Genomic DNA, 144,179 nt, shown 5'->3' with positions numbered 1-144,179 from the left:
AGCAGCTGGTGGGTTCAAACTGCCAACCTTTCGGTTAGCAGCTGAGCACTTAATCCACTGCGCCACCCAATATTGATGCATCATTATAAATTAAATCCATTCTTTACCCAGATTTTCTTAATTTGTACCTAATACCCTTTTCTGTTTCAGACTCTCATCCAGGATAAAGAACCAGTTGCCATCGAGTTGACTTAGACTCACAGTGACTCCACGTGTGTCAGAGTAGAGCTGCGCTCTATAGGGTTTTCAATGGCTGACTTTTCAGAAGATCACCAAGCCTTTCCCCTGAAGCACCTTTGGTTGGACTTGAACTTCCAACCTTTTGGTTAGCAGCCGAGCACATTAACCATCTGTACACCCAGGGGCTCTTCATCCAGCTTACCACGTTACATATAGTAGGCATGAGTCCTTAGGATGCTCTTGACGGGTGGTTTCTCCGATTTCCCTTGTTTTCGATGAATACCCTTCTATCGGAATTTGTCTGGTGTTTTTCTCATGCCTAGATTGGGGTTATGCCATTCTTCTTTTGATCAAAGAATTTAAATGATACCTAACTGGTTTCTTGTCTGGGGCGCCAAAGGAAGTCTGGGCACAATTGGTAACCACCAGTGAAGGCTGGTAATTGAATGCATGTCTCCCCCGGTCCAGCCACGGGCAGGTGATTTCAAGTTCAAAGCTGATTTTACTCTAATGAACGTTACTGCCAGAGTCCCTTGACCTAAAGGACTGGCCCCTGTAGGTGCAAGCAGCTGAGATAATATCAGTGGCTGTGATCTAGCTTTGAGGCTGCTCTTGACTGAGACATATTGCCATGCCAACCTTGGTAAGTAATCAATTCCTCCTTTAGAAATTACTTCATGACGGTAGAAAATACTGAATTATTGCACCAAAATGATATTAATTTGGTGGATCAAATAATGTGCATTGAAAATTCATTCATTGTCAGAAAAGGGAAAAATTAGCTAAACAAACATCAGCTAAAATCTAATTAGTCTGGCTCAAAGCACTCACCTTAGGCCTCCTGAACACTATTTGCATTCCAGATGTAAGTACTCATTAGTTATGAGATTTCAGAATTCCTGTCCTGCAAATGAAATGATACGTGCTGCTAAAGCTTTACTTCACTAGAAAAATAAGAGACAGCGAAGAGCCGCTGGCGCAGCATCTGGTATGAATGCAAATTGAAAGCCTATTAAAGTGTGTTGTTGTTGTTAGGTGCCATTCAGTTAGTTCCGACTCATAGCAACCCTATGCACAACAGAACGAAACACTGCCCGGTCCCGTGCCATTCTCACAATCGTTGTTATGCTTGAGCCCATTGTTGCAGCTACTGTGTCAATCCATCTCACTGAGGGTCTTTTTTCACTGACTTTACCAAGCACGATGTCCTTCTCCAGGGACTGATCCCTCCTGATAACATGTCCAAAGTATGTGAGGTGAAGTCTTGCCATCCTTGCTTCTAATGAGCATTCTGGCTGTACTTTTTCCAAGGCAGATTTGTTCTTTTGTTCCAAGACAATATTATTTGCCAACACCGTAATTCAAAGGCATCAATTCTTCTTTAGTCTTCCTTATTCATTGTCCAGGTTTTGCATGCATATGAGGCAATTGAAAATACTGTGGCTTGGGTCAGACGCACCTTAAAGTGACATCTTTGCTTTTTAACACTTTAAAGAGATCTTTTGCAGCAGATTTGCCCAGTGCAAGGTGTCATTTGATTTCCTGACTGTAGCTTCCATGGACTTTGGTTATGGATCCAAGCAAAATGAAATCCTTGACAACTTCAATTTTTTTTCTTCATTTACTGTGATATTGCTTATTGGTCCAGTTGTGAGCATTTTTGTTTTATGTTGAGGTGTAATCCATACTGAAGTCTGCAAGTTTTTTTTTTTTAATTAATTTATTTATTATTGAATTTTAGATGAAGGTTTACAGAACAAAGAGTTAGTACACACATTGTGGTATGACGTTGGTTAACAACCCCATGGCATGTCAACACACTGCATTCTCAACCCTGGGTTCCCTATTACCAGATTCCTTGTTCCCTCCTATCTTCGAATAGCTGCCCCAGGGTTGGTGCGCCCTCTTGGTCTTGTTTTGTTCCTTGGGCCTGTTCGATCTTTGGCTGAAGGGTGAACCTCCGGAGCGGCCTCATTACTGAGCTGAAAGTGTGTCCGGGGGCTATACTCTCAGGGTTTCTCCAGTCTCTGTCAGGCCAGTAAGTCTGGTCTTTCTTTTGAAGCCTGCGGTTTTTGATCTTCACCAGTAAGTGCTTCAAGTCCTCCAAGGGTGACCCTGCTGGTATTTGAAATACCAGTGGCAAATCTTCCAGTATCACAGCAACACACAGGCCACCGCAGTACGACCAACTAACAGACATTGCCTTAATAAAAGAACCCTGCTTCACACTGCATGGTATTGAGCCCGTTTTATAAGACACATTATATAATGTTTGGTTCCGATTCTGAATCCATTAATGGTACCCATAGTTTTTGTATTAAACCAAAACACTGTTGCCCTCGAGTCGATTTTGACTCACTGTGGTCCCGTGTGTTACAGAGTAGAACTGATCCATAAGGTTGTCTTGGCTGTAATCTTAATGGAAGCAAATCATCAGGGTTTTCTTCTGTGGCACCACGGGGTGGATTTGAGTCACCAACCTTTAGGTTAGTAGTCTAGGGCAAACTGGTTAAGCCAAATAAAACTGCTGTTTTTCTGTAGGTGAAAAATGATGGAATATCAGCAATTTCAAACGGTTCAACTTAATATCAACCAGGGTTTTTTTTTTCTCAAGCAATAGGGATGTTTCAAAGCTTTATATTAAAAAAAAAATGTTTCTAGCTCTTTTATAATAAACTCTTTCTACAAAGCTAGCTATTTGATCATCTCTGAGTTTTTCATATCTTTGTTTTTAAGAATTTTATTCTCAAATGTCTTAAGCATCACTTAAAGAAGTCTTCTCTTTTTGGAAGGTACAACTCAGCAACAGAACACAAACAACCCAATTAAAAAATGGACAAAGGACTTGAATAGACGTTTCTCCAAAGAAGATATATAAATGGCCAATAAGCACATGAAAATATGTTCAATAACGCACTCGTTAGGGAAATGCAAATGAAAACCTTAATAAGATACCACTTCACACTCACTACGATGGCTACTATAATGCAAACAAACAAACAAAAAACAGAAAATAACAAGTGTTGGCGAGGATATGGCAAAACTGGAGCATTTGTGCATTGGTGGTGGGAATGTAAAATGGTACAGCAACTGTAGAACACAGTCTGGCAGTTCCTCAAAAGGTTAAACATGGAATTACCATATGACCCAGCAATTCCACTCCTAGGCATATACCCAAAAGCACTGAAAGTAAAGGCTCAAACAGATACTTGTACACCAATGTTCATTTCCACACTGTTCACAACAGCCAAAATGTGGAAACAACCCAAGCATCCAACAACAAATGAATGGATAAACAAAATGTGCTGTATCCATACAACGGAATATTGTAGTTCTAATACGTGCTATGATATGGATGGACCTTGAAGATGTTGTGCTAAGTGAAGTAAGTTATCCACAAAAGAAGAAATATTGTATGATCCCACTTACAGGAAATATCTATAACAGGCAACAGCATAGAGGCAAAGGTAGATTAGTGGTCTCTGTGGGGAGGGGGAAGTAGGAAGTTATTGCTTAACAGACACTGAGTTTCTGTTTTTCGGAGTTATAAAAACATTTGAAAATGGGTCGTGGTGATGATTGTACAATACGGTGAATGTAATTAATGTCACTGAATTTTGTGTGCTTAAAAATGGTTAAAATGGCAAATGTCACATATGCTTTTTACCACAATAAAATTCAAGCTATTTATGATTATATTTAAAAAGTTATTAAGGCTCACAGATGTCTGTGCATCTCTACCCACACACACACACACACCCCACATCTGTATCTTGGGGCAAAGAAGGGGCTGGAGAGTTTCCCTTTGAAGTCTTCAGTCGCCAGCTCATATGTATTACTACAAAGACTATCAGTTGCCATTCTGGAAAGCCAGAAAAGGGAGAATGTGATCCGCCTGTTCTTTTTGCACAATGGCATACAACCATGCTGCTTCCATTGAATGAAGAGGTGTTTAGATTAAAAGCACCAGAAAACTGCTCTGGAAAGGACAGTAAGGGCACCCAGGGCAGAGCAGCACAAATCTCAAATGGAGAAACATCCCTGCATGCAATGGGCTGGATAGGGGAAGACATGAAGGGGCCAAGGAGTCAGACATTAGTCTACTCTGGGAAGAACAGCGGTGGCCAGACCAGACCTCAGTCATTCTTCCACTGAATCATTCATTCATTCACTCGTTTCTCATTCATCCATGGAACGCTTTGGAAGTACCTATGTCCCAGACCCTCTCTGTTACCAGCTGGGAATGCAGCCAAGAATGGCATGTCCTTGCCCTAAGTAAGATGGCAGACAATACATCAACAAGCTTATCAACCATGACAATATCGGGAGTAGTAGCTGTGGTGGACGGAAGCGTGGGGTGCTATGAGTGGGGGTATCTAGCCAATCCAGAGACAAACAGGAATTCCTCAAGAGCCTGCAGCTTGTTAAGAGACAACTCAACATGCTGGGGAAAAGGAGCGTTAATTGTTGTATCATTATTCAGTCACTGCTCTAGGCAGGGTGCAGCATTAGGAAATGCAGGGGCACACAATGAATGTGATTTGGTCTTCCTCCAGCTCGCTATCTGGTGAGTGTTGTAGTGGTGACACGTAGGCCCTCCCAAGTTCCAAATCTTTGACATAACTGACTACAGAATAAGATCCAAATCTCTGAGCCTGACACATGAACCCCAGCCAACATCCATCCCAATTCTCGCCACCTCCTACACACATATATCGTGTAGCTACATCTGCCTGTTCACTCTTGTCCCAAATTCAAGGCTATTCAGAACTCCTTGCCTATGCTAAACTGTCATCTTTGCCTAAAATTTCCTTTCCTGCTTATCTACCTGGAAAGTTCCCACTCTACCTAACTCGCTGTCCCACAGGAGAATCCATCCTTCCTTCATCTGGGTCCCCATAGCTCTTTATAGACTTCGCTGTTGTTACCATTGGTTTGCCACCTTGTCATATTTTTTTACATGCCTGTCACCATTACATACCTGGGAAATCACATCCCCATCCCAGAGCTCATGCACGATGCTTAGAAAGCACTCAGCAAGTATTTATTGGATTGAGTTGGATTTTGTATTAACAAGATTCTCCTTGTTGCAATAATAGAAACAAAGCTCAAATTAACATAAACAAAAGTGGGAGTTTATTGGAAGTTTCTATAACTGAGGGAAAGCAAGAATTGGCCTGGACCACCCAGACATACAGTATTGGGAACTTGACTACCAGCAGGGCTCTCTGTTCTCATATTGCAGCTCTGTTTTCTCTGTGCGTCTGCTTTGTTCCTCAGTCTGATTTTCTCCACATGGTTGAAAACATGGATGTCAGCAGCTCTGAGCTGAGGGACTGCCTTCTTTCCAGTGTGAAAAATCCCAGGGAGAGGCTTTGGTTAGTCACGTTCCTACCACTGGACTCGCCAACCATGGCCAAGAGCAGGATTCTGTGGTGGACAACCTGGCCCCTCTGAAACATGTGGCTGTATTTGGGGGAAAGGAGCAGCTGCTCCACAGAAATGGAGAACTATTTCCTGAAGAGAGAAGTTTTGTAGGTTTTATGCTGTACTGGAAGAAAGTTACAAATAAGTTACATGGAAAGGTGTGGAGGAGAATATTCAAAAACTTTGTCTACACCAGTGGCTCTCAACTTTCCCAAGAAGAAGGACCCTTTTATAACATCAAAACAGTGTGCTGTCATCCATTGCTGATAGCAATGTAAAATAGTGTAGCCACTGCGGAAAAAGTTTGTCAGTTCCACAAAAAGTTGAACATAGAACTAACCTATGACCTAGAAATCCCCATCCTAGATATATACTCAGAAGAAGTGAAAGCAGGAACCCAAACAGAAACCCGAAGCACTTTTTGCAATAGCCAAAAGGTGGAGACAATCAAAATGTCTATCAACAGATGAATGGATAAACAATATGTCGTACATACATACAACGGAATACTACTCAGCCATAAACAGAAAAAAAGTCCTAACGCATGCCACAACATGGATGAACCTTGAAAACATTGTGCTGTGTGAAATAAATCAGTCACAAAGGGACAAATGCTGCATGATCTCACCTATGTGAAATAAGTAAAGCTAACCAAAGGGTTGGTTCTAACCCGCCAGGCACTCCTTGGAAAATATACGGGGCAGTTCTACTCTGTCCTGTAGGGTCGCTATGAGTTGGAATCAACTCGACGGCACTGGGTTTGGTTTTTTTTTTTTTTTTTGGTTTACAGAATCCAAAGATTATCAGTGGTTACCAGGGATGGGAGGGAGAGGGCAAGGGGGTGTTTTTGCTTGAGGCGCATTGAGTTTATTATATTAATGGTGGTAGAATAATTTGGAAAGGAATAGCAATAATGGTGGCACACATGAAGAATGTATTCGACGTCACTGCATTATACATGTAGAAACTGTTGAATTGGTGAATATTCTGTTGTGTCTATTTTCGGCATAATAAAACAAACAAAACACTGTGTGGTCTTACCCATCATAGCACCCATACTTATAATAAACACTGACTGAGAAACAATATGATGGTGAGACTGACAGCAGCTACTGTTTGAGCTATTACTATAGGCAATTTGCATGGATAATCTCATTTGATCCTTCCACTATGTTTATGAGTTATATTTATGAGATAAAAACATAGATACTATTATTGTCTACATTGTGGAGATGAGGAAATTAAAGTTCACCCAAGGTCAGACAACTAGCGAGTTCTAGTTAGTTCCAGGGTTCCAAGGTTCTAAAACAGTCCATTCAGACCGTAAATAATTCATGCACTTAACCTATATTGCCATTAAAAAGTACCAAAAAAGTGAATGGGAATTTCGTAGTCCCTTTAGATACAGTTGTTTTTTATTTACCACAATACTATCCACCAACCAAACTAACCCATTGCCGTTGAGTTGATTCTGTCCTATAGGACAGAGTAGAGCTTCTCCATAGGGTTTCCAAGGCTGTAATCTTTATGGAAGTAGACTGCCACATCTTTCTCCTGCAGAGTGGTTGATGGCTTCGAACCACCAACCTTCCAGTTAGCAGCCAAATACTTTAACCGTTGCACCACCAGGGCTCCTTTACTATCCACCATCATTTGAAAATATACAGTATTTATTCACTGACCTCATGAGCCCATGCAACAACTTGCCTTCAATCCCTACCCTCTTTCTACTTTCCCTACTTTGCTCTGGCTTTTTTCTGACCCTGCTCCAGGGTCCTTTAGAAAACTCCAAACAATGCAGGCTGCTCCCTTTCAGGGAGGAAGGTACAGAAATTTCAGTTGGGGCTGGGAGAGGGCAAGGTATGAGCAATACCATTCCTAGCCTCGTCCAATTTATGACCTCAGGACTTAAACACCTTTTCAACTATAGGAGAGCCAAGCTCTAGAGAGTGAGTGTCATCTGAGCGTGACAGAGAGGAGGAAAAGATAATCCATAAAGTCAACAGGAGGCTAGGCTTGGTGGAAAGGAAAAGAAGCTCTCTGGGAGGTATGGGGTGAAGTGTTCATGATTCAGAGAGTGCAGAGGGATGGTGAATATGATTTTCACAAAACTGGTCACTATTATTTAATAGGTCTTAAGTCTTTTCATTAAGATCTTGGCTGCTAACCAAAAGGTCAGCAGTTAGAGTCCACTAGTCTTTCCTTGGAAACCTTATGGAGCAGTTTTAACTCTGTCCTATAGGGTCGCTGTGAGTTGGAATTAACTCTGTGGCAATGGGTTTGGTTGTTTTTTTTTTTTTTTTTTTTGTCTTTTCCAGCTGTAATTTCTAAGGTGTTGATAGATATATAATGAATTCAGGGGAACATAAAAAAATATTCTGTTAAGTATACAGCCACATCCTCCCCCCTTCTTTCCATGTCAAATGACCTCAAAGCAGAAAAAAGGGTCAGCCAACTTTTTTCCATCTCTCTTTAAGACATAAACCAAAAACCATATCACACATAAATGACTTCTTTTAAATTTGTCTTACACGTGTCTACTAGCCAAGTTTTACAGTAAATTTTCATAATTAAGGGTCATCTTCAGGCTCTAGTCAATTGCATAGTCAATAAAACACAGACAAACATCTTTTTGGTATTCTTTGCTTTCAGCTAAGATCCATCTGACATCTGCAATGATATCCCTCATTCTGCGTCCTCTTCTAAACCTGGTTTGAATTTCTGAAGTTCTCTGTTGATGTAGTGCTCAACCATTTTTGAAGTATCTTCAGCGAAGCTTTATTTCTGTGTGATATTAATGATATTATTTGATAATTTCTGCATTTGCTTGGATAATTTTCTTTGGAATGGACACAAATATGGATCTCTTCCAGTTGATTGGCCAGGTAGATGTCTTCCATATTTCTTGGCATAGATGAATGAGAACTTCCAGCATTGCATCTGTTTGTTGAAACATCTCAACTGGTATTCCATCAATTCCTGGAGCCTTGTTTTTCAACCATGCCTTCAGTACAGCTTGGGCTTCTTCCCTCGATACAATTGGTCTTAATCATATGCTACTTCCTGAAATGATTGAATGTTGACCAGTTTTGTGAAGAATTTCCATCAACCAAAGACCATGATACGAAGGGTTTTTTCTTCCCTTTTGGAAACCCTTGTGGCGTAGTGGTTAAGTGCTATGGCTGTTAACCAAAGGGATGGAAGTTCGAATCTGCCAGGTGCTCCTTGGAAACTATGGGGCAGTTCTACTCTGTCCTATAGTGTCGCTATGAGTCGGAATCGACTCGACGGCACTGGGTTTGGTTTTGGGTTTTTTTTTTTTTTTTTTTTGGTATATTCCAATCTTTTTACTTCTTTATTGTTAATCATACTACATACCTGCATAGTACAATATCATTGTTGAAACCCTTTACTGTATGTTATAATATTAGACTTTTGTAACAACTTACAAGGAATGGCTATTATTTACACCTGGTTAAAGATGAGAGAACTCATTTGTGGCAGATGCAGGAGCTGCACCTAGATCTTACTCCAAGTCCAGTGTGCTTTCTTGATTTGAAGATAGAAAAAGAAAAAAATGACACCACAACCCAAAGCCAAGCCGGACAGCAACTGAGTGCGTGATTCTGGGAAGACTCTAGCAAGTGAGCAACACTGAGAGAATCATGGTTAGACTTCAGCTTATAGTCTCCTCTGACTTGGCATCAAGAAACAGACAAGATCTGAGAAAAGAAAGAGAGGTGGAAAGGAATAGAAAGGTATGGGGCAAAGGATACATGATCCAGGCATTGGAGAGAGTTAGGAATATCCATTCCACAAACCAGTCATTATTATTTAATGAGGCGCCCTGGTGGTGCAGTGGTTAAAGTGTTTGACTACTAACCAAAAGGTTGTCGATTCAAAACCACCAGCCACTCCATGGGAGAAAGATGTAGCAGTGTGCTTCCATAAAGATTTACAGCCTGAGAAACCCTGTGGGGTCACTGTGAGCTGGAATCGACTTGAATATAGTGGGTTTGGTTTTTTAGTTTTATTATTTAAAAGGTCTTAAGTCTTTTCCAGCTGTAATTTTCTAAGATATTGATAAATACATAATGACTCCAGGGGAACATAAAAAAATATGTTGGTAATGAAACAGCTACAAGACATTCCTGCTGCCTCCAGGATGCTATCAGTCTTGAGCTCTACAGGCAGATAAATGGTCTTAAAAGGGGCCCTTTATTCTGATTATTCACTGCAATCATTGTGGACCTCACAGAGCTATATATATGTACAATCAGACACACAGGAAGGGATTTTTTTTTTTCATGCTCACATTTTTCATAGTTGTTTTATTCAAAGCACTTAGACCTCAACCATAATTTATGAATCTCTCAGCAATTTCCTAAATCCTTTCTAAAGGCAGTGTGATGGTCATTAAGAATGTCAATAATTGGCCCAATGCCTTCCCAACTCAGTAAACTTTGATCCTCTAAATGTCGGAGCAGGAATGTATATTAGAGGTCAGATAGATCAATGCTATTAGTTTAATTAATCAATTCAATTAATTTCACAAATATTTACTGAGTGCCTAAAATGAGCCCATGGAGGTTATGTGCCATTGACAAGGTCATAGAACTTATGGAGTAGCAGAGTATATCAGTTGGATAATGCCAGTTGTCATAACAAATAAAACCCCAAATCTCAGGGGCTTAACAGACTGAAAGTTTATTTCTGCCTCACGTGGAGTCCAAAATGGATGTTTCTAATCCACAGGGGATCTCCTCGCTGTGGTGGCTCAGAGACCTAGGGGGCTTCCATTCTGTAGCTCCACCATCTTCAAGATGTGGCTTCTAAGGCCACCATGTCCATCTGCTGTGAGCTGGTGGGAAAAGACCTAGGAGGACTGTTCATGGGACGCTGTGATGAACCAGGTCTGGAAGTGGCATATATCGCTCTCACTCACATTCCAGTCCCATAGCCACTTGTGCAAGGAGCCTGGGAAAAGTAGCCTCGCTGTGTCAAGGAAGAAAAGGAACTGGGTGTGAAGATCAGCTAGTATTCTCTGCCACACAGACCAGGGACTGGCTCCCAAGCGTCTTGACTCTCCATCCCACCACTACTCCCAAGTGGCCCCCCCTAGGTGAGCCATTGGAATTTTTCAGTGTGAGGGTCAGCTTTCCATTACATATGGGAACCCAGCCAGGTTGATTGGATCCATCTGGCAGATTCAGTGGTCATCCCCTCCCTCCCTTCTCTCTTGCTTGTTCTAACTGTACCTGTAGGAGCAAAACCTTCCCAGGCTATTCTTTATTCAGTGACCATATTCCTGCAAAAATGTCTATGACAAGTGTTAATATGGCACTGGGGAGGAGACATTACTCTGATAGAGTAAATTAGTACAAGAATTGGAGACAAGTTTGTTAATATATATTAACACTCTTAAGAGATGCACACTGTGTATCCTAGAAACAGGACTTGGAAATACATACTAAAGAAGTGAGCCTAGATGTACACAGATCTTTACCTACCAGGGTGTTATTCTCTGAAGCTCGAAAGGAGGAAAGTGGCTAAACAGTGAGTGGGACATCATAGCGATGGAAAAAAAAAAAAATTCCAGTCATTACTTATTATTAGCAGCCCCTTCTACTTCACAATCCTTTTCCCCCTCCTCTTCGTCTTCCTTCTCCTTGGCCAAAAGCCAAGGAATCATCCATCACAGCCCGCATGCTCCGTGGAACTAGGGTTGTGGAATTGGCCAGTGCAGCTGGCGTGTTTAGTGGTACTAAGGATTTGGCTGAGGTTAAGGAATGGATTACATCTCAACATGAAGAAAACAAAAGTCCTTGCAACTGGACCAATAAGCAACATCATGATAAACAGAGAAAAGATTGAAGTTGTCAGGATTTCATTTTACGTGGATCCTCAATCAATGCCCATGGAAGAAGCTGTCAAGAAATCAGATGATGTATTGCATGAGGCAAATCTGCTGCAAAAGACCTCTTTAAAGTGTTAAAAAGCAAAAATATCACTTTAAGGACTAAGATGCACCTGAACTGAGTTATGGTGTTTTCAATCACCTTATATGCATGTGAAAACTGGACAACCAATAAAGAACACTGAAGAAGAATTGATGCCTTTGAATTATGGGGTTGGTGAAAAATATTGAATATACCATGCACTGCCAGAAGAATGAACAAACCTGTCTTGGAAAAAGTACAGCTAGAATGCTCCTTAGAAGCAAGGATGGCAAAACTTTGTCTCACATAATTTGGACATGTTATGAGGAGGGACCAGTCCCTGGAGAAGGACATCATTCTTGGTAAAGTAGAGAGTCAGAGAAAAAGAAGACCCTCAACTGGGTGGATTGACACAGTGGCTACAACAATGGGCTCAAGCATAATAACAGTTGTGAGGATGGTAAAGGACTAGGCAATGTATTGTTCCGTTGTATGTAGGATCGCTATGAGTTGGAACTGACCTGACAGCACATAACAACAAGAAGAAGGAACGGCCTATACTGTTGGGAGATTGGTTACATAAAGGGAAACTTAGCAAATGAATATATATACGCACATATATAGATATGCATGAGTACACACACACACATATGTATAAGTAATATTTACATACATATATGCTCACATGTGTTGTATTCATATCTGTATAGGTTCATATATAACTATGCGTGTGTGTCTATGTATATGTTGTCACTGAAGCTGTGTCATTGAGTTGGTGCCACCTCATAGTTGACCCTATCTATGTGCAACAAAACAAAACACTGCCTGGTCTGGTTCTATCCTCACAATCCATGTTATGTTTGAGGCGATTGTTGCAGCCACTGTGTCAATCCATCTCCTTGAAGGTCTTCCTCTTTTTGCTGACCCTCTACTTTACCAAGCATGGTGTCCTTCTTCAGGGACTGATCCCTCATGATAACATGTCCAAAGTATGTGAGATGAAGTCTCACCAACCTTGCTTCTAAAGAGCATCCTGGTTGTACTTTTTCCAAGACGGATTTGTTCCTTCTTCTGGCATTCTATGGTATATTCAATATTCTTGGCCAACAACATAACTCAAAAGCATCAATTTTTCTTCCTTATTCATTGTCCAGCTTTCACATGCATATGAGACGATTGAAAGCACCATGGCTTGGGTCAGGCCCACCTTAGTCCTCAAAGCGACATCTTTGCTTTTTAATACTTTAAAGAGGTCTTTTGTGGCAGATTTTTCCAGTGCAATATGGTGTTTGATTTCTTGACTGCTGCTTCCGTGGGTGTTGGTTGTGGATCCAAGTAAAATGAAGTCCTTGACAACTTCAATCTTTTCTTCATTTGTCATGATGTTGCTTATCAGTCTAGTTGTGAGGATTTTTGTTTTCTTTATGTTGAGATGTAATCCACCCTGAAGGCCATAATCTTGAACTTCATCAGTAAGTGCTTTATGTATATATATGAGAGAGAGAGAGAGTAAAGGGAGCCAGTTTTCTCATTTTCAGAGAAGACAGTTACAAAAATGGGAAGAGAGAAAGCTAGAATGAATTGTGTTGTGTTGGATTAGAATTTAAGGTATTGTTATGGATACAAAGTTTTTAGCATAGATAGGTAGCAACCCAATAGATAGGTAGAGAGAGAGAAATAGAAATAGACATGCATGTATTCTGTGTATTCTGTGCTTGTACGTCTATATATACATAACCTATTTCCTAGCTCTGCCCACTGAGAGGGCCTAGAAGCAATGACATCTTTTGGGAGTGCGGTGGGCTATGGACCGTGACCATCCTGCCTGTTCTTCCTGACTGTGCCAAGCTACAAGACTTGCCTGTCATCTTGATCTTAGCAGTCTCTGTGTTGTTGTTAGGTGGCGTGGAGTCGATTCCGACTCATAGAGACCCTATGTGCAACAGAATAAAACACTGCCTGGTCCAGCACCATCCTCACAATCTTTGCTATGCTTGAGCCTATTGTCACAGTCAGTGTGTCAATCCATCTCTTTGAAGGCTTTCCTCTTTTTTGCTGACCCTCCACTTTACCAAGTATGATGTCCTTTTCCAGGGACCAGTCCCTCCTGATAACATGTCCAAAGTATGTGAGAAGAAGTCTCGCCATCCTTGCTTCCAAGGAGCATTCTGGTTATACTTCTTCCAAGACAGATTTGTTCGTTCTTTTGGCAGTCCATGGTATATTCTGTATTCTTTGCCATCACCAGATATTCAAAGGTGTCAATTCTTCTTTGGTTTTCCTTATTCACTGTCCAGCTTTCACATGCATATGAGGCAATTGAAAATACCATGGCTTGGGTCAGGCATACCTTAGCCCTTAAAGTGACATTTTTTAAAACACTTTGAAGAGGTGTTTTGCAGCAGATTTGCCCAAAGCAACAAGCAGCTACACCAAGCCAACCATAGCTTGACATGTAACCACCCACTCCCTGAGGGAGGAGTACTGGTTAGTTTCCTGCTTGCCCTAAAAGTGTATGTGCCCCTTTTCAGTTGCAGTAGAAGCCACTGTGACTGAAGTACCATCTGGGCCCATCGTGTCACCTTGTGTGACTTGGGTGCAGGGGTACTGGCACGACCCTGCTCATGCCCCGTTGTTTGCTGCGCTGTGAGTAAGATACTGTCTTGTTCTGATCCACATCAGCTTTCCATACCCTTAAAGTGGTGGCAGATTTACACCTTGCCATCCTCTATGCACTTGGGATTCTTCCCTGAAGGAGCTTTGTGCAGTGAGCAGGGTGATGAAACTGACAATGACTTTTTTGGAAGAGAACAAGTAAGGGCCCTATGAGCTGGGCTTGGGGACATAAGCCTGTAGAAAATGCCTATAGTGAGCGCTTCTGCCAAGTGGTGGGCAACAGAGGATAGGGGTTCATAAAGGACCCTCCACATCACCTGTTCATGAATAGGGATTATGTTAATAAGAGGGTAGGAGACAAGAGGCAGAATTGGAAAAGCTGTCTAAATGGTGCCGCGGTTGTTGTTTGCTCTCCTGTAGGTTAGAGAACAAAGAGGGCACCCCAGACCTCCACAAGGGAGGAAAATCCGAGATTGCTTTGATCAATACACTGAGGATCAGTGAGACACTTGGCTGGTGTCTCTGTGTGTTGAAACTGAGACTGGCTCTATGGACTCACATCTTCATGGAGCTCAGTCTCCCTCCTCTGGAGGTGCAAAGAAACTCAGTGGCTGCCTTAGAACAAACACCTCCTTCCCTCTCTAACCTTGTGCCCCTGTATCTTGATTTGACACGCTTTAAAGAGAAATAAGAGAAATGTCATTAGGGCTATGGTCTCTCTGTCCCAGTGGAACTTGAAGCCTCATGCTCAAGCGAGGTGCAATGGGGCTGGGGGGAAGGGTGAAGGATATACACTTTTATGGCTTTTTCTCATGTGACTCTCTCTCAAGCTCTTTTGTCCAGTGAGGGTCATGCATTCAATTGGCCAGATTTGGAAACAGAGTAAAAAAGGGGGAAAGAGACTGACTATAGTCATCTGGGAAGGGCCATTCAGAGCCCTTTTGTGCACTGCTATTGTTGCCCCACCGCTGAATGTATAGTCAGATTAGTGGTTTATATGCTTGTATTGTTAAAGCTCATAAAGCCCAAGAAGAATTTTCCCACTCAGGAAGAGCTTCTTGCAGAGAGGTGACAGTGAGACAACTGTACAATGACTGCCCACCAGGTTTCCAGTCCCGTCCCATGTTGTACAACAGAAACAATACAGATTTCCAAGAGGAGAAAAAGAAATTACAGTCTTGATGAAGGACTTGAAGGGAGCAGAGTATTGAAAGATGCAATATCTCAAGACAACAGCCCTGTATGGCCAGTGAGAAAGGCTAATGGGGGCTTATCACCTACTAAATTCAGTTATTGTCTCCACAGCCCCGGTTGTTTCAGACCTTGTAACTGCAGCTGAATTAATTGCACAGACCGAGAGCCCCTGGTATGCTGTCTTGGACATTGCTAATATCTTTTCTTCAGTCTCTTTGGTACCAAGGGTCAAAGATTAGCCTGTTTCTCGTGGCTGGACCTCCAAAACACAAGGGTACTTGAATTCTCCTATTATTTGCCACAACATGGAACAAGCCTATCTCCTTTCACGAGGTGACTTGATTCCACTGCATTGATGAATAGGCCCCAGACTCATATGAAAGTCCAGAGGCAGCTCATTGAACCTGGTAAAACACAGGGACCAGTCGCCCACATCAATTCTTTGGAGCTCTTTGATGCTCAAAGATTGATCCCTAACATTGTAAAGAAGCCCAGCACTTAATTAAACTGTTCTGGGATTGGACCGAATATAGTCTCCTGCAACTATGTTATTGAGCCCTCTGTATAAGCTGACCAAAAAATTAGCCTAATTTCTCTGGGACCTCAGCAGCAGGTGCTCTAGAGGCTATACAACAGGTTGTTTTAGCAGCCCTACTCAATCTGGCGGCGTAGTGGTTAAGAGCTATAGCTGCTAACCAAAAGTTGGCAGTCCGAATTCACCAGGCCCTCCTTGGAAACTCTGTGCGGCAGTTCTACTCTGTCCTATAGGGCTGCTATGAGTTGGAATTGACTCAACAGCAATGGGTTTGTTTGGTTGTTTTTTTTGGTTTTTGGTACCCAATCTCAAGAACCCTTTTGAGCTACAGGTATCTGTTACTGATAATTATGCTGAGTGGAGTCTCTGGGGTGGGGGAGGGAAGGACCCTCTGCCCAAAGCACCCCTTGAGGTGCCAAAATCTTACTGACATAGCTACCTGCTATGCTTTATTTGATAAAGAGCTACTGACATGTTATGGGCATTCATGGAGACCAAGTTCCCTAGGAAGGACTGCAAGGTAATATTGTATCCAGATATTTTCATCTTGAATTAGGTCCACTCAGGTGCTAATGACAGAGTTAGAAAGGCAAACAGACTTCTCATACTAAATGGCAACAGTGTATTGCAGAGTGACAAATCAAGTCCTACAGACAAGTCCTCTTGGCACAAGAAAGTTGAGGCCACATCTTCAGGGGCCTACTGTACTACCCTTGATTACTCACATGAGCAGCTTTGGATACCTCAAGATTACAATCCTAGGAAGTCCCTGAGGATGATTGGGCTTGGTTTACTGAAGGCCCAGTCCATTTAAAAGCTGATGGTGTCCACTGGGCAGCAGCAGCCATCTAACCCCAATGACAGTCTCAAAGACCTACTATAGTGGGGGCCAGTTAGCCCAACGAGCTAAATTGAAAGCCATTGCTTTTGACTTAAATAATACTCCTAAGGACTAAAAAAAAAAAAAAAGGACTAGGTATGTCCTTTTTCACCTACTCTTGGGCTGTGGCTAGCAACCTAGCTAGTTGGTTGAATATCTGGGTGGAGTCATGGTGGCACAGTGGTTAAGAGCTCAGCTGCTAGCCAAAAGGTAGACAGTTTGAATCCACCAGCCACTCCTTGGAAACCCTATTGGGCAGTTCTACTCTGTCCTATAGTGTTTCTATGAGTCAGAATCAACTCAGTGACAATGGATAGCAGTAGTATTTACTGGTATATTAAAGACACATATCTGTATGGGTGCAAGCTCTGGAAAGCCACTGCTGCAGTCTGACAAGACATTTTTGTATACTATGTGGGTGCCTATGGGAAGGGTCCATACTCAAATGAGACTGAATGCAACAATGTTGCTGCTTGGGGCCAGTACAGCCCAGGTGGCCATCATTGCTACCTCATTCCATTATTGGACTGGACATAGTAATCCTGCCACCAAAACTCAATGGTCTCAAAAGGTGGGCCTCTATCTGTATGCCAAGAGGACAGAAATGGCCTACCAGGACTATGATAACTGTTAGCAGTTGATCTGCCTGATAATGAGCAAGGATCCCTAGCTCTAAGAGTGGGCCTGTCCATTTTTGGCAAATAGACTACATTGATCCTCTTTCGCCACCTTGTGGCTACTATTGGCTTCTAATAAAAAACATTTTTTTTTTTAATAGTCTGATAATTCCAGTTATGGAGGGGCCATTATTGTGAAAATGGCAGGTTCTGGTCACACCACAGTAGTACTTGAGACCAAGATCTGCCACATTTTTTGATATCTGAATCTCTGTTAGATCATGCTATGCTTTTCGCAGTGGGCTGTTCACATCAGTTGGCTTAGGGACATGTCATTCAATCATGCCCATTATCATTCTCCAGTTGATGGCATCATCAAAAGGTATAACGAACGAACTTTTAGATTGAAAAAGACCTGAATAAAACAGATGGTTGGATAGATGATGCTGTCAGCATTGTGGATTACACATCTTAGGCAGACAGCGTGAGCACTAAATGTAGCTGGTTCTCAGAAGAAACAACCCCTCTGGGGTAGTCGCTTGGAGAAAATTAAGAAAGAAGTAGTAGAGGGACTGGGAGATGGCTCTCTGTACTGTGATCGCACCCTAACAATCCTCAGCCACTGTTCAATTGTTTGTGTGTTTGTTTTTCTACTGACCCTCGTGCTTGGGATGCCTGACCAGTTTCATCATCAGATTGCTTCATCGGTGACCACGGAGAGGGGGTGACTCTCATCTGTAGCTTCTACCACCACTTGGTTTGAGTTACTGGATATGAAAGGTCACACACCATGAGGATTATGACCAGCTGGTGGAATCTGTGGATCCTAAAGCGTACTTGGAGGGCAGTGGTGGTTCAGGGGTAAACCTCTCCTTCCATGTGGGAGACCTGAGTTCGATTCCCAGCTGATGCACCTCATGTCCAACCACCGCCCATCTGTCAGTAGTGGCTTGCATGTAGATACGCTACTGAACAGGTTTCAGTGGTGTTTCCAGACCAAGATGAGCTAGAAAGAAAGGCCTGGCAATCTACTTCTGAAAACCAGCCTATATAATCCGTATGGATCACAACGGTCCAACCTGCCATTGATTGTGGGGGTGATACGGGACCAGGCAGAGTTTAGTTCCTCCATTATGCATGGGGTCGCTGTGAGTCGAGAGCCTACTCAACAGCAGCTAACAATGACAACAACAAAGCATTCTTGTGGTGACCCACTGGGGGAGCAGTAGGTGTTATCATTGCACATTGCAAGTTTTACTCTTGTGCACCAGCCCCATGGCCCCTCATACAACTGGACAGAAAGTCTGGGTATGCATGGGTCATTGATAGACATTGGGAGAGACAGTGGCCACTAGATTAGGACAAACAGACTATATGGCCAGGGAGGGAAAGGTAACACACCAGCAACTGGGGAGGAAACATCCTTTACATTTAGGTCTATCATCCATTTCCAATTAATTTTCACATATCACGTGAGGCTAATGGTAGATTTTTTTTTTTCCTATAGCTATCTTGTTGTTCCAAGACTATTTGTTGAAAAGATAAAAAGGCTTTTCTTTTTCTTTTAAGTTGAATGGCAACACCTCTTCATGGCAACTCATTGAAAGGCTGGCCAGCCTTTGCTTCAACCCTCCACTCACAAGGTGTTCACTGCCTCACAGAGTGCTGTGATCTGCTATTTATTGAACACCTAGTATGGGCAAGTAATCTATTTATTAAAAAAAAAAAATTATTACCTACTATTTATTAAGCCCTATTCTGTGCTGGGCATCATGTTTTTCATCATATCAACCCAATGAGATTGGTGCAGCCCTGTTCCCATTTTACAGAGGGGGAAATGAGGCTCAGGGAGCTTGTGTTGCCTACTCAAATGAGACCCACATTTTAGCTGAGGTCTTTTGAGTCCAACGTCAGTCCGTCCTGCCTCTAAAGTATGGTGGGAAATACAAAGAAATTTAAGACATTGGCCTTCCTTGTGCACAAGTGTTGAGACCTTGTTGGGGAGAGAGGGAGCAATAAAATAGAAGCTGCTATAGAGGAGAACTAAGACTAGGAAGAAAGGCCTGGCGGTCTAATTCTGAAAATTATCCAATGAGTACCTATGGATCACCACAGAATATTGTCTGATATAATGCTGGAAGATAAGCCCCTAGGTTGGAGAAAAAGAAAAAAAAAAAAACTCAAACTACACAGTGGCCGAAACAATGGGCTCAAGCTTACCGATGATAGTGAAGGTGTTGTCGGACCAGGCAACGGTTCAGTCTATTGTACAATGGGTTGCTATGAGTCGATGCTGACTCAATGGAACAGCAACGTTTTGACTCGTAACAGCCCCACGTGACAGAATATAACTTCTCCATAGTGTTCTAGGCTGTTTATTTATTTATTTATTGGTGGTTGTTGTTTGTTTAATATTTATGGGGGCTGATCACCTGGTCTTTCTCCCACAGAGCTGCTGGATGAGTTTGAACTGCCAACCTTTTGCTTAACAGCCATGTGCTTAACCGTTGTACCACCAGGACTCCTTAACAACATAAAACCAAACCCACAAAAGTCCATTATATAATAATGTATATTAATTTAATATATAAATTTTTTAATTAATTCAATAAGTCTCCTTGGAGATGTCATTAATCCAATTTAAAAAGCTTATCACAAAATAAACCCGAAAATGAAACCCATTGCTGTCAATTCCGACTCATAGTGACCATATAGGACAGTGACATATAGAACTGCTCCATAGGGTTTCTGAGGCTGGAAATCTTTACGGAAGCAGACTGCCACATCTTTCTCCCGTGGAGTGGCTGATGGGTTCTACCGCTGAACTTTCAGTTAGCAGGCGAGCACTTTCATCACTGCACCACCAGAGGCTCTTTAACGACATAACCAACCAAAAAAACAACCTGTTGCCGTCGAGTCGATTCCGACTCATAGTGACCCTATAGGAGGAGGGCAAAGAAGTGGTGACTTGCTGATTCTGACCTAGGGGAACGGTGGTGGGCAAGAGTTTCTATGCAGCGAAGGAGGGAGTGGAGATGGGCATTTCAAACTGATGGGTACACTGGGGGGCTCACTTGTTAGGCCTATAAAACACCCCCACCCCTACTTTGAGGCTGAAAACACTCTCAAAACTGGCTTCACCTGCTCCCTTCTCTCGTGCAGCAGTTAATATAACCACAGATTGCTCAGCCTGGCCTTTGTAGTTTACAATCCGGCCTAACCATTTTGCTTGGGCAAAAACAATTTCTTAAATGGATCAGGACCTTTCCCTCTAGGATGATTTAAAATATTGCTTGGCAAACCCTATGGTGCATCAGAATCACCTGAGAAGATTGACAAACATCTGTGGGCCCCATTCCAGAGGGTACGCTTCAGTAGGTCTGGGGTGGGGCCTGAGAATTTGATTCCACAGGAAAGCCTCAGCCCAGAGCAGCAAACACCAAACCAGCTCTGGCAGAGTGCTGAAGAGCAGGCCCTGCTGTCTTGGCGCTTTCAGAAAAAGGCAAATCTGTTTTCTGATGTTATCAAATAGATATTTATCAGGACATCCAGGTTTTTTTCTTCTCCTGGCATAGCATAGTGTGAGGTAAAGAATTACCTTACATAAAGTCATGTGGCCTTTGCCCTTGATTTCTGAGTGATAACCCTTAGAATTTCCTGAGTAATTGAGGTGTCATTATCTAAGATCTCCAGACAAGACCTGAGGGTTTTTGCAAATGAGTCGGGGTGGGGGCTAGCCAGGCCAGAAAGACCACCTTGAGGCACGATATCAGCTGACCTAAGGGCGGGCATGGTTCAATCAATCATGCCTGTGCAATGAAGTCCCAATCATCCTATGCAATGAGACCCCAACCAGCCTATGCAGTGAGGCCCCAATCAACCTGTGCAGTGAGGCTCCAATCAGCCTGTGCAATGAGATCCCAATCAGCCTATGCAATGAAGCCCCAACCAGCCTAGGCAATGAAGCCCCAGTCATGACCATATAAGGAAAACATTCACACACAGACCTTGGATGTGTAGTCCTTGGCAAGAGTTTAGCAGCCACCTGGGCTTCCCCACGACAAGCAAAGGGGACAGGTTACCTTAGTACGCGTAGAGCAGGGTGCTTCAGTAGCTTTGCTGGTGTTGCACAGACAAGCACTACACACACATTTGGGGTTTTGCATTTTCCCAACTGCAGGGACCTTCCACTATAATTGAGCCTTGTAAGGTAACAAACAGCTTTCTTTGTGAAAATGTGGGATCTGCCAAGTTGTGACAGAGGAGCTCTGGAAAGAGATGCATAGCTTGTGGCCTGGGTTTCCTCAGGGCTATCTCTTGCCCCTCAGAAGTCCCCATCTTGGGGGACAATGGGTTTAGTTAACCCAAAGGATGCCAACTAACCAAGCCTAAGTCTTGTGAGATGACCGAGGAAATAGAAAAGACTCTGAAGTTAATAATAATAATAAGGGTTTTGTATTGTTGGGTGCTGTCAAGCGGATTCTGATTCATAGCAGTTCCATGTGAAAGAGTTGAACTGCTTCACAGGGTTTTCTTGGCAGTAATCTTTGTGGAAGCAGATTGTCAGGCCTTCTACAGCACTGCTGGGTTAGCAGTCTGAGTGCAAACCATTTGCACCACCTAGGGACCTTTAATTTAAGGCGGGGGATGGTAAACTATGGTCCATGGGCCAAAACTGACTTTGTAAAGTTGTACTGGAACATAACTGTTTCCATTCACTTAACTATGGTCTATGCCTGCTTTCACCCTAAGAACAAGACTCAGATATTTCAGTAGCTGTAGCAGAGACAATATGGCCTACAAAGCCTAAAATATTGTCTGGTCCTTCGACGGCACTGGGTTTTACTGAAAAGGTTTGTTGGTCTCTGGTTTAAGTCTCTTTGAAGTATCTGTGGGACACCCAGGTGGAGGGATGCAGTGGGCACATGGTTTTCTAAAGCACTGGGTTGGGTTTATGGTTACTAGGGAGTCCGTGGGTGGTTCAAATGGTTAAAGCACTCAGCTGTTAACGAAAAGGTTGGAGGTTTGAGTTCACCCAGAGGTACCTCAGAAGAAAGGCCTGATGATCTACTTCCAAAAAATCAGTCATTGAAAACCCATGGAACACAGTTCGATTGACACACGCGTGGTTGCCATGAATGGGAACTGCATTGATGACAAGTGGTTTTATATTGTGGTTAGAGACAAAAAGTCATGAGAACAGAGAGGGCCAGTGGAACTATGAGAGTGAATGAAGTCACCCAGGGAGAAGGTGAGAAGGTAGACAGGAGGGAACCAGGGGACACCAATACAAGTTAAGGACAGGTGACAAGCACAGGTGGACTAAGGAAGAGAAAGCCATGCCCCAAGAAGACTAAGGAGAGAGGGCTTCTTTGGGAGCATTAAAAGGAGATCTTTGAAAAGAGGGAGTGGTCAACAAAGTCAAAAGCTACCAAGAGGTCTGTGAGGACATAACAGTCTTGTTAACGTTATCAAGAAAGCAGACATTAGTGACTTTGACAAAAGTCCTTCTTAAAGGAGTGAAGGGGGCAGAAGCTGGATCTCAGCAGGCTGAAAAACAAATGGAGGTGAGAAAGTGGAGGTACAGATGGGTTGAGAATGCTTTCAAGAAAATTATTTGTGTTTACAAGCATACCCAAACTCCCTGAGGGACCGAGTTACTGGGATGAGGGCTGGGGACTATGGTCTCAGGGGACATCTAGCTCAATTGGCATAACGTAGTTTATAAAGACAATGTTCCACAGCCTACATGGGCGAGTAGATTCTGGGTTCTTAAAAGCGTGCGAACGGCCATCTAAGATAAATGTCTGGAGCAAGGGAGAATGAAGAAAACCATAGACACAAAGGAAAGATTAGTCCGAAGGAGTACTGTACCGCAATTACCACAGCCTCCACCAGGCTGAGCCCAGTACACCTAGATTGTGGCCAGCTACTACTGACTGCTCGGACAGGGATCACAGTAGAGGGTCCCGAACAGAGCTGGAGAAAAGTGTAGAACAAAATTCAAACCTAAAAAAAAAAAAAAAGACCAGACTTACAGGTCTGACAGACACTGGAAAAACCCTGAGAATACAGGCCCCAGACACCCTTCTAATTCAATACTGAAGTCACTCCTGAGGTTCATCCTTCAGCCAACGATTAGAAAGTCCTATAAAACAAGCAATAATGTACATAGTTCAACCATGTATACCAGACTAAATGGGCACACCAGCCGGGGGCCAAGAAGAAAGGAGGGGCCAAGAAAGCTGGGTGAATGGAAATGGGGAACCCAAGGTCAAGACGAGAGAGTGTTGACATGCCTCGGGGTTGGCAACCAATGTCACAAAACAATTTGTATATTAATTGTTTAATGAGAAACTAACTTGCTATGTAAACTTTCACCTAAAGCACAATAAAAAATAAGTAAGTAAAAAGTATTTGTAAAGACGAGGGTAGAGAAAATGTGTGCACTGACATGTGAGTGTTCTGTGGGATTGACAAAAAGCTTAGTTTTTAAGAACCATGAGAACTTTCAGATCTAATCTCTTGCCACTTGTGTATTTGACACCGGGAAACACTGAGAAATAACTAAGTCGCCAGAGTTAAGCTTTAGAGTATTAAATTCAGTTGGCTTAAATAATTTGAATTTTAAAGTTACAGAATATGAAAATTAGGTTTAAGAAATGTCAAGTGAAGGGATGATTTTCCTCAGTGAACACAGAGCTTAATTTGTTCAAACGGCAAGCCTCTCATGTATAGTTTAACAAAAATTTGTACATACATGCTACAAAAAAAATCCATTGCCATTGAGTCAATTCTGACTCATAACAACCCTAGAGGACAGAGTGGAACTGCCTCATAGAGTAATTACACAGAGTGATTTTTACAGCCTTGGAATGCAAAGGCATTCAACTGTGTGGATCATAACAAGTTATGGATAACATTGTGAAGAATGGGAATGCCAGAAGACTTAATTGTGCTCATGAGGAACCTGTACATAGACCAAGAGACAGTCATTAGAACAGAACAAGTGGATACTGCATGGTTTAAAATCAGCAAAGGTATGCATCAGGGTTGTGTCCTTTCATCACACTTACTCAATCTGTATGCTAAGCAAATAATCTGAGAAGCTGGACTATATGAAGAAGAATGTGGCATCAAGATTGGAACAAGACTCATTAACAACCTACGATATGCTGGTGACACGACCTTCCTTGCTGAAAGTGAAGAGGATTTGAAGCACTTGCTGATGTAGATAAAAGACTACAGTCTTCAGTATGGATTACACCTCAACATAAAGAAAATGAAAATCCTCACAACTGGACCAATAAACATCACGGTAAGTGGAGAAAATATTGAAGTTGTCAAGGATTTTGTTTTACTTGGGTTCACAATCAATGCCCATGGAAGCAGCAGTCAAGAAATCAAACAACGCATTGCACTGGACAAATCTGCTGCAAAAGATGTCTTTCAAGTGTTAAAAAGCAAAGATGTCACTTTGAGGACTAAGGTGGGCCTGACTCAAGCCACGGTATTTTCAATTGCCTCATATGCATGGGAAAGCTGGACAGGGAATAAGCAAGACTGAAGAACTGATGCCTTTGAATTATTGTGTTGGTGAAGAATATTGAATATTTCATGGACTGCCAGAAGAAGGAACACATCTGTCTTGGAAGAAGTACAAACAGAATGCCCCTTAGAAGCAAGGATTGGCGAGACTACGTCTCACGTACTTTGGACACGTTATCAGGAGAGACCAGTCCCTGGAGATGGACTTCATGCTTGGTAGAGGGTCAGAGAGAGAGAGGAAGACCCTCAATGAGATGGACTGACACAGTGGCTGCAATGAAGAGCTAAAACATAGCAATGAATGTGAGGATGGCGCAGGACTAGATAGCATTTTGTTCTGTTGTACATAGGGGTCGCTATGACTCAAAACCGACTCAATGGCACCTAACAACAACGATCTTTATGGAAGCAAATTGCCACATTTTTCTCCAGTGGAGTCTGGTCAGTTCAAACCGCCAACCTTTTGGTTCGCAGCTGAGCACTTAACCACTGCACCACCAGGGCTCCTTACATACATTAAAAGTACATCAAAGTTTGCCTGTCATAGGGATTGAAGTGTGTATATTGGCCAAGCCACTTGTATTGTTCCCTAAGTGGTGGTGACTTCAGATCCTAAAAAGTGAGGTTCGAGACTTTTCTTTGGACAGAATGAATCAGACTGAGTCAATAGCCTTCTCTGAGGAAGGATGTTGGTTGTAACCTTGTATTACATCCATATTAGAAAACCAGTTACCGTTGAGTAGATTCCAACTCATGGCGACCCCGTGTGTGTCAGAATGGAACTGCGCTCCATAGGGTTGTCAGTGGCTGATTTTTTGGTAGTAGATCACCAGGCCTTTCTTCCCAGGTGCCTCCGGGCAGACTTGAACCTCCAGCCTTTAAGCCAAGCATGTTAACCATGTGTACCACCCAGGGACTCTGTATATGGCACCTTAACGATGTGGATATGGAATAAACATATAACGGAAACCCAAATTTCATCATCTGAAATTTGACAGTCTCTGGGTCTACAAAGGAAGCAACAGATAGATCATGCTTTCCAAGTTCCTTTTTATTGAAATAAATCAGAGCGGTAATTTGCTCCTGAAAAGACCTGGTGAAAAATCTACATTTTAAAATTCATTAATAGGTGATACATTTTATTCAATGAGATTTTTCATTCTGATCACTTTCAATAATGGCAAAGCCAAGGGAAAAATCTCAGAGTAAACAGGTATTTATTTTGTACTTTCATGTGTTTTTAAGGACCAAGTTCAAAGGTTTCATTCACGTTAGATTTCAGATCTAAGAGTCCTGACAGAATCTTCTCCTATTTCATTTTAAAATCCCCAGCAACACTTGTTTTCAAATTATCCAGCAGCACTCCAATTAATGGTAGGCTTATAAATCAGAAAATTCTCTTATGCACACGCTATAATTGGCATCTGTTAAAATAACTACCAGTTTCTAATGAACAGCATGACTTTATTTCAGGATCTCTCTTTCTCTCTCGCTGTGCTTTTCATTTGCTAGATAGAATCAAGCAGGTCTCTCTGTGACTGGCTTTGCATTCTATTTCCAAACTGAACATAAGTTATTGAAAAAGTAAGTCACTGGAGGGAAAGGATTTGCTGTAGTTTTCACATTTTTTTTTTTTTTTTAGTGCATATAGATTATTTTCAGCAGCAGCAAAAAGTCAACGCTGACCTGGTGGTAAGCTCACTTAGGAAGTAAATCATCAATGCTCATTTGTTTAAAACACTTCGGTTGTGCGTGCTAACAGAGAAATACAAAATTTACAGACACCAAAGGCATCTTTCCTGTAAACTGGTATATGTGGAACCCACACCTCAGACAACAGTATGTTAAAAGCTGAGCCATGACATCTGAAGAGCTGTTTGACGCATAAATGCATCAAATGGGAAAACCCCATACGTTGTAGTGTCAAAAGAGAAACCAACCCAGTGTAAAAAAGTAAAAAAACACACACACACACAAAATAACACAAAAAATGAGGGTGGGGTGCAGCGGTGCTGGAATTTTCCTTGACCAGTGATGGACACTAGGGCTCTTGGAGTGTGTTCGTTCCTAACAAAGCACTACCCAGAGGTGAGCGGCGTGATGAGCGGCATCATTTCCAAAGGTGTCTCCTCGTGCCTGTTGGAGTTGCTGGGTCAGCCACCAGAGGTCCTCCAGGATTTGGAAAGTGCTCTTTGGCCCAGAAACTACCAGAAGTCTGTGATCCTTCCACTTTGGGTGTCTTGATGCTAAAATGAAAGTCATACAAAACTTCAGAAACTGGCTTTGAATTATTAAAACGATTATTAGAGAGAAAACCCGGAATGCAGGATCCTAAAATGGTCTACGCCAGGAGCCAACGACTAGGGAAAAGACAGATTTTGTCCAAGAGGCAAATTTCTTGGCTTGACCTCACTTGTGTTACATCGTTGTAATTTTCATTTCTGAAATATTGTTTTGTATTATCACTTATTATAAATATGTTTGTGGCAAAAAACTTTTTAATATACAAATGTATAAAAACCTTCTAGTTTTTAATAACCAAGGCACACAGTTGGTTTTCAGATCTTATATTTTGCCATAATATATGTACATGTGTGTATGTATACATACTTATATACACACACGCTGTTTAGTGAGTGTATATGCATTTACACACCAGCACTATAAATATATATCTAGCATATATATGCTCACACTATATTTAGTGTGTGTGTGTATATATATATATATATATATATAACCAAAACCAAACCTGTTGCCGTCGAGTTGATTCCAACTCATAGCGACCCTATAGGACAGAGTAGAACCGCCCCATACGGTTTTCAAGGAGCACCTGGTAGATTCAAACTGTTGACCTTTTGGTTAGTACTTGTAGCTCTTAACCACTACACCACCAGGGTTTCCGTATATATATCTATATCTCTATGTATATGTATATCCATATATCTATAAATAGTCATCATGTGTATATTGTTGTTGTTAAGTGGCTTCGAGTCGGTTCTGACTCATAGCAATCCTATGCACAACAGAAAGAAACACTGCCTGGTCCTGTGCCATCAGAATCATTGCTACTCTTGAGTCCATTATTGCAGCCACTGTGTCAATCCATCTCGTTGAAGGTCCTCCTCTTTTTTTTATGACTCTCTACTTTACCAAGCATGATGGCCTTCTCCAAGGACTATGTATATATTAACCAAAAACCAAACCAAACCCATTGCCGTCGAGTTGATTCTGACTCATAGTGACCCTATAAGACAGAGTAGACCTGCCCTATAGAGGTTCCAAAGAGCCCCTGGTGGATTCGAACTGCCGACCTTTTGGTTAGCAGATGTAGCTCTTAACCACTACGCCATCAGGGTTTCCATATATTCAGTATGTCAGTTGTATTTTAGTGTTCTAAAAACTATTCTCTTAGTGCTACAAAGTCTCTTATATAAAAGCGTCTAACTTACCTCAAGCAATTTCAACATCAGCTATCAATGTTCCATAGTGCTGAAAAAAAGAAAGCAGAAATATAAGCCTCCGAGGCAAAGCTGCAGAGTGATTTTTGTAACCTCTGTGCTGAGAATGCCTCAGAAAGCCTATCAGGAGGACTACTTCCAATAAATAAAAGGTTGTGTTCTTCTAGCTTTCATTTCTTTTGCTTTTAAGGAAAGGATATACAGAAACAAACTAGAAAAAGTAGAGTCGTGAATATTCACAATCAAGGCTAACAGTAGGGAGAGTCACTAAGAAGATGTGTAGAGGGCATTGAGCTAGCAGAAACCAGACCAGGAGGCAAGCCACTAATCTGCAACTCGGCTTTTGCAAGTTGGCACAGGACAGGAGGCCACAAGCAAATGGAAGTTCTGCAGAACCGTTGCTACAATGCCATCTACTGGCGTGAAACCAAAAGGTGTGCATTTCCTCTAAACAGCTCTCTGGATTAACAAGAGTAGCCTTGCCGTCCTCTGAAATTATTTCACGATCATGGCCTTGAGTCCAGGGCCAGATTACCCAATAAAAAAGGTATGCACAGGCCCAAATGTGCCTTCCCACCAATCCGCAGTGCACAAATTCACCTGTCTCCCATCGCGTCAAAGAGTAGCCTTGCCGTCCTCTAAAATTATTTCACGATCATGGCCTTGAGTCCAGGGCCTGATTACCCAATAAAAAAGGTATGCACGGGCCCAAATGTGCCTTCCCACCAATCCGCAGTGCACAAATTCACCTGTCTCCCATCGCGTCAAAGATGTGGTGAAACCCCTATGAGATTGCTCACCACAGATTAGCAAATAAATATAATTAAGCTGGTGTGGACCTCACTCAATGCAAACCGCTGCTTACTGGTTAATCTGCCCCTGGAAAGGTCTATGCGCGGACAAGACTCGTGAACTCTGCCTGGAAGTTCCGTAGTTGTGAGCTTCAACTCTGACTCTGGTTCCTTCCCTCCCCAACTATGATTTTGGGCAAATCACAAGTTCTCTGAGCCTCGAGGTGGCCCTGGTCCCCCCGCCCACTGAGCCACAGTGCTCTTGAGGACCACAGGAGGTTTGTGGGGAGGAGGTGCCCTGAGAACATCAGAGTGTCTGCGAGGCAAGGCATTCCTCCTTAGGTCCCAAAGGGTTTTACTTTGGAAACTGTACGTGCTTGGCCTGTGCATCTCTTTTTATCTTGTACCCTTATTGATGCTCTCAAGAATGCAACAAGTTCATTACTGAAGGTGCTTGGAGGTTCAGTGGGCAAGAGACAGCCAAGGGCCTGCCAGGTCGGGCTAGCACAGTCTCCCCTACTACCCACAGCACTCCGCTCGGGACTGAGCATTACAAAGGACTGCAGGCTTTGGTGGAGTCCCTGGGTGGCACAAAAGGTTAAGTGCTCAACTACTAACAGAAAGGTTGGAGGCTGGACTCCACTCAGAGGTGTCTCAGAAGAAAGGCCTGGCAATCTACTTCTGAAAAATTGGCCCTTGAAAACCCTGCAAAGCACAGTTCTCACCATGAGATGGAATCAATTCGTCAGCACCTGGTGTTCTGGTTGCACGCTTTGGTGATCATTTCTAAGGAACAAAGGGGCTGGTGGTGGGGATTCCTGCAGCTTACACGACATGGCTCACATCGGCACACGCCTTCTCATGCAGAGAGACATCTGGACACTGGGCGCACCAGCTGGCTCTTCTTCCCCCACCCAACTGTGCCTCTCTTGTGGGACCAGCTGGCAATATACACCATCACATCCCAGAAAAGGGATTGCTCTGGGGATCCCAGAAGGGGACGTGAGCAAAACAAACCAAGAGATGACAAACAATCTTGGGAGCTCCTGATGTGAGGGGAACAGCAGGCCCTCAGATGCGGCTATCTCTGGAGAACGTATTCCTCCAGATCACGAGGACTTGGGATCTGAACTACAACTTCTAGGTGCCCAGCACGGTTCAATAAAAGAGCCCAGTGAATGATACCTGTGACACCCCTCTCGCCAGAGCAGATGGCTCATGCTCATCACCCCATTCTTTGGCTTGGTTTGGCTTCAGTCTCCAGCCCTCTCTCATATGGGGCTCTGAGCAACCTGGGCCAACAGACTGGAGGCCGTACGGAAGGTGGAACCTCCTTGCCACGGAAGCTCTGCAGCCCTTGCTGAAGAAGAAAGAGCCTGGCCCCCTAACACCTGCAACCACAAACACAGGGGAAGGGGCTCTATCGACCCTCTACCAGACCAATGTGGTTAGAGCACGAGGGGTTGAGGGGGTTGAGGCTCAGCTGTTGCTCCTGTAGCACTCCCTGGGGTCTACCTGTTTCTGTCTAGCTGCAGAACTGTAGCTTTCGCAGATGCCTCCTACTTCTACCTGAGAAGCCATAGTACAGCAGGCAGGGAGCACCCTCCACAGCAGAGCTGAGCTAGCAGAAGGTGATCTGCAGGTGTAGTTTGTCTGAACTCCACCCCATCCATGGCATTTTTTTTTTTCCTCAACATTGTTCGTTAACACTAAAAATGAAAATTTCATACAAAAATCAGATTTCTCTCCTTTCCAGAGGAACTAGACTTTCTGGCAACATTAAGCTCTTGTTGGGTCTTCAGAGTAAAGAGTGGGGAAATGATCAAATTTCTCTTTGTTCTTTGCACCTATCTACAGGGCCTTGGGGAGACCGGGAGAAAGAATATTCACTTGATTTGTTTAAATCTCAGCTCAGCCCCTTATTGGCTATGTGGCCTTGGGCATGACTTTCACTTCCCCGGGTCTCATGAAAATAGCTGTTGGGAGGGTTAAGCAGGATGATGGAGAGCAGTGGTCCTGCCTCAGTTATGAGGGGTTTGGACAGACACTGAGGAGACCTGGTAGCACAGTGGTAAACACTCAGCCACTAACCGAAAGGTCAGCAGTTTGAACCCACCAGTCACTCCATGGGAAAAAGATGTAGCAGCCTGCTTCCCTAAAGATTACAGCCTTGGAAACCCTATGGGGCAGCTCTACTTTGTCCTATAGGGTTGCTATGAGTCAGAATTGCCTTGATGCTGATGGGCTTTTTTGGGTTTGGACAGACACTGGTTTCTGCTCCTCTCAAGCTTTGTGGCCCTGCACAAAGCAACTCTTTCTTGATCTCTGTGCTAAAAACAGAATTCCCTAGAGGAAGAAAGGAAACAACCCATGTGATCTCCAGTGATCTATCCAAGGCTGGGGTGGGAGGTTCAGAAGCCAGTCATTCAATGCTTCTCCAGATAAGAATGCCTCCACTTCCTCCACAGACTTCATGTGGACACAAACACAGCCACGGGAGGAGAATCGAGGCTTATCTAGGCTTATCTGGCTTATATTAAAGTCGTGTACTTTCTCTTTCACAAAAAAGCAAACAAGCAACCCATAGACCATTTGATATATGTTCTTTATACTTCTGTGCATACATGATTAAAGTCATGAGTTTGTGTGTATTTAAGATATAAAGAGGAAAGGAAAAGGGGGGGGAAAAAACCTAACATATGAAACTGAGTTTGCTATTCACAAGCAACAATCCATTTCACTCACTTTGTGATTCCCATTTAACAGAGTTTTCCCAGGAAATTACCATGAAGCAGTATTTGTGGTCAAATCACCCCTAAACTTGGTAGGTATTTGTGCCCTGATTTGTAGAAGTCCTTTCTTATAGAGCCAAGTACCCTCTCTGTATCTCTGACCATACAGTTTTATCCTGAGTTGCATCTAGAAATCTTTGGGAGTAAACACTGGGGGAAATGTGTAAAGGCAAGTATTCGGCTTATTTGGCACAGAAGTGGGCCCCTCCATCGACATCTACAGACCAGTGGGTGTAAGTGAATTGAGGCTGAGTGGAGCTGATTTGGCTAACAGATTCAAACCAGCTGCTGTTGAGTTGACTCTGACCCTATGTGTGTCAGGGTAGAACTGTGCTCCATACGGTTTTCAACGGCTGATTTTTTAAAAGTGGATCACCAGGTCTTCCTCCTGAAACACCTCTGGGTGGGCTCAAACCTCCAGCCTTTCAGTTATCCACCAAGCGTGTAAACCATTCGCACCACCCAGGGACTCCTGCTAACAGATTCAAAACCAAACCCGCTGCTGTTGAATCGATTCCGACTCATAGTGACCCTATAGACCAGAGGAGAACTGCCCCGTAGGGTTTCCAAGGAGTGGAGGATAGGTTCGAACTGCCGACCTTTTGGTTAGCAGAAGAGCTCTTAACCACTGCGCCACTGGGGCTCTGCTAACAGATTAGACAGTCACATTTACATTCTGAATCACCTGTGGGTCCATCAGAAACGTCAAGGTAAAAACCACGACAGGAAAACAGGATTGTAATCATCAGCAACAAGCCCTTAAGTAAGAATTTACAATGATAAAAGGATAAATAGTTTATCATTTGTTTTATCATTGTAACCTCATTTCACCCTCACAATCTATGCAAATGGGATCTTATTATCCATCTTGGAACTTTACTGTAGCTATTTTTTTTTTTTATCACCATTTCCCTCCGATAAAAATCAAAAGTTCTGAAGTTTTTAGAATGCTCAACTTATAAGTTCGGTAAAGCCTTTATCCTCTGAAGGGACAAATTTTGATAGCTTTCCAGCTCTGTTCCTCTGAAACCTCACTGAGCGGGGTGTCAGCTGTGTTGCTAGGCAACGTTACTTAAGATCAAGATGGCGCCAGACTGGTAAATTGCAGGTGGACTGGGAGGGAGCAAACACCTGGTAGGAAGCTGAGCTCTGGGCCTCCCTGAATGTGGCAACTCTTTTAACTGGGTGCCCTTGTGGGGACCCTGAAGTGCTGCCTTTGGGGTGGCCACAAGAGGTACCGGCTGTCATGTGGGGCATGGGGCTTCTAAAACAAGGTGGATCCCTCTCCCTCCAATGTTCGATTCACTTCCTTGCACTTGAGATATCGCGTCAGGGGACCAAAGAACACTACCTGCCCTGAGAAGGAGAATCTGCTGCTGATTCCTGGCTCCACCCCTTCTGAGTAGACATGTCCCTGGTGGACTTGTGGGTCTGAATTTGTAGTTGAGCCTCAGAGGAGGACTCCTGGCAGGCAATGCTCAGAGTTACCTGGTAAATATCCACACCCGCACAAACTTCTTAACTCTAAACCAAAACCCGTTGTTCTTTCAAGGGGAAAAGGAAAGAGTAGTCAATGAACCTCTATAGCCCTAACAGTGCCTACATATATATGATACTCATCTTCTATAACGGGGTCAATGAATTTTTTCCATAAAGAGCTACCCACTGCCGTCGAGTTGATTCTGACTAACAGCAACCCTATAGGACAGAGTAGAACTGCCCCAGAGGGTTTCCAAGGAGCAGCTTGTGGATTCAAACTGCTGACTTTTTGGTCAGCAGCCAAGTTCTTAACCATCGTGCTACCAGGGCTCCTCTTAACTCTAAACGAACAAACAAACAAAACCCAAACCCATTGCCATCAAGTCGATTCGGACTTATAGTGGCCTTATAAAGGATGTAAATTCATAAAGATTTTGGAGTAGGATTTGGGGGTCAAAATTTGGTTGCTTGGAGTTAATTTACTGGAAGGAAAGAAAGAAAGAGAATGAAAAGGCAGGAAGGAGGAAGAGTTCTGCAGACTGTAACCATTCAACAGTTGATCTGGCTTGGACAGAAATGCTAAATGGAGGAAGGCATGCATTTAATTCTTAATGATCTATGGTCATACATAGCATTTTAAGATGACATTAAATTTTAGTTATGGAGCAGTTTTGTTACTAAGCAATCTATTGACTATTTAAGCGTGTGACATGACTGAATGCTACGCAGGCTTGCTTGAAGACTAACCATCCCTAGGGTATCATGCGGGGAAAAGTGAAGAGCGTTAACCGCATGCAGAAAATCCAGTGTCTGATCAGCAGAAGACCCGGGCGCTGGACACAGGAAAGGCATGCACTTTCAGACTTTGGCTTTACCTTGTCATAACAGGATTCTGAATACCATATAAATGATCTTTATGATAACCGTTATTACCGTTTTTCATACTGCAACAAAAATAAATACACCAAAAAGACTATGTTATCTCTACGATGAAGTATTCACATCATGGATTACAAAGACAATGTCATGGTCATGAAAAGTATATGGCAACGTGTTAAATCTACAAAGATGGTAAAAGGGTATATTTACATTGCAGATGGCTTAAAAACCAAGTACTTAAACAATGACTTTGTAGATTAATTTAACTTATAATTTATTATTATTAATTCAACAACTTCTACGTGCCAGCACTTGTTTTTAAAGAGACTTCAGAATTTATTCGTATCTGGACATTTCTATTGCTATTAGATAATTTTAAGATGTCATTAATTTAACGTAAAGAGCCCATTACATAATAATGTGTTTTAATTTAACATATAAAATTTTTATTAATTCAGCAACTTTCCTTTGAGATATTATTAATTTAACTTAAAAAGCCTATCACATAACAAACCCAAAAGCCAAACTCATTGCTGGAGAGTCGATTTTGACTCATAGTGACCCTATAGAACAGAGTAGAACAGCCCCACAGGGTTTCCAATGAGTGGCTGGTGGATTTGAACTGCTGACCTTTTTGTTAGCGGCCAAACTCTTCACTGTTGCCTCACCAGGGCTCCGTCATATAAGAAAATATATTAATTTAACATATAAAATGTTTTTATTAACTCAAGCATTTCTTGAGCAGCTTCTGTGTGCCACCTCTCTTTTTAAGGGGCTTCAGAATTTATTTATGTCTGGATATATCTACTGCTGTTAGATAATTTTAAGATGTTACTAACTTAGCTTAAAAGTCCACCATGTAATAATAAAAACTTCCCCAGCCCATTTTAGGAATATGGTTTAAAAAAAAAAGGCTTACTTTTTCATGGATACAAATTCAACACATAAAATACAAAAAAGGGAGATAGGATTTTTTTTTTTTAGTCACTAGACAATCTCAACTCTACATCCATTCTTTTGACTCTAACTGTGATCTTGAAGGGGGTGCAACTCAGGGGAGAGACATGTTGAGGAGAGGAGTGGAATGAAAACGAAGCACGCACAGTCACCAGATACAGAGGGAAGGGCAGACCATGGAGCCAAAATGAAAACCAGTAAAGACAGTTATCATAAAGTAAAATGCCAGGTCCCCGAGACTGAGCAACTGCAAATGAGAAAGAGAAAGGTTGGTTAAGGAAGCTGAGACGATTAAGCAAGAGGAAAAAAATCAACTAAAACAAGCATGACAAAGTCTGTACAAACAAAACCCCTGCACAGGGATGACCTGCTACCTTAGAAAAGTCAATTACAATGCCATCTGATCTTACCTTTGGTGACTCTTCAAAACCAGCACCACTTAGAACGTGACCCCCCACCCTCCACGGAAGCTCTCATACTTACTCATCGTACACATCCTCCGAATCCATTCGACGGTAGTACTTGGCCAGCTTGACAGCAAAGATGAGAGCCGGAAGTAGAAAGACGGTGGCTTTTCCTATGCCAAACCAAAACAAGTTCTAGGAAAAGAAACAAAGCAAACAGATAAGTAAGTGCTTGAGGATGCAAAAAGCAAAACAATAGTTGGAGAAGAAACATCTTTTTTGCAATTTTTTCTTTTTGAGTTTGCATTTTGTTCTTTTAAGTCATTTGTGAGCTTACTATGAGCCAGCCACTGCGTGAAGTGCTTCATGTTACTATAACTCATTTAATCTTTCTAAAAACCTTGGATCCAATCAATTGTTGTTGGGTCAGTTCCAACTCATGGTGACCCCATGTGTGTCAGAGAAGAAGTGTGCTCCACAGGGTTTTCAAAGGCTGATTTTTCAGATGTAGATGCCTCTAGGTGACTTTCTTTCTTCAGGAGCTTTAAAAAAAAAAAACAAAAAACCAAACCATTGCCTTGGAGTCGATTCCGACTCATAGTGACCCCATCGGGTAGAGTAGAACTGCCCCATAGGGTTTCCAAGGAGCGCCTGGTGGATTTGAACTGTCAACCTTTTGGTTAGCAGCCAAGCCTCTGGGGGGACTCAAACTGTCAACCATTTGGTTAGCAGCTGAGCACTTCAACCATTTATACCAGGCCTTATTATAGTGTTTATTTTACAAATGAGGAACAAAACCAGTGGTAGAGCCAGGATTTGAACCTAAGGCACTCCAAAGTCAACTTCTTACTACCTCACTCTATGGAGTACCTTTACTGCCCCGATGGGCCAACAATTGCAGCATGCATGGTCAGCAGGCCCAACTTCAAATCCCTTTTACGAGCTGTTTGATATAAGATAACTGATTAACCTTCCTGGCTTGCTTTCTGCACTTGAACAGTGGGGACAACAGTGTTATCATCTCATAACCTTACTGAGTAAGAATATAGAAACAATGCTTAGTATACACTGTTGTTGTTGTCAGGTGCCTTCGAGTTGATTCCAACTCATAGTGACCCTATAGGACAGAGCAGAACTGCCCCATAGGATTTCCTACAGAGGCAGATTGCCAGGTCTTTTCTTCTGCAGAGCCGCTGGGTTTGAATTGCTGACCTTCCAGTTAGCAACTGAGCACTTAACAACTGCATCACCAGGGCTCCTTACCCCATTGCCGTTGAGTCGATTCCAAACCATAGTGATCCTACAGGACAGAGTAGAACTACCCCATAGAGTTTCCAAGGAGTGGTTGCTGGATTCGAACTGCTGAACTTTTGGTTAGCAGCTGTATCACTTAACCATGGCTCCTTGGTACATAATAAACCAAATTCCATTGCCGTTGATTCAATTCCAGCTCACAGCAACTTACAGGACACAGTAGAGCTGCCCCATAGGGTTTCCAAGGCTGTAACCTTTATGGAAGCAAACTGCCACATCTTTCTCCCGCAGAGAGGCTGGTGGGTTCAAACCATTGACCTTTTGGTTAACAGCTGAGCACTTAACCACGGTCCCACCAGGGCTTCTTAGTACATACTAGTTCTCAATAAATGTTTTATTTATTTCAACTGTTTACTTTAATCTCTGAGGTAGGCCATAGATAGAATGCATCCATGTTTTGTCTAAAGAGCAACGTTAAAGTTTTTCATTTTTTTAAAAATTGCTAACATTCCTAAATCAGATCTCATTGAGAAACCTAGATTGACCTCTTTCCCTGAAAACTGGAAGAGCTCATAACACTGAGCCCTCATACCCACAAGGCACCCTGTTAGCTGCAGCTGGTTAGTGGTTCCGCCTTCCACAGGGGCATTCCTCCTCAATTGGCCAGAGGCCACACCACTAATTTTTGCAGGTGTGATATTCAAAATGATTTAACCTTATCAGCCAATCAGAAGAGACACTGATGCAAAACAAACAATCAGAACCTACAACCAGTTTGACCCTGTGGGTACCACATGCTGCCTGAATAACCATTCTGCCCAGCGTCCTACCCTTGGTCAGCTTTGTAAATCTGTGGTCCCTGCCTTGGGATAATGCTGTAAGTAGCACCACAGTGGCTCTCCCCAGACCACCACGAGGCAAAAGGCAGCTTGGGTGTAAAAACCCCTTCCAGGCCCTCATGGTTCTACTGCTACCTTTCTACTTCACTTCTGGCTAAGCTTAGTGCTGAATGGCTGGGGTACCTCTTGACCCAGAATGTCCAGTAAATCTGTTCTCCTTCCCCTTCCTCCTCTTTTATTAGTAGGTCTGCATGTTTTTGTATTTGTTTTGGGAGGCTTTACAGCTTTAGGACAACTGTGCCGTTTTACTGGAAGCTGCCTCAATCCTTTAGGGAACAAGCAAGATATAAACAAACATATTAGACAACCTGAAACATAAAAATAAAAATAATAATGTTGTTGTTAAGGGCTGTCAAGTTGCTGCCAACTCATAGTGACCCTAGGAACAAGAGAAAGAAACACTGCCTCGTCCTGTGCCATCCTCATAATCATTGCTACGTTTGAACCCATCACTGCAGCCACTGTGTCAATCCACCTCAGGGAGGGCCTTCTCTTTTGCTGGCCTTCTACTTTACCCAGCATGATGTCCTTCTCTGGGGACTGGTCCCTCCTGATAACATGCTCAAAGTACATAAGCTGAAGTTTCGCCTAAGGAGCATCTGGCTGTACGTCTTCCAAGACAGATTTGTTTGTTCTTTTGGCAGCGCGTGGCATATTTAGTATTCTTCGCCAACACCACAATTCAAAGGCATCAATTCTTCTTTTCTCTTCCTTATTCGTCGTCCAGCTTTCACATGCATATGAGGTGATTGAAAACACCAAGGGTTGGACCAGGCGCACCTTAGTCCTCAAAGTGACATCTTTGCTTTTTAACACTTTAAAGAGATCTTTTGCAGCAGACTTGCCCAATGCAATACGTCTTTTGATTTCTTGACTATTGCTTCCATGGCAGTTGATTCTGGATCTAAGTCAAATGTAATCTATGGCATGATAGAATTTTGCAAGACCAATGACCTATTCATTGGAAATACCTTTTTTCAACAACGTAAATGGTGATTATATACGTGGACCTTGCCAGATGGAATACACAGGAATCAATTTGACTACCTCTGTGGAAAAAGATGATGAAAAAGCTCAATATCATCAGTCAGAAGAAGGCCAGGGGCCGACTGTGGAGCAGACCATCAATTTCTCATATGCAAGTTCAAGGTGAAGTTGAAGAAAATTAAAATAAGGCCAAAAGTGCTGAAAGTACGACCTTAAGTATATCCCACTTGAATTTGGAGAGCAGACCATCTCAAGAATAGATTTGACCCATTGAACAGAAGACCAGATGCATTGCGGGGTGACATCAAGGGCATCATACATAAAGAAAACAAAAGGTCAATAAAAAGGCAGGAAGGAAAGAAAAGACCAAAATGGATGTCAGAAGAGACTCTGAAACTTGCTCTTGAATGTAGAGTAGCTAAAGTGAATGGAAGAAATGACGAAGTAAAAGAGCTGAACAGATTTCAAAGGCTGCCTTGAGAAAACAAAGTAAACTATTATAAGGAAACATGCAAAGACTCGAAGTTAGAAAACCACAAGGGGCAACATAGGAGTAGGCCCACCCAGAGACTCCTCAAAAGAAAGTGAAGTGAACCCCCAGAGCTCTTCCTCACTGTGTCAAACCCCCTACTGATACGGTTCCAGCCTCTTCATCTCCCTGGAGCCCTGGTGGCACAGTGGTTCAGAACTACCGCTGGTAACAAAGAAGGTTGGCAGTTTGAATCAATCCACCAGCTGCTCCTTGGAAACCCTATGGGACAGTTCTACTCTGTCCTACAGGGTGGCTATGAGACAGAATTGACTTGACAGAAATGGGTTTGGTTTATTATTATTCATCTCCCTGAACAGCCTGCGAGTCCCTGATTATTTGGGGAGTGGAGTCTGGTAGCTGCATACGTGACTGGAGAGAGGCGGGAGTTGAAGCCTGGGTACAAAGAGGCCAATTCTCATTTTAAGGGCCTCAGCTAAAGCCAGCAGCAAGGGCCACAATGCAACAGGACAAATGGATAGGGATTTGGAAGAGAAAGGAAGCAGCCAGGAACCAAGGTTTGACTGGGACAGTGGTGGGATCATTCTCTATGGGACACAAAAGTCCACCCAGCAGACAGATGGACATATGGACATGGAGCAGTAAGGTGGATGGAGTGATACAGATAGACCTTGAGAAAGACAGCTCTCTGATCTTTCATTCATTCCTTCAACAGCAATACTCTGCGCCAAGGCAATACGCCAGACCACAAGGACATGGCAGTGAAGAGACGGGCCTGTCTTTGTGGAGTTTAGAGTCTGGTGGGGAGAGACACACCTTAACCGCAGAACCATACAAGTACATCATTCATACTGCAGGATCCTCTCTAAAGGAAAAGCATAGGCTTCCATGGGAACGTAGAACAGCGAACCCACCCTAGTTTGGAGGATCAGAAAATGCTTCCTGGAAAAATATATATCTGAGCTAAGATCTGAAAACTGAACAACAGCTAATAATAATAGTGAACATCCCTAAGGGCTTTGCATGTGATCTCTCATTGAACTGTCAAAACAACCTCATTAGGTTGATGCAGCTCAGAAAAATTCAATAGCTTGTCCAAAGCCAAAGAGCTCAGAAGATGGTAGAAGTGGAATTTGAATTCAGAGTCTGTGTTCTCGACCATTGTTATAAGACCTAGTGGAGTTAGCCAATGGAGGTGTGGGTAGGAGGAGAAGAGTGAGAGAGAGAAAGACAAAGAAAGTATGTCACTTACCAGTCCAGGCAATGGAAATGGCATGTGCAAAGGTCCTGAGGTGGGAAAACTGAGATGCATTTGAAGAAGTGAGTGAAAACAAGTGTGGCTAGAGTACAGGAGAAAAGAGGTCCATATAGCCCAAAATGAGGCCTGGATGGGTCACGGCCTCATCCAATGGAGTCCAGTATATCCTATTAAGATGGATCCTGATCCTTATCATGACAGCCACCAGAAGCAACCGAGGCACCTTACACAGGGGAAGTGAGAAAATCGGCTCCCAGAGAAAGTGTCTATCAAGGAGTGAATCAGCCTGAGGAATGTAGTTGTTGTTGTTAGGTGCCATCGAGTCAGTTCCGACTCATAGCGACCCTATGCACAACAGAACGAAACACTGCCTGGTCCTGCGCCATCCTTACAATCCTTGTTATGCTTGAGCTCATTGTTGCAGCCATTGTCAATCCACCTCATTGAGGGTCTTCCTCTTTTCCACTGACTCTGTACTTTGCCAAGCATGGTGTCCTTCTCCAGGGACTGAATCTCTCCTGACAACACGTCCAAAGTATGTAAGATGCAGTTTTGCCATCCTTGCTTCTAAGGAGCATTCTGGTTATACTTCTTCCAAGACACATTTGTCCGCTTTTTTGGCAGTCCATGGTATATTCTATATTCTTCGCCAACACCACAATTCAAAGGCGTCAATTCTTTTCCGGTCTTCCTTATTCATTGTCCAGCTTTCACATGCATATGATGCGATTGAAAATGCCATGGCTTGGGTCAGGCACACCGTAGTCTTCAAGGGGACATCTTTGCTTTTCAACACTTTGAAGAGGTCCTTTGCAGCAGATTTACCCAATGCAATGCATTGTTTGATTTCTTGACTGCTGCTTCCATGGCTGTTGATTGTGGATCCAAGTAAAATGAAATCCTTGACAACTTTAATCTTTTCTCCGTTTATCATGATGTGGCTCTTTGGTCCAGTTGTGGGGCTATTTGTTTTCTTTATGTCGAGGTGCAATCCATACTGAAGGCTGTGGTCTTTGATCTTCACCAGGAAGTGCTTCAAGTCCTCTTCACTTTCAGCAAGCAAGGTTGTGTCATCTGAATAGCGCAGGTTGTTAATGAGTCTTCCTCCAACCCTGATGCCCTGTTCTTCTTCATATACTCCAGCTTCTCAGATTATTTGTTCAGCATACAGATTGAACAGGTATGGTGAAAGGATACAACCCTGATGCACACCTTTCCTGACTTTAAACCGATTAGTATCCCCTCGTTCTGTCCAAACAACTGCCTCTTGATCTATGTATAGGTTCCTCATGAGCACAATAAAGTGTTCTGGAATTCTCATTCTTTGCAATGTTATCCGTAATTTGTTATGATCCACACAGTCAAATGCCTTTGCATAGTCAATAAAACACAGGGAAACATCCTTCTGGTATTCTCTGCTTTCAGACGAATAACCTTGATTAATTGGAACTTACCATCCAAACTGTCAAGGACCTTTGGTGGCACAAGCAGTTGCAATCAGCTGCTAACCTAAAGGGTGACGGTTCGAACCCACCTAGCGGTGCCACAGAAGAAAGGCCTGGCGGTCTGCTTCTATAAGATTACAGCCAAGAAAACCGTATGGAGCATAGGTCTACTCTGTAACACATGGAGCCGCCATGAGTCAGAATTGACTTTGATGGCAATGGTTTTATCTCAAGTGTTACATCTCAAAGGGCTTTTAAATCAAAACTTATGTTTGGTGTAGCTTTGGTGTCATATATATAATTGGACTAAAAGTCATTTTGAATATTGGCAGTCTGTACACCCATGATTGTTCCTAACTATTCCGGACAAATAGGAGTTTTCTTTATGAGGGATTCCTAATTTTGGTAAATATAATTCTTGTAAAGAACAAAGATGTGCAAATAGGACCTGGACTTTTCTAGCCCATTAGGTATCAATAACAAGAGCCCTGGTGACACAATGGTTAAGTGCTCAGCAGCTAACTGAAAGATCAGTGGTTCAAACCAACCCAGTGACTCTGTGGAAGAAAAGACCTGGCAATCTGCTTCTGTAAAGACTACAGCCCAGGAAACCCTGTGGGGGCAGTTCTACTCTGTCCCATAGTGTTGCCATAAGTCAGGTGGACTCGACGGCAGACAATAGCCACAACAGGCATCAGAACACAGTCATCTAAAACCACGAGACCCAATAGACAGCTAACAGTGTGCACTGAAATCTGGAGAAACAAAATCAAAGGTGATGGCCTGACTGTGCTTCCTTAGTCTGAAAGATAAAACTCTTACCAAAGGGTCCACAATGTAGCTGCACAGAAAGACGTCAACAGCAGAATCTAAAGCGGTGGCCACGGGTTTGCAGGCTGCGATTTTGTCAGTGATCTACGGGAGCAAGAAATACAGGCACGCTTTAACTAGACACATCCACAAAAACCCGCAAGAGTTAGACATGCCGTTTACCTCCGGCCTGTTTCCCCAGAGAGATTTCTTTGTCTTCTAGACCATGAAGCACGCGCAGTTGATTTCTATGGATCAGTTCTACAATGTACCAAGCTGTGTACTTGCAAGCAAGACCGTTATTCTCTCAGCCTCAGTTTTCTCACTGGCTACCTGTGAAAATCAGTCAGTCTCATCCTGCAGGATTCGTGAGAGAATTAAAAGGGCATGTGTCCCGCACAGTGCCTCAGTCTCGATGTCTTACCCGGGTCCTTTGTCATCTGACAAAGGAGGTGGGCAGAAAAGGGAGAGCTAATTGCTTAATAATTGGTCATTCTAGAACAGGGGTCAGCAAACCCTTTTTGTAAAGGTCCAGAGAGTAACTATTTTAGGATTTGCAGACTGAGATTCATCTGCCGAAATGAAGGGAGGAAGATGCTGTGCTGAGCCATACAGCACCTCCCTTCTTGGCCTTCACCCTCCAAGCCCCTTTTACTTGCCTCCTACCAAATTAGGGTGAATTTCATTTCTATTTCCTTCTGATTTTATCCTAGAAGCTGACTATGCTAAGCCATACTCTCCCTTTTCTTCATAAAAGAGAAACCACTTACAGAGTCTTTGACCCACTGTATGTAATGTTCGAAGTACCCTATGATGGTATTCACATATGCCTTGCTTTCCTGGAAAGAAATCAAACATTAGAAACCATTAAAATGTCTACAGCAACCACGATTTAATCATGTCATTAGGTTCACACACCCATGTTCTAACACATTTATTAAAAAAAAAGAAAAGAAAACTCACTTCAATAATTACAGAAGAAATATTATATCTGATGAAGGCTTGAGCAGAATCCAAAGAGAGAATGATCTCGCTCACTTTTTCCTGGAAAACACAGCAATGGGCCACAAGGTATCAGAGTGATCAAAGGATTTCATTACAGTTTGCATACAGATGTGAGTGCTGTTAACTCAGCCCCAAACCAACACCTGCTAGCTGGGGAAACAACAGAAGTGGTCAGCCCTCTGTGGGCAGAGGGGAGGAGATGAGGGCAGAAGGAAGAAGATGAGGAGAGAGGGGAGGAGATAAGGGCAGAGAGGAGGGAGAGGAGGGCAGAGGGGAGGGAGAGGAAGGCAGAGGGGAGGGAGAGGAAGGCAGAGGGGAGGAGAGGAGGGCAGAGGTCAGTCTTCCTTATTCATTGTCCAGCTTTCGAATGCATATGAGGCGATTGAGAATACCATGGGTCAGGTGCACCTTAGTTTTCAAGGTGATGTCTTTGCTTTTTAACACTTTAAAGAGGTCTTCTGCAGCAGATTACTGTCTAGGAAACTCCATGGTGCGGTTCTACTCTGTTCTATAGGGTCGTTGTGAGTCAGAATTGACTGGACGGTACACAACAACGTGTATCTAACACCATGCTAAAATGAGGTCTTCATTTACAGAAATGAAGAAAGGAGATGGAAGAAAACTCAGTTTGATATTTGAAATGGATGGGTAACTGAGTCTTCTTTACTTCGAGTACCAACAAAAACCAACATCTCTGAAATGCTTTGAGTGGTATTGTATGAAAAAATCCTATGACAGAAAAACAAAAGAAGTCCTTACCATTAATCCATTGCTGGTGCGCTGAAGTGCCCGGATGCTTTGGTTTAAAGTACTCTGGTGAACAAACATAGATAATGTTTTCCAAATTATTACAAGAAGCAGCAAGATCACTTGCCTTGTGTCCTCCCCTCCCACAAGTCATCATATCCAACTTTACACTTAATGGTTTTATTCTAGAAAAAGAACGGACACAGGTAACAATGTGTGCCTTATATGTCCCTGAAGAAGAAAGTCAACATGCTTATTCTAAAGCTTTAAAGGGTACTAGCGCAGGAAACCCTGGTGATGCAGTGGTTAAGAGCTACGGCTGCTAACTAAAAGGTTGGCAGTTCAAATCCACCAGACGCTCCTTGGAAACCCTATGGGGCAGTCCTACTCTCTCCTAAAGGGTTGCTATGAATCAGAATCGACTCAAAGGCAATGGGTTTGGTTTTTTAGGTTTTATAGCACACGCAAGGTGTTCAAAAACCTGTTTGAGTTAGATTTGATGACAGTGGAAAGTATTCTTTAAAATAAAGTTACCTAACGAGAGTGGTTTTTGCATGGTTTAGATCAGATATTGCCAAACTTTACCTGTAAAGGGCCAGATTGTAAATATTTTAGACTTTGTGGGCCATACCCCCTCCCAACTACTCAACTTTGCCCTGTAGCCAAAAGCAGCCACAGACTACATGTAAACATATGGAGGTGGCTATGTTCCAATAAAAGCAGCCACAGACTACATGTAAACAAATGGAGGAGGCTATGTTCCAATAAAACTTTATTTACAAAAACATGCAGCAGGCCTGATTTGGCCTGCAGGCTGCAGCTTACAGGGCCATAGTTTGCCAACCCCTGGTTTAGCTTATAGTTCACATGTAAAATACAACTTACCTACATGTAGACAATTCTCCCTATCCCTGAAAATGCCAAGGCGTCCTATGCACTTGAAGGGAAGCATTTAGAAATGTGAAACAGGCTTAAAAAAACAGGCTTAAAGTGATCAAATTCGTTTTAAAAAAAAAACAAACCCATTGCCCTCGAGTTGATTCTGACTCACGGCAACCCTACAGGACACAGTAGAACTGCCCCATAGAGTTTCCAAGGAGCACCTGGTGGATTCGAACTGCCGACCTTTTGGTTAGCAGGTGTAGCACTTCACCTCTAGGCAACCAGGGTTTCCAAATTTGTGTAGAGAACAAACAAATATAGTAATGCAACAGTGGGATTTTTAAGCACAGCATAAAAATTAAGAAAATTCAACAGCAGGAATCTTTTGTGAGTACACTAATCAATTAGAAAGTCAGGAGAGAGAAAAAAAGAGTAAAACTAGTTCCAGAAGGTTCTAAAGCAGGAGCTGGTATGTTTCTCTCAACCTGTGCAAGCTGACTTAGTAACTCAATTTCTGCGTGGTCATCCCCTTGACAACAGCACGTGAGCACAGTAACATTTTTTCCTATTTACTGGGTCCCTATGATGCTTCATCTCAACGAAACAGGTAATAGCAAAGCATTGTTCCATCATTTTCAGGTGAGGAGCTGAGAAGCTACGACAGGTTGGAAAGGGAGAAGCAGGATTTGAAATCAGGTCTGTCTGGCTCCAAAGCGCTCCTTCCCTTGCTACAAGCTGCCTTTAATAGTTCATTAAGAAGCAAGAAGGCAGTGAGAAGATGAAAAAGAAAGAAAATAGGATGGGAGAGGTCAGAATTTCATGTGTCAACTTGGCTAGGCTATGGTGTCCGATGCTTTGTCAAACACTAGTCTTGTTGCTGTTGTGAAGTAGTTACACGTGATTAAGTCAGCTGGCCTTCTGATTACCTTCCGTGATGTGAGTGGACCTCAACTAATCAGTTGAAGGCCTTAAGAGCCAAAAGGAGTTTTCCCTAGGATGTGTTCTGCCTCCAGACTATACACAGACATCTTTACAGAACACTCTTCCTCTTCACTCTTACCATAATCCAACCTAGGGATTTAGGGGCACAAGCCTGCAGGAATCTCAGGCCTGTCACTTGACCTATAGATTTTGGACTTACTAGCCTCCTACAATTGCATGAGTCAATTTCTTAAAAGAAATCTATAGTGATATATATATATACCAGGAAAACCAAACCCATTGCTGTCGAGTCGATTCTGGCTCATAGCAAGCCTATAGGACAGAACAGAACTGTCCCATAAGGTTTCCAAGGAGTGGCTGATGGATTCGAACTGCTGACACTTTGGTTAGCAGTCGAGCTCTTAACCATTATGCCACCAGGGCTGCATATATATGCATGGAAAGATAGATAGATTGATCAATCGATCTAGCGATAAAGAGATATATCTCCCTGGGTGGCACAGTTAAGTGCTCGACTACAACTGAAAGGCTGACTTCAAACTCACCCAGAGGTGCCTTGTAAGACAGGCCTGGTGATCTGCTTTTGAAAGTCCACAGCCTTGAAAACTCCAAGGAGCACAGTTCTACTCTGCACACATGGGGTCACCATGAGTCAGGACTGACTCAACAGTGACTAACAACAGCGATAATGTGTGTGTACGTGTGTGCGTATGACTCCCACTGGTTCTGCTTCTCTAGAGAACCCTAAGGCAGCCATCAAAACAGTGAGACGAATCTAAGTGAAGCACAAAGAACGGCACTTACCCTCATTTTCACATATTTCTTGACAGCGTTTGCAGAAAAAGAATTTGAGAATAAGAGTGAGTTCAGAAGACAAACATCAGCCCTTCATGGCTTAGGAGGGCCTTTTAACAGCAATGAAAATTAGGGCAAGATGAATGAGGCTACTGCAGATTTAATTTTAACTGTGCACACTCAAACGGAAAAAGGAAAGGAAATAAACAGAAAAGAAGTGGTGACTTTTACCTTTTGTCCCCTCAATGTTCTACAGCTTTAAAGCTCGGCTGCTGAAATTTATTTTTAAAACAGCTCTGTTTCTTAGGCTGAGGCCCCCGTGCTTTGACCCACGTGCGAGGAAAAGACGCCATTGGGCTAAATAAAAGCCAATTCTCTGAAATGGATTTTGTGTAAGAGCAAAGAGAAATACAGAGGCTGCTTATTGTTACCATCGATTGTTCCAAAGGGATAACTTCCTGTTGGTGAATTCTTTTAATATTTTGGGCCTGAACATTCAGGGATGTTTTCAAATTTCCTGGGGGCTACAAAGAGAAAAAAAATAAAGATCAACACCAGCTTTCCTAACTCTAGGCTGTCTCACTAACTACAGGGGCTCCAGTGGGTCACGTCATGGCATGTGGCCTTCCTTGGAGCCAGCCTGGCGGGGCAGGGCTGAGAGATCCTGCTTCAAATCATAGAACCAGGCTCCCGGCAGACACTCACACTCATCAACCCTTTCTAAGTTCCAAAGGGCTGTGCTTTCTCTCATTCAATTTCCCCATTTTACAGATGAGAAAACCAAGGCTCGACTGAGAAATTTTTATTTATTTAACTCATACTTAAATAGTATCTGGTCTATGCCAGGTCCTGCTTAGGAGCTTTACAAATGTCGATGTACAACAATCCTGTAAGGCAGATACTACTCTTCTTCCCATTTTACAGATGAGGAAACTCAGGCACAGGGGGCTGAAAAATCTTGCCGAGGTCCCACAGTTAGGAAGATTCTGAGTCGGGATTTAAACCCAGGTTGCACAAAGAGCCCAGGCTTCCTGTCACCATGCTTTCCTGCTCCTGGGAAAGAGCTCAGGCTTCCCGTCACCATGCTTTCCTGCTCCTGGGAAGGGATCATTCAGTTACCAACCAGCACAGGACCTGATGAGGGGGAAGCCTTCAGGGTTTGGATGGTGTCTCTGTTACCCCTTAACCACTTGCTATTAGAGATTAAAGCAGCAAATGAAATCTTCCTCCTCCCGGGCCCTTAGTTACCTCTACAGTGCAAGGAAGTGATGAACGTACGTGTGTGTGTGTGTGTGTGCGTGTGTGTGTGTAGGAAGGAGGGCATGGAGGGGCTGATAGGGATGAAAGCGGACCCACTGCTCAGGTAGCCAGGGTCCCAGCACCGAGCGTAACAGTACTGCGGGTGCCAGTGTGTACACCCTGAAACAGTCCTGGGAACCATCACTGCTCATAGCAGTGTGGGCCATGCCGCCACGGCTGCTGGCGATGGGTGGCTTTAACAAGGAATGACTCTCGGTAGAAGGAACCTCTTCGGTAGCGTCTCTAAGAATGGTGTTGATATTTGACAGCCACAACTATTACAGCCTTTAATTGAACCATTCAGGGGCACAGTGGTTAAGCGCTCGGCCAACTGAAAGTTCAGCAGTGTGAACCCACCAGCCGCTCTGAGGGAAAAAGGTGGGGCGGTCGGCTTCTGTAAAGACTACAGCCTTGGTAAACCCATGGGGCAGCTCTACTCTGTCCTTTAGGGTCACTATGAGTTGGAACCGACTCGATGGCAACAGGTATTTGAACTCACCAAAGGATTTGCTGTCGCAACTAGCTTATCAGCAAATGATACAAGATTCACTTTTGTGAGGCTTTTACTGACCTAAAAAAGAAGTGGGAAAAACTTGTGTCACAGAGATGGACTTTTTTTTAAACCATAACAACATCTAATAAACAATAGATAGAACATGGGTCCAGAACCATAAAGTAATGCTGGAATCTCTTACACAGGTAACGATACCTGCCTTCTTATTTGTACATACAAAAACACACACACCTGATGCTCTCATTGACCCCAAAATCTCAGTGTGAACACCTCGGTCATACCTCCACCAAGTAAGTTGTATAATTCATTTGGTCTAATCCCACAGCACCAAAATCCTTCAGGTTTTGTTTTCCTGTGTCATCCAGCAGAACTATATTGTCAAGGTTTATGTTCATATGTTCAAATTCATTGTTTATGTCTTGGGTGTACTGCGTGATAAAAAGAAAAGTTATGAGTAAATTCATTATTCACCAACAGTTTCACATACCTAATGCTTTAAAAGAGCTACAAGAATACATCAAAACCAAACCAAACCCGCTGCTGTAGAGTCGATTCTGACTCATGGTGACCCCATGTGACAGAGTAGAACTGCTCCATAGGGTTTTCTTGGCTATAATTTTTACAAAAGCAGATCACCAGGCCTTTCTTCCACAGTGCTCTTGAGTACATTCGAACCATCAACCTTTAAGTTAGTATCTGAGTGCTTAACCATCTGTGCCACCCAGGAAGGAACACAGGGCTAAAAATAATATGAATGCGCTTGAATGGCATCTCTTTCTGGTACTCTTTTCTTCCTCCCACCCCCTCTCTGCCTCCCTCCTTTTTCCTCTCGCTAAGTACTATGCCAGGAGGTAGGATGTGCCCTCAAAGACCTTAAAGGGAAGAGGCTGTATATTAACAGAGGTATATGAATAGCATCAGGATGCCAGGGGAGACCAAGCCAAAAACCAAACCTGCTGCCATCCAGTCAATTCTGACTTACAGCAACCCCATAGGACAGAGTAGAACTGCCCCATAGGGTTTCTAAGGAGCAGCTGGTGGATTGGAACCGCCGACCTTTTGTTTAGTATCCGAGCTCTTAACTACTGTTCCACCGGTACTCCAAGAATAAAAAAAAAGGCCGGCGGAGGGGAGGTGGCTGGAGAAGGCATTACAGAAATGGCTTCTGAGCTGTGCCTTGACAAAGAGATGTTGAAAGGGTAGGCTAGCATTTCAGAAGGGACTGGCCCACACCAGACCTGGGTGCCAAGAAGATGAGGAGATATCATTTGGGGAACAGTATTTACTGTATTTTTATGCAAATTTTCTAGCACATTTTCTACCTTTGTTTGCCAAAGTGCCCTCCCCGCCGTGAGATATTTTTGTAAGTGCTGCTATGCCAAATTTTTGCTGTTAAAACAAAATATACCATAGCACGCTTATGAAAATATCTCCTATGGGGAGGGTACAGTTGGCAAACATAGAAGAGGTGCCTTATTTGCATAAAATTCCAGTAGTAATTTAGGCCAAAGACCATGGGAACAGTGTTGTTGACTCAGAGCTGTTGTGAGGGCCAGTCAGCATGGAGTGACTACTCTGTCCCAGGGGGCCCTTCCCAGCAGACGGAAAATGACACATGGCCTGATGGGGCAAGTGACTGGGGGGTGGCTATTTAGGGTTTGGGTGAAAAATTCTATTTTACTTTAAGAAGATAGTAAGCACAAACTTTGCCTAAAACTTTCAAATAAACTTCTTCACATTAGAAAACTGCCAAGCCATCATGGCCTCACCGTACCCTGGAAGCCTGCTGTGCTGTCTCAATGGGGGGCTGTGAGGTTTGGGAAATAGCCTCTGCTCTTGGTCTCCACTCCCATTATGGAAATCTTCAAAGAAAGAGGGCTCTTTAGATTCCTTCTAAAGAAGAGGCCCTCCGGTATGAGCTAGCAGGGCCCTAGGCCTAGGAAACTGAAACGCTGTAGCTGTTGCTGCTTCTTTTGGCCCGTGTGCTCTCAGATGGCAATGGCCTCTCCTTGGGGTCTTAAGACTAAGAATCAGGTGTGGGCCTGAGTGAAGAAGGAGTAAAGGTCGTCATTGCACTACACCTACTTTGAGGCACGATTCCAGGCTGTCTCTGGCTAAGGGTCAGCCACGCTCACCAAAGCCCACCCCTGAGTCCTGGGGCAGAGCTGGGACTCATCATAATGAATGTTGATAGGGCGGACCACAGTGCTCTGTGCACAATTCCCTCTTCAGGGACCTGGCAGTGAAGTGTGGCTGGTTTTGGAGAACATTAGAGGCTGTGCTCTAGCCCTTGAGACAAACACCACAGAATTCATTTGGACAGATGGGAGCCAGAAGGGGGAGTTCCCTGTGTCTGGAACTGCAGAAGCACTTGAAAGGAGCAAAAGTAAGAGAGGTGCTTACACTAAGGTCAAGATGAACAGGGTTTAATGACTGACTCAGGCAACATTCAAGTCAAAGCTCAGGTTCAGGTAAATGCTGTGCTGTGAGGCATAAAGAAGGATTTTCTTTGGTTTCCATATCTTTCCTAAGATGGACTCCTACAGTTATCTCCTTGTGAATCAAGCTAGACTTGTTCCTATAAGAACGTCTATACTTAGCAACATAAATTTTTTCCCTGTGAGCTTCCCACCAACCAAAAACCAGTTGCCATTGAGTCCATTCTGACTCATGGCGACTCCGCGTATGTCAGAGTAGAACTGTGCTCCACAGGGTTTTCAATGGATGGTTTTTCATAAGTAGACTACCAGGCCTTTCTTCCCAAGTACCTCTGGGTGGATTTGAACCTGGGTGAATTCGAACACCCAAGTGCATTAACTACGTGCACCCCCCAGGGACTCCGAAGTGTCCACAGTGAGGTCCTTTTAAAGAATCTTGCATATCTACAAGAAAAACTCAAGCTTCAAGAAAGACACTTGGGGGTGATAAAAATGTTTTGGAACTAGATAGAGGCAATGGTTGTACAAGATTGTAAATGTACTAAATGCTACTAAAGTGTACACTTTAGCATGGTTACTTTTGTGTTATGTGTTTACTTCAGTTAAAAAGAAAATGAAGAAGAAAAAAGACAATTGATTGGATACAGTAGAGAAGTATGTCCATCTAAGACTGGGTCTAATAACTTACCTCTTGAATGTTGAGACGCTCACTGACATTGAAGCGGTTCTCAAGCTGAAGTGAGGTATAAATGCCTTTGTTTTCTTTGCAATCACTGTGGGAAGAAGCAGAGGCATCGTGATCCAAAATGGCAGTTACGGCTACCTCTGTTCACCGCTAGGGATGAAGAAGAAGGTTAAATGGTTTCCTGTGCTTATTCTGTGAACACAGAAGCAGTTTCTGGGTGTCAGCACAGTAACCAGTCACCATGAGTCACAATGAGATTGGTAAATATGTTCCTCTAGCTGTCTCTTTTGTTTCCAGTGCTGTTAGGAAGAACCACATTTCCAAACTGAGAAAAAATAAATTCTTAAGACAAAATAATACTTGCTAGAAAGCGCAAAGCATACAATGGGATTTATTGAGAGACTTGATCAAGCACTTGCCAAGACTACTTCCCCTCCATATTTCTAAGGTTGACCTTGACTTCCTATATGGATAGACATACGTTCTAATGGCTGGAGATGGGAAGGAGGAGGGGACCACTGATATCCAGACTGTCAGTACACTGGCTATAGACCTAACTCAGTCATCTGAGTGGTCTGGGTAAAATAGCCCCACTTCTCTGTGCTCCAATCGACTCAATGACAAACAAAAGCAAAACAACCTTTTACTTGGGGTGGCTTCTGTCAGTTTGTCATACTGTAGTGGCTTGCATGTTGCTGTGATGCTGGACGCTATGCCACCAGTACTTCAAATACCAACAGGGTCACCCATGGTAGACAGGTTTCAGTGGAGCTTCCAGACTAAGAAATACTAAGAAGAAGGACCTGGCAATCTACTTCTAAGAAAAACTGGCCAGTGAAAACCTTATGAATAACAGCAAAACACTGTCTGATATAGTGCTGGAAGATGACCCTCTCAGGTTGGAAGGCACTCAAAATACGACTCAGGAATAGCTTCTTCCTCAAAGTAACGTCAACCTTAATGACATGGATGGAGTAAAGGTATCAGGACTTTCATTTGCAGATGTGGCACAACTAAAAATAAGAAGAAACAGCTGCAAGCATCCATTAATACTAAGAATGTGAAATATAAGAAGTATGAATCTAGGAAAATTGGAAGTAGTCAAAAACAAAATCGAACACATAAAAATCAATACCCCAGGTATTAGTGAGCTGAAATGGAATGGCGTTGGCCATTTTGAATCAGACATTCATATGGTCTATTATGACAGGAATGATGAATTAAAGAGGGATAGTGCCATATTCATCCCCAAAAAGAACCATTCAAGATCTATCCTTAAGTACAGCGATGTCAGTGATAGGATAATGTCCACACACCTACAAGGAAGACAGGTTAATACAACTATTATTCAAATATACACATCAACCATTAATGCCAAAGATGAAGAAATTGAACATTTTTACCAAATTCTGCAGTATGAAATTGATCAAACATACAATCAAGATGCATTGATAATTACTGGTGATTAGAATGCAAAAGTTGGAAACTAAGAAGGACTTATAGTTATAAAGTGTGGCCTTGGTGATAGAAATGATGCCAGAGATGGAATGATAGAATTTTGCAAGACCAACCACTTCTTCATTGCAAATACCTTTTTTCAACAATATAAACAGCAGCTATATACTTGGACCTCCCCAGAAGGAATACACAGAAATCAAATCAACTACATCTGTGGAAACAGACGATGGAGAAGCTCAATATTGCCACTCAGAACAAGGCCAGGGTCTGACTGCAGAACAGACATCAATAGCTCATATTCAAGCTGAAGCTGAAGAAAATTAAAACAAGTCCATGAGAGCCAAAGTACGACCTTGAGTATATCCCACCTGAATTTAGAGACCATCTCAAGAGTTGATTCGATGCAATGAACACTAAAGACTGAAGACCAGAAGGGTTTCGAATGACATCAAGGACATCACACATGGAGAAAGTAAAAGGTCATTAAAAATCCAGGAAAGAAAAAAAAAAGACCAAAATAGATATCAGAAGAGACTCTGGAACTTTCTCTAGAACACAGAGTAGGTAGAGTGAATGGAAGAAATGATGTAAGAAAAGAGCAGAAAGGAAGATTTCAAAGGGCAGCTCAAGAAGACAAAGTATTATAATGAAATGTGCAAAGACGTGGAGTTAGAAAACCAAAAGGGAAGTACATGCTTGACATTTCTCAAGCTGAAAGAACTGAAGAAGAAACTCAAGCTTCAAGCTGTAACACTGAAGGATTCTATGGACAAAATACTGAATGACATAGAAAGCATCAAAAGAAGGTGGAAAAATATACAGAGTTACTGTACCAAAAAGAATTGGTTGATGTTCAACCATTTCTGGAGGTAGTATATGATCAAGAACCAATGGGACTGAAGGAAGACGTCCAAGCTGCACTGAAGTCACTGGTGAAAAACAAGGCTCCAGGAATTGATGGAATACCAATGGAGATGTTTCAACAAACAGATGCAGTGCTGAAAGTGCTCACTTGTCTCTGCCAAGAAATTTGGAAGACAGCTACCTGGCCAACTGACAGGAAGAGATCTATATTTTTACCCATTTCAAAAAAAGGAGACTTGACAGAATGAGGAAATTATCAAACAACATCAGCAATATCATAAACAAGTAAAATTTTGCTGAAGATAATTGTAAAACAGTTGTAGCAATACAAGGGAACTACCAGAAATTCAAGCCAGATTCAGAAGAGGACATGAAACGAAGGATAGCATTGCTATTTTCAGGTGAATCCTGGCTGAAAGCAGAGAATACCAGAAAGACACTTACCTATGTTTTATTGAGTATGCAAAAGCATCCGACTGTGTAGATCACAACAAATTATGGATAACATTGCATTGTGCTCAAGAGTAACCTGTACATAGACCAAGAGGCAGTCTTTCGAACAGAACAAGGGGATACTAAGTGGTTTAAAGTCAGAAAAGGTGTGCATCAAGGCTGTATCCTTTTCCCCATACTTATTCAATCTGTATTTATGCTGAGCAAATAATCCAAGAAGCTGGACTATATGAAGAAGAATGCAGCATCAGGACTGGAGGTAGGCTCATTAACAACCTGTGTTATTGCAGATGACACAACCCCACTTGTTGAAAGTGAAGAGGACTTGAAGCACTTACTGATGAACATCGAAGACTACAGCCCTCAATATGGATTATACCTCAACATAAAGAAAACAAAAATCCTCATAACTGGACCAATAAGCAACATCACGATAAATGGAGAAAAGATTGAAGTTGTCAAGGATTTAATTTTACTAGGATCCACAATCAACACCCATAGAAGCAGCAGTCAAGAGATCAAACGATGTATTGCATTGGGCAAATCTGCTGCAAAAGACCTCTTTTAAGTGTTAGAAAAAATGTCACTTTGAGGACTAGGGTGCACCTGACCCAGGCCGTAATATTTTCAATCATCTCATATGTGTGCAAAAGTTGGACAATGAATAATGAAGGCTGAAAAAGAATTGATGCTTCTGAATGATGGTGTTGGGGAAAAATATTGAATATAACTTGGGGAGCCCTGGTGGCAAAGTGGTTAATAGCTAGGGCTAATAACCAAGAGGCTGGTGGTTTGAATCTACCACCTGCTCTTGGAAACCCTATGGGACAGTTCTACCCTGTCCTATAGGACCGCTATCAGTCAGTTTGGTTTAGTTTGGCCAGAAGAAGGAACAAATCTGTCTTGGAAGAAGTACAACCAGAATGCTCCTTAGAAACAAGAACGGTGAGACTTCGTCTCCCATACCTTGGACGCATTATCAGGTGGGACCAGTCCCTGGAGAAGAACATCATGGTTAGTAGAGGGTCAGCAAAAAAGAGGAAGACCCTCAGTGAGATGGATTTACACAGTGGCTGCAAGAACGGACTCAAACATAGCAATAATTGAGAGGACAGCGCAGCACCAGGCAGTGTTCCATTCTGTTGTACACAGGGTCACTTTGAGTCGGAACAGGCTCAATGGTACCTGGCAACAACAAGTGAGTCTTAGAAGTCCCTGGGTGGTGCACACAGTTAAGTGCTCGACTACTAACTGAAAAGTTGGTGGTCCAAGCCTATTGAGAGGCATCTTGGAAGAAAAGCCTGGCGATCTTCCAAAAGATCACAGTCATGAAAACCCCATGGAGGACAGCTCTATTCTGCAACACATGGGGTCACCAAGAGTCACAATCGACTCAAAGGCAACTGTTGTGGTTTTGGTTTTTAGTTGAGTCTTGAACAAGAGTTCTCCACAGGGTTCTGCTAACCCATTTTAGGATTACCTTAAAAGTGAGTGCCAGTGTTGACCTGGGATATCACCGTCCCAAGGCCTGGAAGGCTTTCAGGGCAAGGAGTATCTTTTTGGTTTCATTTTCATTACCTCTTTGGTAAGACTGGAGAACAGCCTAATTCTGAAACTAGAAAAGCTCATCACCGAGGTTAAAAACCACTTCTGAGAGCAAAATTCTTATCCTGGAAAAAGAGCAGTTTAAGAAGCGAAACGCAAGATATAATTTTTCATACCTGTAAACTTTCTCAAAAGTGAGATTGATATCCGGTTTCTGAAATATCAAGCCAGAAAGATAGTACTGCCATTCCTCATTTAGTAAGTACGGCGTGTCCAAAATCTAGAGCAAATTAAAAAGCAATTTTTCTCTTAAAAGGCAGTGTTACATGAACATACGTACACATAATAAATATTCTGTTAAATATATGTTTGAGAGTTTTACACATCACAGTTTTTTTCTCGCTACTTTCCAACTTAAAACTAGAAAATGCTACTGTAATTGGAATAAATCAAACGACCAACCATCAACAAATTATAGGATATTTGAGAACCTTTTATTTTAGTAAAACAAACACATCAGAAATGTGAGTGAACTGGGCAATCTGACTGAAAATCAATATGAGAAGGCCAGCAGCAGTGGACCCAGTTCATCGCTTCTCCCTGAACAAAGTGAATGAAAACTCGCAGCCGTCTCTGACTGAAGGCTATCCACTGAAACCTGTGAGAGCTGGAACGCAGTGGGACTGCACTGTTTTTCTGGGTCTCGCAAGTTTTCTGCCTTTGACAGAATGCAGCTTACCACTTTTTTATCACCCTGTAATTAGTGGAAAATATTTGAGTTTTCCTTCACTGACAGGTTTCTGCCTTACACAGGATCTGGCTTTCACTGTCTCTATTTAAGATGGGCAAATTACTGCCCAGTCTTTGTGCACGTGCCTGAGGGGTGTAGACAGTGTCAAAATATCCTTTACTTTTTCAGCAGTGCTTTTTCACACTTCAGCACAGTATGGAAGATAAGGACACCTGGCTTTATGCAACATTTATGTAACATTTACACATATGTTACATTATTATTTTTAACACGTTTGTTAATTAATATATTAATATTTCCATAGATTGCCATTTTTTTATCAAGAAGCCAAATGGAGAAAATCTGACAAGTTGATACTCCTGATTTAATAGCCTTCAACCAATTAAAGAGCTAAAATACCATGACAACCTTCATGGTCATTCACAAGATTTCATAACAGATTTGAAGTGGAAAGCAGATACAATAAAAAAGGAAAAGAGAAATATATTTAAAAATCAGAATCTGGAGGAAACCACCGGAAAGTCAAAGCTAGAAGACAGATACAATGACAAAAACGTCCTCCTTAATGCCAAGTGTCCTCTAGAGTCAGTGGTAGTGATTTTGAAAGGGAGAAGGGGAAGATCGAATTGAACTCCTGACTGCCCCATCAGAGACCAGCAGGACCACCCTCTACCATGGGGCGTGCACTTCACCAACCTCTTCCCTCTTCACATTGATAGCTTCAAACCATCTGTGTGGGCATCTTTATCCCCAAGGAAACTCTTTTAAAAGTCAGAAACTCCCTGGGGTTTGTGGGAGGGACCTGGAAATCTATCTTCTGGTTTCTCAGTCACATGTAAGAACTACTGCTTAGGAGAGTTTTACTCTCTCAAAACATTATAATCCATGCTGATGAGTAGACCTTAATTCTGGGTACTGATTTCATTTACAACCAGAAAATAAGAATACTACCTTTTTTTTTTTCTCTTACAAATTAAAGAATCTCAACTTGAGTTAAAAACAAACTGCTCATGGATTGGAAGGCTTAATATGGCTAAGATGTCAATACTATCCGAACAATATGGTGTTTCCTTAAAAAGCTAGAAATAGACGTGCCATATGATCCAGCAATCCCACTCCTAGGAATGTATCCTAGAGAAATAAGAGCCACCACACGAATAGATACATGCACACCCATGTTCACTGCAGCATTCTTCACAATAGCAAAAAGAGGGAAACAGACTAAGCGCCTACCAGCAGATGAATGGATAAACAGACTATGGTACATATACACAATGGAATACGATGCAACAATAAAGAACAATGACGAATCTGCAAAACATGTCAGAACATGGATGAATCTGGAAGGTATTATGCTGAGTGAAGTAAGTCAACCACGAAATGCCAAATACTGCATGAGACCACTGTTATAAAAACTCATGAAAAGGTTTACGTACAGAAAGAAATAATCTTTGATGGTTACTAGTGAGGGGAGGGATGAGGAGGGAAAAACACTAACTAGACAACAGATAAGTGGTAACTTTGGTAAAGGCTAAGACAGTGCATAATACTGGCAAAGTCAGCACATCTTGACCAAGGCAAGGTCATGGAAGCTTCATAGACACATTTAAACTCCCTGAGGGACCAAATTACTGGGCTGAGGGCTTGAGACCATGGTCTCAGGGGACATCTACCTCAACTGGCATAACATAGTTTATAAAGAAAATGTTCTACATCCTACTTTGGTGAGTGGCGTCTGCAGTCTTAAAAGCTTGCGAGCGGCCATCTAAGACACTCCACTGGTCCACCCCATCTGGGGCAAGGAAGAATGAAGAAAAACAAAGATGCAAGGGAAAGATTAGTCCAAAGGACTAATGCACCACATATACCACGGCCTCCACCAGACTGAGTCCAGCACAACTAGACGGTGCCTGGCTACCACCACCGACTGCTCTGACAGGAATCACAATAGAGGGCCCTGGACAGAGCTGGAGAAAAACGTAGAACAAAATTCTAACTCACAAAAGAAGACCAGACTTACAGTTCTGACAGAGACTGGAGAAACCCTGAGAGTATGGCCCCCAGATACCCTTTTAACTCAATACTGAAGTCACTCCTGAGGTTCACCCTCAGCCAAAGATTAGACAGGCCCATAAAACAAAATGAGACTAAATGGGCACACCAGCCTGCAGGCAAGGGCAAGAAGGCGGGAGGGGACAGGAGGAAAGCTGGTAATGGGGAACCCAAGGTTGAGAAGGATAGAATGTTGACATGTCGTGAGGTTGGCAACCAATGTCACAACACAATATGTATATTAATTGTTTAATGAGAAACTAATTTGCTCTGTAAACCTTCATCTAAAGTGCAATAAAAAAAGAAAAAACGAAACTGCTCGTCCCTTTTTGCTTTGCTCTTGAAGAAACCCACACTGTAGGGAGAAACCAAAGTTTCCACTTAAATCTTTTCATAATGGGTACAAAAGACATATTTACCTGGAATAACTTTCTGTTTTCATAGGGTTCACAGACTAACTTTTCAACATTCCCACCAATGAAAAAAGTAAGAGCCACAATGATCATCAAGATCCAGCAAAAAAGGAAGCTTATTCCAACTCCGCTGGAGAAAAAGAAAAGGAAAATTAATTTGACAAGGAATTATTCAATTTCACCTACTAGTGCTTACTTTTTCCACCTATTGAATGTATACAATGGACCTGGAATCTGTAGCTTTTTGCAGGTGAAACAGGCGAGCCCCACCCAGGCGTGAACATAGAAAGTGTTAAGCACAGTGATCTTCAGTCTCGGCACACACTTATTGAATCCTTACGGTTGTCCGTCTCTGGTCTATGTGCAGCCTGCTCAGCAGTTCAGAGTATGAGCTCTGAGGTCAGGTGAGTGAACCAGGGTTTTCTGCAGGGGACACAGTGGATGGGAAGTTTCTGAGGCAGGAAATGCACACTGAGAAGAGGCCAACGTGACTGAAGCATAGCCAGAGGAGAGATGGCGGAGGAAGCTGTGAATTGTGGAGAGATGGCAAAGACAGCTGTGAATGGTGGAGAGACGGTGGAGAGAGCTGTGAATGGTGGAGAGATGATAGAGCTGTGAATGGTGGAGAGAGGTAGAGAGATGATAGAGAGAGCCACGAATGGTGGAGAGATGATGGAGAGTCATGAATGGTGGAGAGATGGAGGAGAGAGCTGTGAATGGTGGAGAGATGGTGGAGAGAGCTGTGAATGGCAGAGAGTCTAAGGTGCCTCTGGATGAACTCAAATCACCAACATTTATTTCAGTTAGCAACCAAGCATGTTAACTGTTTGCATGACCCAGGGACTCCCAATGCTCCCTAGACCCCGGAAAACACAAGATCAGAAAAGAGCTAAGGCTCTCCGCTGTCCTTCCTTACAGATCATTCATCAGCGTCTTTTAGGAAGATAAGGATCCTTGCTTGGTTTTTAAAGATAACATGATCTTGATCAGGCAGTGCCACCATTTGTAAAGAGCAGGTGCTGTTTCAGTTACAGCAGAACTAAGTATATTCTTTCTGTTCTACGAGCACGTGAACAGTTTTAAAGAAGAAATTGCATTCTTCTAATTAGTTTGATTAGCCTGACTACACTTGCATTGTTTCCCCCTTTTGCAATTCTCCAGCTATTTACCAGAGGTCTCAAGAGATAGGCAATTGTGACAAGCAAACCAAAGCATGTCGTAGCTGAGTGGTGGGGTCCAACCATGAAGAAATTCGAGCAACCCTAAGCCTGCGGGCCATCTGAAATAAATCTGACGTCTTAGAGTTACCTGCTTTTTTCCTACTGCTGTAATAAGTCTTATTGCCTTCAAGCCATAGGTTTCCATGTGATTTTTTGTCTCTGTAGACCTTCCTTTTCCCCATGTATCTGTCAGCTTGTTGTACTGTGGGAGCTTGCATGTTGCTGTGATGCTGGAAGCTATGCCACTGGTATTCAAATGCCAGCAGTGTTACTCATGGCAGACAGATTTCAGCTGAGATTCCAGACTAAGACAGACTAGGAAGAAGGGTCCGGTGGTCCACTTCTGGAAAGCATTAGCCAGTAAAAACCTTATGCATAGTAGCAGAATATTTCCTGATATAGGGTCAGAAGATGTGGCTCCCCCCCGAGGTTGCAAGGCACTCAAAAGATGACTGGGGAAGAGCTGCTGCCTCAAAGTAGAGTCGATCTTAATTATGTGGATGGAGTCAAGCTTTCGGGACCTTTATTTGCTGATGTGTCAGGACTCAAAATGAACACAGGACCAGGCAGTGTTTCGTTCTGTTGTACCTAGGGTAGCTATAAGTCGGAACTGACTCGACAGCACCTAACAACAATACATATTCTTTGGAGCCCTGGTGGCACAGTGGTTAAGTGATAAAACTGCTAACCAAAAACGTTGGCAGTTCAAATCCACCAGCTGCTCCTTGGAAACCCTATGAGGTAGTTCTACTCTGTCCTCTAGGGTTGCTATGGGCAGGAATTGACTTGACAGCAACTTCTTAATCTGCAGAAATGGATATGCCTACTCACTTATCAACTATCTCATTATCCAACATTTTGCATTTACAACAATAGTAAAAAATATACTATCCAACTGTTTTGCTCATTAATGACATATGTCTGGCAGGAACCCTTTCATGACCAGTGGGACCTACAGCACCCACCTCCATTTTCCACATCTCAGGTCCAGTAGGACATATGTGTCCCACATAATATTTTGTGATCTGATGTGGTCATCTTCATTTTCACATAATGCTGATTTTCACATAATGCTGATTTTCACATAATGACCTGGTTGATAAGTGAGGAGTGGGTGTATTAGATATAAATTGAGGTAGCCTTTTTTTTAGCCTCCATCAATTTGCTCATGATGTTCCTTTTTTTTTTTTTTTTTTCTGTGAAGCTATTACATTTTTGTTTCATTCCTTAAAAAAGTGTGAGCAGAATTTTAGGAAGGGTGTCCCTACAGTTTCAGAGCAGTTTACTCGATGACTAACTGAAATGTGGGTGGTTCAAACCTACCCAGTGTCACCGCAGACGAAAGGCGTGGCAATCTGCTTTCATAAACATTACAGCCAAGAAAACCCTGTGGAGCAGTTCTACTCTGTAAGACATGGCATTGCCACGAATCAGAATTAACTTGATGGCAATGAGGGTTTTTTTGTTTGTTTGTTTCAATCAGTTAAAAAAAAATGGAATATATAAACTCCCCACTAAAACATCAACAAAACAGCCAAGTATCAGAACTGCAAAATTCTTAGCATTAAACTAATTTTCTATCCACGTCTGTGTACATTTGGACAAAAGGGTAATGCTTTTTCTTGCAGGTTTTAATATTCTCGAGGTTAGGTATGTGAACAGTCTCTTACATGTGTGGACTTCTTTGTCAGTCCTCTCAGACTGCCAGACAACTACCTCGAATGTTATTTTCAAGGCTCTTGTGTCTGCATTAATATTAATAAAACTTGTACTCTGCTGTAGCCTAAATATTCTAGGGAAAGTACTTAGAATCATAGCTCATAAGAAGTCTGATTAATTATTATAATAACCCAGAGGAGCCCTGGTGGCGCAGTGCTTAAGCACTCAGCTGCTAACGGAAAGGTTGGAGGTTCGAGCCTACAAGCCTATCTGTGGGAGAAAGAAGTGACAGTCTGCTCCCGTAAAGATTTACAGCCTTAGAAACCCTACGGGGCAGTTCCACCCTGTCCTATGAGTCGAAATGACCCAATGTTTAAAAGCAAATTAATGCATGCCACCTGCTCTCCAGCTTCTCCCAACCGGAACTAGTGACATAGGTAGATAATGAAATAACGAAGTGGCTGAAGTCTGGATAGAAGTAGAACATCCTACGGGGCCCAGCTTTGGCAATCTTCTCACCTGCCTCCAGGAGGCAGTATCCGCCATTCCCTGTAGGTATGCTGCAAATTTTTACCCTTCCTCTTGAGTCCTGTCAGACTCCCTGCCTACTGCTGATTCTCAGATGAGCTCAACAAAAAACAGAAAATCGGCCTAGAACCCACACAGCTTCCTCTCTGGAGAGCACTCAGAGCTTTTACACCTGCACCCTAGTTTATATTTCTTGCTCTATCTCCAGTCATGCCTGGTTCCTGCCCCCAATAAGCCATGTCACATCCTGGTACAGTAAAGGTTCTTTGAAGAACATGAACATGGAGGTGAATGCCCTGGAACCAGTGGTGACCGTTCCAGTCTACCATAAACCTACCACTCCCTGGTTCCTCACATCTGCTGCAATCATTAATTTAGGGCCCCTGGGTATGAGTCAGAATCAACTTGACGGCAGTTGGTTTTGAATAATGCAAACAGCTAATGTGCTCAGCTGCTGACTGAAAGGTTGAAGGTTCAAATTCAACCAGAGGCACCTCAGAAGAAAGGCCTGATGATCTACTTCCGAAAAATCAGCCACTGAAAACCCTTTGGAGCTCAGTTCTACTACGATGCTCACAGGGTCACCATGAGCTGGAGGTGACTCAATGGGAACTGGCTGTTTTTTTGTTTTGTCTGAAGCCCAGGGGTGCTTGCTGGGTTGGCAACCTCTATTCTAAATCAAGGGTCATGAGTTTTAGAATGAATAAGCTTGTGATACTGCTGGCCACATAGAACAGTGTCAGACACAAAATGATGGTGAATGAATGAATGAAGAGAAGACCAATGGGATCCAAGACAGAAAACTTGGAAAGAATTTCCACGATGGCTGCTTTAAGGAGGAGCCCACAATACGCAGTGTGTTTGAGCTTGTCAATCAAAGTGGAACCAATTTACTTTTTACACTTGATGAAAATACTCAAACCAAGGAAAGCCCATTCACTCCAGATGCCTACCCCATTGGAATCCAGAGTGCTCAGCCCAGAGGGCACGAGGTCCATGTGACACCAGAGTCAGCACCTGGTCCCATTCCTCCATTTCCATCCCCCACATGATGACAAAGAAGAACAAACACTCACGCCATGAGGAAGATGCCTCCGGTGTTAGAGACACAGCCCCTGCTGGTAGGAGTGGCATTCTTGCTATAGCCACAAGTGCCACACAGTAATCCCAGGTAATAAAAAATCACAATAAGAGTCAGCAAGCAGCAGACAGCCAAGCAGCCCAGCCACCTGGTGAAGCAAGCACAGTGTTGTTAGCTATACGGGAGGTGACATCATCCTAACACAAACAACTGTTGGCCCAAGGCTGGAGCAATTCAGTAATACTTGGCCACCTAACGTCAGATTCCTCTATGGGTCCCTTAGAGGGTGATGATCTCTTCCCATCCCTAGACGTCAACCCAACTTCATCGAGAAACTTATTTTTGAGTCCCTGGGTGGCACAGATAGTTAAGTGCATGACTACTAGCCAAAAGGTTGGAGGTTCAAACCCACGATCCACTTCTGAAAAGTCACAGCCCTGAAAAGCCGATGGGGGCAGTTCTACTCTGCACACATGGGATTGCCATGAGTCAGAATGGAAGCAACGAGCAACAACAACATGGGTTTAGGCAGCTTTAGGCATACTCATCTCAACCCTACCTTACATGTGGATAACCTTAAACAGATTATAAAGAGAAAAGTGTTTTTATTTTAGTTGTGAAGCACCTCTCTCAGTGACCATGGGTTTATAGCTTCCTTCTGTAACCCAGTGGGGCCATTCTGCTCTGTCCTATAGGGTCACTATGAGTCGGAATTGACTCGACAGCAAAGGGTTTTTTTTTTCTGTTCCCTTTACTTTTGCGGGAAGCTCTGGTGGCATAATGGTTAAGTACTACAGCTGTTAACCAAAGGGTTGGCAGTTCTAATCCACCAGGCGCTCCCTGGCAACTCTGTGGGGCAGTTCTACTCTGTCCTATAGGGTTGCTATGAGTCGGAATCAATTCGACATTAACGAGATTTTTTTAATTCCGAAGTTGTTCATGAGCGTCACAAACAATGCTTACTCGACTTCTCCAAGGCTACTGATAAAAACATCTCTTAAGAATTTTAAGTTCTTTCAAAGTTCCCAACACTACACGTATCTGTTACAATGACAACAAGATGTGAACGCATCATGACTAGACTACAAATCAAGAAATACCAAGTTCTTCTTCCTGGACTTTATCTAAAATATCCTGTGACTGCAGAAATATTCAGGGACATCGTGTTCATAACGGATCCAGAAGCACTCCAAGTGGTGGATGCACTGAGTATTTAGAATTTTATGAGCATCCTAAATCAAATGCTGGCAGAATGCAAATCTCAATTTTGTAATGGAACTGTGAGCTTGGCAAGATATTTTAGGACAGTGGATCCTCAATTAGCCTAACTGGCATTCCCAGAATGTACACCAACCTTTCCCATCAGCTGAGGGGCATTCAAGGGGAGGAATGCTTCCCAACATTTGAAAACACCGAAAAACAAAGAATTCAGTTCTTCTCGGTGCCTCTTGACAGAAGTCACCATTAAAGTCTTTCATTCACTTAAGAGTAATCTTGATAATTACAACAATAGCCACCAGCACCCATGCAGTGGAGGTTTGTCCCAGATAATGAGGACAGAGAATTAAATAATTTGTTTTGGATGGAGCCTGGCCTCTGAAATCTTTCAGTTAATGCGAATCTCATCTGCTCAGTTATGTTTCTTTTAAAAAGAAGCTCATAGTCTTGGGAGGGGGAGGTGGGCAGGGTGTGGGGGATATGTAGGCAGAGAAATATGACATTGTCTCTCATTCATGAAACTCTGATCTCTGAGGAGATTGTATGCTTATTCAGAAAGGGTCTGTCTTATGTTTGTCCCGATACCCACTGGGGAACACAGCTGGGGTCCCTTGTGGCTTGCTGGTAACAAGGCAACGATTATGACCATGGTGAGAGGGGGGTGAAAACTCACCTCCGCCACATTCTAGCTGATCTTAAGTAAGTTACTTCACTTCTCTGAGTCTCATTTTCCTTGTCTTTAACAGGGTTTAAGGATACACAGCGTCCCAGGGTACTGCAAATGGTTAACGCATTTGGCTGCTAACCAAAAGGTTGGCAGTTCAAGTCCATCCAGAAGCACCTTGGAAGAAAGACCTGGCAATCTTCTTCTGAAAAATCAGCCACTGAAAACCCTGTGGAGGACAGTTCTATTCTGACACATATGGGGTTGCCATGAATTGGAGTCGACTCGTGGCAAATTGTTTAAAGGCTACACAATCCGTAAACCAAACCAGTTGTCATCGAGCTGATTCTGACTCATGGCGACCCCATGTGTGCAGAGTAGAACTGCTCCATAGGGTTTTCAAGGCTGTGACTTTTCAGAAGCATATTGTCAGGGGTGTATTCCAAAGCACCTCAAAGTAGATTCAAACCGCCAACCTTTCAGTTAGTAGTCAAGCACTTAACCGTTTGTACCACCCACCAAAAAAGAAAAACAAACCCATTGCCACCGAGTTGACACTGATTCACAACAACCCTATATGACAGAGTAGAACTGCCCCATAGGGCTTCCAAGGCTGTGATCCTTACAGAAGTAGACTGCCAGATCTCACTCCCACGGGGTGGCTGGTGGGTTTGAACTGCCGGCCTTTGGGTTAGCGGCTAAGTGTTTAACCATTGTGCCACTGGGGCTCCTTTTGTATCACCTAGGAACTCAAAAAAAAGTATTAAATGGTACACAGCCCAGAGGAGTTCCGTGAGTATTAAGTAAAGCACTTGGTAGGCACACCTAACTGTTCTACAAATGTTAGCAATCATTGTTATTATTTTATTATCTGTCTGTGCTCTTGCATCATAAAGAATCTGATTAGGAATGAATGTCTTTGGACTCTCCAGGGGTTCAGGCAGTAAGAATGGTTCCAGTGGCAGGTCACCGGGCTGAACCTTTCAAAGAGCATGCATCTTACATCTGCCATGATTCTCTAAATTCCTCAAGCCCGAGGAATGGTAATTCCCAGCCCTCTGTCTGAGCCGTGTGCCGCCATCTACCATGGCCAGTTCCCCCCACGGGCATTCTCCAATGGGTAAACAACCCCTGAACTGAGCTTTTGTGGGCAATTTACTAGTCGCAAGGCATGGCTTAGAAGAGAATACTCTTTTGGTGAGAACCAATCTCCGTGTATTTATTTTACAACCAATAATAATTTAAAAAAAAAAAAAAGAATGTTTTCCCAATGCCCTTTTTAATTACTTTTAAGATTTAAAATCTTGCCACATGCCTGACCTGATAATTGTAACTAAGATTGAGGAGCTGCTAATGACATTAAAACTGCAAATTATTGAATATTTGGCTCAAGGATGCCTAGTCTTCAACCTTTTTTTTAATGAACATAAACTAGGGTTAAACATGTCGGGTATGGCCTCTTTATACAACTTGGACCTATAAGATTATCCTGGTGATAACCTCAAATGTTTATCCCAGTACAGCCTAAGGTTCCCATTCTGGGTTTATCAGCTCAAAGGAGACACTCACCTGTATGATTCATATTTTTCCAATGTGAGCAAACCATGGTTGATAGACGTTTCGGTATCATTAATATAACCCATGAAATTTGATAATGTATCCTGAATAGGGACCTGATTGGTTACATTTGAGATATTCGAACCGACGGAATCCAAGACCCTTTTGACGTCTGAAAACAAAGGTATCTGGGTTATGCATTTTCAAGCCTGGAGAAAACATAAACTTTGTTTTGGAACCAAACTGAAAAGCTTGAACCCTGTTTTCAGCTTTTCCCATGCTACATATATACTCAAAATATGATAAGATTCCACAGCAAGCAGAAATGAACCCAAAGCTATCAAAAAGCAATCATTTAACAACATAGCAAGCTGTGAGCAGCCACTGGATGATGGGGGGGCGAAGTCAAGCCAGAGTTTTCTTTTTCTACTTACATAACTAAGAAACTAGGTCAGGTAATTAAAATGTGCAGTGTACCTACCATGTGCCAAGGCTTTTTATAAATGTTAACTCATTTATTCTGCTGAGGTAGATATTCTTATTCCCGTTTTATGAACAGTAATCCCGAGACCACTGTCACTTGCCTGTGGGTTTCTGGGTTTCTTCTGTAGAAAGTACAGGTAGTCCCTGATTTATAACGAATTTGAGTTATGATGATCCGCACTTACCAATGTTCCTTTTTTTTGAAACACCTTATTGTTAGTTATATGTATTATATACAATGTTGCAGTGCATAATTTGTTATCATTCTCAGATGTTCACTCACAGACATTTACATGTAACGTTTCCAACTCCCAAAGACAAATGAAAATCAGATTTATAAAGATGCTGATAATAAAAGGCAGTAATATAATGAAAACTAAAAAAAAAAAAGAGGTATTCAACTTACGTCAGAACTGACTGATGACGGAGTCATCAGGAAGTAATCCCATTGTACATCAGGGACTATCTGTACTAGAAATGGGATTGAAACTCAGATCTGTCTAATTAGAAAGTCTCTATTAGATGATTCCAGAAAAATAATTTAAAAAATAATAATAATAATTCCTCCATTTGAGAAATGACATTTAGGAACACAGAAATTCTGCAGGACCTTTTTTTTTCTTTTCTTTTTAAACAAGTGACCTAAGGTGATAGTTTTGTTAAAATTTTATTAGACTCATATAAATTGAGACTTAAAGAAGTACATCCATGTTTCTTATAAGAACCAACAGTATTGCTGGTGGCCAAAGAGTTCCTATTAATACCCATCCTAATTTCTCAGAGAGGAGCTAAGTTCAAAGAAACGTTAGTTTTCTAAAAATGCCTGTCCACCATGGCAGGTCCTGGGGTCCAAGCTACCTGGGGTGCGAGGTGACCCGTGGCCCAACGCTCACAGAAGGTCTGAGGTTGGCTTTGTCGGTAGTGATTCCAGCCACAGATACACTGAGAACACACTAATCAGCTGAAAGCTCACTGATGCTGGAAGGGAGAGAAATCTCTTTGCAACAACAGAGATAACATCAGCAGCCCTCAAAATGTGATCCTGGGACTCCCGGTGACCTTCAGGTAGGTGGTAGTTTGGTCCAAAATACGATTACATAAAAATGGTGGGGGCCTTTTTAAAGGTCTATTATCCACATAGATATGAAATCTGGACACCAAGGCACAGAAATGAGCACCCGAGAGCCAGGTGCTTGAATGTGGCTCCTAAGGAAAAGACTGCTTTTACGCGGGGACACGTTGCCTCCTCGAAGTACCTTGTGGGCCAAAATACCTAAGGATCCTTCACTAGGATGATCCAGTGGATTTCCTTTTTAACTCTGGGATTTCTGGGATTTTGACAGATGTGCTATGTAGACTCCCTTTTCTTGTGAACAGTTCCCTAAACTCATAATTGGGCCCCAGGTGGTCGTGCCCTGTACACCACATGTCTCGGGCCAGGAGAGCTTTGGTGATTCTGCATGTGAGTCCTGCTGCCCTCTCTCAGCAAACGCCTTCTTCAAGCCTTAGTTTTGATGTAGCTTCCTCCGGGAAGCCTTCCACTACCCTCTCCCCGTCTTGGCTCCCTAGCATATGCTTCATCATGTCAACAGAATGTCATCAAGGGTGTTTCACACATGCCTAGCTGAAGGGCAGGCACAGCCAAACCTCATTCATCTTGCATCCCCAGAGCCTAGCAGAGCCTGGCACACAGTAGGCACACAAAAAACATGATGAATGAGCAAATGATCAAAACGCTGGAGATAAGGTTTATTATTTTGTTTTGAAAGGACATGAAAATAAGCAATTGATATGCAGGCTGATGGGGTGCACCCATCTGGCCCTGGGAAAACTCTGACTTGGTTTGAGGTAATGTCACCATGTGCAGCGGGCCTTGTCACGCATGCTGGGTGCTTTGTGGGGCCTGACTTACAAGGAAGGGCTGCACATATTGGTAGAAGATGTCCAGAAGGGGGAACAAAATTGAACACGGAGGTTAGTAAGCATGTGGCTATCAGACACACAGCATGCATTAGCCCGCAGGTTCTAGCACAGGAAAGCCTGGTTGTTGCCTTGAATATCTTAGTGTTTTAAAGTATAATCTTACATTAAACCAAAGGAAACCAATAAAACATCTACAGCACATGTTGGAGGATAAAATACATTTTACCCAAAGTCTTGGTGGGTTGAAAGAACATTGTTAGAAAGAAAAAAAAAAAAAACCTCAAATATCTCTAACACAACATTTTAAAATGACTTGGTCAGCGGGTATAAAGAAGTATTGAGAAAATGACTTAAAAAGAAGAAGAAGAAAGTTGTACATGGCTTCAAAGATTTCTTCCCCAAGCAAAGACTCCAAGCTTATCTCCAAACGTACACAAAGAAGTACTGACCCTGCATTCTCTCTCTGTGCCTTCACCCTGAATACCAGGACGTTAAACAACGTGATTCAGTAACGTAAGACAGTAGAACTCACTGCAAAACTGTAAACAGTCTCATAAGCCTAAGATACCATTAGATCAGCCCTAGAGGACAGATGAAATTTTTCCTAAAAAGACACAATCAGTTCTTATACATAAAAAAAAAAAAAAAATACATAGCACTCCTAAAAACAGAAATCAACTTTAAGTTCTTTTAAGAAAATATGGTAATCTGCAGGGTTTTTTTCCCTAACGAGAGCAATCCGAAAGCGACCTTCCTGTAAGCTCTGTAATTGCACACCCCGAAGGCCATCACCACAGATGGCCCTAACCCAGCAGCGCCTGGCCAGCAGGACGGCGTTAACAAGCGTTAAAATAAGAAGATTAATGTTTTTTATCTGGGTCTCTGATTGAAGATGACAGCATTTCAAGGCTCTGCGAGTCTTTTAGTGTTTGGGCGGAGAGAATACTTTTTAAGACAAATAGCATTTTGAACCATACGTTTCCAACCATACGATTCTTAACAGATAGATACACGATTACTCACAGCTATGCATCTCACCTGATACGATGTTCTTGGTTTGGTTTTGCACCATCTCAGGTATATCATTAAAAGACTTATAGCCCTAAAAAATATTTTAAAATAAATTGATGTACACAGTAAGTAGAAGTACAGTAAACTAGTACTTATTTTCAGCTTAGTAAGGAATTGTTTTTATTGTTAGCTGCCGTCGAGTTGGCTGAGACTCATGGCAACCCCATGTACAACAGGATCAGACCGTTATGGTCCATGGGGTTTTCCTTGGCTGATTTTCAGCAGATCACCAGGCCTTTCTTCCTAGTCTATCTGGAAGCTCCACTGAAACCTGTTCAGTATCATAGCAACACACAAGGCCCCACTGACAGGTGGGTAGTGGCTGTGCTTATGGTGCATCGTCAAGGACTCAGACCCAGGTCTCCCGTACGGACCGTGAGAATTCCACCACCGAACCAACACTGCCCCCCAGTACGGAGCAGAGACGTGAAATAAAAACATAACACTCATCTTAAGGCTGAAATTACCAGTCTATGGTTATCAGCAATCTAAAAATATTCCCCTTTGGGGAGAATTTTCTTTGACTCATCATATCCATCAAAGATCATGTTAAAAATCTTTTCATATAGGGTGTCTCAATAACTTTAAAACCTTAACATATTTACTCACACGGGTTCAAAGAATTATGATGTATAGATATAACTATACCAGTAGATCTCAACCAGGGGTGATTTTGCTCCTCGAAGAGACATTCTGGTTATCACAATCAGGGGAGTACCGCTGGCATCTATTTGGAGGTCCAGGCCAGGGATGCTAATAAGCATGCTACAATGATCAGAACAGCCCCCGCAACAAAGAACTATTTGACCCAAAGTGCCGACAGTGGCGAGGTTAAGAAAACATGGTCTGTGTAACGTATCATGTGCAATGTGCAAATATAAAGTGATTTTCTAAAAATAGGATCTTAATTTCCAATGCAACTACAAAATGAAATTGGTGATCTATCATCACAGGAAAAAAAAAAGACCCAAAACACAGGCTACAGACAATACAAATGCAGTGAAGCTAAAACAAAGACAAAAACAGCCAAGTGAAGCTAAATCACCTTGGCATTAAATCCATGAGAGGGAAATGTCACTATTTCTGGACAACTACAGGCCCGGCCTTTCCTTTGGAAGGTGCTTAGTCCATATTTACTATCTCTTGCTGTGGTTAGTGGTCTGCAAGGGAGCACTGTGGTGCTTATAATCTATCTAAGATGTGTGGTCCCAGCCAGTTTCCCTTTTAACCTAAAAGCATCAGATGCCATAAAAAGTATGTCCTCAAAGGTGACTGAAGCATCCGAGCACGCTAGTGCTTGAGTTGGGTTTCTGTTTCCTGTCCGTCTATGCTTATCTCATTTGGACTTGCTGAGATCACCCAGCTTACAGGTTTCATTCTTGGCCAACACATCTCAAGCACAGCCACCACCCGCCTGCTAGCGAAAGCTTGCATGCTGCTATGATGCTGCGCAGGTTTTAGTGGAGCTTCCAGGCTGAGGCAGACTAGGAAAAACGGCCTCGCTATCTACTTCTGAAAATCACAAATGAAAACCCTATGGACCACAATGGTCTGATAGTGCAGGACCAGGCACTGTTTCATGCACGAGGTTACCATGATTTGGGGGCTGACTTGACAGCAGCTAACAACAACTAAGCAAAGGAGGGGGAGAAATGAGAGAGTGCCAGGCAGAGGACATGCACGTGCACACAGCGGAAATGGGGGAAACAGAAGGAAAACCGTCTTGTGTAAGAGTCTGTTATGGACTGAATTGTGTCCCCCCCAAAATATGTGTTATAAATCCTAAACTCCTATACCTGTGGATGTAATCCCATTCGAGAATAGGATCTTCTTTGCTATGGTAATAATACCGTATCGGTACAGGGTGTGTTTTAAGCCAGTCACTTTTGAGACATAAAAAAAAACAGATTAGGCACTAAGAAGGAAACACAAATGAAGGAGAAGAAGCATGCCACATGAAGATCCCAGTAACAGAAGCTGAAAAGAGACAAAGAATTTCCCCCAGAGCTGACAGAGAGAAAGCCTTCCCCCAGAGCTGGTGCCCTGAATTTGGACTGCTGGCCTCCTAAACTATGAGAAGAAAATAAAGTTCTCTTTCTTAAAACCATCCACCTAGCGCTGTTACAGAAGCACTAGCCAATTAGGACAGAGTCTATGGATTATGGAACAATATCCAACAAAATTTTAGCCCCAGCAAGGCAGAGATTGTGGTTTTCTTTTTCTCCTTCGTGGTCCTACCATGATGCTTGGCACAACGTAGGTGCTCAAAAAACATTCCTTGGGTTGGAACGAGTAATAAAATTACCTGGAAAGTAACAGCTCTGACCCTTGTTGGTGACCCCTCTCCAGAATCTCACTGCTTTTTTTGTTATGTTTCTTATTTTCTAAGCACGCGTCCACTGTATTTTTCCCAAAAACATACCCGTTCGACCAGGTCAGTCAAATTTGTTTTGAGGACTTGGTTAACACTGTTAAGTTGATCATGCACAGGTGGGAGCTGAAAAGTAATAAAACAAAACGTAAGGCAAGGCAGGCACCCCCAAAATTATACCTCATAAATCCCTCAAATGCTCCAGTCTCAAAATCTCAATTCCATTTTGAGCAACAGGATATTGTTTGGGGGAAACTCAAACAAAACCCGTTGCCGTCAAGTCGATTTCAACTCATCGAGGCCCTGTAGGACAGAGTAGAACTGCCCCATAGAGTTTTCAAGGAACGCCTGGTGGATGTGAACTGCCCACCTTTTGGTTGGCAGATGTAGCTCTTAACCATCACGCCACCAGGGTTTCCATTTGGGTAAAAGGTCAGCTCAAAATGACCTTTACAAGTGCTGGTTTTTAGATGTCTGAAGTCTCCTCATGGTATCGGCTAAAAATGAGTCAAAGAAATTTAACAAAAATGTATTATGTGTGATTTCACAATTCCAAGTACTGGATATAATTGCAAACAAGCCTTTTCAAAATCACTTTTAAAAGTAATACAGCTAGTAGTTATGTTTGGTGAGTGGTTTGGAATAAATTTTTCATTTACAGCATTATGGATGGATTTTAAAACTCTATCTCTTGACCAATATTGGGACAAATATCATATGTGTCTCCTGACACCACATACCGAGAAGGACATACCACTACTGTGATATCCTTCACAAATATGCATAACTGAAATCTAATCATGATGGGCGTTTCATAAAGTAGATGGCTTGCGGTCTTCAGAAATGTCAAAAGACAGACAGACTGGCAAACTCTTCCAGGTTAAAGGGGACTAAAGAGACATGACAAATAAAGGCAGTGTGTGATCCTGGATTGGATACTTGACTGGGAAAAGAAAAACAGTTGTAAAGGACATCATTAGAAAAACTGGCAAAATTTGAATATAAGCTGTGGATTAGATGGTAGAATTGGTTCAATGTTGTATGCTCTGGTTTTGATAATTGTGTAATTGCTGCAAAAGGTTAGGAATTCCACTGAAATATTTATGGGTAAAGGGGCATGATATCTGCAACTTATTCCCAAATGGTTAAGAAAAGAACATGTATATTATTATGCATAAAATAATATGAATAGATAGATACATGAAGGATGGATGGACGGACGGATGGACGGACGGGTCGATGGATAGACAAGCAGATAGATAGATGCAAGCATGGAAGCATGGATGGATAAAATGACAAGCAAATGGGCAAAATGCTGACAACTGGTGAATCTGGGTGAAGCGAGTAGATAGGGGTTCCTTGAACGAATCTTCCAACTTTTCTGTATGTTTGAAAGTAAATCAAAATAAAAAGCTACCCCCAAAGGACTCTATCTGAAACAACTTGAATGTTCTAAAAAGCTGTCCGACATCTCCAGGGGTGCTTCTGATACGCAGACACTGCTGTTGAACGTGAAGTGCCTGAATAAAACTGTCGCATGAAATGTGAAAGAGAAAAACATGTATCTATATTAACACATCATTTTATATAAAATGTCATCATGTACCTATATAACTAAATTAGTAAATTAAATATCATGAATAGACATAAAAACTTGGTCTATATCCTCAGACCTTTATATATTCAAGTTACTCCCCAATTTTTTTTTTTTTTAATTTTTTCTTTGGGAAAACAGGGAACGGCCTTATATTTGAGCATTGTGGTTAGGTGCCATGGAGTCGGCTCCAACTCATGGTGACCCTACATGCAACTGAACCATGTATCGCTCAGTCCTGCACTATCTCCATGATTTTTGAACTCTTTGAGCCCATTTATGTTTAATATTCTAGCCCATCATATACTGAGTATACTAACTTTTAAAGGTGTACATAAATGTATGCTTTTTGCTTTTTAAACCTGTATCCTTTCTGATGTTTTCCATCAAATTGCAGAGAATTCCCCAGAAGAGATTCACTGTTCCACCTCTCCTCCAGCCAGAGCCAGTGCAGAGTTGTGACTCAAGGATTTGCAAAGCTGACAGGGACCGGGGCTACTGCCCGTCGACCAGGCCACTGTAGTCTTCACAGGCTCGCCCACACTCTGCCCTGTCAAGCTGTCCTGATGACGCCATGGCCTAGCAGGGTCCATGCCTCCTCACCTGATCAAGGTTGATGTTAATATCCAGCTGGCCAAGAGACTGTCTGATATCGTTGCAGGTTGCAGTCACCATCTGTTCGGAGCACATGGGGTCATTGAGCGCGTCCTCCAGTTCAGCCTTGACATTGCTCAGGCTAGTGTTCAGACGTGCAGACCCACTTTTCAGATCCTCCAAGCTGCTATTCACCTTCTCCAGGGACTCTTTGGTCTCTTTGATGGCTATAGGGATACAACAGGTGCAGAAAAAAGGCACTCGCTAGGCTGGCCATGACAGAAAGTCCCTTTTCATCTACAAACACAGCCTAAAGAAATTTGAGATAAACTTGTAAATGACGCTGGGAGGGACCAGAGAAGCCCACTGTGAGGGGTAGTCTTCCAGGAATACAGTAGAGCCCTGAACTCCCGGGCAGCTACTCCCACCAACTCAGCTTCCCTCTAGCGTCTCTTGCAAGCAAGAAGCAGGGCATGAGCACCAACTGTGGGAATGCCATAAGGTCCCCTCGGCATGGCCAGGAAAGGAACAGCAGTGGCCAGAAAAGGTGTCATGGCCATAGCATTCCCTTGAAGAGGTCAGTCCAAGTAAGCTAACATCTTCAATTCCAGGCAGTTTTAATCAGCAAAAAATTCATTACACCCAGAAATAATTTTGCTAAGAATATACAAAGAGCTGGAATTAACTATAGAGTGACACTTAAGGACACATTTGAGATTCAGGCAGGTTTTTGAGCCCATCCAGTGGCACTGCAGAAGAGAGGCTTATGATCTGCTTCTGTAAAGTAATATTAGTTAAGAAAATTTTATGGAGTTTAGTTCTACTTTGTGAAGTAGAACTTGGGTTCTACTTACAAACCCCTGTCTTTGTAAGCAGAACTTTGTGAGTGGTGTCTTATCTTAGGCTGGTATTCCAAGATCGGCAGGTAGGAGAGTAGACTGCTATCAAGGAACCTGAAGAATCTGTGGAGGCCAATGAATCTGAAGATTGGTAGGCAATATGGCGGGCCAAGAACAGGAGGTCAGATAATGACAAGCCAGATGCAGCGTCTAGAGCAAGCAAGTGAACTTTGCCAGAACGTCTTTGATGGTTAAGATTATGTGCCAACTTTTCTGTTTGTTTTGAAAGGAAATCAAAATAAAAAGTCATCCCCAAAGACTCTATCTGAAACAACTTAAGTGTTCTAAAAAACTGTCCAGTGTCTCCAAAAGTGGTTCCGATAGTTATGCAGACACAGATGCTGTCTGGGCCATGATTCTCAGCGTTTTGGCAGTTGTATAATGTTGTAATCAATTCCCTGTTGAAATTTGATACGTGATCACCCCCATGATGGAATCTGCTGAGTGATACCAGTGGGGATGGGGCCTGTGGCAGCTCACCACCCCCTCAACCTTCATCTCTCTGCCTTCCACTACCTACTTCCTTCCTGCTTGCCTTGCAAATGTTGTTGGCTTATTCTGGATCCAGCAGCTGTCTCTTGTCTGACCTCTGTTTCTTGGGACTTGAGCTAGCAGCTTATCTGCCCATCTTGGGATTTGTGGATCTTCACAGCTGTGAGCAAGTGTCCTGTTCCCTGACCTACCAATCTTGGGTTTGCCAGCCCCTACGGCTACGTGAATCAGGAGAAACCTTGCAGTCTTGCCTTCCTACCTTGGGGACTCCTGGACCTTCACAACCTGTGAGTGGGAGCCCTGTTCTCCCACCTGCTCATCTTGGGTTCACCAGCTTCTGCGGCTCTGTGAATTGGGAAAGGCCTCTATCCTGATCCAAGGACTTGGGACATTCCAGCCCCTACAAATCTGTGAGCTGTTTCCTTGATAAAAATCTCTCTATATATTTGTACACTTTACTGTTTTGCTTCTCTAGAGAACCCAGCCTAAGACAAGTCCATATATTTCGTATACATATTGGATGCAGGCCACATCCCTGAGGAAACTCCCCTTACAACTGATTGGCTGATCACTTCAGATCACACAATGGAAGATGACTACATCATGACACAACTGCCAAATTATATCATTACATAACTTCCAAACTACCTCACGACATAACTGCCAAATCACTGAGAATAACAGCCCAGGCAAGTTGACACACAACCTTAACCATCACACGTGAGATCACCATGAGTAGGAATTGACTTGATGGCAATAGGTTTTATATATATATCTGTATATAAATGCTTCTCTGTCATAAAATTGCAACAAAAGTGGCCTGGCCTGAGCTCTCATCTCAGATTTTCCAGAATCTTGTTTCGGTACCTTCAGGAAAGCTTTTCACCTTTCAGGATCTCAGTTTCCTCATCTGTAACTTAGGGAGCTCACTGGGTTATCTCGTGGTTACTCTGAGGGTCTGAGATTCTAGGCTGTGTCCTAAAAGGTTTATGGGGCTGTTAACTGCTGCTGAGTTGGCCTCTGACTCATGGCAACACCATGCACAATGGTATGAGACCATTGCGAATTGCAGGGTTTTCACTGGCTGATTTTTTGGGAGTACATTGTCAAGTCTTTCTTCCTAGGACATGGTATCACCCATGTTAGCTATGTCTGATGGGGTAAAAACAATCCATGTCATTCAAGATGGCACTGTCACGAGCCCTAAATTATTTACTGAGAGCCCTGGGGAGGCCTGTAGGATTGGACTACATGACCCCTGGCCTGAACTTCCATCACCTTAAAAAAAAAAAATTGCCGTTGAGTTGATTCCAACTCATGGATTAGAACTGAGCTCCATAGGGTTTTCATTGGTTGTGATCTTTTAGAAGCAGATCACCAGGTCTTTCTTCCAAGGCAGCTTTGGGTGGATTCGAACTGCCAACCTTTCGGTTAGAAGCTGAGTGCTAATCATCTGCACTGCCCAGGGACCTGAAGAGAAAATCTTATGACCTGTTTCAAACAATCTTTAACCTTGAATTTTGGTCCAGTTATATCTTAACAATATTTAGGACTTTTTTTATCAAAAAGCCATTCTGGGTCTCAGTTTCTCATGTCTCCCACCTAACTCCCAAGATGATCAGCAAAATATAGCCCAGTACCAGGCTCATAACGTAGCAAACAAGAAACAAAGAACACAGCTGGAACAAGAAACACACATGCCAAAACACACTTCACATCACAGCCGCCATACCTCACATTTTAAGGTTGTATGGTTTATCTCTAGTAGTCCTTTCCGCTTTGACTTAAGACAAGTTATTTTACGGCCAGAATAAACAACAATAACAAAGAAGGCAGGATTATAAAGTAAATTGATGACCCAGGAAATGTGTGCATTTTTAGGGTTATGAGTAATATTCTCAGCCACGTCCCAAAAAAGGGTCCAGAGGTAATAAAGATATATTTTCCAAAGGCTTCAAAGCATTTTACGCCTGTAAAATATTTATCAGGTCATAACTCTGGGAGTTGTTCCATGCCTACAAAAATTGCTTACGTATGTATCTGAAGTAAGTAGGAAAGGTATTCCTCAGATTCTCAATTTTAGTTAATTATCATTTCACCAGCCCATAGCACAGTTCCTTTATAGGTCCTAACCTGCAGCCCAAATATGATTTACACAAAAGACTTTTCACAAAAGAAATTTCCACTCTCTCCAAAGGCCACTAAATGCATAAGGTTGCAAAGAATTTTTTGCAAAAATTTGCTGAAGCTGTTTATTAAATTAGTTTTAAGAAGCTCTGGTAACTTCAGAGGCTAAGCCTTAACTTATACAGGCTGATTTAAAAATATATATAACTTTAATGATAATACAAAACAGAGTGAAGAGAAAAATAAAATATATTTTATTTGTGTCTTATCCAAGCAGGATTATACTTCAAACACCAGAAATTTTTGGAACTTCGGGTGAAAAAGAAAGGTACAGGGTAATCACATTGCACCATTCATATACTAGACACATAGTTTTGGAGCTGGAAGAGATCTCACAAGACCAAGATCTCAAGAAGTACTGACTCACCAGAGATCCACAGTGCAGGGATGCCTGGAATCATATTGTAGTACTTGAACCCCAGTTTCCAATCCCTTCCTTTAAAGTTGGACCATGCTGCTTTCACATGGATGGCACGGCACCACCCTACATCTTGTTGTTGTTGTTAGGTGCCATTCAGTTGATTCTGACTCATAGTGACTCTACGTACAATAGAACGAAACACTGCCCAGTCCTACGCATCTTCACAATCCTTGTTATCTTTGAGCCCATTGTTGCAGCCACTGTGCCAATCCATCTCATTGAGGGTCTTCCTCTTTTTCACTGACCCTCTATTTTACCAAGCATGACGTCATTCTCCAGGGACTGGTCCCTCCTGAAAACACATCCAACATACGTGAGACCAAGTCTCCCCATCTTTGCTTCTAATGAGCATTCTGGCTGTATCTCTTCCAAGACAGATTTGTTCATTCTTCTAGCAGTCCCGTCTACCAATTCTTTTTGGTATAGTGACTTTGTATTCCTTCCATCCCCTTTTGATGCTCCTGGCTTTGTTAAATATTTTCCCCGCAGAATCTTCCAATATTGCAACTCGAGGCTTGAATTTTTTCTTCAGTTCTTTCAGCTTGAGAAATGCTGAGTGTGTTCTTCCCTTTGGTTTTCTATCTCCAGGTCTTTTCACATTTCATTATAATAATTTACTTTATCTTCTTTAGCCACCCTTTGAAATCTGTTCAGCTCTTTTACTTCATCATTTCTTCCTTTCACTTTAGCCACTCTACATTCAGGAGCAACTTTCAGAGTCTCTTCTGACATCTATTTTGGTCTTTTCTTTCTTTTCTGTCTCTGTAATGATTTCTTGCTTTCTTCATGTCATTCCACAACTTATCTGGTCTTCGGTCATTAGTGTTCAACACGTCATATTATTCTTGAGATGGTTTCTAAATTCAGGTGGGATATGCTCAAGGTTGTACTTTGGCTCTCATCAACTGGTTCTAATTTTCTTCAGTTTCAACTTGAACTTGCATATGATCAATTAATGGTCTGTTCTGCAGTCTGTCCCTGGCCTTGTTCTGACTGATGATACTGAGCTTTTCCATTGTCTCTTTCCACAGACGTAGTCAATTTGATTCCTGTGTATTCTCTATCTGGTGAGGTCCATGTGTATAGTCACCATTTATGTTGCTGAAAAAAAGGTATTTGCAATGAAGAAGTGGTTGGTCTTGCAAAATTCTTTCATGTGATCTCTGGCATCAGTTCTATTACCAAAGTCTTATTTTCCTATTACCAACCCCTCTTCTTTATTTCCGACTTTCCTGTTCCAATCACCAGTAATTATTAATGCAACTTGACTGCATGTTTGGTCAATTTCAGACTGCAGAAATTCATAAAAATCTTCAATTTCTTCATCTTTGGCCTTACTGGTTGGTGCATAAATTTGAATGAAGTCATATTAACTAGTCCTCCTTGTAGGCGTATGGATAGTATCCTATCACTGACAGCATTGTACTTCAAGATAGATCTTGAAATGTTTTTTTTGAAGATGTACATTCCTCCTCAATTTGTCATTCCTGGCATAGTAGACCATATGATTATCTGATTCAAAGTGGCCAAAATCAGTCCACTTCAGCTAGCTCACTAATGCCTGGGATATCAATCATTACGCATTCCACTTCTTTTTTGACAACTTCCAATTTTCCTAGATTCATACTTTGTGCATTCCACATTCTGATTAATGGCTGTTTGCAGCTGTTTCTTCTCATTTTGAGTCATGCCACATTGGCAGGTGAAGGTCCCAAAAGCTTGACTCCATCCAGATCATTAAGGTCAACTCTATTTTGATGAGGCAGCTCTTCCGCAGTCTTATTTTGAGTGTCTTACAATCCGGGGGGCCATTTTCCAGCACTATATCAGACAATGTTCCGCTGCGATTCATAAGGTTTTCACTAGCCAATCTCTTCTGAAGTAGACTGCCAAGTGCTTCTTCCTAGTGTGTATTAGTCTGGAAGCTTAGCTAAAACCTGTCCACCAATGGTGACTCTGCTGGTATTTGAAATACTGGTGGCAAATCTTCCAGTATCACAGCAACACACAAGTCACCATAGTATGACAAACTGCCAGACACATGGTGGACCCTATATCTTAACACCCACAAATATACCTGAGTACCATCTAGTACGGTCCAGGTAGCACAGGTTTTATAGTTGGACCAGAGTCTGGAATCCCAACTCCACCACTTACCAGCTGTCCAATATCAGATAAGCCATATTACCTCTTACAAACCAAACCAAACCTGTTGCTGTCAGGTCAATTCTGACTCATGGCAATCCTGTAGGACTGAGTAGAACTGCCCCATAGGGTTTCCAAGGAGCAGCTGGTGGATTCTAACTGCCGACATTTTGGTTAGCTACTTTAACAACTTCACCACCAGGGCTCCATAAAAGGCTTGATAATAAATATTTTAGGCTTTGCAGGCCACATGGTCTCTGTTTGAACCACTCAACTCTGCCATCATAGAGTGAAAGCAGCCATAGATGATATTCAAACAAATAAGCATGGCTGTGTTCCAATCAAACTTTATTTACAAAAAAGGCAGTGGTTTCCTCTCAAATTCTGCCATTATTATTGCAAATCACTTTTGGACCATCAGTATAACACCTCTGGCACAAGCTTTAAAAACAAAATAATGTTGTGACACAGTGTTTCGCTGACCTGTGTGCATGGTCACACACTGTGGCTCTCACCCCAGCTAACCACCAGGAGAAACAAGAAAAAGGAGAGTGAACCCACGAAGCCCAGGGCCTTCTAGGTGGGAACATTCTCTCGGTCATTTCTTTCACACTGCTTACCTGTTGCCATGGCCTTGATGTCATCAAGAACAGGGATCACGTTAGGTTTTAGTCGAGTATGAATTCCATCTCCTAGCAACAGTTTAATATCTAGATTCAAAGAAGCATAAAGGATCATGAGGGGAGGTTCCATTTATTTCTTCACCTCTTAGCGCACATTCGCTTCATACAATGTGGGATTTCGCTGCCTGAAAATTATTTTTGTCCCTGCCGTGAAACCGCATTTCTCATTTTGGATCTAGTGTAAGTGTTGACCGCTGGATGAAGATTTCTCCACACTCTTCAAAATCCCCATGGCTGGCCCAACGAGAAGCTGGAAACGAGAAATTAATCACCACAGACTTGGTATTTACTTGTACTAGGAGCACAGTGTTTACCGTCTTGAGCTGTAACTACTTGTGCCCCTCATCGCTTCAGCTACAAAACAAAACCAATTCCTGTTGAGTCAACTCTGACTCATGGCGACCCCATGAGTGTCAGAGTAGAACTGTGCTCCACAGGGTTTTCAAAGGCTGATTTTTTGGACACAGATCGTTTGGTCTTTCTTCAAGAAACCTCTGGATGGATTTGAATCTCCAACCTTTCAGTTAAGAGGGAGCACGTTAACTGCCTGTAACCCCCAGGGACTTCAATCTCTTCAGCTAGACCAGGGTTTCTCAACCTTGGCACTACCGACATTTTGGGTGAGGTAATTCTGCCCACCCTCCTATTCCTGAGGCGCACGGGTTTCTCTGAGGCGGCTGCCCATGCATCCATTCCTGAAGGCCACGGGTTTCTCTGAGGCAGTCTGTTTCAGTCTTTGATAGCGGACGCAGGAGAGAACATTTCCTCACTCACATGCGTGTAAAGAACAGACACTTTTGAAAAGAAAGCAAAAGCGTTCTTACAGTGACTGCTAAAGTTTAGTCATTGAGTGACACTGCCAATTGTCAACAGCACTAGGGATTTTTTCTTTCTTTCTGTTTTTCCTGTTTTCATGCACAAATTGTAGAAAGCCCATGCTTCACTTCTCAGTCTATGTTTTATGGGTGGTGGCCATCTCATGTTTTAGCCAAAACAAACAAACAAAAGACTTGACGTAACTGTAAATTTTACTCACTGTTCAGATCCAAGACTGCCCTTTCCCTGGTGGTGTTGTACTGGCTCAATATATAGTCGATTTGCTTTAAAAAAAAAAAAAAATTAAATTAAACTTCCCCTTATAAGATCCTTATCCTGAATCCAAAACTACAGAACATTTTGAAAAAATAGCCAGCAGGTTCATAGAGATGTTTACATTTTCTGACACAAAGTTCTTAAAAACACTCCAAAGCTTATTGGCTTAAACTCTGATTTGTTGTCTCTCATGATTCTGTGGCTTGGATACGGGGATGTTCTGGTTGGGGCCGACATGGCTGGGGCGGCTGGGCCTCTCACTCCATGTGGTCTCTCATCTTCCAAGCGGCTAGCCTGGGCATTTTCATGTGGTGGTCCCAGAGTTTCCAGCAGCAAGAAAGTAAGCCTGAGTTCAAAACTAGCACAAGGCTGTGTCCACTGCATTCCACTGGCCAACACAAGTTACAGGGGAACCCAGATTCAGAGGGTTAGGAGTTCCTCTTGATGGGAGGAACTACAAAGAATCTGCGACCTTTTGTAATCCACCACACTGGACCCGTTTTATTTAGTGGCCATTACTGAACTGGCCTCTGAAAGGGCTGCTTACCCTGCTGACTACTGTGTCTTACAGACCTGTTTCCCCAAACCCTCGGGAACACTGAATGTTATCATTTTTAAATAGCTACTACCATTCTTCTCAGTGTAATGTGTGTTGCCATTTAAATTTTCATTTCTTCAATTACTAGAGTAAGATCAGTGTATTGTTGTTAGGTGGCATCGAATCAATTCTAACACACAGCAACCCTATAGGACAGAGTAGAGCTGCCCCATAAAGCTTCCTAGGCTGTAATCTTTATGAGAGCAGATCACCACTAGTCTTTCTCCCAAGGAGTCACTGGGTGGGTTTGAACCACTGACCTCTGATTTAGCAGCTAAGTACTTAACCATTTAGCTATCTGGACTCTTTAGAATAAGATTAAACACCTTTTAAGATTTTTGGCCAGTTATATTTCTTCCGTAATTTGCCTATTCACATTCTCTGCCCAGTTTTTTTATAGATCTGGTCCAGCTCTACATATATTTTCAACGAGGTCAGTGCCCCAAAAGTGAACAAAAGTTGGTAGCAACTTACTATCCTTCCAAGGGTTACAAAAGCAGTCTCAAACTCTGACCAGCTGTGGTTGCTATCTGGCCATTTAGCTTTTGCCAACTTTTAAGGAAAAAAAAAAAGACTTCCTTTGGAGTCTTCAGAACGACTGGTAAAAACATGAATTTTTTTTTTTTACAGATTGGGAAAATGAAACATATCGCTCTGTGAACAGGCTTGAGAACTACAGACAAGGTTAGCTTCTTTATTCTCAATATTTAAAAACACCTTTTTTTCCCTCTCTCTCTCTCTTTTATTTCCATTTTTTAAAAAATAAATAAAAGCTAATGTAGTGTTTAATATTCTAATATTTCATGTTGCCGTTAGGTGCCGTCAAGTCGGTTCCAACTCATAGCGACCCTATGTACAACAGAATGAAACAGCACCCGGTCCTTTGCCATCCTCACAATTGTTGTTATGTTTGAGCCCACTGTTGCAGCCTAAACTTGGAAGAACACATCCCTGTGAGGGCGCCCGTGGATTCCTGCAGACTTCTTTTAGTGAATCCACTAAGAGGCACGCTCCCCGCCACGCTGGTACCCATGAGCTCAGCATCAGAGCTTTGGGCTACTTCCTGCCCAGGCATTTTCTGAGTAGTTAATAGGTCCACGTGGTCTAGAACACAGAGAAATGGTAGCCTCCCATCACTGCCCTGCAGCCACCCAGTTTTCCTCCCCAAAAGACAACTTCTGTGTGTTTGTGTGCCTTTTCCAAAGAATTTTATACACATATACATATATTAGCAGGCGGGTGTTGTAAAGCAGGAAGGTTACCAGGATTTTCATGAAGACAAGAGTAACTTCCTGTAAACAGTGGGGAGTTAACTATATTGCCAAAAGGAAAGGATAATGGCACCCAAAGATTGTCCTTCAAAATAAAAAAAACATGAGACAGGCCCCTACGATTGTTAAGTACTTTTATAATACTAAAAAAAACTTTTATAATACGTACTATTATTTCATGTTATATCTTAAAGAAAATAACATAAAACAAAAACACCAATCCTGAAATTACGACTTCCGTACTCTTTGGAAACCACTTGATGGACCTTTATTTCTTCATTTATAAAATTAAAAGATGACACCTGTCTACACTGATTCACTGGAGTTCTAGAAGGTCCAAGTGAGGTTTCAAATAAATAAGGAACTCTGATAAGTCAAAAGGGCAAACATCATGGGATATATAGGTTGTGGTTTTTACCGCTGGTGTTTCATTCAGGAACGTTCTTAAGTCTTTCAAATTGCTGTCGGCTAGTTTCTGAGTCCTTCTAATCTTCGTCCTGAGGTGGTGGTTTGCCACAAAACCATAGATGATGCCGATGCTGTAGGAAAAGGAAAGGAGAAGGAAGAGCATTGACTGGGTGATTCACGGTCACCTGGAGCAGAGGAGCACACAGGGAGGGCCATCTCAGCCAGGTGCCACCAGGGATTCCTGAGCTCAGCCACAAGCTTCCCGCACCCTGCTGTCTCCTGCTACAGCTGTCCCAGTAAAATTCCACAGCTGACCCACCACCAAAAGGTGGGCCAGAAACGCGACTCAACCCTCTCAGAGAAGACAAATATCCATTTAAAATAAGTGTGTCCCTGGGTGGTGGACACAGTTAATGCATTCAGCTGCTAGCCAAAAGGTTGGAGGTTCGAGTCCACCCAGAGGTGCCTCGGAAGAAAGGCCTGGCAATCTGCTTCCAGAAAACTAGCCATGGAAAACTACAGAGCACAGTTTGACTCTGATACCCGTGGGGTTGCCACGAGTCAGGATTGACTCAATGGCAACCGGCTATTATGTTAAGTATGAATCTTACAAACAAAACATTATTCACAAGAAATTGTGGATGAAATAGAAGCTGCAAAGGTTATAAGGCAGCACGTATAATATAGTCCCATTCCTGTACAAATGCAAACCGTGCGCGCTCACCCTCGTACATACACCAAACACACCCGATATGTACACCTTTGTGCCTCGCAAATAAGACTACAAGGAAATACAACAAAATCCCTTGACTTGACCAACTGGCCTTTCTGTGACAAAGCCTTCAAACATTAAAACGCTAAATTCAAAAATAATTGCCAAGGCCCTAGCGGATTTAGCCACTAGATGGCGACAAGGAATTACAGAAACTCATCTAACAGGCTGCTGAAGGTTTTCCCAAAAGCAGTGAACACAACCATTAGTACCCATCTAAAAAAAAAAAAAATTTTTTTTTTTAATGGAAGGGGTGGATATGATTTTAAAACAAAGATATGCAAATAATAGGCAAACTTTGGGAGGAAAATCTTGATGCAGAAAATCAATACGCTACCTTTTCTGCAAGAGCAACGTTTGGGCTTTATGCGTACCTGTATTTACATTTTGATGACCGAGCGGTTTTAGCACTGAACATCCCGTGTCCTCAGGGAACCTGGGTAAACTAGGGCAGGCAGTCATCCTATTTACAGTCCTAATACATTCCAAGGGGCACTGGTTCATTGCTGGTCCAACTTAAACCACATTTGCCCATCGCACTATTGCGTGTGTGTGTTAGATTTTTCAAACTAATCCAAGCCTGTAACACACTGCTGAGAAATACTTCTTTTGGTTAAGAATGTGTGCTAGACTTTACTAAGAACAGGAGATTTGGGTTCTAATGAGACTACCGCCACCAACTCCCACAGTGCAAGCTTTAGGAGGTCATTTTGCCTCTATGAGCTTCCGGTGGTGTCTCAGAATTGAAAATTACCAGTAAATTAGATTCTCCTTCTTGAGCAGCAATGGAGAGGGGTACTGGGTGTCCAAAAGTTCTGAAAGGTTTCTTTCTTTTTCAGGTTTGGGTTCATTCTGATTATAAACTTTAAAAAGTGAATGTTAACAACATTTTGTGCCATTCGGACTAGCTTCCTTATAGTCCATCACGGGCTCTCAATTTCGGTCCTAAGCCTGTGTTGGAATATATGAAGCAGACATTAGACTATAGCAATAATAGTCATTAAATAATGCACTCATGCCAAGCAAAGACCATATGACCCCAAAATAAACAATTCTGAAGTGCTAGGAACAGGAAAAAAAAAAAAAAAATTGTGTCAAAACAATGGCACCTGGAGCTTATTTACTATGTTCAACTCAAAAGAATTCTATACTATGCTGAGTGAGGATCACGACCTGAATATACGGCTCACGGCAGGTTTTACCCTGAGGGCCCTCGCTCTCTCTCCCCAGCATGCCCAATTTATTTTTGTCATTTGTCAAGCACCAGGTCCATATTGTCATATAAGAAGTCAAAGTGACCTTGGGAAACAAACCTACTGGGTCCAAGCCTACTGCTGCTCATCCACCTGGCCTTCACTGGCCCATGAATGGGGGGAGAACCTGCTTGTCTTAAACTCCTAGAGGGCTCTCCCTGAAATTCCAATGGAGTAGTTCTCATTTCTACTACGACTACATCACTGGAATTTCAGGGAGAGTTCTCACTTCAGGGACCCTGGTGGCTCAGTGGTTAAAGTGCATGGCTGCTAACTGAAAGGTTGGTGGTTCAAACCCACCAGCTGCTCTGCAGGAGAAAGAAATGGCAGTCTGCTTCTATAAAGATTAAAAAAAAAAAAAAAAGCTGTTGCTGTCAAGTCGATTCCGATTCATAGTGACCCTGTAAGGACAGAGTAGAACTGTCCCATAGAGTTTCCAAGGAGTGCCTGGTAGACTCGAACTGCCAACCCTTTGGTTAGCAGCCATAGCGCTTAACTACTACACTACTAGAGTTTCCACCATAAAAATTACGGCCTTGGAAACCTTATGGAGCAGTTCTATTCTGTTGTACAGGATTGCTAGGAGTTGGAATCAACAAGATGGGAAGGGCTTTTTTTTTTTTTGAGTTCTCATTTCATATTCTATTTTGTCTTTATTTCTATCTACATTTAATTTCCCCTACATTGTTCCGTGCCGTTGAGTGGATTCCGACTCCTAGCAACCCTATAGCACAGAGTATAGGACAGAATATAACTGTCCTATAGGGTCCCTGGTGGCGTAGTGGTTAAGAGCTATGGCTGCTAACCAAAAGGTCAGCAATTCAAATCCACCAAGTCCTCCCTGGAAACTCTATGGGGAGTACGTCGCTGTCCTATAGGATCATTCTACTCTGTCCTATAGGGTCACTATGAGTTGGAATCAACTCAAAGGCAGCGGGTTTTTTTTTTTTTTTAATGGGGTTTTCTAGCCCGTAATCTTTAGAGGAACAGATCGCCAGTCTTTTCTCCCATGGAGTGGCTGGTGGGCTCGAACTGCTGACCTTTCAGTTAGGAGCCGAACTCTTAACCACTGAGCCACCAGGGCTCCTAATTTCCCCTCTAACACCTTAAATTAAGAGGCAGAAACTGTTTCCTAGTCAACTTTGTATAACCAACACTAGTTGCTGTCAAGTTGATTCTGACTCGCAGTGACCCCATGTGTGCAGAATAGAACTGGTCCATAGGGTTTTCAAGGTTGTGACCTTTCGGAAGCAGATTGCATGGCCTTCCTTCCAAGGTGTCTCCGGGTAGATTCAAAACCAATAACCTTCTGGTTATTACTCAAGCCCTTAACTATCTGCACCACCCAGGGACTCCAGTCAACTTTGTATAACACAGGGTTTCTTGTCCACAGTGGGTGCTCAATGGCGGTGGGTTCTGGACAGGGCTGTGGTTTCATCTGGACCATTTAGAAGACTAGCCAAGTGTTTGGGGTGTCTAAGTGTGAAACTACCTTTGTCCTTTTAGTCAATAAATGCCTTTACTCACGCTGCATGAAGATCATCAATCAGTGAAATGAATTTCAATAAACACCGAATTTCAATGCAACTTATGTTAAAAAAAATTTCTGCTAATCAATAATGCATCCAATTAAAATTACCGCATTGAATTCTGGAATAGAGTTCAGCAATTTTCAGACCCAGAACACGTTGTAAATCTTATATGTACTTAAATGAAGGATGGCAGATTCATATGCCTAGGTGGGTAGGTAGGAAGTAGGAAGGGCAGAGTGTGTGGCCTGGGGCATATGGGGGCTGGGAAACTAAGAGAACTGCTCTGTCGTTCCTGCCAAGTGCCACCATGACGAATGTCCAGTATTGCAGATGTTCTGATCATTCATAAAAATTTGGAAATCTGGATTCTTTCTTGAAACCTCCGAATTTTTAAAATATTAGCATCTAGTTTAAAGAAGAAAATGTTACATACTATGTAGAGTAATTGATGGTCTCCATTTAAAATCTTCAATTTTAATCTTCTATTTAAATACAAATAAAGAATAAATGAGTTACACTTTAGGGAAATAATGTCCTTCTTGTTGGTGACTTAAAAAAAAAAAAGTTGCTGTTATATTGATCCCAACTCATGGCGGGTAACCCCATGTGTGTCAGAGTAGAAGTGAACTCTACAAGTAGGTCACCAAGTTTCTTTTCCGAGTTGCCTCTTGGGTGGACTCAAACCTCCAACCTTTCTGTTAGCAGCTGAGGGCATTAACTGTACCACCCAGGGACTCTGTTACTGAGTTAGAGAGTCCTTATTTGGTTTCAAAGCCCTGGTGGCACAGTGGTTAAGAGCTCAGCTGCTAACCAAAAGGTTTTCAGTTCGAATCCACCAGCCTCTCCTCAGAAATCCTATGGGGCAGTTCTACTCTGTCCTATAGGGCCTCTATGAGTCAGGATCGACTCGACGGCAATGGGTTTGGTTTTTTGTTTGTTTTGGTATCGCTTAATGTATTTTTTAAGCCAAAACAGACAATGAATTAATGTTTTTGTTTGTTCAACAACCAACAGTCAACTATTAGGATATGAGATACTGAGAGAAATTTATCTAACACCAAAATGGAATAAAATTCCAATGGAAATTTTACCTAGCCCCAAAAGGGATTAAATTCCTATGAATCTTAGTTTTGGGGCATTTGACATAATGCCTTTAAGCTATGAAAAACACGTGCTTTTATACAGGACAACTGAATCTCTTGCAATTTTTAGGAAGGTAGGAATTTTTATTTTTGTGGCACGTTAACATTATATGTTCTACATTTCATTATGGACGAAACTAATTTATATTTTAAAATAAATACCCGAAGAAAGAAAAAGTCTAACCCTTTCAAATTTGTAGCTATTTTCCTTCTACAATTTCTACTGGCTTAATAAAACAAGCAAATGAACAAGCAAGCAAATGCTCTCAGCCTGTAACTGATCTCTCATTTTTTAAAAGACACATTTTTAAAAATTTAAATTGTAAATAAACTGGTTCCCTCATTCACATTAAAAAGTCTCATAATTTTCAGGTATGTTCTAGCCCCATTTCTTTTCTAGAATCTCCTGGCCTCATAGCCAGGAATTGATAATCACATCCTAATAAAACATGAACTCTGAAAACATCCACCGTCTTGAAAATGCCTGGGATTCAATTTTGACCAGGGTTTAATTGTAAGAAAAGCTGACCGACTGTCCTCAGGAACCTAGAAATAGACTGGAGAAGCCAAAGCAATGAATGCGCTTTTTTCCTCCCCGTCTCCCCACCCCATAACCTCGAAATTCTGAAAACTGCTGCGATGAGGACAGCAATGGAAAGAAAGGAAAGGAAACTTGGCTTTTTCTGGGGTAAGACACATCTGCTTAAACGGTCGACATGGAGAGGTAGAAATCCAATCTTCTGCTAATGGTCAGACAGACTGCATAAACATATGTCAACGAGTACAGAATTCCAGCATTCCCCAGCTGCCTTTGGGAAACATCAGACAGAGAAAGAACAGGAGCTCATATAGTCCCTAATAGGGGCAGGGTGGGCGGAGGTTTTCGCTAATACCTAAGCCTGTCTGAATAAATTAAAAAAAAAAAAAAAAGATTTAACTTTTTTTAAATAAAAAAGGACAGACGTAAAATTAGATTAGAGTACTTGATAAAAACTTAAAAATCAACTTCATTTAATTGTAACTTAGTGTAAGAGTGGTAAAATGGGATAAATAATTTCGTTACTGAGCTAGACAAAGGGCGAGTAGACTTCTCTGGGTTCCTGGAAGGACTTTTTTTTTTATCATATAGAAAAATTATTTATCAGTAGTATCTAATCTATGTTGAGGCCGATGTAAGACAAAGGTCCTGAATTACAATAGAAAACGCACTAACACTTTCTTTTCTTTCTCTTTCTGCCTTCTCTTTTGTCCACGTTCTTTCCCCTCTCGTTTTTACCTAATCTTCCCCCTTATATCTAATGCCCATATAGAAATCTTCACTTTGCCAGGTCTTTAATCTTCCTAGCTGGCTGTGAATACATGCACAGGATACAGAGCCATTATTTAACTCACAGTTTTTAAGATATTTGCAAACCAACAGGGGTTTCAAAAGGAAGACACTCAAACAGCTATTGCACATCAAAACTTCCTGGCAAAGCAGTGTAGACTCCTAGTCTGAACTTAAAGTAAAGTGAAAGAATCTCAAATGCTACTCTCATCTAGACAGATGTATAATTCATATTTAATGTCCCTGTATTCTACAAAATCAAATTAGTTGTATATTGTCACTTGGGCTTAAACAGCTGATCTACTCTGGTTTGATTATACTGAAATCTAACATTGTGAGCTTCATATTAATAAGTTTTTAATTGGGTTGGAGAAATATCTTCACTGAATGTCTAGGAGGCTGTAGAGTCATAGTATATATTTTTAAAACAATTTTCCACACTAAAGTGTTCACAGAAGAAAAAAATTCTAAATTTGTTTGAGAGGCCTGAGTTTTTGAGAATAAAAAATATATTTTACATATAAATGGAAGTCATTTATTTCTCACTTTGTAATCTTGTTTGTATATGTTAATATTTTAAACATAACATAATTCAAGTGGTTCAGAGTAAACTAATACATACATACATAATTACAAAAAAAAAAAAAAAACCCATTGCTGTCAAGTCGATTCTGACTCATAACGACCCTACCTATAGGACAGAGCAGAACTGCTCCATAGGGTTTCCAAGGAGCAGCTGGTGGATTTGAACTGCTGACCTTCTGGTTAACAGCCAAGCTATTTAACCACTCTGCACCTTCAGGGCTCCGTATACTCATCCAGGTAAATGAATAACTACACATAATAAAGAATTTTCCTGGAGTTATATGTAGTTATGTCAATTGAAAGCTACTAACTTGTTAAGTAAAGCAATCGCTGTAACAAGAGGCTCCAAGGGCAAATATTTCCAGATGATGCTTTCTCGTCTGAGCCTCGTCTTTAATGTCAAGGGTGAATGGAGAAGCAGCAGCATAGATGTCCTAGTCTTTGGATAAATGAAGCATGTAAGCCTCTGGCTCACACGAATGGCACAGGGCTCCCCATTGGGTCTGCCAGGTCTTTGGGCTGTAACTGACATTTTCCTGGTAGCTGGGGAGGCGGTAACGGCCCCACAGCTGTAGGGCCTGTGCATTCCTGAGCACTTCAAACACAAAGCACAGAGAGAGACAGGGCCATCTGGAATTACCACTGACCCGATCCTAAGCTGTCTTCCAGAAGCCAATGCAAAGAAACGGTCAGATTCAAATTATTGACTAAAGAGAGAGTCAGCCGATGGAGACAGGCAAACAGAAACAGAGACAGAGAGAGGCTCCCCCCCCAATCCTACAGAGAGGGCACAAGTAGCTCCCTGCCAACCAACAGGCATCAAGTTAGCTAACACGTTCATTTTGATCCTGTTTACCCGTATTTTGTGAACTATTTCAGCAAAAGTATGTCTTTGTTGAAATAATCACTGCCCTTGAATAAGTGATGATGCATTTGGGGGCTTCTGTGGGCACTTTTTTGTTATTCAGGAGTCCCTGGGTGGTATAAACAGTTAAGCACTCAACTACTAACTGAAAGGCTGGCAGTTTGAACCTACCCAGAGGTGCCTTGGAAGAAAGACCTGGTAGTCTTGTTTTCAAAAGGTCACAGCCTTGAAATCCCTATGGAGCACAGGTCTACTGTGCACACATGGGGTTGCCATGAGTCGCGATCAACTTCAGGGCAACTGGTGTGGTTTGGTTATTTTGTTACTTAAGTTTAACATTTATTTTAATTAATGTAGTAGGTCCATAATTCAAAAGAAACCATCTATCTACAGTAAGACGTGAGTTCCGTTCCTTCCGCATCCACATCCCTCACTTTCCTTCCCAGAGGCAACCGCTGTTACCAGTTTCTGCCCAGTCCTTTCACAGACGCTCTATGCAAACATGAGCATGTGTTTATGCCTTCCTTCTTTTTTGTCATCATTACCATGTTCTACACGTGGCCTGCATCTGCCTTTTATCACTCCTCTATCCTGGGGACGGGTGTCCTGGGAGCACAGTGGTTAAGGGCTCAGCTGCTAACAAAAAGGTCACCGCTTTGAACCCACCAGTCGCTCCTTGGTAGAAAGATGTGGCAGTCTGCTTCCATAAAGACGAAAGCCTTGGAAGCCCTATGGGGCAGTTCTACTCTGTCCTACAGGGATGGTCTGAGTTACAATCACCTCGAAGGCAGCGGGGTTTTGATCTTGGGGACTGTTTTGTATCAGCAGATGTCTAGAGCTGCCCAGTCCCCTTCAATGGGGGTACTGAACTCCCAAATCACATATTTTATAGGCCCTTACTGTGGGACAGTTGAGTTTTTCCAATCTTTACCAGGACACCCTACAAGAGGAAGGCATGTTAGAGGGTATTTCACATTAAGGACCAGTTATAACAAATTAAGTGACCCCACCTGGAGTCAGAGCACAAACTTGTTTTCCCAGTGATGGCAATTTTTGTTCTTGCAACTCAATAAGACCTTTGTTTTCTAGCAGGAACCACAACAGAGAATCTCAATTAAAAAAAAAGATAAAAACATAGTTGCTCTGGTTTGGGGGAAGTACAGACTGACTTTTAACTATTCTCTACCCATCTGATGCACCCGAGCCTCCCGTATGAGTTGCAATGGGCTGCAGACGGAAAATGCTTTGAAAGAGGTAAACGGTACAATGTGACATCTTTGAAACTTCAGCAATTTGTGGCCGCCAGCACCATTTTCATCCGGGTTATATAGTATTGTTTAATACTTACTTTTCTTTCACTCTCAGGCTTTTAATAAATTTATTGTAAAGAAAACCTGTTATTCATACATAGATGGAAAAACACTATCACCATAAAAAAGAAAAAAAGTTGCCGAGTTGATTCTGACTCATGGCAACCCCGTGTGTGTCAGGGCCATGGCAACCCCGTGTGTGTCAGGGCCATGGCAACCCCGTGTGTGTCAGGGCCATGGCAACCCCGTGTGTGTCAGGGCCATGGCAACCCCGTGTGTGTCAGGGCCATGGCAACCCCGTGTGTGTCAGGGCCATGGCAACCCCGTGTGTGTCAGGGCCATGGCAACCCCGTGTGTGTCAGGGCCATGGCAACCCCGTGTGTGTCAGGGCCATGGCAACCCCGTGTGTGCAGGGTTTTACACTAGCTGATGCTTCAGAGGTAGATCACCAACCAGGCTTTTCTTCTGAGGAGCCTCTGGGGGGACTCAAACCTCCAACCTTTCAGTTAGCAGCTGAACATGTTAACCTTGTGAACCACCCAGGGACTCGCCATAAATACAAGGTAACAGTCAAACTCTGAAATGATTACTATTAAAACGTGGTTATGTGTGTGCCGCTGAAAATCACACGGAGGTCCTACCACAACTGAATATACCCCTTGTGGGAAAATACTGGGTCTCTGACAAACTAACCAAATAAGTAAAACAATAACAACAGCAACCGAAAATAAAAACAAAATAATAATAAAAAAAAAAAAAAGAAACAAGGTTCTTGGGTTCTGGACTTGTCTGGCTGGGATGTAGACTCAGTGCCAGCCTCCCAGGTCTTTCCAATGTAAGACCGGCCTGCAGTGACCCACGTCCTGGGGTGTTAACATGTCACTGTGCTTTCTCACAGAAGAGCAGACGTTAACCTAACCAATCACCAGCCGTCTGAAGACTGATGTGAAGCTGGTCCCTTTTGGGCAACAAGGAGATGTTAATAACCTAATCCAATCACTAGCTGCTTTCAGACAGATGTGAACAGATGTGAAGCCTGTCCCTTTTGGACACAAAGAGAGCTCATGTTGAGTTGAACTAAAATGATGATGTTTAAAGAACTTTGCTTGGGTTTGCAGCTAGAACTTCAGCTGGTGGGCCTTGCTGTTTTCTGCTTAAATTCTCAAGTATCACCAGGCAAAACCTGAAAGATCTAACTCTTCCTGCTACCAAGCAGATGAGGTGCTTGGAGAAACGACGAAGAGGATCTGACTGCTTGGCTTAGCATTAGGCACAAGTGGGGACTTGACTTCTGTTGCTAAACGAAGTGCTGGCTGAATGGCTGAGGAAACTGGGAGCAGTGAGCAGGTACCACAACCAGGAGACCAGTACCGCAATGCACATTCCACAGTTGAGGATCTGATTTGGACTCCACAAGGCGCCACTGTCTGAAAAGCAGTGGATCTCTATCTTTCAGTCAATTGGAAAACTTTTGGGCAGCAGCAGGAGGTACAGCAAAAACACCCTAAATCACGAAGTACGTGCCAGGCTTCAAGGGAGGGTGGTTGTTAGCTGCCGTTGAGTCAGGCCCTGACTCATGGCGACCCCACATACAACGAGACTGAACACGTGTGAGCCATACGGTACCCCTGGAGTTGATTTTCATGAGTAGGTCACCTGGCCTTGCTTCCTAGTCTGTCTCAGTCTGGAAGTTCTGCTGAAACCTGTTCAGCATCACTGCACCGTACAAGCCTCCACTGACAGATGAGTGGTGCCTGCGCTGGTGGCACATGGCTCTTCATTGCAAGAAAGTTAATTCTATGCTACAAATTCTGGGGCAACGCCCATCCTGCAAGATCCCTTTGGACTTTACTAATCAACTGGCAAATACCTGTTCTGCATTCCTGCACACTCCCTGTCCCCAAGCAGCCACTGAAGAGGTGTGAGCTACTGTTGTGGAGACAAATAAATGGCTTATACAGTGTAAAATTTATCAGGCTATCTTCAAAATCAAAATATAGCAAACGGGTCGATTTACAGGTAAACCAGTTGCTGTCGAGTTGACTTCGACTAAAGGCGAGCCCATACGTGTCCGAGTAGAATTGTGCTCCGTAGGGTTTTCAATGGCTGATTTTTCAGAAGTAGATAGACCGGCCCTTCTCGCGTGGTGCCTCTGGGCTCCCTTGAACCTCCACCCTTTCAGTTAGCAGCCAAATGCTTAACTATTTGCATCGGCCAGGGGCTATTGGATTAAGTCCCTAAACGAGTGTTGTAATTAAGCAATACTAACTGTGTAAGTTAGTATTGCTTGATTACAATGCTCATTTCTGATTATAGCAAAATCAGTTGAACCGTCCTAGATAAGCACTTTTGTTCTCCTTTTCCTGTTTTCATCTTTTGTGGTTTTGTTTCAAACTCAAGGGCTTAACAGTTGAACATAAGGTACTCTTCATTTCCCTAGAACACAATCGGCTGTTATCCAAGACTACTTGCCTTATCAATATACAAATCACCAAGAGGGAGATGGCAAAGCATTTCTTCAGGTAGGGCCCATTTTTCTTCTGTCTCTGGTGCATTTCGCCACCACAGTGGTTACAGCAGCGACACATACAAAAGCAACACCCCACCAAGGGCATCAGGATAACAAACAGCAGGCCCAGCACGGCACAGACAATGAGCCCGATCTCATAGTGGACCACCTGCAATTCAAACAAGAGAAACGGCAACTTATTATCACACAAAACTTATTACCACACTCTATCTGGTTCTTTTTTCCTTTTTTTTAACTATTTGCCATCATAAGTTGAATCTTAAGTTTGTGTGTGTGTTGTTGTTAGCAGCTGTTGAGTTGCCCCCCCGCCCCAACTCATGGTGACCCCATGCACAACAGAACATAATGCTGCCCAGTTTTAGGCCATCCTCATGATCGGCTGCAGAAGGAACTGTTGTGATCCACAGGGTTTTCACTGGCTGATTTTCGTAAGTACATTGCCAGGCCTTTCTTCCTAGTCTGTCTTAGTTTAGAAGCTCCACTGAAACCTGTCCAGCATCACAGCAAATGCAAGTCACCATAATATATACATATACGGAGCCCTGGTGGTATAGTGGTTAAGCATTTGGCTCCCAATCAAAAGGTCAGCAGTTCAAATCCCCCAGCCGCTCCTTGGAAACCATATGGGGCAGTTCTACTCTGTCCTATAGGGTCGCTCTGAATCGGAATCTACTCAACAGCAGCGGGTTTATATACATACACACTTCATCTCACTTACTTTGGACATGTTATCAGGAGGGACCAGTCCCTGGAGAAGGACATCATGCTTGGTTAGGTAGAGGGTGAGTATAAAGAGGAAAACCCTCAACGAGAGGGACTGACACCGTGGCTGCAACAACGGGGTCAAGCAGAACAATGGTGGTGAAGATGGCGCAGGACTGGGCAGTGTCTCATTCTGTTGTGCACGGGGCTGCTATAAGTTGGAACCCGCTCAGCACCACCTACCAACAGCAACTTTTTGAAGCTCCTTCTTGAAATGCAGGGAAGCAGAAAATTGAGTTATTACAATAAGGAACCAAGCAGTTACTACCTTCCTCCAACAGTCACCGGTAGGTGTTCCACTGCAGGGTCAAGCTGCCAAGGACTTAATTTCAACCCCAAAGGTAGATGCCTGTGTTTTATTTGTTCTTAAGTGGTTTAGTAAATAATCCATACATAAGGTGCTTTTCATCAGAAAGACACGGCCAGTAGGAGTTCATACGGATTCAGCACAGTTTGGATTGAGTCTATTAGTTACATCAGAATATGGACTACGCCTAAATTTAGAAAAAGAAAAAAAAAAAGGTTCAGACTTTCGGAGTCAGACACATTAAGCACGGTCCACTCCCTTAGTGTCGCCATCTATATTCTGGAAATAATCATATGTACCTCATAATGTCATTGTGAGAATTAGCAATAATGTATGGTCAGTGTCAAATAGAGTAGCTGGCACATACAGACACTTAATAAATGTCACCTTTCACACCATGCCCGTGAGGCTCTATACCAATGAAGTGCTGGGCTCAGCAGCCTGTGTCTCAGACCACTCCAGATTCCTAGGAGCCAGCGCACGTCTAGATACCACCCCACGACCTAAGCGTATTTTCATCATCACGGCTGGCTGTGTACCAGAGATGAATGAAAACCAGTGCAACGGGATGATGAAACGATCTCAGACCAACTCACACAAGCAATTACATTTCTTTAAAGTAAAGACATTTTTTAAGAATGGTAGAAAATCTGAGGTTGGCAGTTTGCAACTAATGGGCAAGCTAGACAGCGATGAATTCTGAAGCCAAGCTGCGCAAAGCAAAGCAAAGCAAAGCGAAGCACACGTTTTGCTTTGATGACCGGGAAGAGAGCACTGACATTGGAGCTGGAAGTCCTGCTTTCCAATCCCAGCAGGTAGCTTCTAGTTCCCTAAACTGGAAGATGTTACAATAAGGCTATTGTAAGGAGTAGATGATTGGTGGCACGGTGGTTACGAGCTCGGCTGCTAACCGAAAGGTCAGCTGTTCGAATCCACCAGCCGCTCTTTGGAAACTGTACGGGGCAGTTCTACTCTGTCCTATAGGGTCACTATGAGTCAAAATCGACTGGAGAGCAATGGGTTTGGTTTTTAATGTGAGGACAGCTAGCGAAGTGCCCAGCAGACAGTAAATATGCAATAAGTATTAGTTAAATCCACAGGCAAATGCTTAAGAGTATTGTCAAGGGCACGTGGTACTTGAAGATTATCTACTTCAATATTAAGGTTAAATGCTAAAAAGAAAAAAAATGAGTTGAATTTTGCTGCATTCGTCAAGGCATGCCCCTGCTTAAGCTAACTCACCCCCTCCCCGCAATGCCCCGAGATCTTTTTGAAGACTTATTATCGGCTGGATCTTTGAACCTTCCCCTGAGGGCTAGCACCATTGGTCATTTGAGAAACCTGCCCCAACACTCTAAATTCTTACTTACATATTTTGCTATCATTTCTCAGCAAATATCCTAAATTATTTACTATGTTTAAGGGAATTTTAAATCTTTTCTGAGTCAGGAGGCCCTGAGCCCTAACTCAGGAGAGAAAGTATATTTAAACGTTGTAAGTGTACCAACTTTAGCTCCAAATACAAATTTCATAATTTATACACAACCTTCCCAGTGTTGTAGCTGTTGCTATTGTTGGATGTCATCAAGTTGATGTCAACTCACAGCGATCCCATGTGACCCTACGTGACAGAGTAGAACTGCCCCATAGGGTTTTCTTGGCTGTAATCTTTAGGGAAGCAGGTCACCAGGTCATTCTCCTGCAGAGTTACTGAGTGAGTTCAAACCATCAACCTTTCAGCCAACAGCCAAGCACTTAACCATTGCACTACTGGCCTCCTCTTGCCAATATTAACCATAACAAAACAAAAAGTAACCCGTTGCCATGGAGTCGATTCTGACTCAGAGCAACCCTTTAGGACAAGGTAGGACTGCCCCATAGGGTTTCCAAGGCTGTAATCTTCAAGGAGGCAGACTGCCATGTCTGTCTTCTGCGGAGAAGCTGAAGGGTTCAAAACGTTGACCTTTCCATTAGCAGCTGAGCCTTTAGCCACTGTGCTGCCAGGCTCCTTCTTCCCAGTGTTACTGACTACATATGATGTCAGACAGTATCAGGAACAAGACATGCTGTTTCAAGAGTTAACTTCTAGGCTCCAGTCTAGCCAAGGTCTGGCAGCACCTAAATTATTTTCTGGTACGCTAAGAACTTGGGAGTGTTTCGCACATTATGTCAATGGTAAGAGCAAGATTTAAATTTATAGAAACTTCTCGCTATTCATTCATGATCCATTAAAGCTACAAGAAAAGATTAGAGATTACGGCTGAAGTAAAAATGAAACCAATAATTTAAAAACCGCCACAGGGAAGACTACATTGAAGAATGGGAAGTTGAGGCAAAAGCGTCGCTACTCACTGGCTTTAGACAAAGAGCAACATGAAGCAGTAAGGAGATGAGGAATTTACCTTGAGAGTCAAGACTACATTTTCTGGCTGTGGAGTCAAAGCAGTTGACGAGTTTGCATAACACAGAGGCAGCATGCATCAAGAGAGCACAGAACAAGCCACATGAGTGATTAACAGTAACTGAGGACATTAGGGTCTCAGACAGGGGAATTCAAGTGACAGAAACAGCAGGAGAGACCCAAGGAAGGAATGTAAAACCCGAGTGTGTATTACAGAAATGATATTTTGGGTAGAGTCAAGTTCTGAAATTTACATTTGGATTTCTCTAGAGACTTTTCATCAGTGTGCTAATCAGTTTTGGAAACAAGAATGATCAGAAGGAAAGTTACAAATGCTTAATACACTCTCCAAGTCATCTCGGTAAAACAGAGACTCAGAGACTGCTGGTACCCCAGTGCCAAAGGCAAAATCCTCCAAACTGTTCTTTCTAAAATGAAACACTGATGGTATCATTCTCCGGCTTACTAGCGTTCAATGGATTCCCATCGTTTTTCATTGAAACTTCTGAATGTGGTCCCGCATGATCTAATCCCAGCTTCATGTCCCCATTCTTCTCCACCAGTCTGAACATCTCTTCAGCCCCAGAAAGTGCCGCGCTCTCTCTCCCTTACTTTTCCAGTCCTCTACCAGGATGCCTTCTTGTCTAGACGTTATTCCCATCACCCTTGCCTGACTAAACTCAAGTGTAAGCTTAGACATCACCCATCTTGATAACCAGGTCTGAGCTTGGTGTACTACACCCCTCTTTTCTGCTCCCCTGGAGCCCTGCACTGGTGCTTCCACAGCACTTACCCATGTAGAGTCAAGGACTCCCGTTGGCTATCTCTGAAAAACACTGTAAGCTCCAGGAGGGCAGGAACCATGACTTTCTTTCTCCAAGTGCCCAGCATGGAACCTGCCATACCATAGGGACCTAATCAAAACTGGATACACTCATGACCTGGAGGAACAGGAACCTCTCTTTTAGACCAATGATCCCTAAACAGTGGTCCAGAGGTGGGGGCTGGCCAGTGATGAGGATGGACCAACCCACAGTGGATAAACAAATAAGAAATAAAGAAGATGCAATGAATTTTCCATAAAGCTAAAGTTGCTCAATTTATAAGACTATCCTCTTTTTTCTGTTTTTAGGGGATGGGGATGATATGTGTATGAAAGGAGACAAAGCTGTTACTGTGCTGTCAAATACCCTTATGGAGCAAAAATAAAACTAGGTGGCTCTGTATCATTCCTCAGATTATTTTTTTGAAATTTGCCTGGTCCAAGAAATCCAAAAGTGTGTTACTAATAATTTTTTAATGTCGTATCCAAATTGCTAGTGAGGGTGGGCAGTTGAGATACACAGCGCTTCCAGGGTCACATGAAACATCGTGAACAACCTCAGCCTCCTTTTCTGTGCGTGGGCTCCAGAGGCTTATTACCACTGAGAGTTGTTAGCTGCCGTCGAGTCAGCCCCGACTCATGGCAACCCCACACACAACGGAATTAAACACTGCCCGGCCCTGTTCCACCCTCATAACCCGTTATGGACCAGGCGGCTGTGACCCATAGGGCTCATTGGCTGATTTTCAGAAGTAGATGACCAGGCCTTTCTTCCTAGTCTGGAAGCTCCGCTGAAACTTGCTCAGCATCACAGCAACACGCAAGCCTCCACTGACGGGTGAGTGGTGGCTACACACGAGGTGCACTGGCCAGGACTTGAACCCGGGTCTCCTGTATGGAAGGTGGGAATTCTACCACTGAGCCACCAAAGGTGCAGGCTCCCAAACTCAACCACCATAAACACCTCAAGGGGTGAGTTAAACATACTGATTTCCACGTCTCTCTCCTAGCGTGTGTGAGTCGGAAGATTCAGGTGGTGCCAGGAATCTGTCTTGAGAACAAGTCCCGTGTGATGGATATGATTAGGGAGGTTTGGGGAACCTGACCTTGGTTGTAAGGGCCAGTCAGTCTGGGCTGTGGACAGGGCAGAACCACCTGTGAGCTACAACAATTAGGCAATTCTTTTGTGTTTAATTTCCTTCCCAAACGTCAGCCTGGTCTGATAGGGAGTTACAACAAACACCTCCACGGAGCTCGGGGCATTTTCACCTTTTTCCTGTCCTGGCTAGTCATCACGTAGGTGTGACTTTATAATCCATGCAAGATAGCAGTTTGAATCTGGGCTCCCCATCTAAGTATCTGTGATTCTCCACTCCAGCTGCCCGTTACAATCACCTGGGAGCTGTCTAAAAATACCAGTGGCCACCCAGCCCTGACCACTGATAGGAGGATCTCACGGGGAGGGGCCTGGGCTTTGCTGCCAACGTTACCCTAAGCCTCTGTGACCTTCTCAACAGAATGGGGATAATCAGTCCTCACCCTATGCAGCTATTGCAAGGACTACATGGGAACACAGTTACAGCTAAGCTGTATCATGCATTATTCTATTCTAAGCACTCTATGTGTGTTATTTAATGTTTCTTTATTAAGTCAGTTAATATGTTTCATCAAATATGAGACCAGTGCCCTCCAGAGAAATGTTCAGTATATGTTGGGTTCCAGTGAGTCTCAGACAACAATTCTTATGCGTGTGCCATCTTGTGCTGCTTTCTGTCTAAATGCTTTCTGAGACTTCCTAGAACGTGCTTTTCTTAAGTATTTTGGAGGCACTGGGAACGTTATTGTTGTTAGTTTTGGAGGCACTGGGAACGTTATTGTTGTTAGTTGCTCCGACTCATGGCGACGTCATGTATAATAGAAACGTTGCTGGGTCCTGCGTCATCTTCACGATCTTTGGTATGTTTGAATCCATTGCTGTGGCTATTGTGTCAATCCATCTCCTTTTTGTTGACCCTCTACTTTACCAAATATGATGTCCTTTTTCTAGCAACTTGTCTTTCTTGACAACGTGTCCACAGTCAGCAAGCCAAAGTCTCACCATCCTAGCTTCTAAAGAGCATGCTGGTTGCACTTCTTCTAAGACTGGTGTGTTCAGTCTTTTGGCACTCCATGGTGTAGCAGACACGAGTAACTGAATCACTCACCTCTCACAGATGCAAAGGGTAGGCTCCAGCCATCGCCGATCCATTTGTAATGATGGCCGGACACTTACTAGTGCTAGCTCGCTAGCCAGTGACTGTTAGCATGAGTGAGGTCAATAAAATCAGCAGGAGGGGTCCCAGGCCCTGCATCTGTCTCAGAGGAAGCTTCAAGAAAGGGAAGAGATGAGCCAAGAAGATACCAACTAGCTAAACCTAGAGGAGAAACCATGACGACACAGAAACTAACTGGGGAAGGCATCACCAGGAAACTCATAATTCCTATTGACAGTGACGCACAGAATAACAAGGAAAGAAAACATTTCTTAAAAGGGTGGGGGGCGGGGAACAGGGAGGAGAAGGAGCCCAAGGACCTTAAATATTACTTTTCACATTTCAGCTAAGTGCAGAAAGGAGGGAGTCCTGTGAAGAGGAGTTGTTTTTCACCTCCCAAAGTTGGGGCCACCTTTGGAATAAAAGTTCTCTACTGTCGAATATTTTTGAACCCCTCTATGAAGAAAGAGTTCACTGGAACCCTCCCCCTGTCACAAGATCACTGACTTGGCTGCCCAGACTCCTTAGGCATTGGGGGCAGGGAAGCTCACCAGCACAGAGCTCGGTAACCATCTCAGTGTGAAAGAGAGTGGGCACTGCCAGCATAGCCAATGCTACTGGTGCTTGCCCACCTCCCTGGGATCTTAACCATCTCAGCAGACCTCTTCAGACTTCTACTTACTGGTATCTCTGACTTTGTGCTCCAGGGTTTACCCCGGAACCATGGTAGGTAAGACGTACACAGAAACTCACACTGTCCCTCCCCACCAAGGAGCCCTTAAGCAGTGACTCTTGGCATATACATACCTCAGCTCTCTCACCCTTCCTGTGGGCTAATTCTGAGGTTCTACAAGGATGCAGCTCCAGTCACCTCCTGTGCCAGACAGTGCAAAGGCACGCCCTGCACAGGCTGCCCTCCCTTCACTGTACCGTGCCCATTTCCTGGCCAGGACACCCGGCATCCCTCAAATAAACAATTTGTCCTTGAGTCCTAGACTCAGGCTCTGCATCTGGAGGAATCCAAACCAAGATGCCCAGCTTTTTCCAGGCTAAAACCAGTGAGGAAGCTCCTCTACAAAGGTGTCTGGCTCTTTGGTGTCTTTGCTTAACTGCTATTCATCTTCCTTGGATAACTGTGGAAAGCAGGATCTGGTCCTACATCCAAGATGGGACTTACCTCATCCATATTGGTTCAGCAAAGTATCCACTCTCTTCTTACCTCCACACCAATGGTTTTCCTCCATTGGGAAAGGTACTCTGAGGCAGAGATGAAATCAAGAAGCAGAGATTCCCAAGTTTGCAGGCACCCCAAATCTAAAATCAATCCAGCCACAGAGGACTTGTCCCATTAAGGATCCTGCTAGGGATGGTGGCAGCCTGGCTCCGGCCCACACCTGCCAGCCTCTTCAGAGTCACTTCAGGGTCTTAGGATCTTGTCCTCCAAGGCCCGGACCCTACTGAACCATTGCCCCTCCCCCACTCATTCCTTGGCAGGACTAGTTGGCATTCAGGCAGGCTGCTAATGACATGCTAATTATTTTTTAAAAAATATTTTATTGTGTTTTTGGTGAAGGTTTACACAGCAGTTGAGGTTCCCAATCAATAATTTCTATACACATTGTTTAGTGGCATTGGTTACATTCTTCACAATGTGTGAACATTCTCATTACTTCTGTTCTGGTTGTTCTGCCTCCATTAATCTAGTTTTCTTGCCCCCTTACAGTCTCATCTTTGTTTAAAATAATTGTTGAGCTATAGATGGTCTCATAAAGGTGATTTTTTTAAAGGAGCACAGTACTTATGGGTGATATTATTTTTTCAGCCAATTTGTTATTTAGCTATAAGGTGACCTTAAGGGCTTGTTCTGGTTCAGGGTTTCAAGAGTACCTCTGGGTAACAGTCTCAGGAGTCCTCTAATTTCAACGAGTCAAGTAGGTCTGGTTTGTTTTTGTTTTTTAAGGAATTTGAGATTCTGTTCTACATTCTTCTTCCATTCTATCAGGGTCCATCTATAGTGGCCCTGATTAGAACAGTCAACAGTATTAGCTTGGCACCTTCTAGTTTTTCTGGTCTCAGGATAAATGAGGCCATGGTTCACGTAGACTATTTATCCTGTAGACTAGTTTCTTCTTTGAGTCTTTGGTTTCCTTCTTTCTCTTTTGCTCTGGACAAGTGGAGACCAACAGTTGTATCTTATATGGATAATTTTTAACATACAGATAAAAGCAACAGTCATTTGGTTCTGCCCAGGATGCATGCAGATATGGGCAGTCATGCTTGTGAGGTATAAACAAAGCCAGTGGCACTGAAGGATGGAAACACTTTCCCTAGTAGTAAGGAAGGCTGTCGGCACTTAGGGAAGAGAGAGTTCAGTCTTCCCTGTGGAAGGCGGAATGGCCTCAAAGGCAACTAACAACCCTGAGGTCCAATGTAAATGGATTTTAGATAAGGCCTTTTTTATTGTTGTTGGATTCTGTGTTTACTCTCTTGAGTATCATTTTATTGCAAATTGACAGTACGATGGTACCATTTGTAACACAGTTTATCTGTCTAACCACTGACTGGGGAAGAGTTAACTGCCCTCACCCCCGATTGCCCTCACACCCACTGGAAACATTCCAAGTCAGATTTGTTGTGGTGGCTGTAAATGAATGATCCTACCTGTCAGTCTGCTTTTAATGTTATCTATTTTTTTTTTTCATTCCTGTAATATTCTATTGTGTTTGGGGTTAAAGTTTACACAGCAAATTAGGTTCGCATTTAACAATTTTAATACAAATTGTTCCGTGACATTGGTTACTATTTCCACAGTGTGTCAGCATCCTCATTATTGCCATTCTGTTTGTTCTGTTTCCTTGATCTAGCTTCCCTTCCCCTCCTTGCCTTCTCATCTTTCCTTATGGGTAAATGTTGGCTGTTTGGTCTCATCTAGTTGATTGTTTAATTAAGGAAATGTATTACTCATGGGTGTTAACAAGCCAATCTATTATTTGGCTGAAAGGTGGCCTCCAGAATTAGCTTCAGCTCTGTCAATGTTATCTTGACAACCATCTTCACACCAGGAAGAGGAAGGACCAAAGTGCCTTACCCTGTAAGACTAAGATCCTCACAAAGAGACTTAACTGCTCTTTAGTATCCTACATACAGTACAACAAACATTGGCTTATTTGTTTCACTGGCAACCTAGACCCATAATAAACTAAAAGGAAAGGAACACATTTTTGTTTAAATAATCAGTTACGGAATCAAAATGAGGGAATTAGCAGTGCCTTGGGCATTAAGTAGAGACCCACAAGATGCCTTGATATTTTCCAAACATATAGTCCACTTACCTTAGCAAGGTGTTCAAGGCCCCTCCCAGGATCTGGCCCCAACTTACCTTAGGGCTCCTCACTCACCTGTTCTGGCCATAGTCTTGCTCCTTTCACATCTTCTCGCCTTTGCTCACATGGTTTCTGTGTCCCTGTGCCCCAGCAGAGCCACTTCCCCACCTGTTCCAACTCTGCCTAACCTTTCCTACAAGCCCAGAGCTACCTCCTCTCTGAAAAGCTTCCAGTCAGAATTAACTGTTTTTCTCTATACCCCTTTGTGTGGAACTCATACCTACATCCACTTATTTCCTTGTCCTTCAGATTATTAGGTACGGTCTCTGCCATCTGGCTCTTAGCCTCCTGACACCAAGGACTACCTTAAACTCAGTTGCTGCTGAGTCGCCTCCAACTCATGGCAGCCCCGTGTGTGTCAGAGCAGAACTGTGCTCCACAGGGTTTTTTTACAGCTGATTTTTCTTAAACTGCCAAGACTTTCTTCTGAGGTACCTCTGGGTGGACTCAAACCACCAATCCTTCAACTGGCAGCCGAGCACATTAACTATTCACACTACTCAGGGACTACCTCACTCGTTTCCACATCTCTTTCATATCCAGCTGATTGCCACATACAAAAAGCAAAAACAAAAACAAAAAAGTCACCATCAAGCCAATTTCAACTCATGGCGATCCTATGTGTTGCAGAGTAGAACTGCGCTCCACAGGGTTTTCAGTGGTCATTTTTTCAGAAGTAGATCACCAGGCCTTTCTTCCAAGGCATCTCTAGGTGGGTTCAAACCACCAACCTTTCGGTTAGTAGTTGAGCACTTAATGGTCTGCGCCACCAGGGACTCTGCCACATATATAGGAGGTGCTCAGTAGACATTGTTCAAATGTGAAGCTACTTTCAAGCAAACTGTCTTTTAAAACAAAGTGCACATTCACTATTACTAAAAGGCTAGCGTAATATTTCCTCTTAGGAATTTTAGTTTTTAAACAACATATAGTCTGAAAGGTTAATGTTCCTTCAAACTCCACTCCTGGAATTTCTGCTGTCGTTCCAATGGGATCTAAAGGTGTTTCAATATTCCATGCAAGTTCTTAATCAAAAAAGGTTACTAACATCACATGTCACATAACTGGGTGTTTAAAGGCTTACTTTCAAGTCCGCCAAAATTTTCCTCATACTTTTTTTTTTTTTAAAAATAATATACATATAAATAAAATTACCTCCTCATAATCCTCCAAGGGGTCAAACTTCTTCTGTATAATTTTTCTAACAGTGTCTGGAAAAAAAAGGGCACAAAACAGTAGCAAGATTATTTTTTCAGCAAGAAACGTAACAAGCATGTTTAGAAAATAGAGGTCTACATATGCTCACAAATTATTGCACCTCTGTAGCTCAGTGGTTAAAAGGTCGGGAGTTCGAATCCACCAGGCGCTCCTTGGAAACCTGATGGGGCAGTTCTACTCTGTCCTATGGGGTTGTTATGAGTGGGAATCGACTCAATGGCAACAGGTTTGGTTTTTTGGTTTTTATATAGTATTCTTACCACTTCATTCCTATTTTTTAGTGTAGATGAGCAACTGAGATAATGATGCTCTAGCCAGAAGCAAAGAAAGAAGGACAAATATTTCCTATGTGCTATTTCACAGCGGCGGAATCAGATGTTTGCCATGTTTAAGAGTTTTCCATTTCTCACAATACACCTTAATATTTATCAGCAAAGCACACACAGCTTCACTAATAATTACTGATAAAGAGGTATGTTGAAATTGCTAAGTCTTAATTATTTGGAACTACCCATACAATTCATTTTTCAGTAATTCCACATTTCCATAATATTTTACACATGAGAGAATTCTTAAAATTAACCTAATTTGAGTTCTTGACATGGAAATGGCTCCCATCCTGCCCCCAAGCTGTGCATGAAAACACTGAAATGCCATGGGGACTGGGTTTTTCCATATGGATTCACTGCGGGCATTGTCACATTCTCACAGAGGTCTGTGCCAAAATTGTTACTAGCAATTTCTTATTCTGACCCATCAGTGCAGGAATGGTATAAGACATCTGAGGCCCAGACGGGGAAAGTGACTTGCCTAAAATCACACAGCGATAGGTGAGGAAGCCAGACTCCAGCCCAGGCCTTCCTTCCCCTGGTCCAGGTCCTTCCCACCACCCTCCACGTTGGCTCTCATCCTAGGAATGAGCTTCTGAAATGCTAGGACTGTATCCATCACCTCTGCAGAGTATTACTGGGGGGCAGGGAAACCCCACAGTGAACACTTTTTTTAAAGCAGAGAAGCTGAGATTTACATGCCAGGATATAAAGCAAGCCACTTCTCTACAGAACTTCCTGCATGTACAGAGCAGATACTTAAAGCGGGTCTCCAAAGATTACGTTGCAGGAACAGGGATTTTCAAACTGCTAGAACCCTGGGTGGTGCAAACTGTTGACATAACCAGAGGTGCCTCAGAAGAAGGGCCTGGTGATATACTTCCAAAAATATCAGCCATCAAAAAACCTGGAAACTATGGTAGTTCCTCCAGGTTACCTTGGGTACTACCTAGAGGAGGGAGGCTAAGCCTGTCTAACTCACAGTTCTCCCCTTCAACCAGCCAGCTTTGCTTTGGTCTGTTTTATAGTTTAGACTTTGTTTAAAATTTCATTGATGAAGGAGTCCACCAGAAACCAACAAACAACCAGTTGTCAACAAGTCAATTCCGACTCATACCAACCCTGTAGGACAGAGTAGAACTGCACACCGCCCGCCCCGCCCCCAGCCCCGTAGAGTTTCCAAGGAGCACTTGGTGGATTTGAACTGCTGAACTTTTGGTTAGCAGCTGTAGCACTTAACCACTATGCCACTAGGGTTTCCACAGCTGGTTTAAAAAAAAAACAATGAAAATCATCCATTTGTTAAAAGAGATGTTTTGTTAGTTGCGGTTGAGTTGGCTCCAACTTGTGGTGACCTTATCACATGAACAGAACGAAACGTTGCCCTGTCCTGTGCCATCTTCACGATCATTGGTATGTTTGAGCCCATTGTTATGGTCATTGTGTCAGCACACAATCTGAAGTGTCCAAAGTTAGCAAACACTTTGGACATGTCATCAGGAAAGAGCAATCTTTACAAAAGGACATCATGTTCGGTATAGTTGCTGTTAGTTGCTGTCCAGTTGATTCTGACTCACGGTGACCCCACCAGTTGATCAGCTCCATGGGGTTTTCAAGGCCAGGCCTGTCTTCTGAGGTGCCTCTGGGTGAGTTCGAACCACCAACCTTTTGGCTAATAGCCAAACGCTTAACAGTGTGCACCACCCAAAAGAGGGAAACCCTCAATGAGGTGGGTGGACACAACAGCCACAACAATGGACTCAAATATGCCAATGATCCTAAAGATAGTGTAGGACCAGGCAATGTTTCCTTCTGTTACAGATAAGGCCGCCATGAGTCTGAGCTGACTCGACGACAACTAACAACAACACACAGTCCAACTTCAATCATCAGAGACAGGCTCCAGCTTTTTGTTTTCTGAGGGGAGAAAGGCTTCCTAACTCGTTCTCCCTCCCCTCCATTCCCCTGGACTGATGATGGTAACGATGTTGGTCTAGTGTAGGTCCACAATCCTCCAAACACAAGGCAAGAGACTGACTACGAAGCTAACACTTGAGAAATGATGCCAGAGATGTCCTGGTGACATCATTTGAGTTCCACTCTAAATGGGGGTATTTTTCTACGGTACACTTGCTGAGGAGGTGACAGGGATGCATAATCCCAAAGGTACAGAAAACAAGGGTGGCCTTTTCTGAAGCCCACACAGTCACCATTCTGAAGGTGCATCACTCAACAGAATGCAGCTGGCCACAACATGGGTCTGCGTCTCTCAATCAACCATTCTTACAGTGGTCCTTTCTCACTGTCGCCAGTGGGTGTGTCTCTGACAGTTCCCCAAATGTATATGGAATAATAGTAAACATCCCTGAATACAGGCATGCCTCATTTTATAGTGCCTTGCTTTCTTGCACTTCGCAGATGTTGCGTTTTTGACAAACTGGACGTTTGTGGCGATCCTGCGTCGTGCAAATCTATCAGCGCCATTTTTCCAACAGGGTTGTGCTCACTTCATGTCTCTGTTTCACATTTTGGTAATTCTCACAACATTTCAAACTTTTTCATTATTATATCTGTTAGGGTGATCTCTGATCAGTGATCTTTGATGTTGCTATTGTAATTGTTCTGGGGTGCCACAAACCAAGCCCCTATAAGATGCTGAACTTAACAGATAAACACTGTGTGTGTTCAGACTGCACCACTGACCAGCCATTCCCCTGTCTCCCTCTCCTCAGGGCTCCCTATTCACTGAAACATGACAGTACTGAAATTAGGCCATTTAATACCCCTACAACAGCCTCTAAGTGTTCAAGTGAAAGGAAGAGTTACACGTCTCTCACTTTAAATCAAAAGTTGGAAATGATTAAGCTTATTGAGGAAGGCATGTCAAAAGCCAAGATAGGATAAGAGCTAGGCCTCTTGCATCAAACAGTTAACCAAGTTGTGAATGCAAAGGAAAAGTTCTTGAAGGAAATTAAAAGTGCTACTCCGGTGAATACATGAATGATAAGAATGCAAAACAGCCTTACTGCTGATAGGAAGAAAGTTTTAGTGGTCTGGATAGATCAAACCAGCCACAATATTCCCTTAAGCAAAAGCCGAATCCAGAGCAAGGCCCTAAGTCTCTTCAATTCTGTGAAGGTTGAGAGAGGTGAGGAAGCTGCAGAAGAAAAGTTTCAAGCTGGCAGGGGTTGGTTCACGAGGTTTAAGGGAAGACGCCATCTCCATAACATAAAGTGCAAGGTGAGGAAGCAAGTGATGACATAGAAGTTGCAGCAGGTTCTCCACAAGATCTAAACCCGTCGCCGTCGAGTCAGTCCGACTCACAGAAGATCGAGCTGACGTAACCGATGAAGGCGGCGACACTCAACAACAGAGTTTCAGTGTAGACGAAACAGCCTTATATTGGAAGAAGATATCATCTAGGATTTTCATAGCTAGAGAGGAAAAGTCAATGCCTGGTTTCAAAGCTTCAAAGGACAGGCTGACTCTCTTGTTAGAGGCTAATGCAGCTGGTTGAAGCCAATGCTTATTCACCATTTCAAAAATCTTAGGGCCCTTAAGAATTATGCTAAATCACTCTGCCTGTGTTCTATAAATGGAGCAACAAAGCCTGGATGGCAGTACCTCTGTTTGCAACATGGTTTACTGAATATTTTAAGCCCACCGTTGAGACCTACTGCTCAGAAAAAAATTCCTTTCAAAATATTACTGCTCCTTGACAAGGTATCTGGTCACTCAAGAGCTGTGATGGAGATGTGCAAGGAGATTAATGTTGTTTTCATGCCTGTTAACACAACATCCATTCTGCAGCCCATGGATCAAGGAGTAATTTTGACTTTCAAGTCTTATTATTTAAGAAATACATTTCATAAGGCTATAGCTGCCATAGTTATTCCTCTGATGGATCTGGGCAAAGTAAAGTGAAAACCTTCTGGAAAGGTTTCCCCATTCTAGACACCATTAAGAACATTCATGACTCATGGGAGGAGGTCAAAACATCAACATTAACAAGAGTTTGGAAAAAGTTGATTCTGACCCTCATGGATGACTTTGAGTGGTTCAAAACCTCAGTGGAGGAGGTAACTGCAGACGGAAATAGCAAGAGAACTAGAATGAGAAGGGGAGCCTGAAGATGTGACTGAATTGCTGCAATCTCATGCTAAAACTTTAATGGGCAAGGGGTTGCTTCTTATGGATGAGCAAAGAAAGTGGCTTCTTGAGATGGAATCTACTCTTAGTGAAGGTGCTATGAACAATATTGAAGTGACAACAAAGAATTTAGAATATTACATAAACTTAGTTGATAAAGCAGCTAAGAGAGGATCTGAGAGAATTGACTTCAATTTTGAAAGAAATTCTACTGTGGGTAAAATGCTATCAAACAGCATTCCATGCTCCAGAGAAATCTTTCCTGAGAGGAAGGGTCAGTCAATGTGGCAAACTTCACTGTGTCTTGTGTTAAGAAATTGCCACATCCATCCTAACCTTTAGCAACCACCACCCTGACCAGTCAGCAGCCATCAACATCGAGGCAAGACCTTCTACTGGCAAAAAAAATTACAACTCACTGAAGGCTCAGATAATGGTTAGTATTTTTTAGCAATGAAATATTTTTTAATTAAAAATTTTTTTTAGACATAATGCTACTGCACACTTAATAGACTACAGTATAGTGTAAACATAACTTTCATATGCACTGGGAAACTGAAAAAATTCGTGTGATTAGCTTTATTGTGATATTTGCTATTGCAATGGTATGAAACCGAGCCCACAGGACCTCCAAGGTATACCTGTACAAGCCTGTTATTGTTGTTGTTAGCTAACTGCAGAGTCAACCTCCAACTCATGGAAACCCCATTCACAACAGGATCAGACCACTGTAATTGATAGGGGTTTCACTGGCTGATTTTCAGAAGGAGATAGCTATCAACCGATAGAATAGAATTAAGAACCCAGATGTAAATCCATCCACCTATGGTCACCTGATCTTTGATGAGGGTCCAAAGTCTATTAAATGGGGAAAAGACAGTCTTTTTAATAAATGGTGCTGGCAAAACTGGATGTCCATCTACAAAGAAATGAAACAGGACCCATACCTCACACCATACACAAAAACTAACTCAAAATGGATAAAAGACCTAAATATAAAGCCAAAAACCATGAAGTTCATAGACGAAAAAATAGGATCAATGCTAGAGACCCTAATACATAGCATTAACAGGATACAAACCACAACCAACACACAACCTCCAGAGGATAAGCAAGATAGCTGGGGTCTTCTAAAAATTAAACACTTATGTTCATCAAAAGACTTTACCACAAGAATAAAAAGAGAACCTACAGACTGGGAAAAAATTTTGGGGTATTATAAGTCAGACAAAGGTCTAAACTCTAAAATCTACAAGAAAATCCAACACCTCTACAACAAAAAGACAAATAATCCAATTAGAAAATGGGCAAAGGAAATGAACAGACACTTCACCAAAGAAGACATTCAAGCAACCATCAGACACATGAGGAAATGCTCACGATCTCTAGCCATTAGAGAAACGCATATCAAAACCACACTGAGATATCATCTCACCCTGGCATTACTGTCACGAATCAATAAAACAGGAAATAACAAATGTTGGAGAGGCTTTGAGGAGATTGGAACTCTTACGCACTGCTGGTGGGAATGCAAAGTGATACAACCATTTTGGAAAACGATACGGTGCTTCCTTGGAAAGTTAGAAAATAGAAATACCATATGATCCAGCAATCCCACTCCTAGGAATATATCCTAGAGAGATAAGAGTCGTCACACAGATAGACATATGCACACCCATGTTCATTGCAGCATTGTTCACAATAGCAAAAAGATGGAAACAACCTAGATGCCCTTCAACAGATGAATGGATAAACAAACTGTGGTACATACACTCAATGGAGTATCACGCAATGATAAAGAACAACAATGAATTTGTGAAGCATTTCATAACGTGGATGAATCTGGAAGACACTATGCTGAGTGAAAGAAGTCCATCACAAAAGGACAAATATCATATGTGATCACTATTGTAAAAAGTCACAAAAAGGTTTACATACAAAAAGAAAAAATCTTTGATGGTTACAAGGAGGGGGAGGGGTGGGGATGGAAAAACACTTAATAGACAATAGGTAAGTAGGAAATTTGGCGAAGGGTAAGGCAGTACACAAGACTGGGGAAGCCAGCACAACCTGTACCAGGCAAGGTCATGGTATGGTAGCTCCATAGAAACATCCAAACTCCCTGAGGGACCGAACTGCTGGGCTGAGGGTGCTGGGGACCATGGTCTCATGGAACATCTAGCTCAACTGTCATAACATAATTTATAAAGAAAATGTTCTACATTCTACTTTGGTGAGTAGTGTCTGGGCTCTTAAAAGCCTGCGAGTGGCCATCGAGAATACTCCACTGGTCTCACCCCTTCAGGAGCAAGGAAGAATGAAGAAAACTAAAGATACAAGGGAAAGATTAGTTCAAAGGACTAATGGACCACATCTACCATGGAATTCACCAGACTGAAGCCAGTACAACTAGATGGTGCATGGTTACCACCACTGACTGCTCTGACAGGGATCACAATAGAGGGTCCCGGACAGAGCTGGAGAAAATGTAGAACAAAATTCTAACTCAAAAAGAAAGACCAGACTTGCCAGGCTGACAGAGACTGGAGAAACCCTGAGAGTGTGGCTCCGGGACATCCTTTCAGCACAGTAATGAGGTCACTCCTGAGGTTCACCCTTCAGCCAAAGACTGAACAGGCCCATGGAACAAAACAAGACAAAAGGGGTGCACCAGCCCTGGGCCAGGGACTGGAAGGCAGGAGAGAAACAAGAGAGCTGGTAATAGGGAACCCCGGGTTGAGAAGGGAAAGTGTTGACATGTCATGGGGTTGTTAACCAATGCCACAGAGCAATGTGTGTACTAACTCTTTGACGAGAAACTAGTTCATTCTGTAAACCTTTGTCTAAAGTACAAAAAAAAAAAAAAAGAAGTAGACGGCCAGTCCTTTTTTCCTAGCCTTTCTTAGTCTGGAAACTCTGCTGACATCTGTTCAGCATCACAGTAACACACAAGCCTCCATTGACATGAGGTGCACTGGCCAGGAATTGAACCCAGGTCTCCAGCGTGGAAGGTGAGAATTCTACCACTGAACCACCACTGTCCTCAAATACAAACCTAAGGGGCCTTCTGTGGACAGTAAGGCTAAAGAAACAACTCTGTGAAAACTCAAGGTCTTCCTTTCTCTCTCTCTCGAACACACACACACACTACACACACACAAACATGAATCCCTAGGTCAGGGGACAACAGTTGCTGAAAGTCTTCCCTTCAGTTAAATGGGATTGTACCACTTCTTCTCACTACAATTTAACAGGATTACATCAGTGACAAATTTAACTAAGCCAAAAAGCTATGTGGAAATAAGCAAATATCAGAGAACAGGGCAGCCTCAGAAAAACAGACTGCCCAGTTCTGAGCAGACAGCCCTATCGGAGTTTGCTGGAGAACCCTGGCCTCTTCCAAGTCCTTCTGGGAGCCTGGGGACCCTGAGTGTTCTAGGAATGGTCCTGGATATATCTGAAGATGCTACCCACTGGCAGCTGACCCCTGCCCTCTGGCTGCCAGCTGGCTCCTTCCCTCTGCCAAAGCCAATCCTTGCTGTGATGGTCAAAATCCCTAGCTAAGGACCCAAGACTTTGGAGCAGGGATGTTTTCCCTCCTCGTGGTTTAGGGCAGCGCTGTCCAGTAAAAACAAAATATGAGCCACATTTTTGTTGTTATTAGGTGCCATCAAGTCAGTTCCGACTCACAGTGACCCCTACGCTTAACAGAACAAAATGCTACCCAACCCTGGGCCATCCTTACAATCGTTGCTAAGTTCGAGCCCATCATTGCAGCCACTGTGTCAATCCACCTCTTTGAGGGTCTTCCTCTTTTTTGCTTACTCTCTACTTTACCAAGTATGATATCCTTCTCCAGGGACTGGTACCTCCTGATAACATGTCCAAAGTATTTGAGATGAAGTGATTTTAAATTTTCTTGTAACCACATTAAAAATGAAAAGACCTGCCCTGAGAAATCACAGTCTTATCCTGGTCTCTCTGAGGCTTCTACATGGAAATGATAATGACCAGCTAATCTGTCCTGAGCTGCCTAGAGGATCCGCTGAGACAGGGCCTCTAAAGCACTTAGCATTGGGCCAGACAACTCCAAGAGGCCGGCGAGTTCCTCCTGCCCTGGGCTTGGATGCTGTCTGGCTACCTTTCTCATGCAGCAATGCATTGTCCACTATACCAATTCCATACTCTTTTCTACAACATAATAGCTGCCTCTTAGTATATAAGAGTGGGAAGGAAACATTTAAGCTAGTAGATGAAGTTATTTTTATGGTAAAAGATTGTTTCTCAGCATCTGATCCCAGCACCGAGCCATGGGGGCCTCCAAAGAAGGACTTTGTGGTCCTCTTCAGAATGACAGTGACTTCAACCTCTCTTCACCGACCTTCTAGGCTTACAGCATTTTCCTACCTGGGAGTTACTTTCAATTTCAAGTGATAATGGAAATTAAAAAATGTAGCAGCAAGGGATTAATTCTGACCCCTTGTGTTACGCCATCAAGTTAGAAGGTAGGTTGGCTATGTTTCTTGTATTTTTACTTTGTGCGTGTGTGTGAGCACGTGTGTGTGTGTGTGTGATTTCTCTAGGAGTTTTTCATGACTGAAACCACATCAAGGAAGATGAAATAAGAAAAGGATCTTATGCTGGGTCCATATATAACAAGAACATTTTCCTTTCTTAGTCAAAACTTCTCTTTGACTAAGATATTTTTGTTCCCTAATTGGCTTCTTGTAACACATACACAGGTTCTGGCCCAAGACAGGCAAAGGGAAACTCCCCCTCTGGAATGCTCTCTTGTAACATGCATAGGCACCAGTAGTGCTAAATCAGGCCCACACAGTCCCTCTTTTGCCTCCGGTGGCTCCATTTTAAACGCACATGGGGCAAAGGTCCAGCGGATGGCCCTGTACTAAGGATGATTTCATCTGTTAACTTGTGAGTTAAACCCGCACTGATCAACGTGAAAGTTACTCTTCACGCTGTTGCTGAAAGTATTCGTTTATTAAGTAGAACAAAACGATATTCAAGTTCAACTTAGGGGCTTACAGAAACGAGGTCTGCAAATGTTTAGCTTTATTACATTAAATATTAACAGAAACAACTGTAGCTGTTTCTTTCCAGGTACAAAAGAGTTTCCTCTGGTGCTTAAAAATAAATTTGACAACTTGCCCTAGTCTAGACCAATTCCTGAGGGCAGAAGGGGCAGGCAGAAAACCAGGTGGGATGCCTGACAAACTCGGTTAAAACACAAATCCAGACAGTCAGTCCAAAGAGTTAACTCCTGGATATGCTAAAGTCAAGAGGCACTTTGCCCTAAGAAAAATCTTCAGCATACCATCTGGTATATACTGTATTTTTATGCAAATAACACACAAGATTTCTTTCTTTCTTTTTTTTTTTTTTTTTGCCAACCATGCCCTTACGCTTATGAAAATACTATATACCTCATGGGGGTGGGAGGGGGGTGCGGTTTGCAAAAAAAAAAACTTAACACACACTTTATTTGCATAAAAATACCATAAATATACTAGCATAAGAATGTTAGAGTCTTTCACTTCTACTTGAGGGGGAAAAAAGAAAGCCCTCTGGTACCACACATCCTTCCACACTCTGCCCCTGGAGTCCTTCAGCCTTGGGGTGCAAAATACGAGTGCTCACCAGCACCCAAGTGCCACCTCTCCTCCCAGGCCCACTGCTTGACTACACTCCCCAGCCCCCTTGCTTTTAGGGGGGACAATGTCACTGTGATCAGGACAATGGAACATGGGCCTCCACGGCCTCTCACAAGCTCCTTCGTGCTTTCTCTCTTTACCCATCTCCAAGCCAAATACAGAGGATCCAGTGGAGAATTTTGAAGCTCAAAAGGATGGCGGAACCAGTAGGTAGAACAAGCCAGAGTCCCCAGATTTCCCACAACCCACCATCACCTGTGCATTGGACTGAGCAGTGAAAGATGAACATTTTTCACTAAGATTTGGGCTTGTTTGTTATGACAAATGGTGTTACTTACCCTAACTAAAACAAGTCTTGGACAATTAAGACCCTCAGCATTTTCTGGCTACGTACCTCCTCTGCCTGTAACCTATCCTGCAGTTTTGATCGCACAAACATTAACTCACCTTTCTCAGGAGAGGGAATACACACACATAACACATGCAGGCAGAGCTTAGTGAAGTTAATAGCTCACTAAGCCTGTAGGTTTGTTGTACTACAGTGGCTGGCACGCTGCTGTGACACTGAAGCTATGCCACTGGTATTTCAAATATCAGCAGGTCGCCCACGGTGGACAAGCTTCAGTGGAGCTTTCAGACTAAGACATACTATGAAGAAATGCTTGGCAATCTACTCCCAAAAATTAGCCAGTGAAAATCTGAAGAATCACAACAAAACACTGTCCAGCTCACTTGCTTTGGAAGTGCCATCAGGAGGGATCAGTCACCCAAAGGAGGACATCATATTTGGTGAAGTAGAAGGCCAAAGAGGGCAAGGGATACCCTCAGTGAGATGGACTGGCACAATAGCCCCAATGACAGACTCAAACATGCTAGTGATTCTGAGGCTGATGAAAGATTGGGGAGTTTCTTTCTGTTGTACCTAAGGTCACCATAAGTGGGCCACGACCCAATGACCACTAACAAGAACATCAACTGAGATGTTAAAAGACATCTCCATTCAAAGTCCTGAATTTTTGCATTTGTAAAAGAAAATGCATGGAAAGGCACTGTTGCTGTTGTTGTTAGGTGCCATCAAGTTGGTTCTGACTCATATCAACCCTACGTACAACAGAACAAAACACTGTCCGCTCCTCTGTCATCCTCACAATTGCTGTTATGCTTAAGCCCATTGTTGCAGCCACTGTGTCAATCCACCTCGTTGAGGGTCTTCCTCTTTTCCGCTGACCCTGTACTCTGCCAAGCATGATGTCCTTCTCCAGGGACTGATCCCTCCTGACAACATGTCCAAAGTATGTGATATGTAGTCTGGCCACCCTTGCTTCTAAGCAGCATTCTGGTTGTACTTCTTTCAAGATGGATTTGTTCATTCTTTTGGCAGTCCATGGTATTAGAACCCATAAAACTCACTACAAAACACAGTGTAGTTCAGATAAAAGGCTATACCTACCTGCTTGTCATCCGTCACCTTCAGAACTTGGATAGTCATCCACAGGCCTGACCTATATGTCCATGAGCCTTTCAAAAGCTTCACCAACTGAATTTTCCTAATCTACAAAACTCATGTTCACAACCAGTTTAAACACTAGTTCAAGCATGTCTCTACCACCACGCTAATTAAGGAGAAAGCTCTCAATTGTTATTCCAGGAAATGTGCATCAGAGAGAGGTTAAGGCCAAACTGGCTTAAGATCTTGGTGCCACCTCCAAGTGGTGCATAAGCAAAATGGCCAGTAAGGTAGACTAGGAGCTCCAGGTCCAGGCCACTGTTTCTGGAGGAGAATGCAGATTTAGCTCAGGATACAGGGCCATTCAGTGAAAACACAAACATTTGTGGGGTTTGTGTGTGGCCATCAGCACTTCCTCCAGGGCGCCCCAGTGGGAAGCATGTTGGATTACAAACGAAGTGAGCCCTGCAGTGGAGCCTTATCTTCCTTCATCAAGCTAGGCTTGCTCGGTTTTGTCTCTTGCTTTAGAACTTCCTGATTCAGGTTTCTAAAACGAAAACGGGTTTCCTTTCCTGAGAGGAAAGAAAAAAAAAAAAAACATGGCACTAATTCAAACAAATTTAGAAATGCCTGGTTATTTGGACAGCTTTTACCAAGAAAGGAAATGTTTAAGGAGCCAATTCACTGCACAAAAATGAGACACTGAGTGAGAAAATCTACCTTGAATCAACACGAGAAAATCTACATTGGATCAACGTACTCGATGTGAACAGTTCTGGTAGACAACTGAAAAAGAAAAAGCAGGCCATCATGCTTTCGACATTTTGTTTTAACTGAAGGAATATAAATGTACACTCATTTGCCCATCACTAGGGAGAGGGATTGGAGCCCTGGTGGCACAGTGGTTAAGAGCTCACCTGCTAACTAAAAGGTCAGCAGTTCAAATCTACCAGCTGCTCCTTGGAAACCCTACGGGCAGTTCTACTCTGTCTTGTAGGGTCGCTATGAGTTGAAATCAACTCCACAGCAATGGGTTTAGGGAAACAGCTCGCTTTTCTCCAACTACGCTCTTCACTCTCACCCCCAGTTATTTGGGAATTGCTGCCCAAAGAAGATATTATTGCCAATGGGATGGTTACACCCTGTAGATACACAGAAATGCAACATATTTGAGCAGCCCTGCTACAGAGGAGGAAGATAAATTATCAATAATGACAGCTACTGTCAACCTGACAACTACTATCACCCACCCTTGGGTGGCACAAATGGTGAAGTACTGGGCTACTAGCCAAAAGGTTGGCAGTTCAAATCCTTCCACAGGCACCTCAGAAGACAGTCTTGGTAACCTGCTCCAAAAGATCACAGCCATCGAAAACCTTATGGAGTGCAGTTCTACTCTGAAACACATGGTGCCACCATGAGTGAGAATCGACTCCACAGCAGCGGCAACTGGTTAAGGAGTTCGCTGGGCAGCACAAACGGATTATGCTCAGCTACCAACCAAAAGTTTGGCATTTTGAGTCCACTCAGTGGTACTGCAGAAGAAAAGCCTGGAGATGGACTTCTTTAAGATTACAGCCATTGAAAACCCTATGGAGCGGTTCTACTCTGACACACGTGGTGTCGTCGTGAGTCAGAGTCAACTCGACGGCAATAGGTTTGGTTTTTTTTTGGTTTGGTCAATCTGACCTCCCCTAATAAGCAAAAGGCAGCAACGGGGGGCCAATCAGTGCCAGGGCAGGTCATCACATGCCCCTTAGACTCTGAGGAGAGCAACTGATTTGAATGATGATACTTCCCCAGGAAAAAACCCAAAGATGATTTAGGTTTGGTGTACACTGAATTCAAAGGCAGGCAAATGAATGCCTTTTGAAAAGATTTCCATTGAAAATGACAGAGAAGTTTCTCACCTGAAAGGACCAGCGTCACTTCTCTTAAAAAAGCACTTTTCAACCCCACCTTCTAGAAGCTCTTTTTGGTGAAATGTGTTTGCTGTCCTTTGACACTAGGGATGAAGAAAGTCTGCTCACCTTTCACCGGTGTGGATGAGGCTAAGCCTATGATTTGGGGACCCAAACAATGTAACTGCCCTGGGTGGCACAAATAATTACACACTTCAGAAGAGAGACCTGGTGATCTGCTTCCAAAAGGCAAACAGCCTTGAAAAACCTAGGGAGCCATTCTACTGTGCACCGTGGGGTTGTTACGATCTAGAATTGACTCAACGAAGGCAACTAACAATCACAACAGGTCCAGGAAACACTGTTACCGGTGAGTCAATTCTGACTCACAGTGACCCTATAGGACAGAGTAGAACTGTCCCACAGGGTTTCCAAGGAGTGGCTGGTGGATTCAAACTGCCGACCTTTTGGTTAGCAGACTAGTTCTTAACCACTGTGCCACCAGGGCTCCAACAGGTTCAGAAGTTCACCAAATTCCTTGACTGAGCGTGTTTCCTTCTGCGTGGCCGACGTGAGTCTGTTTGATTTACTGAAACACCTCCATGACAGTCATTTAAAAATCACTTCATGTAGCATCTGCCCTATACTCTTCGTTTCACAGAGCACGTTCACTCCACCAATCAAATCCTCCCCTCAACGTGACTAAACTCCTCGGTCTGGTTTCTAAGAAAAGCATTGCCGCTTCAGGCATTTAGAAGCGAAGCTGTGTTTACTAGAACTTATCGAATGTTATCCCCCTGCTTCCAAGTACAAACAATAAGTATTCCAGAGGGAGGACTCCCTTCCCTTTATTTAAAATACAGTTCCAGCTCCTTGGTGTGTTTTCCTCTTCACAGCAGCCATCCACACATGACTCAATGCCCCTCTCTGCCGTTAATTGTCTACAGCAGCGTCTCTCTGAGGGACTACACACGCTGTTGTTCCCCAGAATCAACTTGCTGTCCCAGTAAAGAGCTCCGGGAAAACCCTGCACCAGTAGCTATTCTTGGGAAAACATCTGGGACCATTCTGGCCTTCTGGCTCCCTGCCGGCCATGTGTCCATGCCAATCTACGGGCTGTGATTTTATTTCACCTTTACACAGTGTTCAGCAGAGCCAAGCTTGTTACCGGGCAGGTCTGCTCTTAAATTATCTCCAACTCGTTTGGAGGGAGCAGGTGCTCAGGACGCACAGCCATCACGGAGAAGGCAGACATCTTTCTGAAGCTGCGGTTCAGATCAGGGCTCAGGACTGACTCACCTCCCTAATGATGGTGGCGGCTGGGCAGGAGTCGCTGGGGTGTAAGGGGCCTGGCCCCCCATATTCCTGCCATTAGTGAATCCAGGAAAGCGGGGGCCAGGGGGCACAGTTAAAATATTTGCTGGACTCCTGTGGTATTTGGTTTGTTTTCTCTCATAAGACATTCCTGAAAAGTGTAATTTCAGTAATCACGTAGTAAGCGTTTGCTATTGTAACTGTTAAAGAATGCTGGTTGTGTGTAACGGTTAAGTGGTCAGCTGCTAATGGAAATGTTGGTGGTTGGAGCCCACTCAGCCTAGAAAACCCTATGGGGCAGTTCTACTCTGTCACATGGGGTAGCTATGAGTTGGAATCAACTTGATGGCACCGAACAACAACGACATGATAGCTCTTAAGATGAAAAGAGATGACAGCTGTAGCCCACCCAGCACAGTGACTGAACACCATGTTGCTGTTGTTGGTAGGTGCCATCGAGTCAGTTCTGACTCACAGTGACCGCATGTACAACAGAACGAAACATTGCCCAGTCCTGCGCCATCCTCACAATCGTTATTATGCTCAAACCCATTGTTGCAGCCACTATGTCAATTCATTTCATTGAGGGTCTTCCACTTTTTCAATGACCTTCTGCTTTACCAAGCATAGTGTCCTTCTCTAGGAATTAGTTCCTTCCGACAACATGTCCAAAGCATGTGAGATGAAGTCTCACCATCCTTGTTTCTAAGGAGCATTCTGGTTGTACTTCTTCCAAGACACATTTGCTTGTTCTTCCAGCAGTCCATGGTATATTCAATATTCTTCCCAACACTGTAATTCAAAGACATCAATTCTTCTTCAGTCTTCCTTACTCATTACCCAGCTTTCGCCTGCATATGAGGCAACTGAAAACATCATGGCTTGGGTCATGCATACCATAGTTCTCAAAGTGACATCTCCGCTTTTTAACACTAAAAAGAGGTCTTATGCAGCCCATTTGCCCAATGCAATATGTTATGTCATTTGATTTCTTGACTGCTGTTCCCATGGGCATTGATTGTGGAACCAAGTAAAATGAAATCCTTGACAACTTCAATCTCTTCTCCATTTATCGTGATGTTGCTTATTGGTCCAGTTGTAAGGATTTTTGTTTTCTTTATGTTGAGGTGCAATCCATACTGAAGGCTGCGGTCTTTGATCTTCATCAGTAAGTGCTTCAAGTCCTCTTCACTTTCAGCAAGCAAGGTTGTGTTATCTGCATACTGCAGGTTGTTAATGAGTCTTCCTCCAATCCTGACGCCCCTTTCTTCTTCATATAGTCCAACTTCTCAGACTATTTGCTCAGCATACAGACTGAATAAGAATGGTGAAAGGATACAACCCTGGTGCACACTTTTCCTGATTTTAAACCACACAATGCTCCCTTGTTCTGTTTGAACAACTGCCTCTTGGTCTATGTACAGATTTCTCATGAGTACAATTAAGCATTCTGGAATTCTTATTCTTTGCAATGTTATCCATAATTTGTTATGATCCACACAGTTGAATGCCTTTGCATAGTCAATAAAATAGAGGTAAACATCTTTCTGGTATTCTCTGCTTTTAGCCAAAGTCCATCTGAATCCGGCTTGAATTTTTGGCAGTTCCCTGGCAACGTACTGCTGCAGCTGCTTTTGAATGATCTTTAGCTAAATTTTACTTGCGTGTGGTATTAATGATATTGTTTCATAATTTCCGCATTCTGTTGCATCACCTTTCTTTGGTGTAGAAAGCTGTAGCCCGCCCAGGACAGTGACTGAACAGCGTAGGCTGGATCAGTAGGGTACTAGTTCCTTTTCTCTATGACCTTATTGATGGCCAGGCCCATGGCCAACATGATCTAAAGGAGACAATGCTGGCTCTGTCTGAATTAACTAAGAACAGGCAGGTGTTGGGGCCCAAGGCTACATGGACATCTGCACAGCCACGCCCATTGGGCTGTCTGCTCGCCTGCCCCTCTCCGGCCACCACCTCTTTGCCTCTGATGCCTGGGTGACAGCGACAGCTTCATCCACAGTCAATCAGTGGATCCATTGGCAATCTGCCCAAGCAGGCCTGAGGCCCTCCCTGGTAATCTAGCATTGGGACTGAAAGAGAAAGAACTCCCAGCCACTCTCCAGGAAGCTGGCCTGGAACCTATGACGTTGGCAACTTGGCTCTCCACCACGACAACTGTGCACATGCAGGAATAGGACAGGGAGGAGGAAGAATGAAGTAGTCGATGTGCAGAGAAGAGCCAAGAAGAGACACAGAGAGTCAGGAGGGTGACGGCTGGCCCCTGATGGCTGACCCCTCACTGAGTTCCATGAGACGACCTAGAATCCTGATGACAAACTCTCTTTTTTGATTCCCTTAGCTAACAAGCTTCCATTACCTGCAACAGAGAGAGCTCCCACCTCATCGAAAATCCTGGTGGCACCTCAAATTCCAACAAAACCAAGCTGGACTCCTCCCCCACCTTCACTTCTAAGGTCCCTGGGTGGTACAAATGGTTTGCATTTGACCACTACCCTAAAGGTTGGTAGTTCGAACTCATTCAGTGGCACCAAGCAAGAAAGGCCTGGCAATCTGTTTCTGTAAAGATTACAGCCAAGAATACCCTGTGGAGCAATTCTGCTCTGACACGTACGGGGTCGCCATGAGTCGGAGTCGACTCAACAGCAACGGGTTTTTTTTTTCCTCACTTCTACCATTTACCCAACTCCACTCCCACACCTGCCAAATCCCAGGAGCAAATCAGATTAGCCTAAAATGTTTTTAAAAATAGGCCGACTGTCCTAAAAGCTAGTTTTACACGTACACCAAAATAGGGTGGAGAATAATTTCAGGGAATTTCTATTAAAATAAAAGCCAGAGGAGATTTTTTTTCTTTTGCTTGCTCCATTAGAATGGCTCTAATTTGGGTCCTAATTCATACCAAATTCATCACAGCCACATAAAACTAAAAAAGACACTGCTCACCATCCCCAGCAAATAATCTTCTGCAATGCATGCTTTTAGTGGGTGGAGATTACTATTTTTCATAGTCATCCATGGTCATTTTAAAGGCAGCATGAAAAATAAAAGCAAAAACAAAAAAACCAAACCCGTTGCCCTTGAGTCACTTCCAACTCACAGCAACCCTAGAGGATAGAGAGGAATTTCCCCACAGGGTTTCCGAGTCTGTCATCTTTGTGGAAGTAGACTACCACGGCTTTCTCCCACAAGGTAAAATAAAAGAGAAACAAATTATCCACAAAGGAGCTGTGGAATAACTAGTCCTGGAGGCAGGGGTTTCTCAATTTGCTACTTGTTAGTTGTGTGTCTTGAACATGTAACTTCTTTTTGATTTAGTTTCCTAATCTGTACAACCCACTGCTATTGAACCCGTGTCAACTCGTAGCGACCCTACATGACAGGGTAGAAGTACCCCGTAGGGTTTCCAAGGCTGAAATCTTTATGGAAGCAGACTGCCACATCTTTCTCCCACGGAGCAGCTGGAGGGTTCAAACCACAGACCTTCCGGTTAGCAGCCGAGTGCTTAACCACTGTGCCACCAGGGCTCCTTAATCCGTACAAGGGGATAGTAAATAGAAATAACACCACCAACTTCTCCTCCTCCAAGTTGTTGGCAGGATCATATGGGATAACGGCCAGCCAAGCACAATATCAGCCTTACAGCAGATACTGGGAACAGCAAGAAAGAACAAAGAGAAAGAAAAACAAGAGCCCGTTAGATGTAGGTTTTTTTTTTTTTTTAATTGTGCATTAGGCGAAAGTTTACAGAGCAAATTAGTTTTCCATTCGATAGTTTGTACATAAGTGTTCCTTGACACTGGTTCCATTCCCCATGATATATCAGTCCTCTCCCCATTTCCACACCGGGTTCCCCGTTTCCTTTTGTCCTGATTTTCTACCCCTTCCTGCCTTCTCATCTTTGCTTTTAGGCCGATAATACCCTTTTGATCTTGTATAACTGACTGTTTGAGGAGGACATTCTTCTCGGTTAATCTTGTTTATTTTATGGGCCTGTCCATTGTTTGGCTGGAAGGTGGTATCCGGGAATGCCTTTAGCTCCAGTTCGGAAAGGTGTCCCCACTTTACCACTATAGTAGTGGAACTGTTTCTTACACGGCCACTGCTTGTAGAATGTTCTTGAAGGAGCAGTACTAAGGACATTTTAATGATCCCTCCTGGAGATAATTTCTTCTTCTGACATCCCTTCCCTATCCCAATCTCATTATCAACTTTGGCCAATTCTGCCTCTCCAATAATATTCATACCAGCTATGTTTATTGAGGATTTTTCTGTGTGTCTCAGGCACGGTTATAAACATGGGCTCTACACATATCATCTCATTTAAGCCTCACAGGTATAAGCTATGAAGTGGGTTATGATGATAGTCATATTCTACCTAAGAGAACAGAGGCCAGGAACTTGGCAAAACTCATCCAGCAGGTAATAGGCAAGAGCTAGGATTGGAACCAAGTCCTTTGGACATAAAATGGATACTGCATCGCTGGGTGGCACAAATGCTTTATGCTTGATTTCTAATTGAAAGGTTGGTGGTTCGAACCCAACCAGCAGGACTATGGAAGAAAAGTCCTGGTGGTCTGCTTGCATTAAGATTACAGCCAAGAAAACCCTATGGAGCAGTTCTATTCTGTAACACATGGGGTCACCATGAGTCGGAACTGACTCAACAGCAACTAACAACAGGAGCACCCGTTTTGCCCTTACCTTTGCTTCACTCCAACTTCTTTCATTATTACCTGCCCCTGGACTACTGCTGGCATAGTGGTTAGGTGCTATGGCTGCTAACCAAAGGGTCAGCAGTTCAAATCCACCAGGTGCTCCTTGGAAACTCTATGGAATAGTTCTACTCTGTCCTGTAGGGTCACTATGAGTTGGAATCAATGGGTTTTGGCTGGACTACTGCAGATGTCCCCAGACAGGTCTCCTGGTGAGTACCTCTCCTCCCTGTGACCTGTTCTACAAGCCGATGTTGGAGTCATCTTCCTAAAAGTCAGTTCTACTTGCACCTTGTCCACAGCTCCCAGAAACCGAGGCTTTTGATAAGTGCTTAAAGGATGGAAATCTGTGCTCATATACTGTCTGTAGCTTCCTTCCCTCTACAAAGCTCCCTGGCCTGGCACTTAGGGCCATCTATGCTCTGGCCCTAGCTAACCTTGGTCAGCTTATTCTAGGAACACCTTCCTCTCACCCCATACTGAAACAAACCACAGTCTTCTCCACTCCGTGAACATGCTGTTGCCTCTGCGTGGAATGCCCTTTCCTTAGCTCCCCTGGTCTTCCTTCAGCCAACACCCTCTTTAGGTTGAGTGAATGAATGAATGAATGAATGAATAACTTTTGCTTTACTGAGCATAAGCATAGCGCATTGTATCACTCTTGCAGCTTCAGGCCAGGCCAGGCATTCCTGAAACAGCCACAGCCAGGTCCTAGAGCCCATTGTGCCAGGTCGCATAGCTAACTGTGTTCCTGGTGTAATGTACGATCATCTCCCCTTCTGCCCAGGAAGAAGCCTGGGAGTCTCGGCTCAACAAGAACTTTCCATCTTGTATTTATAAAGAGACACAATATGGGATTCTCTTAGAGCATTTCATGTGCAAGTTTTGGCATGCCATTTGGTTGGACACAAGGATGTAGAAGTGAAGAACTTCCTAGAGAGATGGTATGAAGAGGGAACCCGGCCTCCAGAGCCCTTCCTTCCCCCTCTTCTGCTTCTTGGCCTGTGCTGGGACTTGCCCTCAGCCCACCTCTACTCTTTCAAAAAGAAAGAAAATATACTATGGGATAATATCTCCTATGCATAGTGATGTCTAATGAGACACTAGCCCATAGGGGGCTGGTCCCAAAGCCCTCTGGTTTCGTTAATTTGGGTGAGATACTAAGTAATAAGAAGGGAACTCATACCAATGTTCATTGCAGCACTACTCACATTAGCCAAAAGATGAAAATAACCTAAATGTCCATCAGCAGATGAATGGATGAACTAAATATGGTATATACATACAATGGAATATTATTCAGCCATACAGAGAAATGAAGTTCCAATGCATGCTACGACATGGATAAACCTTGGAGACATCACAATGAATGAAATCTGTCAGTCACAAAAGGGCAAATATTTATAAGTATGATCTCACTCATACGAAATAGGAAAATGAATGGAGACCAAAGTTTATTGGTGATTACCGGGGTAGGAAGGAGAAGAGAAAGGGGAGGTCTTAGTTTAGGGGCAACGAGTTTCTGCTAAGGGTGGTAGAATAATTTGGCAATGGGCAATGGTGATGATCGCACAATACGATGAACATAACAAATGTCGCCATAATGTACAGGTAAAATATGTTGTATTGGCAAATATTTTGTTATACTGAATATATACTGCATAGATTTTTACCCCAATAAGGCAACTAAAAAAAAAAAAAAACTTAAAACAGGAGCCCAACCTTTTTTTCCCCCAATTATGAAGGCCTCTACCTAAGATCTAAAACGAAAAAAACCAAACCTACTGCCGTCCAGTTGATTCTGACTTATAGTGACCCTATAGGACAGAGTAGAACTCCCTACAGAGTTTCCAAGGAGCACCTGGTTGATTCAAACCACTGACCTTTTGGTTAACAGCCATATCTCTTAACCACCAAGCCACCAGTGTTTCCACCTAAGATCTGGCACTCAAAGAATGCACTAGCCCCAAATGGAAATGTCCTGATGGTCTTATATGTGTTCTTTATGCTGCCAATCACTCAGTGGACACCATGAGACTGTTATGAAATCTAATAATTGGGCAAAGGAATGTAAATTGTGGAAGGGTGGAAGAAAACCAACACTCCCGACGTTGTCTGTTAAATTCAATATTCTTTAAGCAACCTAATAATTTTTTTTTTTTGCAGGGAGTAGTAATCTTCTGTTCTGCTGCTGGAACTTTGGGAACTTGTTTCTGCAAGGCAGTAAGTATTGATGAAGGTCAAGGGAAAAGTAGGCTAACACCTTCAGATTGCATTAGGATTTTCAGACACCGCCTTCTAAACTAATGATGGTGGATTTCAAAATCCTAGAATGCTTTGGAAGTTTTGTGCAAAGCTAAAGGAGGCCTTCTAACCTGATCGTTTGAAAGAAGGTTTTAAAAAATGCTGTTCTCTCTTGTCAAGTGATTATGTGAGAGCCTACCTATAAAATCTAAAGGGAGCAAAATAGAAGAACATATGGAAGGAGATTACGGGATTAGCGAATTACACAATATGTCTTAGAATAATAACACATGGGTTGCCTCCCAATCCTTTTGAAGAAGTCACTGTAAATTCATAGTAAACAACTAAATGTTTTGCCTTTTACATAAAACAACAACAACAACAACAAAAAAGATTGAGATCACTGGTAGGTATTTGCTCATTCAATAACATTTACACGAAGTCTACAAGTAGACAAAGAAAAGCGTTCAGAACAGTGCATTTGTATTCCACATTAACAAACTCAGCTTATTTTCTACTTCCACCATTGGATTTGTAAATTCAACCTTTTAGGTAGTGACATAAACAATTAATTCTCTTCAATAAGACTCTCTTCAATAAGAGTCAGGGCTTAGAGTCATTTATTTCATGCACTGAACCTGAAACTTAGAAGAAAAATTGACAACTACACTTCAAACTGTTTCAATTGCTTAACCTAAGACTAATAAATGTAAAAAAAAAATTAAATGTTAAAATTGTATCTTAAGGAAAATATATAAACTGGCAATAATACAAATGAGCGACAGAATTCACTAAATACGTACACGTACTCCACCCACTCCTCGCATACACACACACACACACACAAATAAGCCTCTTGTAAATAGTAGTTGAATGGCTATGGAAAATAGTAAAGATACTGCAAATTTTATAATTTTTAGTAATCAGTGATACTATTCAAGTCTTTATAGTTTACAAAGAAGCCTAGGTGGGTCTAACACTAAGCCAATTGAAAATCTATGCTGCCAACCCTAGTAGCAAATAATTCCCATGGACCATTTTCACTTCATAATTCTGTCCTTGCAAACACACACACTGAATACTTTTGAGTACAGGTGAGAAGGGTCAAAAGGGTAAGACAGCCAAAGTGGCAAACAGTACTATGTATAAAGAATATAACATTATGCTTAGAAAGTTCTGGCAAGCCGGCCTCCCTTCCTTCCTCACACCCAAAATCTGAGAAGAGAAGAAAACAGTTAATTAGGTAAACAGGTTTAGACAGGCCTGCCCCAGCCCTAAACAATGTTAAAATGTATTTTGCGGTGAGAGAAGGAGAGTTAACTCTTTTGTGACTCATGGAATGTAGTGTATCTCATCCATTTTTATGCCCTGGAATTCTTTGGGAGTATACTTTTCCCACTGAAAAGTATTTGCTTCCCTCCAGTGAGGACATGTTAACAGTGAAAGGCAAAAAAAAAAAAAAAAAAGTTTGTTGAAGCAATGTAGCTGGGATATTAAGCAAAACCAGAGGTGCTCCCTGTGCTTCAATGGAGGGCACCCTGCAATAAAGCCTGCTACCCAAGACTGGTGGGCTAGATGGGCTCCCACAAATCATGTATTTTCACACAGTATTTCTCAAAATCTCTGTTAAAAAAAAAAACCAAACCTAGTGCCGTCGAGTTGATTCTGACTCATAGCAAACCTATAGGACAGAGTAGAACTGCCCCATAGAGTTTCCAAGGAGCGCCTGGAGGACTTGAACTGCCAACCCTTTGGTTAGCAGCCGTAGCACTTAACCACTATGCTACCAGGATTTCCAAAATCTCTATTACCAATCAAAAATGTAAACACACTCAATGACTCTGTGTGCATTCCACTACTGAAAACATAGTATCAACAAAAAATTTCAAAACAGAAAATAATCCGGTCTTGAAAGAATTACGTTTTTAAATGCTAGCCCAGCCAGGAGATGCTACGTAATTAACTTCTCATTTGATGATGAACAATTTGCATTTTTAGCCTTTACTTTTGATATGTATTATAGAATAATTCACTGATCTAACAAAAAAAAAAAAAAAAAAAGGAGGAGGAGGGGCAGAGGCTCGAGGAGGGGAAGGAGGATAAAGAATTAAAAAACTGAATAGCTGACAGCAACATAGTTTGATTTCATTTCTTACAAATCACAGTCCCGACAACCCATTTAAGCTGGTATAAATCTTCTCAACTTCTGTCTGCATATTTTCTGCTCCTGTGCATTTCAATCACTTGGAACCTCATAGTCTAAATATTGACTATCTCATATATTGATTGGAAACCCTGGTGGCATAGTAGTTAAGTGCTACAGCTGCCAACCAAAAGGTCAGCAGTTCAAATCCACTAGGTACTCCCTGGAAACCTATGGGGCAGTTCTACTTTGCCCTATAGGGTTGCTATGAGTTGGAGTCAGCTCGATAGTAATGGGTTTTTTTTTTTTTGGTATATATTGATTGTATTGTCATTAGAAAACAAAAAAATACTGTGTCTGTGTGTTTGAAGATCAATTGCCAGCACTTACCTTCAGGAAAATCATGGGGCTGGACAACATGGAGAAAGTTGTGCACCATTCGAAAGAGAACTCCAATGGATCCTGTACTAGGGGAGCCACTGGTCTCATAGTTCACCACAGGCAAGTCAAAATGCAAACCATCAGGAGTCTGTGCCGATGAAGGTGGCCCTGCTGGAACGGTCTTGCCTGCTGAAATGGTCTTCCCACCCAGCCCCAGCAGCAGTAGGCAGCCAAGGATAAGAGCCATAGCTAGCAAGCTCCCCAAAACATGAGGTAGAACTGGGTTCCTCTTGTTTCAGAGGTTCTGGAAGCTTCCGGAAAGGAGGCGGCGTCCCTGGGCAGTAGAGGTGTGCTGGGAACGGCTAGGCGGAATCCTCTGTGGTCTGGCTGGGCTGGCATGCAGCAAAGGGTGCAGAAGAGCCTTCTTCAGAGGGGCCAGTCACTCACAGCAGCATCCCTAACAGGAAGAGAAAGGGCAGCAGAGTCACCAAAGTCTGCAACCTGCCTCTGCCTCCACTACAGCTTGCTTCCTTGGAGAGCAGGCTGTGAGCTTAGAGCAAACTCTTCAGCGTAATCCGGGAGTGGGTGGAAACCAAACACAGGGCCTGCTCCATAGCCACAGGGAGGGGATCGCATGGAAGGGAGGACTCAGAGAAGGTCCTTCCTCAAGGGGCCAGACTCAGAGCACTGGCCCTTCATGGGTTCAGGAAACACCAAGTCTTTGTAGAGAAGGCTGGGCAGTGTAAGAAGCTGACATTTATTGAGCACTAACTCTATGCTATGTTCTACATGCTTAACAGGGGACCTCATTCTAGGCATTATCTTATTTATAGATGAGTTAGCTGAGGTAGAGAGGGTTTCAGTGACAGGCCTGAGGTCACAGCTAGTTAATGGTGGGGCCACAATTCAAACTCAGTAGTTTGCGTCAAGGAGCCCTGGTGGCACAATGGTTAAGCGTTTGGCTGCTAGCCAAAACGTCAAAGGTTCAAACCCACCCAGTGGCTCTGTGGGAGACAGACCTAGTGACCTCATCCTGAAAAGATTAAAAACCCCATTGCCCTCAAGTCGATTCTGACTCATAGTGGCCCTATAGGACAGGGTAAAACTGCCCTATAGGGTTTCCAAGGAGCAGCTGATGGATTCAAACTGCCAACCTTCTGATTAGCAGCCAAGCTCGTGACCACTAAACCACCAGAGCTTCCCCGAAAATATTACAGCCTAGAAAACCCTAGTGGGCGATTCTACTCTGTCCTATAGGGTTGCTGAGTCAGAATCGACTCCATGGCAAACAACCAAAGTTTGTTTTCAGGGAGTTCCTAGGTGGTGGAATGGTTAACATGTTGGGCTGCTAACTGAAAGGCTGGAGGTTCAAGTCCACTTTGAAGTGCCTCAGAAGAAAGACCTGGAAATCTACTTCTGAAAAATCAGCCATTGAAAATCCTATGGAGAACAATTCTACCCGACACACATGGGTCGCCATGAGGCAGGGTCAACTTAATGGTTAGTTTAAAAAAAAAAAATTGCCTTCAGAGTCCAAGCTCTAACCAGTACACCAAGATACCACCCTGACAGAGCCCTGCTTCTCAGACTCCAACCTGAGATTCAGAGGTCCCCAGCAAAAGACTATATGCTTATTACCCCCCAAGTTTGTGTTCTTTCCCTCTCCTTCCCCTCCTCCTCCTCTCTCTGTCCCTCTGTCTCTTAAAGTCATTGCTGTGGAGTAGATTCCGACTCATAGCGACACTATGGGACAGAGTAGAACTGCCCCATAACGTTTACAAGGAGCTGCTGGTGGATTCGAACTGCTGACCTTTTGGTTAACAGGCAAGCTCTTAACCACTGTACAAACAGGGCTCCCTCTCTCTCTCTAACTCTGCCTTATATTCTACTTATTTGCCACGGATATTATTTCAAACACCACCCTCTCTATGTCACCCTCAATCCAAACTAGAAGGACGTGGCCCCAAGGGCAGGGACCAAACTCAATGAGTTTCAGTCTCCTGAAGCTGTGTGGCACTGAACTCTGTTCTCCCAACAAACTTACCAAGTAATCCTAATAGAAACCCTCACTCCAAGTCACCATGTGGGCATCTAGGGGTACAGGAAATGAGAGGCAGGGCAGAGGAAGACCCCTGCCCACACCTTGGGAGAGGAGAAAGAAGCAGGCATCCTAAAAGCTGTGACCAATATGGTGTCCAGTGAGGGAAACTGACAAGTGCCTCCAAGACGGACCCTGTTTTACTGATATTTCTATTCCCAGAGTCACTAAGGGCGTGGCACACAGTTGGTGTTCACTTGGTGCTTGCTGTCTAGAAAAGTAAAACAACTGATTTACTTGAGCCATTACATGAGACTCAGTGAATCAAAACAGAACCTACAAGTAGGAGCTGGGATGCACCTCTCTTCCCATCTTTTTGTTCCTCTGTTTAGAAACGCCTTGAAAACCCTGTTAAGTTAGATTCTAATTTACTGAGTACAGGCTGCTCCTGAAGGATGCTTTGAGATGGGGGCTGGGATGGGGGCGTAACCAAGAAAGTGATACATTTCACAAGGGGCCAAATGACAGATACTCCACCAAGTCAATGAAAGCTCCAGACAAAAATGAAATTTCATGACGTACCTGAATGAAAATGTCAATTCATGTCTAATCCCTTTAGATATTGCCTTGTCTTCTAAGTCCCTTTTCACTCCAATTAGTTCTGCACAGAGCTGACAACAGAATGGTGGTGTTGTGTGCTGCTGAGTCAATTCTGACTCACAGTGGCCCTACAGGACACAGAGGAACTTCCTGACACAGCGTCCTAGGCTGTAATCTTTACGAGAGCAGATGGCCAGGTGGTTTCGATCTGCTGACCTTTAGTTAGCAGCTGAGCACTTAAGCATTGTGCCACCAGGGCTTTTCCTAATAGAAATGACTAAACCCTAAATAGTCCCTCTATCAGATCATGGGCTGCTCAGTGCCAACCTCATTTACCCCAAACTCCAGTTCTGCATCCCCCTGCCCTGTTTGTCACCACACCTACAATATGATACCAGGACCCTTGACAACTGCTTCCAAAGGGCTCTCCCTGACAGGCCACACACACTGCAAACAGCCATCCTCTGGCTCTGAACGGCACAAGGAAACTACCACTTTGCATATTCAAACACAGGCGTGCTCTGCTTAATCTTCAAATTGTTTCTAAAGAGAACAAATGTTAAGTTAGCTTTTGTGGGCCCCCTGACTGGAAAATACCAGGGATGCACAGGCTTGGAGGAGGATTAGAAGGGAAGGGTGTGTGCTTACTCAAGTGGAATAGGGCTGCTCTCCCCTAAGCAGCCAAGCACGCACACACACACCCCACACATACCCACAGGCACACCACATACACCCAGCATACATAAACACCACACATGTACACACATCACACACATACCACATGCACATATTCAGGCATCTACAGACACCACCACCACACACTGACATACCACTCTCACCACATATACTCACACATTCTCACTCATATCACGTATTCGCACTCACACATACCACATACATACACTAACACACACCAAACACACACACTCACACACCATACTCACTACACACACTTACACTCTCACGCACCCATCACATACACCACACTAAACACATACACTCACACACCACCCTCACCACATATACTCACATTCTCACACTCCTATCACTTACACTCACACACACCACATACACACATTAACACACACCATACAAACACACACACCACACACATTCATACTCTCATGCACCCATTGCATACACCACTCAATACACAGACACACTGACACACCACACTCACCACACACCCACACTATCATGAACACATCACACATACCACATACTCACATACCCTGTCTCACCACATACATTCTCACACTCATGTTACTCACTTACACACACCACATACACACATTAACACACACCATACAAACACACACACCACACTCACTACACACTCATACTCTCATGCACCCATCGCCTACACCACTCAATACATAGACACAATCACACACCACACTCACCACACACACACACCCTCATGAACACATCACACATACCACAAACTCACACACCATCCTCACCACATATACTCGTATATTCTCACATATCACACACTCACACACACCATATACACACAACACACATGCTAGTAAACACCACACTCACATCCATACACGCATACTCACATTCACACACACACTCACATTCACACACACTCACTCCCCCCGCCCCCACACACACCCTCTCTTATTTTCTGCTGAAGGACAGGCAGAGCACTAAGCCTCAAGCACAGCAGCTGGGAGGATTAAGAGCTGTGCCGCTGAGGGAAGGCTGACTTCCTGGTAATGTCACCCTGTCTCAGCCAGGGATGGAGAGAAACAGCAGCAGGGAAGAAAGGACAGAAGGCCCATGAGAAAGCTATGAATAAACAGACTCTCCAACTCCCTCAGTGAAAAAGCAGGGGAAGGGAAATGCCAAATGAAATGAGCCGCTGCTGCTCACCACCACAAAGAGAGAAACATTAGTTGAGTGGGCCACAGACTTCTTTAAGTCTTGCTCCAAAGCGTAGTCCTCCTTAAGTCTAAGAGCAAATTTTAAGGAAACCTGTTTTTGAAACTCTAGATAATCGAAAAAGTCAGATCAAAAAGGAGGAATTTTTCATCTCAGTTTTAATTAGCCATGCCAAAAAAGAAGGCCTAGGTAGAATTCTTCCCTTCCTCGTGGGAGACTGAGTTCGATTCCCGGTCAACGCACCTCACGCACAGTCACCACCTGTCTGTCAAGTGGAGGTTTGCATGTTGCTACGATGCTGTGCAGGTTTCAATGGAGTTTTCAACTAAGACAGAGACCTACTTATGAAAATCAGTCAGTGAAAACCCTAGAGATCACAACAGTCTAGACCACAATCGATCATGGGGATGTACGATACGCCAAGTTCACAAGTTTTTATGGTGAAGGACCATTTGGAGCAGAGCACAAATAGGCCACTGTTCTTATGGCATGATCAACAGGCTTTTATTACTCACAGAACAAAGAGCAAACAGTTCATCAGCCAAGGTAGGCTAGGCTCCTATCTGGGGGGAGATGTTACGATCGCATCCAAGTGTGCCCCACTTCCCACCATGGGTAAGGAATCGCAAAGTCCCTGTCTCCCAGAGTTAATATACTAGCAGGCTAGAATGATTACGTGCCAAACAGCACGGACAGAATTAGAATAGGGGAAACTTGTTGCCAAACAAAAAACTGCTGCTGTCAAGTCCGACTCACAGCAACCCTACAGAACAGAGTAGAACTGTCCCCCACAGAGTTTCTAAGGAGCAGCTGGTGGAGTCCAACTGCCATCCTTCTAGTTAGCAGCCGAGCTCTTCAACATTGTGCCACCAGAATAGCGGAAGGGGGGTAATAAAAAGGGGAAGGCTACCCTTTGGGTAAAGACACTATTCACTGCCCCCGGCTCAGGGTATGTGGCCATCTCCTGATGGGCTATTCTAGACTGACTACCTTCAGTTAACAATCCTTGCTCCTTTGCCCCTTTGCACCTCTAAGATAAACAACATATGTCTCTCAGACGGCAATTATTTCCCCATAAGGCACATACTTTGCGTCCATCAGTTGCTATTATGCCCATTACGGACGGGGTGGGGGACGGTTACAGTACAGCGCACCTGTGGACCCAGCATGGTGGTATGGAACCAGGCAGCGTTCCATTCCCTTGTGCGTGGGATCACCAGAAGCGCAGCCCACGCCAAGGCAGTGAACAACAACAGGTACTAGGAGCAAGCAAGAGCTACTGAGAACAGCTCGGGAACTGCCTGTAGGAAAGCCCTGGGGTCAGGGGAGGCCAACACCTGTGTCAGTATAGAATGGGTCCTTTTATTTAAAATGCAGATTACCAGGCCTAGCTTCTGGGGATGAGGCCCGCTAATCTGCAGTTTTAATAAGCTCCCTTGGTGACTGATTTTTAGGACAGGCAAAGCCGGGGAGCTTGCACTGCTCCTGGATCATCTGCCTGGCCAATCCGTGTGACTTTCCAAGGACACCTGAGGCTTCCCAAACACAGCTGCAGGACAAGGTCATAAGGGGAAAGCTCCCCAAAGGCCCTTCCAGCAATGCAGGGACCTGATCTATCCCAGATGCCGTGCGGGGTCCCTGCCTTATCCTGTATGCCCAAGGCCTGGCATACAGTAGGCACTCAGTAAATCCTTGCTGAAATACAGTGGTCGGGGACAGGGCAGAGAATTAGCACGATGCCATTGTTTTTACCTGTTTCCAAACTTGATCAAGCATTTGTTTCTCATTAGTGGTCTTACAGGCTCTGGAAGGTAGGCCTAAGTGGGGTTGCTCTGTAGCAGCAGGCTCTGCCCTCCCTAGACTCACCCCTGGCAGAACGCCTCGCCTACAAGTCTGGGGACATACCTTCTTCTGAGACTCGCAGCTTTGTGGAACTTTGGATATTGCTCCCCTGAGGCTCTCCCCTTTAAAGGGCACTCCCAGAAACCCAGTGCCGTTGAGTCGATTCCAATTCACAGCAACCCTATAGGACAGAGTAGAACTAACTGCCCCATAGAGTTTCCAAGGAGCGCCTGGCGGATTCGAACTGCCGACCCTTTGGTTAGCAGCCGTAGCAATTAACCACTATACCACCAGGGTTTCCTTAAAGTGCCCTAGACAAATTAATTAGGCAGTCTCGCCCGTTTTTCCAGTTTATGGGACACAGATTCTTGGTTTGCGCTTCAAATGCACTGACTTCCAACTGGGAAAGGGGCCCAGGAATGTGAATTTTAAACAAAAGCATCACAGGATGCTGAGTCTGGAATCCAGAGAACCACTTTAACCAAAACCCAGTGCCATTGAGTCGATTTCGACTCACAGCGAAAAAGCAAATGGTGAGGGAGCTACTTCATTTCTTCTCTCTGTCTTTTGATGGAACTTTCCAAACCTTCCTCTTACACCATCCCTGTAGAGGATGTTTGTCATCTGGGTTGTATTCTTTGGAGGGGCGGGGCTGCCCAGCTCCTGAGCCCATCTTACTGAGTCCTATGGGAAGCTGTCATGCTTCTCAGTATGAGGCCAGCTGAGGTGTCCAAATCCTGAACTACCAGGGACCACGTGACCCGGGCTGGGCCATCAGGTGCCTTCTCCTGGGCCTGTGCTTGAAGCCACACATTGAAAACCAACGAGCTGCCCTGGAGTCAACACTGACTCATGGCGGCCCCATGAGTGTCAGAGTAGAACTGTGCTCCATCGGGTTTCCAACAGCTGGTTTTTTGGAAGTAGATCACCAGGTCTTCCTTCCAAGGTGCCTCTGGGTAGACAAACCTTCAACCTTTCAGTTCGCAGTCGTGCATGCTAAATGTTTGCACCACCCAGGTACTCCACCACACACTGAAACAAGGTCAACTTCTAATTCATTCTACTGATGGCAGTGAGAGTGCCAGTAGCCACATCCATGGTCCCGACATGGCCTCGGTGTCCTGCCTCATATCCTGAGCCCCACTCCTCTGGGTTTCTGAGCCTGGCTAGCCAGCCTTCCTGCCATTTCCCTAAGCTACACAGAAACCATCTGTTATAGATTGAATTGTGCTCTCCAAAATATGTGCTGTAAATCCTAAGGCTTATACCTGTGAAGGAGCCCTGGTGGCGCAGCTGTGAAAGGTCAGCGGTTCGAACCCACCAACGGCTCCCTGGCAGAAAGATGTGGCTGTGTGCTTTCATAAAGATGTACAGCTTTGGAAACCCTATGGGGCAGTTCTACTCTATCCTAGAGGTTCACTACGAGTCAGAATCAACTTGACGGCAACGGGTTTGGCTTTTTTTTTTTTGGTTCATATACCTGTGGATGAGTAGTCCTGGTGGTGCAGTGGTTAAGCACTCTGCTATTTGAGCCCACCAGCTGCTCGGCAGGAGAACGATGTGGCAGTCTGCTTCCCTAAAGATTTACAGCCTTGGAAACCCTACGAAGCAGTTCTGTTCTGTCCTATAGGGTGACTATTGAGTACTCAGCGACAATGGGTGTGCCAGTGGATGTAACCCCATTTGAGAACAGGATTTTCTCTGTTATGTCAATGAGGCCACATCAGTGTAGGGTGTGTCTTAAACCAATCATTCTGAAACATAAAAAGAGCAGATGAGGCACAGATGGAAGCCAGCAGCAATGGAGGGGAAGATGCCTGCCACGTGGAGATCCACAAGGAATGCCAAGAAGAGCGCTACGGAAGCTGAGACAAGGATTTTCCCCCAGAGCAGAGAGAGAGACTTCCCCTAGCCAGCGTCCCAGATTTGGACTCCTTACCTCCTAAATGGCGAGGAAATAAATATCTGTCATTAAACCCACCCACTTGTGGTATTTCTGATACAGCAGCACTAAGAAGTGAAGATGGCACCCTTCCAAGAGGTCTCTTTTCTGCTAAAATTACCCAAGATGGTTTCTCCAAGCCCACCACTATCTTGAGCCTTACAAATCTCATGACGTCGCTCTTGGCCCCCAAACCCTACTTCCTTCATATTTTAAACAGCATCAGCAAAACAAGGCTTGCCTTAAAGTATTATTTTTAGCCTGGACTTTGATGCCTTTTTTTTACGTCACTGTATGAGAACACAGAGGAAGAGTCCAGCATGGAGGTCATAAGGAAGTTCATTAAAAAAAAAAAAATATATATATATATATATATATGAGTTGCATAAGAAAGAACAAAACCAAACTAAAGGCCACTGCTACAGAGACAACAGCCCAAGCTTCTGAGGCAGGGTAGGAGTCTCAGGTCCCACTCATTAGCTTTGTGACAGTGAGCAGTTGCTCACACTCCCAACTGTCCTTGGCTCCCCTGTAAAATGGAGATTTTGTATAGGGTTGTGAGAGTGAGAGACCCAATAGCTATGGCACCTGGCACACAGGTGGCAGTTAGGAAAGGATGTTTGGTCCCTTCTATAGTATCAATACTCAGCTAAACTCCACCTTGGCCCCTAGCCTCGTCCTGGCAGAGAGTGCAGCTCGAAAGATACTGAAAAAGGAAACTCATAGATGAATGAGAGAAGAAAAATAACTTCACACCGGTTGTATCCTATGAAGTTGCCGATATTCAACCGTCTTCGAGCTACAAAAACGACAATTCTATATGGTACAAAATAACATCATAGGGCCACAGTGAGTGTCCATACGGGGAGGGGGCCGCATTTCAGGAACCCCAATCATGCACCTGCTTATCTTAACAAAAGTCAACAGCTGCCCGACAAGAACCCGGGAAAACCTTTCTGGAACTCGGGCAGGAGAAAAGCCAGCAGCCGCGGGCGGGCTCCGGAACAACCTGTTGCTGCAGGAAGCTCCGGGCGCCGGCTACCCGGTGTTTCCCTCCAAGCGGCCGCAGCACAGAGCCCCTTGTTCCCTGGCTCCCTCGCTCCAAGCTCAGCAGTAGCGGCTCCCAGGCTGCGGGACACAAAAGAATGGCCCGAGGACCAGCGCACGAAGCTCAGAGACTCGAGAAACCCACCGCCTCCGTGGGTGGGGGTTGGCGAATAACTTGGCTGCTCCGAGCGCGTGGGCGCCGGGTCCGCGCCGCAGCCCCTGCTGAGCACGGATCCGCGACTCTCCGGTCCCCGGAGAGGGGAGTCCGGGGCTGTGCACCCACGGACAGGATCCCCAGGCCCATCTCGGCGCAGGTTCTCGGGGAAACTAACCCCGGACTCCTGGCTCTCCCGCAGCCGCGGAGATCTCCCTAGCTCCACTCTCCTCTTTGTTATTCCGGCCGGTGCGAACGGGAGGGGTGCGCACCGAGCACCCCAGTTCTCGATTCGGCTATCACCGGAGGTCCCCGCGTCGTACACCCGGAAGAGGTGATGACGGTGATTGGAGCCAGGTGTGCGTGCCCTCTCCCATGGATAAAGAGGTGGCCCCCCTTTGCACCTCATAGCAAAGGCGCCCCGACTCCCACCTTGGCTGGGTCCTGCCCCCTCCTGCTGTGGCCGGATGCACTGCGTACTGCCTTCGGAAGCTGGGCCTCTTTTTTGCACCCAGCGGGGGAGGCTCAGGGCCCCTTGTCCCCTGAGCCATCCCCAGCGCTCCTCTCCAGGCAGAACAGTCTCCAACTCCCTGGCGAGCCCTCCCCACCCCTCCCCACGGTGTGCCGCTCTCCCCAGAACGAGCCCTCGGCCCTTGGGTCCCATCGTCAGCTCGCGCCCCGGAACCTGGCGAGTCCCGGCCGCCGGCTCCCTCCAGCGGGATGGACAGGAGATACCGGCAGCGCGGCGCGGGCCACCACGCAACCGGGAAAGTTTGCTCGCGTTCCTGCCCTCCCCGGGGAGCCTGGCGCCCGGGCCGCCTCGCCGCCCCGCAACCCCTCCGGCTTCTCGGCGGCTCTCGGGTCTCACGCCACCTGCCGCGGGGCCGGGAAGGAGGCGCCCAGCGAGCCTCTCTAGTCCCTGCTTTCTGGAATGGGGGTCCGTGCGCTCAGACCGCCGCCCCTCCCCCGGCCCGGCTCGCAGACTCTTCCCCGGCTCCGAGATCAGGACGCGACCACTCACTGTGCGTCTCCGCTGCCGCCACCGCTGCGGTGCGCCGGACTCCTGCTCCCGCCTTGTGGCGCTGTCCCCGCCCCCTCCCCTCGCCGCCCGCTCGCCTGGCCCCGGTTCATGAATGATTTATGAGCCGGCTTCGGGGACCACCAGCCGCCTTCCTGAGAGCTGGGCTGCTGCCCCGACCGCCTGCCGAGGCGGGGAGGGGCGGGGCGCAGACGGGGGCAGGAGGCAGGACCCCCGGACGCTATGGACCCGGGGGAGGAGCCTGCCGCAGGGAATGGGGAGCGAGGCCCGGGGTGCCGCGGGGACCTGCAGCGGTCTCCTGGTCCCCGGGCCAGGGCCTGGGATGCGAGCCCCCGGAGTGCAAATGTTTCCTTAAACGTACTCACCCCCGGCGGGAGAGCTGAGCTAGCGGCCAGGTGCCCGGTAGGGACCTGCTGGGTGTTTCAAAGATCGCCCTGTTCCAGCCGCTAAGCCTGGGGCTCTGGATGCGCTCCGGATAAGCCTGCAACACCTCCAGTGGCCTTACACACCTGCTCAGGGGCAGGACGGTCTGGATGGGGCCGCAGAGGGCACTTTTCCCTCCTAAGCAGCACCCTCTGACCTGCCTCAAATCCTGATCCCCTCCCTTTTTATCACTGTGATCTTAGCCGGTTAACCTCACGGAGCCTTGGTTTCCACATCTGTGAAATGAAGTGTACCTAGCAGGGTTCATTTTTATTCATAATAATTGTTGTTGCTGTCATTAGCTGCACTCAAGCCGACCCTTGACTCATCAGCAAACCCACGCACATCCCCAAGATCTGTTTCCATCAGCCCTTTATGATCCATAGGGTTTTCAATGGCTGATTTTCAGAAATAGATCACCAGGCCTTTCTTCCTAGTCCATCTTAATCTGGAAGCTCTGCTGAAACCTGTTGGGCATCATAGCAACATGCAAGCCTCCACTGACAGACAGGTGGTGGCTGCACCTGATGTGTATTGGCCAAGAATCGAACCAGGGCCTCCTACACGGAAGGCAAGAATTCTACCACT

General features: G+C 43.5%; 1 protein-coding gene across 4 annotated transcripts; it reads right to left on the bottom strand.

The window, feature by feature from the left end:
* Positions 1–26,473: 26,473 nt before the first annotated feature.
* PROM1 (prominin 1) lies at positions 26,474–143,277 on the bottom strand. Of its 4 annotated transcripts, XM_064286056.1 has the most exons (25): positions 143,151–143,277; positions 132,623–133,070; positions 108,244–108,299; positions 97,103–97,308; positions 85,855–85,975; positions 83,512–83,575; positions 82,413–82,502; positions 75,658–75,875; positions 73,512–73,586; positions 71,057–71,120; positions 67,625–67,784; positions 64,169–64,321; positions 59,692–59,815; positions 56,646–56,749; positions 52,153–52,237; positions 49,308–49,454; positions 49,012–49,083; positions 47,645–47,737; positions 44,607–44,660; positions 43,806–43,886; positions 43,613–43,681; positions 42,855–42,947; positions 35,779–35,894; positions 28,389–28,428; positions 26,474–27,182 (listed from the first exon to the last, which is right to left on the bottom strand). In XM_064286056.1, exons 2-24 carry the CDS (start codon positions 132,858–132,860, stop codon positions 28,413–28,415), a joined length of 2,499 nt encoding a protein of 832 aa, XP_064142126.1. In that variant the 5' UTR covers positions 132,861–133,070; positions 143,151–143,277; the 3' UTR covers positions 26,474–27,182; positions 28,389–28,412. The 4 variants fall into 4 exon arrangements, 3 of the variants coding, with proteins under 3 accessions (XP_064142126.1, XP_064142128.1, XP_064142129.1); XM_064286058.1 differs by lacking the exon at positions 47,645–47,737; XR_010322162.1 differs by lacking the exons at positions 26,474–27,182; positions 28,389–28,428 and adding an exon at positions 36,037–36,241 and having other exon boundaries at positions 35,781–35,894.
* Between the last annotated feature and the right edge of the window lie 902 nt (positions 143,278–144,179).

This window comes from Loxodonta africana, chromosome 5 (genome assembly GCF_030014295.1).
Source record: "Loxodonta africana isolate mLoxAfr1 chromosome 5, mLoxAfr1.hap2, whole genome shotgun sequence".
Taxonomy (NCBI): domain Eukaryota; kingdom Metazoa; phylum Chordata; class Mammalia; order Proboscidea; family Elephantidae; genus Loxodonta; species Loxodonta africana.
Note: the sequence above shows the minus strand (reverse complement) of the source record. Positions and strands in the feature narration are given on the sequence as shown.

What these genes read in the sequence shown, in the direction of transcription:
- PROM1 (XM_064286056.1), bottom strand. Translation starts at nt 132,860, where the DNA reads ATGGCTCTTATCCTTGGCTGCCTACTGCTGCTGGGGCTGGGTGGGAAG. An exon ending in AACCAAGAACATCGTATCAG is followed by an intron (nt 67,785 to 71,056) that starts GTGAGATGCATA and finishes CTTTGTTTTCAG; the next exon opens with ACGTCAAAAGGGTCTTGGAT. An exon ending in TTGCGACAGCAAATCCTTTG is followed by an intron (nt 47,738 to 49,011) that starts GTGAGTTCAAAT and finishes TTCTCTTTGTAG; the next exon opens with CCCCCAGGAAATTTGAAAAC.